Source organism: Pristis pectinata, chromosome 23 (genome assembly GCF_009764475.1).
Source record: "Pristis pectinata isolate sPriPec2 chromosome 23, sPriPec2.1.pri, whole genome shotgun sequence".
NCBI classification, from domain to species: domain Eukaryota; kingdom Metazoa; phylum Chordata; class Chondrichthyes; order Rhinopristiformes; family Pristidae; genus Pristis; species Pristis pectinata.
Genome location: NC_067427.1, coordinates 31653980 through 31798158, shown reverse-complemented (window position 1 = coordinate 31798158; position 144179 = coordinate 31653980). Strand labels below are relative to the sequence as shown.

General features: G+C 46.9%; 1 protein-coding gene and 1 non-coding gene across 3 annotated transcripts; one reads left to right on the top strand and one right to left on the bottom strand.

The window, feature by feature from the left end:
• The first annotated feature begins 31718 nt into the window (after positions 1 to 31718).
• On the top strand, positions 31719 to 120849 carry LOC127582080 (discoidin domain-containing receptor 2-like). Of its 2 annotated transcripts, none has more exons than XR_007958054.1 (17): positions 31719 to 31826; positions 61591 to 61724; positions 67402 to 67503; positions 82095 to 82323; positions 87531 to 87678; positions 90384 to 90489; positions 92248 to 92434; positions 95206 to 95461; positions 99460 to 99675; positions 99989 to 100146; positions 104761 to 104959; positions 108519 to 108763; positions 109357 to 109478; positions 109814 to 110011; positions 114200 to 114434; positions 116852 to 117197; positions 117899 to 118045. XR_007958054.1 is itself a non-coding variant. In XM_052037072.1 (17 exons), the coding sequence occupies exons 5-17, from the start codon at positions 87645 to 87647 to the stop codon at positions 118717 to 118719; spliced, it is 2247 nt and encodes a 748-aa protein (XP_051893032.1). In that variant the 5' UTR covers positions 31719 to 31826; positions 61591 to 61724; positions 67402 to 67503; positions 82095 to 82323; positions 87531 to 87644; the 3' UTR covers positions 118720 to 120849. The 2 variants fall into 2 exon arrangements, 1 of the variants encoding a protein (XP_051893032.1); XM_052037072.1 differs by lacking the exon at positions 116852 to 117197 and adding an exon at positions 118579 to 120849 and having other exon boundaries at positions 117899 to 118048.
• trnav-aac (transfer RNA valine (anticodon AAC)) lies at positions 85194 to 85266 on the bottom strand. The gene has a single exon. It is a non-coding gene; the product is annotated as a tRNA-Val (tRNA).
• Positions 120850 to 144179: the final 23330 nt, after the last annotated feature.

Genomic DNA, 144179 nt, shown 5'->3' with positions numbered 1-144179 from the left:
AGAGGGTGCCCAATCCATTTCTCGTAAAAGAAAATCCTAACAAAGTGGAAAACTTGGAGGCATTTAACCAAGATGGTGGGTCATCAGTTCATCAGCCAAAAAGCATGGATTCCTGAATCTTCGGCTTCATTACACATAGTGAGGGCCGGAAGTAGGGTGTTCACTCAGTTGTAAGAGAACATGTATCTTGGAAAGCTGTAAGTTACAAAAACTACTGGCAACATTGGAGAGTAAGTACATGATATAAGCACAGTAAAAATAATTACAATGGCTGTTTTTCCAGTATTAAAATAAAAGTGTTAGTTGTTCCCAGGAAGATTGTAATCTGGTTCTTGGTTATTTCTCTTCAATATGAGCAGGAAGTCTTCTGAGAACAGAGTTCCATGTGGCCAATGAAATGTAGCAATTGAAGGGTATTTTCTCAGTGGGAACAAATACCTGAAATGCCATCGTTGTGCTGCCCAAAGGCACTGATCCAGAAGCATTGAAGTCTGATGTCAGCAGTGGGGCAATGAACTCCCAGGTTAAGTCAACTGTCGTCTGTAGTTGGGAGGGGTTGGTCCAAATTTGCCACTGACAGAAGTTTTATTTTAATGATGTGGTTAATTTTAACTCTCTGTAATTTGGAAAGGTGACGAGCAGTGTGCTCACAGGTCTGTTATCTGGTGGGTTTCAAACCCCTGGTTCTCCTTGATCAGCTGTCTGCCCTTATTGGCCAAAACCAGCAGTCAGTCCACAGACAGGGGCAGATCCTTGAGGAAAGGGAGCCGACTGACACCTCGACATCAGGCAGCTACTTCGAGGTGGGGTGGTTGGGGGTGGTCTTGTGCCATGAACACGGTGGCGCAGCTGGTAGAGCTGCCGCCCCTCTGCTCCAGAGACCCGGGTTCAATCCTGACTTCGGGTGTTGTCTGTGTGGAGTTTGCACGTTCTCCCTGTAATCAATACAGATTTTCACCAGGTGTTCTGGTTTCCTCCCAGATCCCAAAGATGTGCAGGTTGGTAGTTTAATTGGCCACTGTAATTGCCCCTGGTGAGTAAGTGGGTGGTAATAATCTGGGGGTGTTGATGGGAATGTGGGAAGAATAAAACGGGATTAGTGTTTGGGAACTTGATGGCTGCAATAGCCTCATCGGATCAAAGAGTCTGCTTCTGTGCTGTATGGCTCTGTGATGAAATCAGAATATTGGTCTCTGTTTCAATCTCCTCATCATAATGTCTTAAAAATTGGCAAAAATGGATGAGCAAAACTGTTCTATTCAATCATTATGCTGGAGCCATACAGTTATTGTAATTAAATGGCTATAAAGAATAAACCTGAGGGCAAAAACCTTTCTTGGATTGCAATCTCTTTGCAGAAGCCAGCCAAAGCTTTTTTCAGTTCTTGTTTAAAGAGGCCACCAAACTAACGCTACAAATTCAAATGGGAAGTCAACCAAACTTTAGATATAGATGTGTGGAGAATGGGAAACCAGTTCTTGAGTAATTGTATATGTTTGTGTAGATCTCTTGAAATGGTGGTGGAGAGAGTCAGCAACTTTAAATACCTGGGCGTTAACATATCGGATGACCTGTCCTGGGCCCAGCACATAGATGCAATCATCAGGAAAGTGCGCCAGCATCTTTACTTTCTTAGGAGTTAAGGATGTTCAGCATTTCACCAAACAATCTAACAAGTTTCTACAAATGTACTGTTGAAAGTAACCTGACTAGGTGCATCATGGTCTGGTATGGCAATTCGAATGCACAGGAACGTAGGAAGCTGCAGAGAGTAGTGGACTCTGCCCAATACATCACGGACACGTCCCTCCCCGCCATCAGTAGTATTTACAGGAGGTGCTGCCTCAAGAAGGCAACATCCATCATCAAAGATCCCCACCATCCGGGCCATGCCATCTTCTCGCAGCTACCATCGGGCAGGAGGTACAGAAGCCTGAAGTCCCACACCACCAGGTTCAGGAACAGCTACTTCCCTTCAGCCATTCAGTTCTTGAACCAACCAGCACAACCCTAATCACTACAGTTTAGCAACACTATGACCACTTTGATCACTTTACACTAAAGTGGACTTCTTTTTGCTCTAATTGTGTTCTTTCTTGAAAAAATTGTCAATAATTTATGTTTAATTTGTGTTTTTCTTGTGAATGCTATTTATGTGAAGTTCTGTACCTGTGATGCTGCTGCAAGTAAGTTTTTCATTGCACCTGTGCACACATGGACTTGTGCATCTGACAATAAACTCGACTTTGATAATACACCTGGAAAATGTATCAAGTTGGAAATGTTTGTCTCATTGCAGGGATTAACTTTGTTTAGTTAATATTTATTATCACTGACTTATATAGAACCATAGAACCATAGAAAAATACAGCACAATACAGGCCCTTCAGCCCACCATGTTGTGCTGACCTTCAAACCACACCTATGACTATCTAACCCCTTCCTCCCACATATCCCTCTAACTTAAATTCCTCCATATTCTTATCTAACAATCTCTTGAACTTGACCAACGTATCAGCCTCCACCACCACCCCAGGCAGCGCATTCCATGCACCAACCACCCTCTGGGTGAAAAACCTCCCTCTGACATCACCCTTGAACTTCCCACCCAATACCTTAAAGCCATGTCCTCTTGGTTTGAGCATTGGTGCCCTGGGAAAGAGGTGCTGTCTGTCCACTCTATCTATTCCTCTTAATATTTTGTTTACCTCTATCATGTCTCCCCTCATCCTCCTTCTCTCCAATGAGTAAAGCCCTAGCTCCTTTAGCCTCTCCTCATAATCCATACTCTCCAATCCAGGCAGCATCCTGGTAAATCTCCTCTGCACCCTTTCCAACGTCTCCACATCCTTCCTATAATGAGGCGACCAGAACTGAACACAGTACTCCAAGTGTGGCCTAACCAGAGTTTTGTAAAGCTGCATCATTGCCCCTCGGCTCTTAAACTCGATCCCCCGACTTATGAAAGCTAACATCCCATAAGCTTTCTTAACTACCCTATCCACCTGTGAGGCAACTTTCAGTGATCTGTGGATATGAACCCCCAGATCCCTCTGCTCCTCCACACTGTCCAGAATCCTGCCATTTACCTTGTATTCCCCCTTGGAGTTTGTCCTTCCAAAGTGTACCACCTCACACTTCTCCGGATTGAACTCCATCTGCCACTTGTCAGCCCAGCTCTGCATCCTATCAATATCCTTCTATAAGCTTCGACAGCCCTCCACCCTATCCACAACACCACCAACCTTTGTGTCATCTGCAAACTTGCTAACCCACCCTTCCACCCCCTCATCTAAGTCATTAATAAATATCACAAAAAGTAGAGGTCCTAGAATCGATCCCTGCGGGACACCACTAGTCACAGCCCTCCAATCTGAATGCACTCCCTCCACCACAACCCTCTGCTTTCTACAGGCAAGCCAATTCTGAATCCACACGGCCAAGCTTCCCTGGATCCCTTGGCCTCTGACCTTCTGAAGAAGCCTACCATGAGGAACCTTATCAAACGCCTTACTAAAATCCATGTAAACCACATCCACCGCACTACCCTCATCAATCTTCCTCGTCACCTCCTCAAAGAACTCTATCAGGCTTGTGAGGCAAGATCTTCCCTTCACAAAGCCATGCTGGCTGTCCCTAATCAGTCCATGTTTCTCCAAGTGCTTATAGATCATATCTCTTAGAATTCTTTCCAACAGCTTACCCACCACAGACGTAAGACTCACCGGTCTGTAATTCCCTGGACTATCCCTACTACCTTTTTTGAATAAGGGGACAGCATTCACCACCCTCCAATCCTCCGGTACCATCCCCATTGACAACGAGGACTCAAAGATCCTAACCAACAGTTCAGCAATCTCCTCCCTCGCCTCTCGAAGCAGCCTGGGGAATATTCCGTTAGGCCCCGGGGACTTATCTGTCCTAATATTTTCTAACAACTCCAACACATCCTCTCTCTTGATATATACATACTCTAGAACATTACCCTCACCTACACTGTTCTCATCATCATCAAGACTCCCCTCCTTGGTGAATACTGAAGAGAAGTATTCATTGAGAACCTCACCCACTTCCACAGCTTCCAGGCACATCTTCCCACCTTTGTCTTTAATCGGACCTACCTTTACTCTAGCCATCCTTCTGCTCTTTACATACGAGAAAAAAGCCTTGGGATTCTCCTTAACCCTACTCGCCAAAGCCTTTTCATGTCCCCTTCTCGTTCTCCTCAGCCTTTTCTTAAGCTCCTTCCTTGCTACTCTATCTTCCTCATGAGCCCTGTCTGATCCTTGCTGCTTACACCTTATGTATGCTGCCTTCTTCTTCCTAACTAGTTGTTCCACCTCTCTTGTCACCCACGGTTCCTTCACCCTGCCATTCCTTCCCTGCCTCACCGGGACAAATTTATCCCTAACATCCTGCAAAAGATCCCTGAACTTCGACCACATCTCCATAGTACATTTCCCTTCAAAAATGTCATCCCAATTTACGCTCCCAAGTTCTCACCTTATAGCCTCATAATTCACCTTCTTCCAATTAAATATCTTCCTGTCCTCTTTGCTCCTATCCCTGTCCATGACAATTCTAAAGGTTATGAAGCAATGGTCACTGTCCCCTAAATGCTCACCCACCAAGAGATCTGTCACCTGTCCCGGTTCATTACCTAAAACTAGATCTAACATGGCATTCCTTCTGGTCAGCCTGTCAACATACTGCGTCAGGAATCCATCCTGGACACACTTAACAAACTGCGCCACGTCTAAACCCTTGGCACTAAGTATGTGCCAATCAATATTTGGAAAGTTGAAGTCTTCCATTATAATAACCCTGTTATTTTCTCATCTCTCCAAAAACTGCCTCCCAATCTGCTCCTCAGTATCCCTACTGCTACCGGGGGGCCTATAGAATACTCCCAGAAGGGTAACTGCTCCTTTCTTATTCCTAACTTCCACCCATATTGACTCTGGAGAGGATCCTTCTACATTATCTACCCTTTCTGCAGCTGTAACTGTGTCCCAGACCAGTATCGCCACCCTTCCTCTTCTTCTCCCCCCCCCCTCCCTATCCCTTTTAAAACACTGAAAACCAGGAATATTCGATATCCATTACTGCCCCGACGTCAGCCGTGTCTCTGTGATAGCCACAATATCGTAATCCCATGTACTTATCCAAGTTCTCAGTTCATCTCCCTTATTCCTGACGCTTCTCACATGTAAGTAAATGCATTTTAGCCCATCCACCTTTTATAGCCTGTACTCTGCCTCTCCATCCTCAAAGCCTCTCTACCTGTCAGATCTGACTTTTCCCCATCCCCTTCTTCCTCTGACCTCTGAAATTTGTTATTTTGCAGCAACAGTACAGTGCAACAAATTTCAGTTCATGTAAGTCTGTGATAATAAAGCTGATTCTGATGATATGGTGTTCTGTATTACATAAAGGCATCTACCTAGGGTGCAGCACCATCTGCAGGGGCATTTCGCAATATCAACTGAATGTATTTGTTGTGGTAAAATGGGAAAGTACTTCTCTTTATGTGAAGAGGAATCCTAGACCATTAGAAAATGTTTATCTCAGTGTAAGAATTAACTCTGTTCAGTTAACAACCGTTATGGCATAAACTATTCGAAGTTGTCCAAAGGCATTTAACAAGTGTGTTGCCATACCTGCAAAGCTCATTTGCATTATATATATAATTTTGCTCAACTAAATATATTTGTTGTACAACAGATTGTAAGCTTCTCCTCCATACATGAAAAGAAATTATAGAGTATTTAGAAGTGTTTTGATCATTGTAAGACTTAGTTGTTTTGGTAATACCCTTTGTAATACAAAGCATTCTATGTCATCCAAAGGCAGCTAACATTGCAAAAAGTCAAAAAGTTGAGTTTATTGTCAGATGCACAAGTCCATGTGTGCACAGATGCAATGAAAAACTTACTTGCAGCAGCATCACAGGCACATAGCATCAGAGACATAGCATTCACAAGACAAACATAAATTAACAACATAAATTATACAAAATTATATAAGAACACAATTAGAACAAAAAAAACAAAGTACATTGTAGTGCAAAATGGTCAAAGCGATTATACTGTTGCTGTATTGAGGCAGTGATTAGCGTTGTGCAGATTGGTTCAAGAACTGAATGGTTGAAGGGAGGTGGCTGTTCTTGAACCTGGTGGTGTGGGACTTCAGGCTTCTGTACCTCCTGCCCGATGGTAGCTGTGAGAAGATGGCATGGCCCGGATGGTGGGGATCTTTGATGATGGATGTTGCCTTTTTCAGGCAGCGCCTCCTGCAGATGCTTTTGACGGTGGGGAGGCATGTGCCCATGATGTGTTGGGCAGAGTCCACTACTCTCTGTAGCTTCTTACATTCCTGCGCATTCGAATTACCATACCAGACTGTGATGCAACCATTCAGGACAGTTTCAACAGCACATCTGTAGAAGTTCGTTAGAGTGTTCGGTGACAAGCTGAACTTCCTTAACCATCTAAGGAAGTGAAGATGCTGGCACACCTTAAATGTGATTGCATCTCTGTGCTGGGCCCAGGACAGGCCATCTGATATGTTAACGCCCAGGAATTTAAAGCTGCTGGCTCTCTCCACTGCCGATCCACAAACAAATGTTCACCCTCCTTCCCCTTCCTGAACTCAACAATCAGTTCTTTAGTTTTACTGACGTTGAGCGAGAGGTTGTTGTTGTGACACCACTCAACCCTATCCCACTCCTGTACGTTGACTCATCACCACCAGTGATTCGTCCAACAACAGTGGTGTCGTCAGCGAATTTGTATATGGCTTTGGAGCTGTGCTCAGACACACAACCATGTGTGTATAGAGAGTAGAGCAGGGGGCTAAGCAGGCAGCCTCGAGGTGCACCTGTATTGATGGTCAGCGAGGAGGAGGTGTTGTTACCAATCCTCACTGACTGAGGTCTGCTGATGAGGAAGTCGAGGATCCAGTTGCAGAGGGAGGAACAGAGGCCCGGGTCTTGAAGCTTGATGATGAGTTTGGATGGATGATTGTGTTGAACGTTGAGCTGTAGTCAATGAACAGCAGCCTGATGTACAAGTTTCTGTTGTCCAGATGGTCCAGAGCAGAGTGAAGAGCCAGATAAATCGCATCTGCTGTTGTAGCAGTAGGCAAATTGCTCAGATCCAGGTCATCTCTGAGGCAGGGGTTGATTCACGTTGTTACCAACCTCTTGAAGCACTTCATTACTGTTGATGTAAGTTCCAGCAGATGGTAGTCATTGTGGCAGGTCACAACACTCTTCTTAGGCTCAAGTACGATAGAAGCCTCTTTGAAGCAGATGGGAACTTCAGACCGCAGAGGCAAGAAGTTGAATATGTCTGTCAATAATCTGGCCAGTTGGTCCACACAAATCCTTAGAACACTGTCCGGACAGACACCTTTCGTTATGCTTTCTGATCTCACCTTGCAGGAAGTAATATTGTGCAAGCCCTGCCACAGCTGTCGAGCGCCATCTGTGATTCCATTTTTGTCCAAAATTTTCTTTTTGAACCCGCAATGGCCTTCCAGAGGTTGTACCTGGACTTCTTGTAGAACTCTGGGTCGCCAGCCCGAAATGTTACAGATCTACCCCTCAGCAGGTTACGAATCTCCTGGTTCATCCAGGGCTTCTGGTTGGGGAAGACACAAAATGTTTTTATGGGTACACACTCGTCCACACATGTCCTTATGGAGTCGGTGATGACCATGGCTTATTCATTTAGGTCCGCTGATGATTCTCAAACATGGTCCAATCCACCGACTCGAAGTAATCCTGAATTCGCTCCTCCGCCTCTCCCGTCTAGCTCTTCATTGTCCTCTTCACCGATGCAATGCTCTTCAGTCTCTGTCTGTACGCAGGAAGAAGAAGCACAACCAGGTGGTCCGATTTACCAAAGTGCAGGCGAGGGATGTGATGGAGCAGTCGGCGTTCTTGATGGTGGTGTAGCAGCGGTCGAGTGTGTTGGGTCCTCTCGTGTTGCAGGTGATGTGTCGATAAGTAGTTAGGCAGAGACTTCTTCAAGCTAGCCTAATTAAAGTCTCCCACCACGATGTGACGGGCGTTGGGTAACACTGCTTCGTTCTTGCTGTTCATGGCACTTAGTTCAAGTGCCATGATATTCAGCTTGATGTCTGCCTGAGGTGAGGTGTAGACTGTAGTCAGGATGACAGCAGTGAACTCTCTTGGTATGTGAAGTGACTGCATGCGGCACTATCCATAAAATTAACTCACAATGTATAAATCAACTAACATGAACTGTTTTGTGTGACAGATTGTAAAGTATTTCAGCTTATGTGAAGAGCTTTTCTGGAGTACTTGGAACTGTCTATCCCATTGTAATACATAGTGTTAATTGATAGCCTTTGCATTTTAAAATACTACACATTATCTAAAGGCATCTAACTATTGTGTTGTGAAACATATTGCAAACCACTTCTCTTTATGTGAGGTAAGATTCCCGAGTATTTGGAATTGTTCATCTCATTGTCAAGACTTAACTCTGTTTAGTTAATAGCCCTTGTATTATAAACTATTCCATATTTTCCAACAGCATCTAGCAATATGTTCTTAATATTTCTAAAATAAACTTCATTCATAATTATTTATTATATATATAAGTAAATAAGAAAAACAGTGCAAAACTATTTACATTGTTAGTGTCAGTTGGTCAATACATTCAGCAGTGTTAACACTTTTTTTAAACCACAGCACCATTGACACTCATGTGGCCCCCCGGGGTGATACACCTTTTCAATATCTGAGGGGCTTCCTCAATCACTCCGCCCCTCCATATCCGGCAGCAGAAGGAACCTAGACTGTGGACCTTCCCCACAGAGTCTGTACGTTGGCTGCACCAAGTTTCAGTGTGTCCCTCAGCACGGACTCCTGCAGCCTGGACTGTGCCAGTCAGCAGCATTCCCTTACAAACATATCGCTATGCTGAGAGACCAACAAGTTTCGGGCAGACCAAAGGGCATCCTTCACCGAGTTGATCACCTTCCAGCAGCACTTGATGTCTGTCTGGGAACAGCCTGCAGATTAGAGAATCCTCTGTCACGCAGCTGCTGGGGATGAACCAGGACAAGATCCTTCTCCACACTCTCTTAGCAAATCCACAGTCTGCAAAGAGGTGGGTGACCATCTCCTCCTCACCGCAGCCGTCCCAAGGGCAGTGTGCATTTGGGGTGATATGTCGTCTGCACAGGAAGGATCCAACTGTGAGGGCCCCTCTCACTACCAGCCAAGCGAGGCCTTGGTGCTGTTTGGTGAGTTCTGGTGATGAGGCCTTCTTGCAGATGATTTGTACAGTTTGCTTAAGGAACAACCCACAGTATCCAGAGTCCTGTCCCACAGTGTCTGCAGGACGTTCCGTGCCGACCACTGCCTCATGGACTTGTGGTCAAAGGTGTTTGCTTGGAATAACTTTTCCACAAAGGACAGGTAGTGCGGTAACATCCAGCTGACTGGGACATTGCACGGCAACAGGACCAGACCCATCCTCCGCAACACCAGGGGCAGGTAGAACCTCAGCACACAGTGACACTTGGTGCCCACGTACATGTGTGGAATCATCTGAAAAGTTTGTTTGAAATGTATGAATAAACTCACATCAACTGGTGTATGACAAATTGTAAACCAGCTCTCTTTAGGTGAAGGGTAATTCTGGAGTACTTGGAAATGTTTGCCTACTTTAATATGTGACTCTGTTTAGTTAATAGCCTTTGTGGTAGAAAGTACTCTATGTCATGCAAAGGCATCTGACTTTGTGTGCAGCACCATCTGCAAAACTCATTCACAATGTATCAATAAATATCCATCAACCAAATCTATTTGTTGTATGACAGGTTGTAAACGACTTCTCTTTATGTGAGGAGCAGTTCCAGAGTACTTAGATATGTTTACCTCATTGTATACCTGAACTGTTTTGCTTATAGCCTTTGTACTATAAAGTATTCTATATAATCTAGAAGTATCGAACATATATATAGTATCATCTGCAAAGTATATTCACTATGTAAGAATTAACTTCCATCAATTGTTGCATGACAGATTGTAAACTACTTCTCTTTACGTGAAGAGCAGTTTTAGAGTACTTGGAAATGTTCATCTCATGGTTAAACTCAGCTCTGTTTAGTTAATAGCCTTGGTAGTATGAACCACTCTGTATTGTCGAAAGGCTTCGAACAGTGTCTGCAGCACAAGCTGCAAAGCTCATTTGCAATGCGTCAGCCGAACCTGCGTGTTGCATGACATATTATAAATTACTCCTCTCTATGCAGAGTTATACTGGAGTAGTTCTGATGAAATGTCACGAACCTGAAACGTCAACTGTTTTCTTTCCACAGATGCTGCCTGGACCTTCTTTGTTTTTCCAGCATGTTATGTTTTTGTTTCAGATTTCCAGCACCTGCAGCATTCTTGATGTTCAAGTACTGTTGGATTCACTGCCACTTCTCTTCCAGGAATGCCAACACTGAGGAAGTTCTCCTCTGCTCTCTGGTGGGGTTCCTGCCTGCCCCTTTCACCTTGTTCACCCTCAGTGGCTTCTCTTTCCCTTCTAGTCTTCGATAAGGTATTGATCAAAACTTGCTTCCACAGCCACACCTCCTTCCTTAGCAAATGTCTCCGACCTTAACTCATCCCATTGGATTTCCACTCAAATTCCACCCTTCCCAATTCGGATCTACCCAGGATCACAGGTATTTTCAAACTATCCAGTGTTTCTTGGGGCAGTGTTCTCATCACATCCTGAGGTCCATGCTAAATGCCATGCATCGGTAAATGCACGTTCTTGACCTCTCTCTGCAACACCAACCCACTCCATCTCAAAGATGTCATGGTCTTCAATTCCACTTCATTCTCTGCCACATTCAGTGCTGCAAAAGACAACTTTTTTTTCCTTCCTTTCTAATGTCAAAGATTGCAAATTTCAACGACTCTTGGGTTCCAATACCCCTCCTGCCCCTTTCTCTAACCCCACCTCTCCCCCCAGCTCCACCTGTGCCATATATTCACCATCCCTACTTACCCCCCCCCCCCGATCCCAAACAGAAAGACAGTTCTGACAAAGGGTCACAAACCTGTCACAAACTGCAGACTGTTTCTCTTTCCACAGATGCTGTCTGACCTGCTGAGTTTTTCCAGTACTTTTTCTTTTTGTTGGTGGAGTTCTAATGGTTTATCTCATTGTAAGACTTCAGTCTGTTTCACTAATAGCCATGAAAGCATGAAGTACTCTATGTTATTCAAGGGTAGTTGTCTTTGCACTCTCTTTTCTCCAGGGTTGTGGAATCAAGGACTGGAGGGCACAGGTCTAAGATGAGAGGGAAGAGATTTAATAAGATAAGATATCTTTATTAGTCACATATACATCGAAACACACAGTGAAATGCATCTTTTGCGTAGAGTGTTCTGGGGGCAGCCCGCAAGTGTCGCCACGCTTCTGGCGCCAACATAGCACGCCCACAACTTCCTAACCCATACGCTTTTGGAATGTGGGAGGAAACCGGAGCACCTGGAGGAAACCCACGCAGACACGGGGAGAACGTACAAACTCCTCACAGGCAACGGCTGGAATTGAACCCGGGTCGCTGGCGCTGTAATAGCATTATGCCAACCGCTACACTACCAGTAATAGGAACCTGAGGGGCAATTTTTTCACACAGAGGGCCGTCCATATATGGAACAAGCTGCCAGAGGAAGTGGTTGAGGCGAGTACAATTACAACATTTAAAAGACTTTAGGACAGGTACATAGATAGGAAAGGTTTAGAGGGATATGGGTCAAACACAAGCAAATGAGACAAGCTTAGATGGGTATCCTGGTCATGGATGTGATGGGCCAAAGGGCCTTTTTCCATGCTGTATTACTCTGTGATTCAGTGACTCTATGATTCTAACTAACTGTGACAGCACAAACTCATTTGCAATATATGAAATTACTTCCTTCTACTGATTCGATTGTTAACTACTCATCTTCATGGGAAGATCATTGCCAGAGCAGTCAGAAACATTGACCTTCTTGCCATAATCAGCTCTGGTGCATCACTGCAGCCTGGAGTACACTACCTTATTGGAAGTAATCTAATGGATAGAGTGGCAAAGATCAGTGCCAAAGCATGAAGTAACTTCCATCAATTGCATCTAGTAGTTGTAAAACTAGTTGTAAACTACCTCTCTTTATCAGAAGACAATAGGAGAGTTGTTTTAATGGTGGAAGACTCAACCTTGCTCGGTGAATAAACATTGGAGTGTGAAGTACCCTAACTGATTCAAAGGTAACTAACAAAGTCTGAGGTACCCTCTGCAAAGCTCATTCACAATGCATAAATTAACTTCAAGCAACAGGTTCTATTTGTTTTATGACAGACTGTAAGTATGTGAAGAGCAATGCCAGTGTAATTGGAAATGTCTGTCTCTTTGTCATACTGAACTCTGTTTACTAAATAGCCAATGGATTATGTTCTCTGTTATTGAAAGGAATCTATAGCAATCTATATCACCAACTGTAGAAGCTCATTCACAATGTACAGTGTAACTTTGATCAACTGAATCTATTTGCTGTACAACAGATTGTAAACCACTTCTCTTACTGTGAGGAATAATACTGGAGCAATTCTGATGGTTTTTATAACATATCTTTATTAGTCACATGTACATCGAAACACACAGTGAAATGCATCTTTTGCGTAGAGTGTTCTGGGGGCAGCCCGCAAGTGTCGCCACACTTCCGGCGCCAACATGCCCACAACTTCCTAACCCGTACATCTTTGGAATGTGGGAGGAAACTGGAGCACCCGGAGGAAACCCACGCAGACACGGGGAGGACATACAAACTCCTTACAGACAGTGGCCGGAATTGAACCCGGAATTGAATGGTTAGTGTAGCGCTGTAATAGTGTAACGCTAACCGCTACACTAACTGCTCCTTGTAAGCAACCTTTTTTGTTAATATTCATGGGAATATGAAGTTCTCTATGTTCTTCGAAAGCAACTAACGGAGGGTGTAGAACCATCTCCAAAGTGAAGGATCTATTGGTGGGTGAGCATCTGGGGGACAGTGACCATTGCTCCATAACCTTTAAAATTGTCATGGACAGGGACAGGTGCAGAGAGGACAAGAAGTTTTTCAATTGGGGAAGGGCGAACTATAAGGCTATAAGGAGAGAACTTGGGAGTGTAAATTGGTATGTCCTTTTTGAAGGGAAATGTACTATGGAGATGTGGTCGATGTTCAGGGATCTTATGCAGGATGTTAGGGATAAATATGTCCCGGTGAGGCAGAGAAGGAATGGCAGGGTGAAGGAACCATGGGTGACGAGAGAGGTGGAACGACTAGTTAGGGAGAAGAAGGTAGCATACATAAGGTATAAGCAGCAAGGTTCAGACAGGGCCTGTGAGGAATATAGAGTAACGAGGAAGGAACTTAAGAAAGGGCTGAGGAGAGCTAGAAGGGGACATGAAAAGGCGTTGGCTAGTAGGGTTAAGGAAAATCCCAAGGCCTTTTTCTCGTACGTGAAGGGTAGAAGGATGGCTAGGGTAAAGGTAGGTCCGATTAAAGACAAAGGTGGGAGAATGGAGGCGGCAGAAGTGGGAGAAGTTCTCAATGAATACTTCTCTTCGGTATTCACCAAGGAGAGAGGTCTTGATGACGCGGAAGGGAGTGCTGGTAAGGGTAATGTTCTCGAGGTTGTAGATACCAAGAGAAAGGATGTGTTGAAGTTGTTAAATAATATCAAGACGGATAAATCTCTGGGGCCTGATGGGATTTTCCCCAGGCTGCTTCGAGAGGCGAGGGAGGAGTTTGTTGAACCGCTGGTAAGGATCTTTGAGTTCTCGTTGTCCACGGGGATGGTTCCGGAGGAATGGAGGGTGGTGAATGTTGTCCCCTTGTTCAAAAAAGGTAATAGGGATAGTCCAGGGAATTACAGACCGGTGAGCCTTACGTCTGTGGTGGGTAAGCTGTTAGAAAGGATTCTAAGGGATAGGATCTATGAACATCTGGAGAATCATGGACTGATTAGGGACAGCCAGCATGGCTTTGTGAAGGGAAGATCTTGCCTCACAAGCCTGATAGAGTTCTTTGAGGAGGTGACAAGGAAGATTGATGAGGGTAGTGCAGTGGATGTGGTCTATATGGATTTTAGTAAGGCGTTTGATAAGGTTCCTCATGGTAGGCTTCTTCAGAAGGTCAGAGGCCAAGGGATCCAAGGAAGCTTGGCTGTGTGGATTAGGAATTGGCTTGCCTGTAGAAAGCAGAGGGTTGTAGTGGAGGGAGTGCCCTCGGATTGGAGGGCAGTGACTAGTGGTGTCCCGCAGGGATCAGTTCTGGGACCTCTACTTTTTGTGATATTTATAGATGACTTAGATGAGGGGGTGGAAGGCTGGGTTAGTAAGTTTGTGGACGACACTAAGATCGGTGGTGTTGTGGATAGGGTGGAGGGCTGTTGGAACTTACAGAGGGATATTGATAGGATGCAGAGCTGGGCTGACAAGTGGCAGATGGAGTTCAATCCGGAGAAGTGTGAGGTGGTACACTTTGGAAGGACAAACTCCAGGGCAGAGTACTGGGTAAATGGCAAGGTACTTGGCAGTGTGGAGGAGCAGAGGGATCTGGGGGTTCATATTCACAGTTCATTGAAAGTTGCCTCACAGGTGGATAGAGCAGTTAAGAAGGCCTATGGGATGTTAGCTTTCATAAGTCTTGGGATTGAGTTTAAGAGCTGCAAAGTGATGATGCAGCTTTACAAAACTCTAGTTAGACCACACTTAGAGTACTGTGTTCAGTTTTGGTCGCCGCATTATAGGAAGGATGTGGAGGCGTTGGAGAGGGTGCAGAGGAGATTTACCAGGATGCTGCCTGGATTACAGCGTATGGAATATGAGGAGAGGCTTAAGGTGCTAGGGCTTTATTCACTGGAAAGGAGGAGGATGAGAGGAGACATGATAGAGGTATATAAAATATTGAGAGGAATAGATAGAGTAGACAGCCAGCGCCTCCTTCCCAGGGCACCAATGCTCAAGACGAGGGGGCATGGCTTTAAGGTTATGGGTGGGAGATTCAAGGGAGATGTCAGGGGGAGGTTTTTCACCCAGAGAGTGGTTGGTGCATGGAATGCACTGCCTGGGGTGGTGGTGGAGGCAGATACATTGGACAGGTTCGAGAGTTTGTTGGATAGGCACATGGAGGAATGTGAGATAGAGGGATATGCGGGAGGAAAGGGTTAGATAGTGTGAGGGTGGTTTGATGGACGGCACAACATGGTGGGCCGAAGGGCCTGTTTTGTGCTATATGGTTCTATGGTTCTATGGTTCTACGGTTCTATGGTCATTTGCAATATATGCAGGAGCTTCCATCAACCGAATCAATTTGTTGTACAACATATTGGAAACAACTAGTTTTTATGTGCTAAGTAATATTGGAGTAGATGGAATGGTGTGTCTTCTTACAAGAATCAAGACTTTTAAAAGCCATTGTCAAAATGGCACGGTAGCGTAGCGGTTAGCGCGATGCTATTACAGTGCCAGCCGTCGGGGATCGATTCCCGTTGCTGTCTGTAAGGAGTTTGTACGTTCTCCTGCGTCTGCGTGGGTTTCCTCTGGGTTGTCTGGTTTCCTCCCATATTCCAAAGACGTATGGGTAGGTTAATTTGGGTTTAAAATGGGTGGCGCGGACTCGTTGGGCCGGAAGGGCCTGTTACCACGCTGTAGATAAAATTTTAAAAAATTAAATTAAAAGTACTCTGTAGACTCATAGAGTCATACAGCATGGAAACAGGCACCTTCGGCCCACCTTGTCCATGCCGACCAAGATGCTAGTTCTACTTGCCTGTGTTTGAATCATAACTTTACAAACCTTTTCTATCCATATCTAAATGTCTTTTAAACACTGTGATTGCACCCATCTCTTACACTTCCTCTGGCAGCTTGTTCCATATACCCATCGACCTCTGTGTGAAAAACTTGCCCCTCGCCTTAGAATCTTTCCCATCTCACCAATCTGATTCAATAACATCTAGTGGAGAGTGCACACCAGCAGCAAAACTCATTCACAACATATGAAGTAACTTCTATCTACTGAATCTATTTACTGTATGTCAGAGTGTCAATGAGTTCTCTGAATGTAAAGAGCAACACAGGAGTAGTTAGAAATCTCTATCCTCTCATCAAACTCAGTTTAATTAATAACCATGGAAGCACTGAAAGAAATCTAATGGAGAATACGGCATCATCTGCAAAGCTCAATCGCAATGATGTAACTCCCATCAACTGAATATATTTGTTGTATAACAGATTGTCGACTACTTTTTCTATGATGAGCTATACTGGAAGAGTTGTCTTGGCTTATCCCTTTGTAAGATGTAATTCTATTCAGTTCAGAGCCATTGTGGCGTTAAATTCGCTACCTTATTCAAAGGCATCTAACTGAGATTGCAGCACCACCTGCACTGCTCACTTGTAACGTTTGGAGCAACTCCTATGATCTATTTAGTCATAAGGTCATACAGAACAGAAATGGACCCTTTGGCCCAACTGGTCCATGCCGACCAAGATTTCCATTTAACCCAGGTTTGGCCCACATCCCTCTAAATCTTTCCTATCCATGTACCTTCTAAGTGTTGTTAATGTACCTGCCTAACCACTTCCTCTGGCAGCTCGTTCCATATACTGACCACCCTCTGGGTGAAAAGGTTGCAGCTCAGGTTCCTATTAAATTTCTCCCCTCTGACGTTAAACCTATGCCATCTAGTTCTTGATTCCCCAACCCTGGGAAAAGACTATGCGCATTCACCACATCTATGCCCCTCATGATTTTATACACCTCTATAAGATCAGCCCTCATTCTCCTACACTCCAATGAATGAAGTCCCAACCTGCTCAACCTCCCTCCATAACTCAGTCCCTAAGTCCTGGCAACATCTTGTTACATGACAGTTTGTAAACTATTTCCCTTTGTGTGAAGAGCATTTCCAGAGTACTTGGAAATGTTTATCTCATTGTAAGATTTAACTCTCTTTAGTTAATAGCCTTTGGGTATGGAGTACTCTGGCTTATCCAAGGGCATCTAACTGAGGATAGAGTACCATGTCAAACCTTCACATGCAAGGCATGGAGTAACTTCCATCACTGGAATCTGTTTGCTGCATGACAGATTTGTATGCCACTTCTCTTTCTGTGGAGAACAACATTCGAGTAAGTCTAGTGGTTTCTTTCATTGTACGACTTCACTCAGTTTTGATAATAGCCAATGAAGCATGAAGTACTCTGTGCTATTCAACTAACTGAGAGTATACCACCAACTGCAAAGTTCCTTCACAATATATGATGGTTCCTCAATCAAATTATTCTACTTGTTGTATGACAGATTGTAAACTGGGAAGAGCTTGTTCACTCGTGTACACAATTCTAAATGAGACAGTGTATAATTTCACTTACCTGACCACCCCAATTTTAGCTCTTGGCAACTCTCTGAACCCTCCAGTTTTAAAATCCTCATCTTCATGTTCAAATCTGCCATGGATGTGCCCCCCCCATCCCTTCCTCCTCCTGCAATCTGTACCACTCCTCTCCAAGGGTCCATTCCTCCCTACCATCACCTTACCTTATACATATAATGACACAGAAAAAGGCCATTTGTCACTTTGGATCCCTGCCAGCTCACAAGAACAATCCCATTAGTCTCGTTTTCCCCCTTTCCTTGTTTAGCCTGCAGTATGTCCTCTCTCACACATGCCCAACAACTCCTCTTTAATTCTTTTGCTGTTAACCTACTCGGGCCAACTTAAAGCTCTACAAGATGTTGCCAGGATTTAGGGACTGGGTTATGGAGAGAGGTTGAGCAGGTTGGGACTTCATTCATTGGAGTGTAGGAGAATGAGGGCTGATCTTATAGAGGTGTATAAAATCATGAGGGGCATACATAGGAAAACAGAGCACTCGGAGAAAACCCACAAGGTCACAGGGAGAACATGCAGACTCCACATAAACAAAACCTGAGGTCAGGACGGAACCTGGAAATACAAGGCAGCAGCACCACCAACCATTGTGTCCTGGGTGGGGTGCCTCGATTCCCCTGGGTAACAAAGACCTTGGCTCACGTGCCTCTTTCCTGCTGTCCCTGTGCTGCATTAGTCAGTGTGCACACCATGTCCCAGTGTGTTCCTTATTGTTCTTCCACTTAAAACCCCTCCAACTGGAAAACAGACCCCAGCCCTCCACCGCAAAATAACAAACTGCTGGAAGAAATCCATGGGTCAGGCAGCATCTGTGGAGGCAGAGCAAGGGTCGATGTTCTGGGTCAAGACCCAGCATCAGGATTAGGGGTTTGAAGAGGAAAGATAGCCGGTAGGTAGAAGTGTGGGGGGAGGGTTGAGACAAGAGCTGGTAGGTGATAGGTGGAACCAGATTGGGGAGGGGAGGTGGGGGGAATTGATGGACAGGTGGAAACAGGTGGGGGAGGGGGAGAGACATGTCTTTTCTTACACTCCCCCCCCCCACACTCCCCCCACCCCTTGGTCCTCACCTTTCACCCCACCGGCCTCCACATCCAATACATCATCCTTTGCCAATTCCCTCAGGTCCAACAGGATCTCACCAATCACATCTTCCCCTTTCCCCCTCTTTCTGCTTTCCACGGGGACCCCTCTCTCCGTGACTCCCTGCTTCCGACTCACCCCTTCCCATCCCATAGCACTTTCCCCTCCAACCACAGGAGGTGCAACACTTGTCCTTGCACTTCCTCCCTCTCCACCATCCAGCCCTTCCAGATGAGGCAGAAAATCACCTGAAACTCTCCCAACCCTGGCCTACTGCATTCGATGCTCATCATGTGGCCTTCTCTATACTGGCAAGACCAAGCTTGACTAGGCGACCATTTTGCAGACCACCTGAGGTCTCCACAATGGCCATCTTGGCTTCCAGTTGCATATCACTTCAACTCCACCTCCCATTGCCGCACCGACCTGTCTGCGCTGAGCCTCCTCCACTGCTATGGTGAGGCCAAACACAATCTGGAGGAACAACGCCTCATATTCCACCTGGGTGGTCTATGACCCAATGGTATGAACATTGAACTTTCCAAGTTCAGGTAACCCACTCCCCATGTGTTCCTTTCCCACTCTCACCAGCCCACCCACGTTCACCTCACCCCCTCCCCACCTGGCTCCATCTGCCCATCATTCCCCCCCCCCCCTTCATCTGGTTCCACCTATCACCAACCAGCTCCTGTCCCACCGCTGCCCCAGCACTTCCATATACTGGCCACCTTTCTTCTTCACCCCTCAGTCCTGATGCAGGGTCTTGACCCGACACATCAACCATCCCTCTGCCTCCACAGATGCTGCCTGACCCGTTGCATTCCTCCAGCTGCTTGTTTTTTGCTCCAGGTTTCAGCATCTGCAGTCTCTTGTGTCTCCAGCTTTTCGCATGTCTTATGAGGATAGGTTGAGCGAAATAGGGCTTTTCTCTTTGAAGAGAAGGAGAATGAGAGGTGACTTGACAGAGGTGGACAAGATGATAAGAGGCGTAGATCAAGTGGACAGTCAGAGACTTTTTCCCAGAGTGAAAATGGCTAACACGAGGGGGCATAATTTTAAGGTGATTGTAGGTATAAGGGGGGATGTCAGAGGCAAGTTTTTTTACACAGAGAGTGGTGGGTGTGTGGAACGCACTGCCGGCAGAGGTTGTGGGGGCAGATACATTAGGGACATTTAAGAGAGTCTTAGATAGACACATGAATGATAGAGAAATGGAGGGCTATGTGGGGGGAAAGGTTAGATAGATCTTAGAGCAGGATAAAATGTCGGCACAACATCGTGGGCTGAAGGGCCTGTACTGTGCTGTAATGTTCTATGTTCTATGTATTGTTGGCAACCATCCTCACTATCTTAATGTCTTCAGCAAACTTACTTATCAGACCACAGACATTCTCATCCAAGTCATTTATGTATATGATACACAACAAAGGTCCCAGTAGCGATCAGTGCAGTACACCACTGGTTACAGACTTCTAGTCAGAAAAACAACCCTCCACCACTACCCTCTGCCTCCTACAACAAGCCCATTTTGGATCCAGTTTGCAAAACACCTTCAACCCCATGTGCCCTAACTTTCTGGACCAGTCTACTGTGTGGGGCCTTGTCCAAAGCCTTGCTAAAGTCCATCGATATCAGTTCTACCACCCCGCCTTCATCAATTTTCCTCATAACCTCCTCAGAAAACTAAGCAGATTTGTGAGGCAGGATTCCCTATGCACAAAATGCTGACTCCCCCTAATCAGTCCAGGCCTTTAAAAGTGATCATAAATCCTATTCCTAAGATTTTTTTCCAGTAGTTTGCCTGCTACTAATGTAGGGCTCACCAACCTGTAATTTTCTGGCTTATCCCCACTACCTTTCTTGAATATGGGAACAACATAAACTACCCCCCAGCCTTCCAGTTCCTTACCCATGGCTAAAGATGATGCAAAAATCTCCATCAGAACCCCAGCAATCTCCTCTTTTGCTTCCTATAATACCTTGGGGTAAATTTCACCAGGCCCTGGGGATTTGTCTACATTAATGTGCATCAATATCTCTAACACTTCCTCTTTCCTGACACACACACGCTCCGGACCATCAGTATGCACCTCCCCTAACTCTCTATCCTCCCCATCCTTCTCCCTGTTGAATACTGACGTGAAGTATTCATTCAGGACACCGCACATAATCCCTTGGATCTACACAAAGTCTTCACTTTTGGTCCCTGAGAGGACTTACCTCTATCTTCAGCTACCCTCTTTCTTCTAATATAAGATTTTGGAATTCTCTTTAATTCTGTTGGTCAGGGCCCTTTTTGCCCTTAGAGACCAAGCAGAGCCAAGAACACAGCTGCACAAGAAGGGAGGAGAAAGACTCCAAGGATAGCATTGTTAGGAGACTGATAGAGAACAGACAGGTACTTCTGTGGCTGCAGACATGAATCCAGGATGATGTGTTACCCCCCTGGTGCCATGGTCAAGGATGTCACAGAGCAGTTGCAGGGCATTCTAAAGGGGGAGGGTAAACAGCCAGAGGTTGTGGTTCACATTAGAACTAACACAAACAAATAAGATGCCACGGCCAAGAAAGCTCACCAGCGCCTCTACTTCCTCAGGAGGCTAAAGAAATTTGGCACGTCCCCTTCGACACTCACCAACTTTTATCGATGCACCATAGAAAGCATCCTATCTGGATGCATCATGGCTTGGTATGGCAACTGCTCTGCCCGGGACCGCAAGAAACTGCAGAGAGTTGTGGACACAGCCCAGCACATCACGGAAACCAGCCTTCCCTCCATGGACTCTGTCTGTACCTCTCACTGCCTTGGTGAAGCAGCCAGCATAATCAAAGATCCCACCCAGTTGGGTGATTCTCTCTTCTCCCCTCTCCCATCAGGCAGAAGATACAGGAGCCTGAGGGCACGTACCACCAGGCTCAAGGACAGCTCCTATCCCACTGTGATAAGACTATTGAACAATTCCCTTATACGATGAGATGGACTCTTGACCGCAATCTACCTTGTTATGACCTTGCACCTTATTGTCTACCTGCACTGAACTTCCCTGTAGCTGTGACACTTTACTCTGTATTTTGTGATTGTTTTTACCCTGTACGACCTCAATGCACTGTGTAATGAATTGACCTGTACGATCGGTATGCAAGACAAGTTTTTCACTGTCCCTCAGTACAAGTGACAATAATAAACAAAAACCAATACCAAAAATAAGGAGGGAAAAGGTTCTGCGACATGCATTGAGGGGGCTGTGCAGTGGATTAAAGAGCAGAACCTCTGAAGCTGTAATCTCAGGATTACTTCCAGTTCCGTGTTCAAGTGAGTATTGGAATAGCGGGTGAGGTCAGATGAATGTGTGGTTAAAGGGAGGGTGCAGGAGGGAAGGCTTCAGATACAAGGATCACTGGAACCATTTCTGGGGAAGGAAGACATATGAACTGGAAGGGGTTGCATATGAATTGAAATGGATCCAACATCCATTTGGAGAGGTTTGCTCATTCTGTTAAAAAGGATTTAAACTAATTTGGCAGGGGACTGGGACACAGAGTAAGATGTACAGTTACTGGGGAGAGGCTCAGTCAAATATAGAAGGAAAAGTAAATCAAGTAGGTAGAACAGATAGATATGAGCATGATGGGAGGAACCGACAGCTCAGTTGCATCTATTTTAATGCAAGGAGTCTGACTGGTGAAGCAGATGAACTTGGAGCACTGATCAGCACATGGGAACATGATATTATTGCAATCACTGAGACATGGTTGGAAGAAGGGCAGGACCAGCAAACTCAACATGTCACAGCATGACAGAGGAGGATGGAAAAGAGGAAGAGGCATCGCGGAATTGATTAAGAACTCCATTACAGCAGTAATGAGGGAGGACAGCCTGGAAGGCTCCTCAGATGAGGCTATACCGGCAGAACTTAAGAACAAAAGGGGGCAACTACTTTCTTGGGACACAAGAATCGGTGGAGTCGTTGATGGAAGGATCGTCTGAGGACTTGGGATGATATTGGAACGATATTGGGATGATATTACCATCTTAGCTGGTAATATGGGCAGAGTAACAGCAGATGGAATTTAATCCGGATAAGTGCAAGATGATTCACTTTGGGAAGACTAAAAATGGTAGGCCATACAGAGTGAATGGGAGAACTGATGGACCTTGGTTGCCATGCCTAGGGATCCCTGAAGGTGGCAGCACAGATAGATAAACTGGTGAAATCATCTGCCTTATTCGCCAGGACATCGTATGTAAGAGCAGGGAGGCTGTGGTACAACGATATAAAACATTGTCTAGGCCAAAGCTAGGGTACTGTGTATGATTCTAGTTGGCAAATAGTAGGAAGTATGTGACTGCTCTGAAGAGGGTGCAGAGGAGGTTCACCAGGGTGCTGCCTGGGATGGAGCATTTCATTTCTGAGTGACTGAATTGGTTTATTTCCATTGGAGTGGAGAACGCTGAGGGGGGATCCGATAGAGATACACAAAACTTTTCACATAATGGAGATGTTTAAAGCAGAGTGCATGGTATTAAGGTGAGGAGTGAGAGGGTTAGAGGGGATCTGAGGAATTTTTTTTCACCCAGAGAATGACTGCAATCTGGAACACTCTGCTGTAGGGGATATTGGAGTTAGCTCCTCTCACAACATACAGAAAGTACCTGGGTGAGCATTTAAAATGCCAAAACAGAGAAGGCTACAGACCAGGGCCTAGCAGAAGTGATCAGTATATACAGACGGATGGTCATTGTGGGCCGAATGGCCTGTTTCTATACTCAGATTGGGATAAATTTCTACTCAGTGTTATAAAATAACAGCCGAGTGTAGTGTGTTGGATACCGCTGGGGGATACCCTCAGGTGATAATGACAGCAGCAGCCAGATCAGTGGCACCACGACTGGCTCTGTCATACAGCAGGTAGGCGAGTGGTAGTGATAGGGGACTCTTTAGGCAGGGGCGCAGACGGGCATTTCTGTGGCCACGAGTGGGACTCCAGGATGCTGTGTAGTCTCCCTGGTGCCAGGGTCAAGGAGGTCTCTGAGCAGGCACAGGGCATTCTGAGGGGGGAGGGTGTACAGCCAGAGGTCATGGTCCCTACTAGTACTGACAACATTGGCGGGAAGAGAAATGAGGTCCTGCAAAGGGAATTTAGGTGGAAAGTTAAAAAGCAGGACCTCTAGGGCTGTAATCTTAGGATTTCACCCTGTGCCACGTGCTAGAGAGGCAAGAAAATACGAAGGTAGTGCAGTTGGAATTGAATTGGAATTGGTTTATTATTGTCACCTGGACCGAGGTACAGTGAAAAACTTGTCTTGCATACTGTTTGTACAGTTCAATTCATTACATAGTGCACTGAGGTAGTACAGGGTAAAACAATAGAGAATGCAGAGTAAAGTGTCACAGCTGCAGAGAAAGTGCAGTGCAGGTAGACAATAAGGTGCAAGGTCATAACGAGGTAGATTGTGAGGTCAAGAGTCCATTTTATCTTACCAGGGAACTGTGCAATAGTCTTATAACAGGAGAATAGAAGCTGTCCTTCAGCCTGGTGGTACGTGCTTTCAGGCTTTTATATCTTCTGCCCAATGGGAGAGGGGAGAAGAGAGAATGTCCGGGGTGGGAGGGGTCTTTGATTATGCTGGCTGCTTTACCTAGGCAGCGAGAAGTGTAGGCAGAATGCATGAGGGGAGGCTTGTTTCCATGGTGTGTGGGCTGTGTCCACAACTGTCTGCAATTTCTTGCAGTCCTGGGCAGAGCAGTTGCCATACCAAGCCATGATGCATCCAGATAGGATGCTTTCTATGGTGCATCGATAAAAATTGGTGAGGGTCAATGGGGATGTGCCAAATTTCTTTAGCCTCCTGAAGAAGTTGGGACGCTGGTGAGCTTTCTTGGCCGTGGTGTCTACGTGGTTGGACCAGGACATGCTATTTGTGATGTTCACTCCTAGGAACTTGAAGCTCTCAACCCTCTCGACCTCAGTACCATTGATGTAGATAGGAGCATGTACACCCGGCCCCCCTTTCTGAAGTCAATGAGCTCTTTTGTTTTGCTGACATTGAGGGAAAGGTTGTTGTCATGACACCATGTCACTAAGCTATCTCCTTTCTGTACTTGGACTCATTGTTATTTGAGATCTGGCCCACCAAGGTGGTATCATCTGCAAACTTGTAGATGGAGTTAGAGCAGAATCTGGCCATACAGTCATGAGTGTATAGGGAGTAAAGTAGGGCTGAGAACGCAGCCTTGTGTGGCACCGGTGTTGAGAACGAAGGAGCTGGTGCAGGGGGGAGGGCATCAGGTACAGGGATCATTGGGCTCTCTTCCAGGGCAGGAGGGACATGTACAAGAAGGACAGGTTGCGCCTAAACTGGAGGAACAATATCCTTGTGGGGACGTTTGTGAGTGCTACTCGGGGGGGGGGGGGGGGGGGGGGCTTAAACTAGCAAGGCAGGGGGATGGGAACCAGAGTGGTAGGTCAGCAGATGGAGGGATTGAGGGAAAGATGGAAGTTAGACCCTGATAGGAAAGACAGGCAGGGCCAGGTTAATGAACATGATGGGATTGATGGGCTGAAGTGTGTTTATTTCAATGCAAGTATTCTCAGTAAGGCAGATGAACTCAGAGCCTGGATCAGTGCATGGAATTACTGATGCAGGGTTTCGACCAAAGATGTTGACAGTTTCTTTCCTCCCACAGATGCTGCTTGACTCACTGAGCTCTTCCAGAAGATGGTCTGTTGCATGGGACTATGACATTGTGGCCATGACAGAGACTGGTTTGAAAGAGGGAGAGGACTGGCAGCTCAGCGTCCTAGAGTTTCAATGTTTCAGACATGATAGAGAGGGATGTAATAGGGGTGGAGTTGCATAATTAATCAGAGAGAATCTCACAGCTGCACTCAGAGAGGACGTACTGGAGGGCTCATCACTGAAGCAATGTGGGGAGAGCTCAAAAATAAGAAAGGTGCAATATCCCTGATGGGGTTATACAATAGGCATCCCACTAGCCACTGGGAGATGGAGGAACAGATATGCAGATAGATTATGAAAAGATGTAAAAGCAACAGGGTTGTTATAGTGGGCAACTTTAACTTCCCCAATATTGACTGGGAATTCCTTACTGCAAGAAGCTTAGACGTGGCAGAATTTGTGTGGTGCATCCAAGAGGGTTTCTTAAAACAGTATGTAGACAGTCCAGCTGAAGGAGAGCACGTAGTGGACTTTGTATTTGGAAGCGAGCCTGGTGCTTGAAGTTTCAGCGGGAGAGCATTTTGGGAATAGTGATCATGACTCCATAAGTTTTAAGATGGTTATGAATAAGGATGAGTCGAGACCTTGTCGGAAAGTGCTAAATTGGGGGAAGGCAGATTACGACATTATTAGGGAGGAGCTAGGGAGAGTAGATTGGGAGCAGCTGTTATTGGGCAAGTTCACATCTGGCATGTGGGAGTAATTTAAAGTCCAGCTATTCAGAGCTCAGGGCCGACAATGTTCCAGTAAGAGGGAAGGACAAGGATGGCAAGGTTCGGGAACATTGGATGATGAGAGATGTTGCAAGTTTAGCCATAAAAGAAAAGGAAACATAGGAAGCTTACAAAGTTCTAGAGTTCAAGAAGTTTACGAAGGTGAAATCAGACTGGGCCCTGAAGGAATATATAGAAAGCAGGAAAGAACTCAAGCAGAGAATTAGTAGGGTCTAAAGGGCCATGAAATGTCCTTAGTATGTGCGATTAAGGATAATCCAAAGCATTTTCTACATACATTAAAACAAGAAGGTAGCTAGGGAAAGAAGGACCACTCAAGGATAACGGAGGGAATTTGTGCCTGGAGCCCAAGGATGTGGGCGAGGTATTAAATGAGTCCTTTGCATCAGTGTTCACCAAGGAGAAGGACATGGACGATAGGTAAGTGTGGGGGTATGGTAATAATCTAGGACACGTTGAGATCAAAAAGGCAGTGGTGTTTGGGTCCTTTGGAGGGCATTAAAGTGGAAAAGTTCCCAGGGCCTGATGGGATCTATCCCAGGTTATCAAGAGAGGTAAAAGAGGAGATTGTTGGGCACATCCAAAGATCTTTGGATCCTTCCTAGCCACAGGTGAGGTTCCAGAGGACTGGAGAGTCGCCAATGTTGTTCCTTCGTTAAAGAAGGGAAACAGGGATAATCCAGGAAATTATAGGTCATTGAGCTTCACATCAGAGGTAGGGAATCTATTGGAGAGAATACTTAGGGATAGGAGTTACTCAGATTTGGAAAAGCGGGGGCTTATTAGGGACAGTCAGCATGGTTTCGTGCAGGGCAGGTCATGTCTTACAAACTTGAATATTTGAGGAGATGATGAAGATGATTGATGAAGGAAGGACAGTGGATGTTGTCTACGTGGACATTAGTAAAGTATTTGACAAGGTCCCTTGTGGTAGTCTGATCCAGGAGATTAAGATGCATAGGATCCTTAGTGACTTGATAGTTTGGATTCAAACTTGGCCTGCCCATAGGATACAGAAGGTAGATGTGAAGAGGTGTTATTCTAACTGGAGGTCTTTAATCAGCGGTGTTCTTCAGGGATCAGTGCAGGGACTCCTGTTGTTTGTGATATACAGTATATAAATGACTTGGATGAAAATGTAGATGGGCTGATTAGTAAGTCTGCAGATAGTGAAGAAGCTTGTCAAAGGATACAGCAAGACATAGATCAGTTGTAGATATGGGCAGAGTTTAATCCAGGCAAGTGTGCGGTGTTGCACTTTAGGAGGTCAAATGTAAGGGGAACATATATAGTAGATAGCAAGATTCTTCAAAGCATTAATGTACAGAGGGATCTTAGGGTCCAAGTCCATAGCTCCCTGAAAGTGGCAACACAAGTAGATAGTGTGGTAAAGAAGGCTCACGGCATGCCTGCCTTCATCGGTCAGGACATTGAGTATAAGACTCTGAAAGTCACTTTGCAGCTGTATAATACTTTGATTAGACCACATTTGAAGTATTATGTGCAGTTCTGGTCACCCCATCACAGGAAGGATGTGGGGGCTTTGGAGAGGGTGCGAAAGCAATTCACCAGGATGCTGCCTGGATTAACTATAGCTATAAAGAGAACATTAGAACATTAGCTATGAAGAGAAGTTGGACAAACTTGGGCTGTTTTCTCTGAAGCATCAAAGGCTGAGGGGAGACCTGATAGAAGTTTATAAAATTATGAGTGGCATAGAAAGTGTAGACAGTCTTTTTCCCAGGGTAGAAATGCCAAGGGCATAGAATCAGAATCAGGTTTATTATCACCGACTTACATGTCGTGACATTTGTTGTTTTGCAGCAGTAGTACAGTGCAAAGACATAAAATTACTATAACTCACAATTATAAATTACAAACTAAATAAATAGTGCAAAGAAAAAGCAATAACGAGGTAATGTTGATGGGTTGAGAAATCTGATGGCGGAAGAGAAGAAGCTGTTCCTAAATCATTGAGTGTGGGTCTTCAGGCTCCGGTACCTCCTCCCTGATGGTAGTAATGAAAGCATATCCCGGATGTTGAGGGTCCTTAATGAAGAATGCCACCTCTTGAAGCACTGCCTTTTGAAGGTGTCCTCGATGGTGGGGAGGGTTGTGCCCGTGATGGAGCTGGCTAAGTCTACAACCCTCTGCAGCCACTTGTGATCCTGTGCATTGAAGCCTCCATACCAGACGGTGATGCAACCAGTCAGAATGCTCTCCACCGTACATCTATAGAAATTTGCAAGAGGCTTTGGTGACATACCAAATCTCCTCGAACTCCTAATGAGGTATAGCCGCTGGCGTGCTTTCTTAATGATTGCATTCATGTGTTGGGCCCAGCACAGATCCTCCAAGATGTTGATGCCCAGGAAGTTGAAGCTGCTCACCCATTCCATTGCTGACCCCTCAATAAGCACTGGTGTGTGTTCTCCCGACTTCCCCTTCCTGAAGTTCACAATCAATTCCTTGGTCTTGTTGACACTGAGTGCGAGGCTGGTTGACACCACTTGACCAGCCGATCTATCTCACTCCTGTACAATTCCTCGTCGCCATCTGAGATTCCGCCAACAACAGTGATGTCATCGGCGAATTTATAGATGGCATTTGAGCTGTGCTTGGCCACACAGTCATGAGTGTAAGTTCAAGGTGCTTAAAGGAGATGTGCAGGAAAAGTTTCTTTTACACAGAGAGTGGTGGGTGCCTGGAACATGCTGCCAGGAGTGGTGGTGGAAGGAGACACAGAAGTAACTATTGAGCAGTACTTAGACAGGCACATGAACATGCAGGGAATTGAGGGATATGGACCATTGCAGGGTGATAGGTTTGCTTAATTTGGCATCATGGTTGGTACAAATTTCATGGACTGAAGAGCCTGTCCTGACTGTACTGTTCTATGTTCTAAGCACTGAACATCAGCCACTGATCATCTAGAGATGAGGGGTGGGGGGGGGGGGGGGCAGGAAGGAGGAGAGAGAAGGGAAAGAGAACAAGGCAGAGAGGGAAAATGGGAGGCAAGGGGGAAGAGGGAGAGAGGATGGAGAGAGGGGAAGATGAGAGGAGAAGATGACGGGGAAAGAGGAGAAAGAAGGGGGGGAAGAGGGTGAGCGGTAGGTGGCAAAGAGTGGATGGGAAAGAGGGGAGAGGGTGAGAGGAGAGGGGAAGTTGGGAGAGGGGTGAGAGGGAAGGGGATGGGGAGGGGGACGGGGTAAGGCAAAAAGCGAAATGCATTGAGCGACAGGAGTTGAGAGCAAGTGGGGTGAGGTGAGGGGCTAGAGGGACTGGAGATCAAGATGGTGGAGGGGAAAGGGATGTGGGGATGAGGGAGGGTGTTTGGTTTGGAGAGGTGGGGGAGGGAAATGTGTGTGGGGGATGGCCATATAAGGGAAAAGAGGGGAAAGGGGAAGGCAGGGGCAGTTTGAGTGGGGGTAGAGGGAGAGGGGATGTGGAAAGAGAAGGGGTCTGGAGGAGAACTGGCGAATGGGGGAATTGGTTGGATGGAGGGGAGAGGGAGACGAGAGAGATGGAAGAGGAGGGAGAGTGTACGTCAGTGGGGAGGGTCAGGGGATAGGCAGGAGAGGTTGGGGTGGAGTTTAAGTGGAAGGCACGTAGGAAGTGGTAAAGGGGAGAGGGGAATGGGGAACAGGGAGAGGGAGAGTGGGCAGGAGTGAATGGGGGAGGAAGGGAGGGATCAGGTGGAAGGGTGGAGGGGAGAGGAGTTGGAGGGGCAGTGTGGCTGGTTGGATAGGCGAAGGGAAGTTGGGGATGGAGGGGAACTGGAGAGTGGGAGTTGAGGAGGAGAGGGTTTTTGTAGAGAAGGACAGTGGAATGTGGAGGGGGCGAGGGAGTGAGCCGGGGAAGAGGGCGAGCCAGGAGGACGGGGGAGAGGAGGCTGGGGAGGCCATTGCGGGAGGAGGGGGTGACCAGAAGGCTAGGACGGGGAGGAGTGGACAGTGAGGGGTGAGACGTGGACAGTGAGGGGTGGGGTGAGGGAGAGTGAAGGGGAGAGGAGGCATGAAGGAAAGGGGGTGAGGAGTTGGGAAGAGGGGTGGGAGTGAGGAGGAGAGAGAATGTTTGGTGGATGGTGATGGGGGATGATAAGGGGGTTTGTGGTGGGCTGAGGGAAGGGAGGCAGGGTGGTGGGAGGAGTTAAAGGGTAGAGCAAAGAGAGGGAGTAAGGGTAGGGTGAGGGAGCTGGGGAGGAGGAAGGCAGGATGAGGAGGAAGGTGATGAAGAGGGGGTATGAGGAGGGGCAACGAGGAGAGGCGGATGAGGAGAGGCGGATGGGGAGGCGGAGGAGGGGGGGTGGGGCTGAGTGGGACAGGTTGACAGGGATGGGGGGTGAGGTGAGTAGGGTCAAGTGAGTGGGGTAAGAGGGGTGGGGTGAAGAGGGAGATGAGGGGGTGAGGGGTGGGGTGAAGAGGGAGATGAGGGGGTGAGGGGGTCGGGGTGAGAGAGATGGGGTGACAGGGATGAGGGGGTGAAGGGGATGAGGGGGTGAAGGGGATGAGTGGTCATAGGGGTGAGGTGAAGGATGGTGAGGTGAGGGGAATGAAGGATGAAGAGTGAGGAGGACGTGGGGTGAGCAGGATGGGGGATGAGGGTATGGGGTGGGGTGGTATGGGGAGGGGATGAGAGGAGGGGAGAGGAACGGTGAGGGAGTGAAAGGGAAGGGGAGGGTTGAGGTGGATAAGGGTTAGTGATAGTGAGGGGAGAGGAGATGGGGTGGGTAGGGAGAGGGAGGGGGAGGGAGAGGGAGGGAGAGGGAGAGGGAGGGGGAGAGGGAGGGGGAGGGAGGGGGAGGGAGGGGGAGGGAGGGGGAGGGAGGGGGAGGGAGGGGGAGAGGGAGGGGGAGGGAGGGGGAGAGGGAGGGGGAGGGAGGGGGAGAGGGAGGGGGAGGGAGGGGGAGAGGGAGGGAGAGGGAGGGGGAGGGAGGGGGAGGGAGAGGGAGGGGGAGGGGGAGGGAGGGGGAGGGGGAGGGAGGGGGAGAGGGAGGGGGAGGGAGGGGGAGAGGGAGGGGGAGGGAGAAAGGGAGAGGGAGGGGGAGGGAGGGGGAGGGAGGGGGAGAGGGAGGGGGAGGGAGGGGGAGAGGGAGGGGGAGGGAGGGGGAGCGGGAGGGGGAGGGAGGGGGAGAGGGAGGGGGAGGGAGGGGGAGAGGGAGGGAGGGGGAGAGGGAGGGAGGGGGAGAGGGAGGGAGGGGGAGAGGGAGGGGGAGGGAGGGAGAGGGAGGGGGAGGGAGGGAGAGGGAGGGGGAGGGAGGGAGAGGGGGGAGGGAGGGGGAGGGGGGAGGGGAGGGGGAGGGGGAGGGGGAGGGGGAGGGGGGAGGGGGAGGGGGAGGGGGAGGGGGGGAGGGGGAGGGGGAGGGGAGGGGGGAGGGGGAGGGGGAGGGGGGGAGGGAGGGGGAGGGGGGAGAGAGGGAGGGAGGGAGGGAGGGAGGAGGGGGGGAGGGGGTTGAGGGAGGGAGGGAGGGAGGGAGGAGGGGGGGAGGGGGTTGAGGGAGGAGGGGGTGGGTGAGGGAGGGGTGAGGGGAGGGTAGGTGATTGCCAGGGTAGAGGAGGGGTTGAGGGGGTAGAGGAGGGGTTGAGGGGGAGGAGGAGGGAGAGAGGGGGAGGAGGGAGGAGGGAGAGAGGGGGAGGAGGAGGGAGAGAGGGGGAGGAGGAGGGAGAGAAGGGGAGGAGAGGGAGTGAGGGGGAGGCCGGCCTGGAGCTGGGCCCAGGGGGTGGGTCCAGGCGCTGGACCGCCGCCCGCCCGCAGGGGAGGCAGAGCTGCGGCTCGGAGCGGGAGAGGAGAGCGGCGGATCAGGTACAGCGGCCTGGGCGCTGGGGATCGGGCCGGGCAGCGGCGGCTCTCGGGGATCCGGCCTCGGGCCGCGCCACCACTCAGTGCCCGGGCCGGGGGGAGGGGGGTCTCGGCCGGCCGGCTGGGCGCGGGATCGAGCGCCGGAGCAGCGGCCTTGCGCCGGGCCTGCAGCCGGCCGCGGGGCTCGGTGCTGCCGGCTGAGCTCGGCGCCTTTCCCGGGGGGCAGGGGGGGAGGGAAGGGGCAGGGGGAAGGGGCCCGGCGCTGGGAGCCGTGTGAAGGATGTGACAACGCTGAGGGGGCTGTGGGACTGAGCCCAGGCACCGGGGATCCACGAACGGAAAGCCGGGTTTGACTGATCCCTGAGGATGTGACTGGTGGGATGGACATGGGCGACCTGTGGTGTATGGGCATGTTTTGGAAGTTGTCCATGAAGGTCCCACACAGGAGCTTGGTTCATGAGGTTGGAGCGCACAAAACTGGGGTTGGTAGGGTCAGAGAAACGGTCCCTTCAGCCCACCACGTCCATGCCAACCCTTATTTTGCTCATCTACTCATCCTATTTCCCCTCATTGGAAGGGTCTCAACCCGAAATGTCGACTGTCCGCTTCCCGACCTGCTGAGTTCCTCCAGCGTTTTGTGTGTTGCTCCAGATTCCAGCATCTGCAGCCTCTTGTGTCTCCTCCAACATCTCGCTTGTTGCTCCAGGTTTCAGCATCTGCAGTCTCTTGTGTCTCCTTCTATGCCTTGCTTATTTGTGTCTTTCTAAATCCTTCTTAAACATAGTGGCTGTATCTGACTCCACCACCTCCTCTGGTAGTGAGTTCCAGACATATAGCACTCACTGTGTAAAAAAAACTTACTCCTCAGATTTGCTTTAAAACTCCTTCTTCTCACCTTAAATCTATGCCCTCTTGTTTTTGATACTGAAGTCGACTGAGAATCGGATATCAGACAGAAAGCGAAGTGTGGGAATAAATCTCAGGTTGGCAGGCTGTGAGTCATGGGGGGACTGTGCTCAGACCAACCTTTTCACAATCCCTACCAACAGCTGGCTGAGGGGACCAAATGTCATATTTGCTGATGATACAAAACTAGGTAGGATTGTAAGGAGGGGGGAAGATGTGATGAGGCATCAAGGGAATACAGAGACACTGAGAAAGTGGGCAAGGGCACAGTCGATGCACTATAATGTAGAAAAATGTTGAGGTGTCCAATTTGGTGCACAAAACGGAAAGCAGAGTGTTTCTTAAATGGTGAGAAATCAGGTAGTGTTGATGTTGAAAGGGACCTGGGTGTCCTTGTTCACAAGTCACTGATTGGCAAGATACAGGTGCAGTAAACAATTAGAAAGGCAAATGGTATGTTAGCCTTTATTACCAGAAGATTTGAGTACAGGAGTAAAGCTGCCTTATCACACCTGGAGTATTTCTTTATGTGTTAAAAATTGAACATGTTAGCCTTTAAGGGAGTTATCTTTTTCATTCATTCAAGGGATGTGGGCTCCACAGGCTGAGCCAGTATTTAGTTGCCCATCCCTAGTTGCCCTTGAGAAGGTGGTGATGAGCTGCCTTTTTGAACTGCTGCAGTCCTTGAGGTGTGGGTATGCCCATAGTGCTGTTAGGGAGAGAGTTCCAGGATTTTGACTCGGCAAAGGTGAAGAAACAGCGATATATTTCCAAGGCAGGATGGTGCATGGCTTGGAGGGCAACTTCTCGGTGGTGGAATTCCCCTGCTTTTGCCACCCTTGTCCTTCTAGTTGGTAGAGTTATGCGTTTCGAAAGTGCTGTGTAAGGGATCTTGATGAGTTGCCACAGTGCATCCTATAAATGGTACAAACTGCTGCTACTGTGCGTCAGTGGTGCAGTGAGTGAATGGTTGTGGATGGGGTGCCTATCAAGTGGGTTGCAATGTCTTGTATGGTGTCAAGCTTCTTGCGTATTGTTGAAACTGTACTCATCCAAGCAAGTGGAGAGTGTTCCTGACTTGAGCCTCATTGGGGAGTTCGGAGGTGAGTTACGCACCACGGGATTCCCAGCCTCTGACATGCTCTTGTAGCTACACTGTGTATATGGCTACTCCAGTTCAGTTTCTAGTCAATGGTAACCCCCTTGATATGGATGATGGGGGATTCAGTGATAGTAATGCCATGGAATGTGAGGGGGTGATAGCTGGGTTTTCTCTTGTTGGATATCGTCATTGCCCGACACTTGTTTGGCGTGAATGTTACTTGCCACCTATCAGCCCAGGCCCGGATATTGTCCAGCTCTTGCTGCATTTGGATGTGGTTTGCTTCATTATCTGAGGAGTTGCAAATGGTGAACATTGTGCAATCATCTGCAATTATCTCTACAATTGAAGGAAGGTCATTGGTGAAGCAGCTGAAGAGGGATAGGCATAGGATATTACCCCGAGGACCTCCTTCAGAGATGTCCTGTAACTGCAATGATTGACTTCCAGCCACCACAACCATCTTCCTTTGTGCCAGGTATAATTCCAACAGTGCAGCAAACATTCACTACACTGGTTCCAGGGATGTTGGAGAGTTTGCCTCAGGAGAGATTGAGTTGACTGAGCCTGTAGAAGAATGAGATGAACTTACAACATCCTTGCAAAGCTTGATAGGCCGGATGTAAGGAGAATATTTCCCGGGCTGAGGAATCCGGCAGTAGCGGTCACAGTTTCAGAATATGGGGAGGCCATTGAGGATTGAGGTGAGGAGAAATTTCTTCACTCAGAGGCTGATAGATCTTTGAAATTCTCTCCCCTGGGGGACTGTGGAGTGCTATTGTTGAGTTCATTCATTTCATTGTTCAATAGATTTCTGGATTTTAAGGGAGCCAAGGGATATAGAAGCATAAAATCTTAGTTACACACAGTAGGTCATTTGTCCGATTGTGTCTACACCTGCTCTCTGTCAGGGCAACCCACTAGTTCCAGCCCATGGCTCTTTCTCCTTAGTATTGCAAACTTTTCTCCACCGTATATTTTATCCACTTTCCTCTTGACAACCACAATGGAACCTGCTTCCACATGCTACATGAAAATGTGTTTCCTAGTGTCACGCTTAATTCTTTTCCCCTTTATTTTATATCTGGGACCCCCGATCCTCAATCCCTCCACCCAAGAGAATAGCCCCCCACTATCCACTCTGTCCAGAATTATTTTCATTTTACCTGCTTCTATCAAATCTCCCCTCAACAGTCTGTTCAAAAAAACAGTCTCAGCCTCTCTAACCATCCTTGTAGTTCCTCCTCTCAGGAGCCATTTTTGTAAATCTCTGCACCCTCTCATGCTTTCAGCTCCTTCCTATAATATGACAACCAAACTTGAACATAGTGCTCTCTTTGAGACCAGACCAGTTCACTGTCACTTCCTGGCTTTTGTACTCCATGTCTCTATTAATAAAACCCCACAATTGAGTATGCCTTCTTAACTGTCTTCTCAGCCTATGGGATGGTGCAGGAAAATGGCACCAAGGTGTAGGTCAGCCACGATATTGATGAATATCAATATCAGAGGAGGTTTGAGCAGCCAAATATGTTTTTACTTCTTAAAAGTATTCAGAACAGAGATAGAGGTGTACAAAATGATAAGAGGCATAAATCAAGTGGACAGTCAGAGACTTTTTCCCAAGGCAACAATGGCTAACACGAGGGGACATAATTTTAAAGTGATTGGAGAAAGATATAAGGGGGATGTCAGGGGTAAGTTTTTTACACAAAGAGTGGTGGGTGCATGGAACGCACTGCCAGCAGAGGTTGTGGGGGCAGATACATTAGGGACATTTAAGAGACTCTTAGATAGACACATGAATGATAGAGAAATGGAGGGCTATGTGAGAGAGAAGGGTTGGATAGATCTTCGAGCAGGATAACATGTCGGCACAACATCGTGGGCCGAAGGGCCTGTACTGTGCTGTAATGTTCTATGTTGTAGAACTGACTCCAGCAGCATCTGTGGAGGGAAAAACTTGAGTTAATGTTTCAGATCAATAACCTTCAGAGATGAAAAGTTGGAGACAAGTTTCAAGCGAGGAGGGTAAGGATGAATAAAAGGGAAAGTCTGTAATATGATGGAAGGCAGGAAACTTTAAGCAATAGCGGGGATGTTGGTGGAAGGCAAAAAAACCACTAATACAACAAGGAAGAGGTGTCCATGTGACATTGTTCAACTCTGGAGTTCAGAAGCCTACAATGTACCCAGAAGACAGATCAGATGCTGTACCTCAGGCTACTGAACTTCAGTGGAACTGTTAGGAAGCTGTGAACAGAGTGGTCATAGTAGGAATGCGATGGAGAATTAAAGTGACAAGCTCCCAGACCTCAGGATCGTCTTTGCATACTTAATGGAGGAATTCATAGAGCTTCCTCTTTGTAAAGGAGGCCAAACTGTGAAGATTGAATAAAATATACCAAATTAAGAGAAATACAATGAAATCGCTGTTTTATATGCCTATAGGGTTTGGGGCCCTTGTTGACTGAAAGAGGAGGTAAAAGGGAAGATGTTACACTGATAAGTGGTGCAGAGTTCCGTTGGAATAATGAAAGGAGTTCTAAGATGGAGGTGATGGAGAGTGGGGGAAGAACATATCTGTGGTTGGAAGAGACAGTCAGTTGAAGAAAAACCCTAACGAGAAGCACTGATAGGAAGTGTGGCACTCTAAGAGTGTAACTAGATGCAGAAGCTGGCAAAACAGCACCTCAAGCTTGTTCTGCAATTTAATCAGATTTTGGATCCGCCGGTACTTTGGATACTTGACTACTCTGTCACCAAATCTGCTATTTGTAACTGTAGTCCCAGGAACTGTTCTCACAAACCTTTGCTGGACCCTCTCCAATGCCTTCACTTTGTTAGGAGATGTGGTGACCGGAATTGAACACAATGTTTCAGTTGAGGTCAGACCTGTATATTTAAAGGTTCAACAACACTTCCCTGCTTTTGTACTCTGTGCCTTTGTTGATTGTGCCTAGAATTCTATATGCCTTATAAACTATTTTCTCAACCTGCCCTTCAACCTACCTCTTGAGCCTGATCCACCACTTAATAAGATCATAACATATCTGATTGCAACCGCAACTGTACGTTCCCATCTTCTCGTGAGAACTTTTCACCTCTTTGCTTATCAAGTATCTGTCTACCTCTGCCATAGAAATGTTCAAAGACTCTTCTTCACCACCCTTTGGGGAAGAGACTTCCAAAGCCCTCTGAGAAAAAAAATTCTGTCTTGAACTGGTGACCATTTATTTTTAAATAGTGACCCTTAGTTCTAGATTCTCCCACCAGAGAAACATCTTCCCCATCAAGACATTATAGAATTCAATAAAGTGGAGAGTTTTCCATCACACTGCTGACTTATGTCTTGTCAATGGTGGAAATGCTTTGGAATGTCAGGAGGTAATTGAAGGATACCCCACTTCTGATGTGTTATTTATAAACCGGGTCTACTGAAGGTTATAGTCAGCAGTGACCCCCAGATTGTTGATGGTGGGAAACTTGACAATGGTGATGCAATTACTTTGCAAGGGTAATGATTAGATTCTCTCTTGTTGAATAAGGTCATTGCGTGGTACTTTTGTGCTGCAAATGTTACTTCCCACTTATCTGCCCATTGTTGAATGTTGTCTAGGTCTTGCTGCATACAGTTTCATTTCTTGAGGAGGAAGATTGTGCAAACAACAGTGATTATCCCTGCTTCTGGCCTATGATGGAAGGAAGATCTTGGGGAGGCACTATTACTAATTAACCCATTCCCATTACAGAAAACCCATGTTTTTTTTGGTTATTGAAATTGGTTTTGTGATGGTTGAACCAAGGAGACTGCCCTTCTGCAGTGATCTCCTGGGTCTGGAATGAATGCCGTCCAGTGTGAGGTATGACTCCAGTCATGGGAATGTTCTCTCTGTGACACCATTGACTTCAGTTTTACCAGTGCTGCTTGAGGCTACACTCAGCCAAATGCTGCCTTGATATCAAGGACTGTCACTCTTGCCTCACCTCTAGAATTCAGTTGTTTGGACGAAAGCCAGGATGACTTCTCATGCCAAGTGGTCCTGGAGAATCTCAAACCAGACATTGATGAGCAGATTATTAGAGAGTAAATTGTGGCATGCAGCACTGTTGACCTCGCTCTGCCAATGATTGAAGTAGACTGATTGGGCAATAATTAGCCAGACTGGATCTGTCCTACTTTTTATGGACAGAACATACCTGGGCAATCTTCCACATTGTTGGGTGTATGCCAGTGTTATAAATATACTGGAACAGCTTGGCCAGGGGGGTGAGTATTTCTGGAGTGCAGATCTTCAGAACGAGAGCTAGGGTGTCACCACTACTCTTAGCCATCTCTCAATATCTCCTGAAGTGAATCCAGTGGTGGTGGGGATCTCAGGACGAAGCGGGGATGGGTCATCCACTCGGAACTACTGGCTGAACGTAGTTGTGATGCTTCAACTTTGTCTGGGCCCTGCCATCGTTGAAGCTGAGCCCTCTCATCCAATAAGCTAGCCACCACCACTCATGACTAGAATGGCTTTGGATTTGATCTGTTGGTTGTGGAATGGCTGAGCCTCATCTATTGCTTGCTGTTTTTGCTATTGAGCATGCATTTGTTGCACCATTTAAAATAGACTATTCCTTACTTGATTCTATAATTTATTCTTCCGGATGCCAAATTCACCAAACTTGCCCTCCAAACTACTTTTGTCGATTTGATTTGCTGGGTGGTGGTGGAGGAGGGGCTTTACCAAGTGGGATGTTAATGCAAAGCACTGGAAACATTGTGACGTGTAGAAAATGCCAAGGAGGTGGAAGCCTCTCATGCCCTTGGCACACTGCAGCAATGTACCTGGTACAATAATGGGGTTATGGGACTGGCATTTGGGCCCAGTTCATAGTGCAGTGATGGGATTGTGTGTTCCAGTGTTTACTTTGGTAACAGGCTAGGGACGCTGGACATAATGTGAAAGGCAAATCATGTTTGATAAATTAGCTCGAATTCTTTGAGGGTGTGACAGGGAGAGTTAGTGGAGGGGAACCTCTGAAAGTAATGTATTTAGATTTCCAAAAGACATTTGACAAGGCACCACATAAAAGGCTGATGCATAAATTAAGAACCCAAGGCTTTGGAGGAAGTGCGGCAAAATGGATTGAAAACTGACTGTCACACAGAAAACAGAGAGTTGGAATAAATGGGTCCTTTTCAGGCTGGAGGGATGTGGGATATGAGTGAAATGTGCAGGGACTAGATCTTGGCCCTTGATTGTTTACCATTTACATTAATGACCTGGTTAAGGGATCAAAATATAAGGTTTCCAATTTTGCCAGTGATAGAAAAATAGGAGGAAGGGCATGTTGTGATGAGGACGTTGTGATTCCGCAACAGGATGTAGATAGATTGAGGGATTGGGTGAAAATGGAGTTTAAAGTGGGGAAATGTGCACTGTAGTAAGGGGAAGCAAAAGGCAGATAGTTATCTCGATGGAGAGAGATATTCAGAGGGTGTTCTAGTGCATGAATCACAAAAAGTTAACAGGCAGGTCCAATAATTAATTAAGAAGGGAAACGGCAAATAGGGACACTTTGTTATAGTTGTACAAAGTGTTGGGGAGGCCAGACGTGGAATACTGTGCACAGTCTTTATAGCCTTACCTAAGAACAGATACAGTAGCATTGGAGGCATTCCAAAAGTGATTCACCAGGCTAATTCCTGGGATGAAGGGGTTTGGGTCTGTATTCCTTGGAGTCTAGAAGAATGAGTTGACCTTATTCAAACATATAAGATCCTATAAGGGGGCTTGACAGGGTACATCTTGAGATGTTTTCACTAGTGAGAAAGTCACAAACAAGGGGACATAACTGCAAAATAATGGGCCGGTCATTTAAAACTGAGGTGCTTTGAAATTTCTTCTCTCAGCAGGTGGTGAATGTCTGGAATTCTCTGACCCTGAGGATCGTGGAGGGCAGATCATTAGATATACTTACGATACAATAACTGGAACAGACGAGGAGTTGAGGCCAGCGTAGGTCAGCTCTGGTGTATGAGGGGAGGAGTTGGGGAAGTGTGTGTGATCAGAGGAACTGTGGGGAGAGTGTGAGGAGAGGTTGGGGTGAGGGCAAAGGGGTTGGGTGGGCATGTGTCAATGATGAAGGAGGTGAATTGAGAGTGGGTGTGAGGCAGGTGAGTGAGGTTTGGGAGGATGGAGATAAGGGCTATTTGACTTTTCAGGGTGGGTTGCTACTGACGTGTGGCTGGTGGAGATAGAGGGAGTGAATGAGAACGACTAAGTCTGACCCCACAACACATTCTCAGCCCTTTAGGAAAACATAATGAAAATATTCACGGTTTCTATTTGGTGTTACACTGCTTCAGTTCTAAATAGGTTTCAAGGTGAACAAAGTTGATATTCCATTTGCACATGGGAGAGGACTGACCACTGCTGGGAATCTGTCCAGTGTGTAGAAGCACCACTGACCACTGTTAGCAAACTGTCTAGAGTCTGGAAGTAGCAATTGATAATTGGTTTATTATTATCATTTGTACCGAGATACAGTGAAAAGCTTTTGTTTGCGTGCCATCCATACAGACCATTCCATACATAAGTACGTCGAGGTGGTACAAAAAAAAAGCACGGTAGTGTAGCGGTTAGCGCAATGCTATTACAGCGCCAGCGATCGGGGTTCGATTCCCGTCGCTGTCTGTAAGGAGGTTGTACGTTCTCCCGTGTCTGCGTGGGTTTCCTCCAGGTGCTCCGGTTTCCTCCCACATTGCAAAGACGTACGGGTAGGTTAATTTGGGTTTAAAATGGGTAGTGCGGACTCATTGGGCCGGAAGGGCCTGTTACCACGCTGTAAATAAAATCTAAAAATCTAAAAAAAATCTAAAATCTAAATTACAGAGAAGGTGCAGTGCAAATAGACAAACTTACAACTGTGGGTAAATAATCCCAAGTATGGTGTTTATGGAATGCACATTGACCACTGTGGGTTAAATGTCCAGAATCCAGAGTCAGCACCGACCACTGCTGGGAATGAATCCAGTGTGGAAAGAGCACTAATCACTGTGGGCAAACTGTTGAGATTGTGGAATCAGCACTGAGCAATGGGGGTGAACTGTCCAACATCCACAGTCAGCATTGAGCATAGAACCGTAGAACAATACAGCACAATACAAGCCCTTCGGGCCACCATGTTGTGCCGACCTTCAAACTGCTCCTAAGACTATCTAACTCCTTCCTCCCACATATCCCTCTATTTTAAATTCCTCCATATGCTTATCTAACAATCTCTTGAACTTGACCAATGTATCAGCCTCCACCACCACCCCAGGCAGCGCATTCCATGCACCAACCACTCTCTGGGTGAAAAACCTCCTTCTGGCGTCTCCCTTGAACTTCCCACCCATTACCTTAAAGCCATGCCCTCTTATATTGAGCATTGGTGGCCTGGGAAGAGGCGCTGGCTGTCCACTCTATCTATTCCTCTTAATATTTTATATACCTCTATCATGTCTCCCCTCATCCTCCTTCTCTCTAATGAGTAAAGCCCTAGCTCCTTTAGCCTCTCCTCATAATCCATATTCTCTAATCCAGGCAGCATCCTGGTAAATCTCCTCTGCACCATCTCCAACACCTCCACATCCTTCCTATAATGAGGCGACCAGAACTGGACATGGTACTCTCAGTGTGGTCTAACCAGAATTTTGTAAAGCTGCATCATTACTTCGTGGCTCTTAAACTTGATCCCATGATTTATGAAAGCTAACATCCCATAAGCTTTCTTAACTACCCTATCCACCTGTGTGGCAACTTTCAGTGATCTGTGGATATGAACCCCCAGATCCCCCTGATCCTCTACAGTGCCCAGAATCCTGCCATTTACCTTGTATTCCGCCTTGGAGTTTGTCCTTCCAAAGTGTACCACTTCACACTTATTCGGATTGAACTCCATCTGCCACTTGTCAGCCCAGCTCTGCATCCTATCAATATCCTTCTGTAAGCTTCGACGGCCCTCCACCCTATCCACAACACCACCAACCTTTGTGTCACCTGCAAACTTGCTAGCCCACCCTTCCACCCCCTCATCTAAGTCATTAATAAATATCACAAAAAGAGGTCCCAGAACCGATCCTTGTGGGACACCACTAGTCACAGACCTCCAATCCGAATGCACTCCCTCCACCACAACCCTCTGCTTTCTACAGGCAAGCCAATTCTGAATCCACACGGCCAAGCCTCCCTGGATCCCTTAGCCTCTGACCTTCTGAAGAAGCCTACAATGCGGAACCTTGTCGTAGAAGCCGTATGGCCCCTTAATGGCATACAAGGCATACAAAGAATCATTCAATGTTTTATTTTTTTTTTAAATTACAATTGCTTTTGAAAAAAATCACAATATTTCAGGCCAAAAGATAAAAATTTCACAACTTCATAAAAACTTCCAACTTACGTAGTTACATCACACACTGAGTAGTTTACTGCAAACTGTTTATGCTAGTAAAGGTGAACAAGTGAGATATAAATTGTAATACTTAACATTATAGCAAACATGTTTTATATACTTTTAAGGAAACAGATACTGCAGGTAATCTGTCCAGAGTCCAAATTCAGCACTGTCCACAGTGGGCAGTCTGTCCAGAGTCAAGATTCAGCACTACCTGTTGCAGATGAACTGTCCAGAGCCTTGAGTTAGCACTGACCACTGCAGGTGAGTTCAAATTCTCCACTGACCATTGCTCATGAACTGTCCAGAGGGTGGAATCAGCACTAACCACTACAGGCAAAATGTCTGAATGTAGTGAAGCAGTAATTGTCTTGCACTTCTTACAACCTAGTGTACTGCACTCAGTGTTCACAATGTGGTCTCCTTGATGTTGGAGAAACCAAATGGAAGATCATTTTGCACAGGAGTGAGCCTGAGCTACCAGTTGCCTGTCACCTTAATACCCATCCCACTCCCACTCTGACCTGTCTGTGGCCTCCAGCACTGTTTAAATAAGGCCCAATGCAAGGTTGGGGAACACTTCATCTTCTGCCTGAGCACGTTATAGCCTGTCAGAATCAATATTGGATCCTCTAACTTGGAATTGGAATTGGTTTATTATTTCACATGTACCGAGATACAGTGGAAAAACTTGTATACTGTTCATACAGATCAATTCATTACACAGTACATTGAGATAGTACAAGGTAAAACAATAACGATGTAGAATAAAGTGTCACAGCTGCAGAGAAAGTGCAGTGCAGGTAGACAATAAGGTGCAAGGTCATAACAAGGTAGATTGTGAGGTCAAGAGTCCATCTTATCATACTAAGGAACCATTCAATAGTCTTATAACAGCGGGATAGAAGCTGTCTTGAGCCTGGTGGTACATGCTTTCAGGCTTTTGTATCTTCTGCCTGATGGGAGAGGGGAGAAGAGAGAAGGTCCAGGGTGGGTGGGGGCTTTGATTATCCTGGCTGCTTTACCGAGGCAGAGAGAAGTGTAGACAGAGTCCATGGATGGGAGGCTGTTTTCCATGATGTACTGGGCTGTGTCCACAACTCTGCGGTTTCTTGCAGTCACGGGCAGAGCAGTTGCCACATCAAGCCATGATGCATCCAGATAGGATGCTTTCTGTGGTGCTTTGATAAAAATTGGTAAGGGTTGACAGAGACATGCCAAATTTCTTCAGCCTCCTGAGAAAGTAGAGGTGCTGGTGAGCTTTCTTGGCCATGGCGTCTATGTGGTTAGACCAGGACAGGCTATTGGTGATGTTCACTCCCAGGAACTTGAAGCTCTCAACCCTCTTGACCTCAGAACCATTGATGTAAACAGGAGAATATGCACCACCCCCTTTCCTGACGTCAATGACCAGCTCTTTTGTTTTGCTGACATTGAGTGAAATGTTATTGTCATGATACCATGTCACTAAGCTCTCTATCTCCTTCCTGTACTCCGACTCATTATTATTTGACATACAGCCCACTATGGTGGTATCATCTGCAAACTTGTAGATGGAGTTAGAGCAGGATCTGGCCATGCAGTCGTGCGTGTATAGGGAGTAGAGTAGAGGGCTGAGGACACAGCCTTGTGGGGGGCATCAGTATTGAGAATAATCGTGGCGGAGGTGTTGCCGCCTATCCTCATTGATTGCCATCTGTTGGTCAGGAAGTCAAGGATCCAGTTGCAAAGGGAGATGTTGTGTCCCAGGTCTCGGAGTTTGGTGATGAGTTTGCTTGGAATTATAGTATTGAAGGCAGAGCTGTAGTTAATAAACAACAGTCTAACATAGGTGTCTTTACTGTCCAGATGCTCCAGAGATGAGTGTAGGGCCAGGGAGATGGCGTCCGCCACGGACCTGTTTCGGCGGTGGGCGAATTGCAGTTAACTTCAGAAAGCTTGCTCTCTCTTTCTGTTTGTATCAGAATTGGCCATTTTTGCCTTCCATCTCTTTTTGCCTTTTTCTTTCATTTGTACATTTATGTGTATTTGCATGTCCCAGTAGGCTAGACTGTACACTGTTACACAGACTACAACGTTAGCAATACATTACACAAGCAAAGCAGCTTAACTGCCCCTTAACTGCATTAGTTCATCCTATCACCACATTTGTTCCACTATCCCCTTCTTTGCTACTTAGACTAATATTTCCCTCCTCGGTTCAGACCTGAAACGTCGTTTCTCTTTCCACAGATGCTGCCTGAGTTTTACCAGCATTTTCTATTTTTATTTAAGATAAAGAATGTGTTTAATTTCTCTGCCAGCTCCTTATTCTCCCTCATTAATTTTTCCTTTTTACATATCTATGGAAGCCCTCGCAGTCTCTTTGTTTCTCACCTGACCACCTTCCCATTTCATTGCCATGGTCCTTCCTCATGAACTTTGAATTTTCCCTGGTCCTCCAGTTCACTGATATTTTTTGGCAACATTATTTCAGCTAAAACCATCTCTAGTTTCTCTCGATAACCCCACATCTGGACTGCATTACCTGTTGTTGGTGTTTTGTTGTAAAGAGGTACATAAAATTAGTACTGACCTTCAAGGAAGGAGCAAGCTTCCATTGGACTTGTATAAAATGCTAAGTAGTTCAGTAGCTAGGAAGTGTGAGATGGTCTACATCACTACTCACTCTGGTGCCTGGTGGTGGAAAGCAATCTTGCAAGGTTGGGGGAGTTGTTGACATGAGTGCTGAGATAATGCAGAAAACAATGAATAAGCTGAAAAGTGAGGAATGGATTTGGACGTCTAGACTTCTGAAAGAGCTGACCGGTAAATCTCCATGGCTTTATCCACCACACTGAAGATCAAGGTTTGCTGTTAGCTGATAGAGTGACTTTGAGGCTTTGGGAAAGGGAATGTTTCAGCGGGTGGAATCATTGAAGATCTCCATCCAAGTCTGAAGTGACAATTCTAAGGCTAATTGGACTGGGGCTCTTCCCTCTCAAAGAGAAGGCTAAGTGGTGATGCAATAGAGATCCTTGAGATTATGAAGGGCCTTAACTGAGTTGATGTAGAGAAGGTATTTCCACTTGCAAGTGAACATAAGGAGCAGGAGTAGGACTCTTGGCCCCTGGAGCCTGCTTCATCATAAATCAAGTTCCTGGCTTCTCCAGCCTTGGCCTCCACACCACATCCCTGCTCTCTCCCGGTACCCTCGACCTATGTAGTTTAAAAATCTACCAGTTCAATGATTCTACTTCCACAGCTCTCTGAGCTAGAGAAAGTAATCTTCCTCCTCTCCACTTGAAATGGGCAGCCCCTTATCCTAGGCTGTCAAAAAAAAAGGGAGGAGATTGCAGTTGCTCTGGCCGGCATTTGTCAGTCCTCCCTGGCTACGGGAGTGGTATCTGAGGATTAGGACCTGCTAACGTTGTATGATTGTTTAAAAGGGGAGAAAGGGATAAGCTAAGTAATTATAGGCCAGTTAGTCAGTGGTGGGCAAATTATTAGAATCCATACCAAGAGCCAGTATGAACCTTAATTTGAAAAGGCACAGTTTAATCCAAGACAGCATAGATTTGTGAAGGGAAGATCATGTCTAACAATTGAATATCTGGAGGAAGTAACTAGCAGGGTTGATGAGGGTAATGCATTTGATATACATGGATTTTAGATATACATAGACATTTGACAAAGTCCCACATGGCAGATTGGTCAAAATAGTAAAAGGCAGAGTGGCAAATTGGATCCATAATTAACTCAGTGGTAGAAAGCAAAGGATAATGCTTGACAGAACAGAAACAGGCCCTGAGGCCAACCATGTTCATGCCAACAATCATGCCCATCTCTACTCATCCCATTTTCCAGCACTTGGCTTGTAGCCTTGTATGTCTCGCAATTCAAGTGCTTGCCTACATACTTGTTGAACGTTGTGAGAGTACCTGCCTCCACCACCTCTCAGACCACGCGTTCCAGATTCCAGCCACCCTCTGCCTCAAAAATCTTCCTCAGACTCCCTCTAAACCTCCTAACCCTTAAACTCTAAACCTATTCCCCCTGGTTTTAAACGCCTCTACTCTGGGGAAAAGTTTCTTACTACCTACCATACATATGCCTGTCATAGTTTTGTGCGTGGAGGTTTGCGCAGAACTCAGTCCCCTGCTTTTTGTAACATATTTAGAACTAAGCTAGGCAGGTTAGGACTTTACTCCTTGGAATGGTAGTGCAGTGGTTAGCGTAACACTATTACAGCGCCAGCGACCCTGGTTCAATTCTGGCCGCTGTCTGTAAGGAGTTTGTACGTTCTCCCCGTGTCTGCGTGGGTTTCCTCCCACGTTCTAAAGACGTACAGGTTAGGAGCTTTGGGCATGCTATGTTGGCGCCGGAAGTGTGGTGACACTTGCGGGCTGCCCCCAGCACATTCTCAGTAATGCAAAAAGATGCATCTCACTGTGTGTTTTGATGTACATGTGACTAATAAATAACAATCTCATCTATCTTATGAGGAGACTGAGAGATGAACTTACAGAGGTGTATAATATCATGAGGGGCATAGATAGGGTGAACATACACCATCCTTTTCCCGGGAAAGGGAATCAAAGACTGCAGGGCATAGGTTTGGGGTGAGAGGGGAAAGATTTGAGGGGGTCCAAGGGACAACTTCTTCACACAGAGGGTGGAGGGTATATGGAACGAGCTGCCAGAGAAAATGGTTGTGGCAGGTATAATTATAACATTTAAGAGACATTTGGACAGGTACATGGATAGGAAAGGTTTAGAGGGATGTGGGCCAAACGCGGGCAGATGGGACTAGCTCAGGTATGCACCTTGGTCAGCGTGAACAAGTTGGGCCGAAGGGCCTGTTTCCGTGCTGTATTACTCTCTGACTACTCTGTGACTAAATGTAGGGAGCATGATTGTGAAGTTTGCAGATGATACAAAATTTGTCAGTGTGGTTCACCTTGATGGAAGCTTTATACTGCAGGAAACTACTATTGCTCTATTGGGCAGAAAAGTGTCAAATGGAATTCAATCCAGAGCAATGTGAGGTAATGCAATTGTGGAGGTACAAACAGGGCAAGGGAATATATAAAATAAATGTAAAGATACTGAGTGGTGTAGATTAATGGAGGTACCTTAGTGAATATATCCACAGATGCTTTAAGGTAGCAGGACTGGTCAATGAGGTATTTAAAAATGCACGTGGGAAGTGCTTTTCTTTATTAATTGAGGCATGGAAAATAAGAGCAGGGAGGTTATACTGGAACCGTGCACCACTAGCTTGAGTACTGTGTTACTGTCAACCTATTACAAGAAAAATGATTACATTGGACAGAGATTATGCAGGTAATGCTGCAGATGCCGGGAATACTCAGCGGATCAGACAGCATCTTTAAGGAGAGAAACAGAATTATATTTCCAGTTGATGACCTTCCATCAGATAGTTAGGGTTAGGGTTGCGGTGGAGGGGGGGGGGGGGTGTGGGTGGGTTGTTTCTTCGAAACAGAGGACGTGGGGGAACAAAAGCTGAAAACACAGCAAGTAAGACAGCGTCTGTGGAGAGAGAAACAAAGTTAACGTTTCAGTCAACAGTCCTTCATTGGACTTGGGGAGACTTAAACAAGGAGTATAAAATTATATGGAGCTTAGATAAGACTAATTTCCCTCAGCAGAGTGATTGCAGCCAGGGGAAGAGACTTAAAGAAGGATTAGCAGGGAAATTAGGAAATACTTTCTCACCCAGAGGGTGGGTGAATCTGGAGTTCTCTGCCTGCAAGGATTGTAGAGACAGGACCGCCATCATATTTTCAAAGTACTAGACTGTGTACTTGAAGAGCGGTGACCTGCAGGGTTACAGGGCCATGGGTGGAATGTGAGATTCGGTTGGGGTCATCTTCAGCTGGCACTGATGGGGCCTCCTTCTGCATCGCAAATGTTCTGTGATTGGAGAAATTACAAAAGTGTTTGAAACTTTTTAACATTGTTTGATCATTTCTAATCTTGTGGCTCTTGTTGAGAACAGTATTTGCCCTTCTGTCGCCGTGATCCATCATTGTTCAGCAAGGAGTGGGATTGGTGGCCAAGGCCAAACAAACTGTACCAGAGGCCTAATATTGAGTTATCTGCAATTTCAGCAGAATTGCAGCTTAGGTAGGGCCTTTCCCGCAGCTCTGATGTGTTGAACGCTTCATCATAAACCGTCCATAGCCTGAGAGGAGCAAATGAACTGGTAGCATCACAGGTATGTTGAAGGTGACCAGGTATGGGAGTTTTAACGTATGGGATTTGTGAATGTTGTTGGTGCTGAGGGCATCCAGCACTGTGAGCTCCATTCTGCTTCATATTCTGAGGGGACAATTATCTGGCACAGGTAAATAACACCATTGGTTACCTGTGATAGTAATGTGCGGTTGCTGTTTCAAAGGTATCATAGGATGGAAAGCGGGGGGGGGGGGGGAAGGAAAGGATAATGATGCTCTGTAAAGGAGCAAAGCCTTGAAGAGAATCATCATCAAATGTTGGCTGGGCCATTCAAGGACAGAATCAGCCAACACTTTTTCAGAAAGGGAAGTGGAAATCTGGATATAGCTGCTGCAAAAGAATGGATGGTGGGGGTCTGTGATATCTTATATGACTAAAATCTTTGTGGTGTTTCGGATTTGCAACAAAAGTGAGTAAATAGTGTTGAGATGCAGATCTGTCCTGGTCAAGTAAATACAGGAGCAGCCCCGATGGGTTGAATGTCCTCCTCCTGCTTGTAGGGTTCATTCAGTCAAGGAATGGCTGGGGGCTGTCTTCAGCTTGGCATGGCGCCAGAAGCTTCTCCCACCTCTTTTCTGCAGCATTATGTGCTCGTTCTGCCTGTTTCCCCGTTGGCAAAATTGTGCAGATGCTGCAGGGATTTGAGAGGTGGGGGATGGGCAAGAGGCTGACAATACAATTTGCGATGAGCTTGGAGCAGAGAGAACCAATTCCATGACCCTAAACCATCTGTTCTGCCTTCTCAAGCTATATTTTTTGTCTTCTCTGAGTGAATCGTGTCTGAACTCCAGCCAGACTGTGTTCAGGGTTTCAGCTGCAGTCAATTAGTCCACATCTATCCTCCCCCACCCACTGCCTGCAAACACAACCATTAACACTTTGATGCCTGAACAACTTCCAGCTGGTTTGTTGCAACAGCCACGTTGGACACCTTCCAAATGGGACCAAGGATGAAGGATTACAGTTACATGGAGAAGCTGGGCTTGTTCTTGAAGTAAAAGTGATTTAGCAGTTATTTCCTACAGATACAAAGGCATGGATGGTTTTAATAGAGAAAATGAGGAAAAACCTGTTGGAATGGTTGGTAGCCAGAGAATTTTAAATTTATTACAATCAACATAAGAACCAAAGAGACAAAGCTGTTACGATCTGCATTGCATTACCTGAAAGGATGGTGGCAATGGACTCGGGATTAACTCTCCAAAGGAAAGCGATAAATGGTTAAACAGTGAAAAAAGATTATCAGCACAGGCGTAAATGGCAAAGCCTCCTATTTACACCTCTGTTCAGAGACAACCTTCCGTTGACACTGAAATACAGAGCTGAGTGTCTCATCGGATCGTCCGGCAGGATCTCGTCAGGCCCTGTTGGGTTTTGTCACTCATCAGTCCAAGATTGCTTCAGGGTGCAGTTATATGTTATGGTCTGGACATTACAGGTAATTAGTGCAGCGCTCAGACCCCTGTTTCCAACACAGTGGCAGGGTAGTCACAGAGTCATGCAGTATGGAAACAGGTCAGTTGCTCCACTGTGTCTGCACTGAGAAGTGGGACCAATCTGTATTCATCCCATCCTCCAGCATTTGACCCATAGCATTCTACAGCTAGTTAACTCAACTGCAGATCTGGACAATTAAGTGCTGTCGGTGACTCTGTTTCCATCAAAGTCAAAGTTGAGTTTATGCGCAAGTACATGTATACACAGATGCAGTGAAAAACTTACTTGCAGCAGCATCACAGGCACATAGCATCAGATACGCAGCATTCACAAGAAAATCATAAATTATACACAATTTTTACAAGAAAAAACACATTTAGAACAAAAAAAGCATTTGTTTTTAGAGCAAAGTGGTCATGGTGTTGCTGAACTGTAGTGATTAGGGTTGAAGGGAAGTAGTTGTTCTTGAACCTGGTAGTGTGGGACTTCAGGCTTCTGTATCTCCTGCCCGATGGTAGCTGCGTCACCCTCTCAGGCAGTGTATGACAGGTACTCACCACCCTGGGTGAAAACTGTCCCTCTCACATCTCCTCTAAATCTTACACTAAATCTGTGTCCTCTAATTTTTGTCTCCCCCTGATATGAGGAAAAGTTCGCTGCAGTCTACCCTATCTATACCACTTATAATTTTATTTATGTCAGTCATGTCCCTTCTTAACCTCCTGTGCTCCAGGGAAAACAGAACTAGCCTCTCCATTCTCTCCTCATAATGTTAACACTCCATCCCAGAAAACATCCTGGTGAATCTCCTTTACACCCTCTCCAGCGCCTATAGTGCGGTGACCAGAACTGCACACAGGACTCCAGCTTGAGGTCTGACCGATTTTGATGCATAATCTCTCTCATGTATTCCAGCTGTGAAGGCCGGTATCCCATATGCCTTCATAACCACGTTATCGACCTGTGCTGCCACCTCCAAGGAAAGGGAGCTATAAGAGGAATAGGGTTACAGCAGCTGGATAGGCAAGGTTTAAAGGGATATGGGTCGAACACTGGTAAATGGGAATAGCTTAGATGGGAATCTTGGCTGGCATGAACCAGTTGGGCCGAATGGCCTCTTTCTGTGCTGTATGACTATGAGCAGGGGATTTCAATTACCCCAATATTAATTGGGATCATCTTACTGTGAAAGAATTAGGATGGGTGGAATTTATAAAGTACATTTAGGAGAGCTTTTAGTGCCCATTTGTGTAGACAGTCTGACTTGGGATAGAGCAGGAAGTGGACCCAGGAAAGTGGATGAAGTGTCAGTGGTGGGGCACTCTGGGGGATAGTGACCATGGAGACTGACAGAGTTATGGTCACTATCCTCCAGAGTGCCCCACCACTGACAAGTAGGTTATTGGAAAGGGATAAGGATGGTCCGGAAATTAAGTGTCTGGATTAGGGGAAGATGAATTTCAGCACCATTACATGGGACCTCACAAGCATAGACTGGGAGCTGCTACTTGCAGGTAAATCTGCACTTGAGAAGTGGACTCTCTTAAAAATGAAATGGTGAGAGTTCAGGGCCAGCATGTTCCAGTAAGAGTGAAAGGTAAGGCCGGCAAGTCCAGGGAACCCTGAAGGTCAAGGGATATCGAGGGTTTGGTAAAGAAAAGAAAGAAGCATATGGTAGATATAAAGCACTGAAAATGGGGTGACCTCGGGTGTTATCTGTGTGGAGTTTGCGCATTCTCCCTGTGATTGCATGGACTTCCTCCGGGTGCTCCAGTTTCCCCTCATATCCCAAAGGTGTCCTGGTTGGTAGGTTAATTGGCCACTGTTAACTGTCCCGAGTGTGTAAGTGAGGGGTAGAATCTGGGGCGAGTTGATGGGAATGTGGGGAGAATAAAATGGGACTAGTGTAACGAGTGCTTGGTGGTCCGGGCAAACTCAGTGGGCTGTTTCTGTGCTGCACGACGCTGTGATTCTGTGATCATGACACAGGATAAGTCAGGTGAAGGCTTGGCAGAAGATATGGTATAGGAGGAGGGGGCTTCAGGTTTCTGAATCACTGGGACCATTGTTGGGAAAGGTGGGAGCTGTGCAAGCTGGATTGGTCGCATCTGAACTAGAATAGATCCCATGTCCTTGTGGGGAGGGGGTTAAGGCTGTTGGGGAGGGTTTAAACAAAAGAGGCGCGGAGTACAATAGGATCTGTGGAACAGCCAGTTATAAAAAGAAGAGTAAGTCAGTCTTCTTAAGTACAGGAGGAATGCAAGGCTGGTCAGTATCTCTTATAAAGCAAGGACTCTGACTGGTAATGAGTGTTCTTTGGCACGTAGGAATATGATATTGAAAATCAAAAAACTGCAGGTGCTGAAAATCTGAAATAAAGTGTTAGACATTTGTAGGGGATCTAAGGAAGAATGTTTGCACCCAGAGAGTTGGAAACAGGGTCAGCTTCCATCACTATGCATTGGTAACAGCAGCACAGCAGATCCCCAATGCTGTCTGTGTGGAATTTGCATGTTCTCCCTGTGACTATACGAGTTTTCCCCCAGGTGGTCCAGTTTCCTCTCACATCCCAACGACGTGCAGGTTGGTAGGGTAATTGCTAGCTATAAATTGCCCCTGGTGTGTCGGTGAGTGGTAGAATCTGGGGGGAGTTGATAGAATGTGAGGAGAATAACATAGGATCAGTGCAGAATTAGTGGTCAGTATAGACTCAGTGGGCTGAAGGGCCTGTTTCCCTGCTGTATGACTCTTCAAGTGTTTGAAATCTGGAAAGCACTGCCTGAGACAGTGGTGAAGACAGACATTCTCACTGCATTTAAAGAAGTATTTAGATGAGCACTTGAACCACCAAAGCATAGAAGGCTAGGGGCAGATTGTGGAAAATGCGATTAGAATGGAAGGTACTATGGCCAGCATTGGCACAGTGAGCTGAGGGCCATTTTCCATTCTCCATGCATTTCCAGCAGCTTGCTTTTTGCTGTAGATTCCAGCATCTGCAGTCTCTTGTGTGGCCATTTTCCATGCTGTGTATAACTTTATGACTCTATGTAAAGCGGAAGATAAGTAGCGGCAGGCACTAAAGCTGATATTTCATAATTCTCAACAAAGATAAATTCCATTCGGGAATAAAGGCTCTGCAAGAAGGGAGCCGTCTGTGGTTAACTGAGGAAGTTGAGGCTGGTTTCAAAATAGAGGCATACATTGACGGGAAGACTAGTGGTGGGCAAGAGGATTGGGAAATGTTTAGAAACCAACAAAGGATGATTAAAATAAAGAAAAAATGGATTATCAGAGGAAGCTAGCAAGAAACCAGGTACCTTTATCCAATAAGGGCAGCAGGGATAAGCCAGGTCAGTGAGTCTAATATCAGGTAGGGAAGTTATTAGAACAAAATTCTGAGGAATAGGGTTAATCCACACTAGGAAAGGCAGGGGTTGATCAGGGATAGTGGCAAGGCTTTAGTGAGAGATCCTGTCTGACTAATGTGATGGAGTTTTTTGAAGAAGTAACAATATTTAGTGATGATGGTAGTGCAGTTGATGTTGTCTAAGTAAGGCCTCTAAGATGGACTAAGGCAGGCCTCTGACAAGGTCCCACATGGAAGCTGGTTAAAAAGATCAGAGCCCACGGAATTTGAGGCAAGTTGGCAAATTGGATCAAATGTTGGCTTGATAATATGAGGCGGAGGGTGATGCTGGAGGGTTGTTATTGTGATTGGAAGCCTATGACCAGTGGTGTGTCACAGGGATCAGTGCTGGGACCCTTAGAAAGTCATACAGCACAAAAACAGGCCCTTCGGCCCACCATGTCCATGCTGACCATCAAGCACCTATCTACACCAATCCCATTTTGCAGCACTTGCTCTGTAGCTCTCTATTTTAGATAACACCAGGGAACTGGGCACAGTTCTAGCCTAAATATTGCAAGCAGGATACCAAAGCATTGAAGTACATGGAAAAAAAAGATTTACATGATATGAGAACTGAGAGCTTATTATAGTTATGAAAGACTAGACACTCTGGGAAACACTCTAGAAGGGGAGAGACCAAATGGATAACATTAAAATTATGGAAGAGTTTGATGGGGCAGCTTTGATTTTGATATGAATGTAGGAGGTATGTAGCAGATGACATGAAACTTGGTGGTGGTGTTGGTAGTGAGCAGCTGACTGATTGAGAATGATATTGATTAGCTGGTAAATTGGGCAGAGCAATGACAGGTGGAAATTAATCCTGACAAGTCCAAGGTGGTACATTTTGGAAGGCCTAATAAGGGTAGGACATACACAATGAATGGTAAGGACCTAGGGAGTTTTGAGGAACAGAGAGACCTTGTGCACAAGTTCATAGATCGCTAAAGGTGGCAGCACAGATAGACGTGGTAAAGAAGGTGCACGGGATGCTTGTCTTCATTAGCTGGGGCCTAGAATCTAAGAGCATAGAGATCATGGTACAACATTGGTTAGGCCACAGCTGAAATATTGTGCTCAGTTCCAGTCACTGTACTATAGAAAGGTCATGATTGCACTGGAGGGAGTGCAGAGGAGATTCACCAGGATCTTGCCTGGATTGAACTGTTTCAGTTATAAGAAGAGACTGGATAGGCTGGGTTTGTTTTCCTTGGAGCAGGGGAGTCTGAGGGAGGGGGTGCTGAGAACGGTATGTAAAGTTATCAGGGGCATGGATAGGGTAGGTAGTAAGAAACTTTCCCCAGTTACATAGATGTCTGCAATGAGAGGGCATGGGTTTCAGTTTAGGTCTAAGAGGGTTAGAGGCAGTTTGAGGAAGAATTTTTTCACCCAGTCTAGGACACACTGCCTGAGAAAGTGATGGAGACCAGTACTCTCATAACATTTATAAAAATATGTGGACAAGCACTTGAATCACCAAGGCATAGAGAGCTGCCAGGTGCTGGTAAATCAGATTGTTGTTGTGAAACAGATTCGGGGTCTCAGAGGCAAGGACCCTGAACACAGTCTTAGAGATAAATGATTTATTTACAAAAGACAAACGAGGGAAAAGGGTAATGGGAACAACACACACACACGCGCACTGTTTATAGCAAGCATGGGAAAATCGCAACGGGGTAGAATACACACACACACACACACACACACACACACACACCGAACTAGGTACAGACAATCAAGGAAAAACAATATGATACCCGCCACCCCTTGAGTCAGTGCAGGCACAGCTCTATGCTACTAGGGACACTAACTAGAACGCTCCCAACCCTTTTAACAGTGCACACCTTACCAACAATTTCTACAGCACCGATCCACAGCCTGGAATGAAGCAGGGTGAATCCCTCAGAGAAGTCAAAAGAGGCCAAGCCAAGCATATGTGGCACTCTTTATAGTGCTGGAGTCCAGCCCAGGTGATTTACAAAGGCCCAAGGCCAAGTACAGAGGTGCTTAAAGGGACCAATGGTCAGGTATGTGCTGATGGGTGGGGTGGAGCCAAACCTTGATTGGCAGTGGTGCGTCATTTGACCTGGTAATGGGCAGTGCTGTCACGTGACAGCCACGACCCTCCACAATACAATTGTGTATACAAGTACTTGATGGTTGGCAGGGACATGGGATGAAGGGCCTGTTTCTGTGCTGTGTGGCTCAATGACTCTAAACATATAAACGACAGTGAGAACTTCTAAAACTTAAAAAGGGAAGCACTAAGGTATATTGCTGGTCCCTTGGAGGATGAGACTGGGAATCAATAATGGGAACTAAGGAAACGGCAGAGGCATTGAATAAATGTTTAACGTCAGGTTATAAAAAAACATTAAAAGCATTGCAATAATAGTAGAAAGTCAAGGGGCAAAAGTCAGGGAGAATTTAAAATGTCCACTATTACAAGGGAAAAGTATGAAGCAAAATTATGGGCTAAAGGCCAACAAATTCCCCAAAAAAGTCAGAATAAATGGATCATATTAAAGACTTAGTTGAAGGGACCGACTATATTACAGCCAGATTTGCTGATGACATTTCTGTGGGAATTTCTGAGGATTTCGCAAGAATCTGCAAAGTGATAGAGGTAGATTAAATCGACTGGCAACAGTTTGATAGATGGAGTATAATTTGGGAAAGTGTGAAGATAACCACTTTGGCAGAAACAACAGAACGTGAAAATATTGTTAAATGGGGAGAGGCAACAGTACGCTGCAGTCCAGAGGGATCAGGGAGACCTAGTCCATGAAACACAGAAACTTAGCATGCATATACATTGGTTAGGCCACAGCTGTAATATTGTGTGCAGTTCTGGTCACCACACTATAGGAAGGTCGTGGCTGCACTGGAGAGGGTGCAGAGGAGATTCACCAGGATGTTGCCCGAATTGAACCTGGAAAGGCAAATGGAACGTTGGCTTTTTTGTGGCATAGGGGATGGAGTTCCAAAATAAGGAAATGTTGCTACAACTGTCCAAGTTAGATTACTGCAAATAGTTTGATTTTTTTTTAAGTTGGAATATACCTGTATTGGATCAGGTGCAAAGGAGGTTCACTGGGTTATTGAAAATCAAAACAAAAATACCTGCTGATGCTGGAAATCTGAAATAAAAACAGAAGATAATGGCAAAACTCAGCAGATCAGAGAGCAGTGGTGGAAAGCAAAACAGTTAATGTCTCAGGTCTGGGTTAGGGTGTCAGTTTGTGGGCAGCGGGGCGATTGTCTGTTCTCATCACCTGAGACCATTAGTCTCATTGCTGACTGCCACTTTGTCCAGCTCACATTTTCATTCCCTTTGTCCAATTCCACGTGCCTTTAGGCACCCATACTGGGGTTATACTGGAGATTTCAGGAGAAATATCAGTTTGTTTAAACTGAGAAAGAGAGAAACAAGCAGTCGAGGGAGCAGTGAAAGTGGGGCAGGGCAATGGGGGGAGCAAAGGTCATGTCTGTAATAAGGTGAAATAATGGAGCTGTTAAAGGGCAGTTAAGATTCTTTGTCTGTGGAATGTGTTGCTAATGTTGAATATTCTGGGTAATGCTATAGAGTCTGGTTTATTGCAAGCAATAAGCAAGCTGCTGGAAGAACTCAGCAGGTTGAGCAGCATCTATGGGGGGAAAGGAATTGTTGATGTTTTGTGTCACCTCAGGCTCCTGTTTCACCACTCCCCCCTCCTCTTATACTGGCTATCTCCCCTCTTCACCCTGTCTGCAGTCTCTTGTGTCTCCTGGCCCATTGGACATGTCCAGCAGGTCAGACTCTACAAATGAGAGACGAAGGTAAACGTGATGGCAGGGGAGCTGTAGCCAGTTCTGAAACAAACAGAAAGAAAGAGCGAGTTTAAAGTTAGAAAATTTCAATATTGAGCCCTGCAGGCTTCAACGTGCCCAGACGGAAGATGAGGTTTCTTCCTCAAGCTTGCATAGGGCCTCATTGTAACAGTGCAGGAGACCACAAACAGAGAGATCAGAGTGGGAGTGGATTGGGGAATTAAGTAGCGGGCAACTGTAAACTCAGGGTCACCCCGACAGGCTGAATACTGGTGCTCTGCAAACAATCACCCAATCTGAGTTTGGTTTGTTCAGTGTAGAGGAGGCCAGATTGTTTCAGTCCCTGGGCAGTGGGAAGTGAAGAGATGAAAGGATAGGTGTTGTACCTCCCTATGCCTTATGATGGGGAGTAATTGGTGGGTGGTGGAGTGGAAAAGCAGACCAGGCAGGCATCAAGAGAATGATCGCTGAAATGCTGAAAGGGGAGAGGGGTGTGTGTCCGGTGGCGGGATCTTGTCGGACCTGGCGGAAATTGCAAAGGAAGGTCCATTGAATGCAGAGGCTGGTGGGGTGGAAGGTGAGGGAGCTCTGTTCTTGCTCTGGTCGGGAGGAGAAGGGGTGAGAACAGAGGTGCGGGAACTAGATGAGATGCAGTCAAGGGCTCCGAGTACCTCAGGGGGATAGCTACAATCAAGGAAGAAGTAAGACGCTTCAGAGCCATCTGTGAGGAATGTCTCATCAGAGCAAATGTGATGGATGAACCAGCAGAATGGAATGGAGTCCTTACAGGAGGCAGGGTGGGAGGAAGTATAATCAAGGTCGCGGTGGAAGTCTGTGGGCTTGTAATAGATGTTGCTGGCTATCCTGTCCCCGAGACGGAGGAGGAGAGATCCAGAAAGGGAAGAGAAGAGTCAGAGATGGGCTAAGTGAAGGTGAGAGCAGAGTGCAAACTGGCTGCGGAAGTGATGAAATCTTCGAGCAACAAACAAGCTGTTGGAGGAACTCAGCAGGTCAGGCAGCAGCTGAGGGGGGAAAGGAATTGTCGACGTTTCAGGTCGAAACCCTGCATCAGGACTTGATGAAATCTTCAAGTTCTGCATGCATGCAGGAAGCAACACCAATGCAGTCGTCATTGTACCAGAAAAAGATTTGGGGGGAGTGGGCCCCAGGTAGGACTGAAACAAAGACTTCCATAGATCCCATGAAAAGACGGGCATAATTTGGGCCCATGTGAGTGCCCATAGGTGCACCTTTGACCTAGAGAAAGTGGAGTTGAAGGAAAAGTAGTTTTATATAAAGACAATTTCCACCAGGCAAATGAGTGTGTTGGTGAGGGGAGGAGGTTGGGGAAGAAGTGGAGGGCCCTCAGATCCTACTGATGTGGGATGGAGGTGTAGAGGAATTGTACGTCATGGTGACCAGGGAATTGGAAACTGTCAAAGTGACGGAGGTGTCTGAAGTGTCGTCGATGTAAGTGAGAAGGGTCTGGACCAGGGATGAAAGAATGAAGGCAAGGTAGAAAGAAATAAGTTTAGTGGGGCAGGAGCAGGCTGACCCAATGGGTCTGTGCTCGGACAGTCCTGCTTGTGGACCTTGGGCAGAAGGTAGAAGCAGTCTGTGCATGGCTGGGACACTCCAATGTTGGAAGCTGTGGAGGGAAGAATTCCTGAGCAAATGAGATCCTCGACTGTGTCAGAGACAATGCTGGGGTCGTGGTCCAGAGGGAGATAGGAGGTGACATTTGGCCTCTGTGAGGTAGCAGTCGGTTTGCCAGACTACAACAGCACACCCTTGTCGGCAGGTTTGATAATAATGTCAGGGTTGGTTCTCAGAGAGCGGAATGCTGCAAGCTCAGAGGGGAGTGCAAACATTAAGGTGATCAATGTCCTGTCAGCAGTTAGCAATGGATAGATTGAGAAAGTATGAGACCAGAGGGAAGGGGTCAATGGACTGGAAACTCTGGAGGTGGAAAGAATGGTCCACAAACTGGGGTGAGGACTCCTGGCCAAAGGAATAGGCACGGAGGCAGCGGAAGAAGAGTTCAATGTCATGTCAGGCTCGAATTCACTAAGGTGGAGTTGTTGGGGAACGAAGCTGAGGCCTCTTTTGAGGACGGATCATTTGCGATCAGAAGAGGGAAGGTCAGAAGGATGGTGAAAACACAGCAGGGGGTTGAATGGAGCAAGGTGGGTTAGAAGAAAGGGCAGGGGGAGAAAGGTCAGGAGGCATTTGGAATTCAAGAGCTGTTGAAGTTTGCAATCTTTGATATCTGAAAGAAAAGAAAAAAACTTCTTTGCAGCCCCGAATGCGATGGAGTTGCAAAGACAGGTCTAGAACACACATTCACCAATGCATGGCATTAAGCATGGACCTCAGGATGCGATGAGAGCACTGCCTCAAGAAATACCAGATAGTTTAAACATACCTGTGATCCTGGGCGGATCCAAATTGGGAAGGGTGAAATTTGAGTGGAAATCCAATGGGATGAGTTAAAGTCGGAGACATTCGCTAAGGAAGGAGATGTGGCTGTGGAAGCAAGTTTTGATCAATGCCTTATCGAAGACTAGAAGGGAAAGGGAAACCACTGAGGATGAACAAGGCAAAAGGGACAGGCGGGAACCCCACCGGAGAGCAGAGGAGAACCTCCTCAGTGTTGGCATTCCTGGAAGAGAAGTGGCAGTGAATCCAACAGTACTTGAACATCAAGAATGCTGCAGGTGCTGGAAATCCGACATAACAAAAAAATGGTGGAGACAGTAGGTTGGGGAGTACATGTGGAAAGAGATATGGTTAACGTTTTGGGCCTGGGACACTTCATCAGAACTAAGAAAGGAAACAAGTTAGTCGAGGTAGCAGAGAAGGTGGGAGAGGGCAATGGGTGGAACAAAGGGAATCTCTCTGAAAGGATGAAATAATGTGGCAGTCAAAGGGCAGTTAAAATCAGATTAAGCACAACAGGCTGTTCCCGTGATGAAGGGTTGTCTTATGAATAAAAGGTGAGGCATATGGCATTGGAGTTCAGAAAATGAAGTGATCTCAATGAAATCCTGAAGGGGCTGGGCAGGATGGACACTGAGAGGAAGTTTCCCCTCGTGGGAACTGGGGGAGGTCATAGTTTCAGAATAAGGGGTCACCCATTTAAGACACACGTGAGGAGGGATTGTTTCTGCGGACATGAATCTTTGGAACTTTTCTACCCCAATGAAATGTGGATGGTGAATCATTGAATCTATTAAGGCCAAAAGGAACAGACATTTTGGTCTACACAGAGTCCAAGGTTGTGGGGAACAGGCAGGGAGAGCAACTGAGGCCACAATCAGGTCAGCAGATGTTACTAAGTGGCTGAACAGGCACGATGGGCCGTATAGCTTACTGCTTCTCCTATTCCTTCTGTTCTTGTGTTCATTTGGCATGCATTGTTGGTGTCTTCCACACAATCCTGCACCAAATGACTGTTTACGACCATTAATGCAGAATACTGCTACATAACTGTCAAGAGTGGTGAAGACTGTTGAAGTGCAATGAAGTGGATGGCAGACTTCGTTAAACTTGTGCATTGTGTTTACGTTGCATTAAATCTGAGACGGTCTAATTGTCTCGTGACTTTGTGACTCAGCAGCTGAAATGCCCAAAGCAGTCTGTGCATTTATGTTGAAGGAGACATTGGGGTTAACAGAGAGATTATTTATTTGCAAACTGGCCTAAAGTATTGCCTGCTGACTTCATCCCAATGTGTAAGCCAAGGTCTAGTCACTCTCCTCATACTTGTTCAGGATTCATTGTGTCAAGCACGATTTAGCCCAGTTTTTCTGTTATGATTTCTGGGGTTCAGCGAAGCTAGGATGAGTAACATTTTCTTATGTGAGCTGACCAATACCACCAAATTGGTCACGACCTTTTAGTTTGCGAGTTTCTTGGCTGAGTGAGAATGTGAAAGGGATCTTGTGGAGGAATTTGCAGAGTGCTGCCAAGTCCATGCATGCACACTATTGACCAGAGCTATTATATCCATCAGTGAGTCAGGGGAGACTCGGGGCCTGGGCAACACAAACATCAACAGGATGAAAACAGAGCTTGTTATTGTACAGCTCCCTGGGTGCAGACTCAGAGGCACCCTCTGGCTTCTTGCTCTCTGGTTGATTTTCCTGGCAATTATTCCTGTTATTCCTTGCTATTTTATCCTATCTGTTCCCTGTCTGACACTTCATCAGATTATTCTCTCGTTTCTGTTACTGGAAGTTTTTCTTTCTATTTTCGCACTGGTGCCCTCAGTCAAAATCCTATTTCTTTCTTTCTGGTGTTCCTGGTGGGGTTCCCTAGTTTATGATTAATCTCTGCAATCTGTTCCTGTTGATTAGTCCATTGTTCACGTGCCCAGTGATTATTTTACGGCTTATGTTGTCAGTGATTCCTATGTTCATTTTCTTTTTCAGAGATGTAAACCTCCTTTGTAAAAACCTCCTTTGCTGCGAAACCAACTCTCCGAGCAGTGCCTTCTAACCATAATGCTTGGTGCTTCCTACTGATACTCATTATCTTGGGAATTCCAAAGCTCAAGTCAATCCTGGTAAGAAATTCTGGGAATGTCCGATGTTGGGTCAGTAATTTTGTTCAGATGATTTGAGGATTATTGCTTAAGAGGGTGTCTTGAAGTCCTGCTCTTCTGCTGGTAACCTAGCGAGTGACTTAGCTGGGCAGAAAGGGAAGGTCCTGTCCCTAGTCAGTGCATGGTCTCAGCTGGGTGGTACAGGTCCTAAAGTGAAGCTTGATCCATTCCCAAGCTGACCCAGTGACTCGTCTGTAAACATTGTAAAGGTTGGATAAGACTCTGTTGGGATTCTTCCTCCTGTTATATTTCCTTCTGTCAATTGCTGTCTTTGGTCACGTAGGTAGAATGATCTATGACCAAGGATTTGGATAAGCCAAACCGGGACTTCAAAGCATAGAGCAGCAGAGAAGGGAGAGGACCGAGCTGCAGGACTCTTGGAAAGAAGAAGCGATTGCAGCTTTTTAAAATTAAGTTTGGGAATGCGGGCACTGCCGACAAGGCTGACATTTATTAGTCAGCTCTGGAAGCGCGGAGAAAAGTGGTTGGTGAGCTACTTGAACCGCAAACAGTTGAAGCAATTGAGAGAATTGCTGGGCAGTATCAGTGAGCAGTCAACAGGTCTCTAAAGGACTGCAACCACACATAGAATCAAAGACATTTAACAGCTTGGGAGAGGGCCATTTGGCCCATGCCAGCTCAGGAAACTATTTTGGCAAATCTAATTTCCCTGCTTTCGTAGGTTATGGAACTTCATGTGTTCATCAAGGTGCTTTTTAATTGTAATGTGGGTTTCTGCTACACTATTCAGGCAGTGAATTCCAAACCTCCACTACTGTTGAGTGAAAAGATTCTTCCTCGACTCCACTGTAATCCTTCTACCAATTACCCTGAATCCTTGTTAACCCAGAAGCCAAACTGGTCAGGAAGGGGGGCTCTTTCCCTGAGGAACGTTAATGAACCCGTCGGGCATTTTTCCAACAATCTTGCTAAGTTCTGGGTAGATTTTTCAGGGTAGTTTGCCTGAAATTGCCCAAGGTTTGAGAAAGTTACATCAGCACATATTGAGTTCATGTCATCTTTTGCATTAATTTTAAAATGGCAGGAGGGCCAGCTCTCAAACAGGGCACAGCCTAGATCGATTAATCACCATGACAAGTGTTCACTAATTGAGGCCCTTTGAGGAAACTCTTGGTGTATAGTTATTGTACAAATATATTTTCAAACATACTTTAAAAAAATAACACTTGAAGCCACATCGAGCCCAGACTGAGGAGGAATGCCAGCATTCCTTCTCTGTAATGGATGTTTACAAGAACCCTGTGGCTTCATGGTCATTGTCATTAATGCTGATTGATGTAATTAATGTATTCTGCAGTTGCTGTGGTGAGATTTGAAGCCATGTCTCCAGATCATTTGTCCAGGCCTCTGAATTATTTGTCCTGTAACTGAACAATTATGCTACAGCATCCTTAGGAATTAAAACTGGGTTACACAAAGTTAATGGACCATGCAGTTGCATTAAAAAATATTTGCATTTTGCAATAAAACAGATTTTCAGCTTTATTAGTAAACTGCGCTAGATTGCTTCCCCGAAATATATTGATGCAATTTATGTGTGAATTGGTGATAGCACCCAATGCTAAAATTAACATATTATTTCACAGTCTACCAGAGAAAGAAGGATGATTAGTCTCCCACATTTGTTCTGCTGTTCAAATATGTTTGTGGCTGATCAATGAACTAACCTACATATCTTCTCCATGTTTCAAATCACTTTATAAGATTTAAGAATAACAATGAACCCCAACAAAAATTTCCAGTTATGGCAGAACCCAAATTGACTTACTAAGCAGGTTATAGGTAGGTGTGTGCCACTAGGTAGAACTGCTGTGAATATTCACTTGTTTTGTAATAATTTGATGGAGTGGTAATTGGCCAGATTGGTTTTGTCCAGATTTCCATGAACTAGATGCATCCGAGCTGTTTTCCACATTGCCGGCTAATTGCCAGTGATGTAACTCCGCTGGAAGTGCTAAGATACTCACCAGCTGGTTCCAGAGCATAACTTTCAGCACTGCAGCGAATGTCTTGAATATATCCAGTGTTCTCAGCCACAACATGTCACTTGGAATAACTCAAATTGGTTGCAGATTGACTTCTGCAAGAATGACCTCAGGAGAGTGCTGATTTCATCCACACAGCGCTTCTCAATGGACACAGTTGCACATATTTTGGCCTCGTCTTTTATACTTCGATGTACAACTTTACCACAATTGAGGCTGGAATGTTCATCAAGTCCCTGCCTGTTAGATGTTCAATTGTCCAGAGCTATGGATATAGCAGAACTGAGTTTTGATTGGATCTGTTGGTTGTGGAATTGCTTAACTTTGTCGATTAATGCTGCTTTCTCTGTTCAAACATGCACGTTGTCCTCTGTTCCAGCTTCAAGAGTTGGCACCTCATTTTCATATACACCTAATGCTACTCCCCAATGTGTTCTTCAGGCACCTCCAAGCTGTGCTTGGTGATGGGCTTTTAGATACTTGCCCCACCCCTGTGCCCTTACTACTTTTACACAAGTATAAGCATGTATGAACTAAGAACTGAAGTAGACTGCTCCGCCATTCAATAAGATCTGATTGCAATCTCAGCTCTGTATCACTGTGTACCTTCAGTAACCTATCACCTCCCCCCACACCCCACCTGCTAATCAGATATCTATCCACCTCTGCCTTAAGAGTGTTCAAATATTCAAATTCACTGCTTCCACCAGTTTTTGAGGACAAGCATTCCAAAGACTCACAACTCGCTGAAAGAAAACATTTGCTTCATCTTTGCCTTGTTTCTGAAAGTGACCCTGGCTTCAAGAAGAAACATCTTCCCTGTACCCCACCCTGTCAAGACCTTTTTAAATCCCATCTCACTCCTCCAATTTCCAGCAGCCTATATAGCTGGCAGCATAACTTCCTACTTTTGTTTTCAGTTACCCTTGCAGTAAATATAGGTTTTCCTAATTACTAGCTGTACCTGTGTACTAGCATTTGCAAATCATGCACTAGGACACCCAGATCCCTCTACATCTTGGAGCTCTGCACTCTCTCACCATTGAGATAAGATACTTCTTTATATTTCTCCTGCCAATATGTACAATTTCACATTTTCCCACGTTGTGCTCCATTTGCAGGTGCTTTGTCCACTCACTTAACTTATCTTTATTCCTTTGTAGTCTCCTTATGTCCTCATCACAACAAACTTCCCCCATTTGTCTACGCATTTCAGCATATTTAGCAACCATATCTTCATTGCCTTCATCCAAGTTATTTACATAAAATTGTAAGGAGTTGAGGCCCAAGCACTGATCCCTGTGGCACACCACCTATTACATCTAACTAACTTGAAAAGCCCATTCATGGTCTGCTGTCTATTAACCAGCCAATTTTTTGTAGACAATAATATGTTCTCTTACACCATGAGCTTTTATTTTGCACAGTAACCTTTGATATAGACCTTACCAAGTGCCTCTGGAAAACTAAGTATAATACACCAACCAATGCTGCCTTCCTGAGACAGGGGAGAGCTGTACCCATGGTGGAACTGGCTGAGTCTACCACACTCTGGAGCCTTTTATGCATTGGAGCTTCCATACCAGGCTGTGGTCACAAAATCCTGTTGACTTTATGTGATTACCTTATTCTTTTCTAACTGCCCTGCTATCATGGCCCTTAATCACAGATTTTAACATTTTTCCTTTATAGGTGTTAAGCTAACGGACAATAATTTCTTGCATTCTGTCTCGCTCCTTTTTGGATAAAGGATTTACATTTGCTATTTTCCAATCTAATGGAACATTCACCGAAACTAAGGAATTTTAAAAGAATTAAAGTCAGAGCATCAACTATCCCACTTCTAAGACCCAAGGACGAAGTCCATCAGGACCCAGAGACCTTAGTGCTTCTTCCAAGTCCTGTTCAACACGGAGGAGCTCTGATTCATCAGCTAAGAACGACTAGTGATAAACTGGAGAAGGTTCCCTTACCCATGTTTGACCTGACACCATGAGACTTCATGGAATCCAAAATCACTGTTACCCCTGATGGGTCAAGGTGTATGCCTGGCTGACAAGGTCAGAATTTATTACCCATTGTTAGAGTGTCTTGCCATGTCATTCCAGAGGGACTTAAGACCAGATTGCTTGAGGTCTGACGTTGCAATTATGTCACAACAGTTAAAGGTGGCAGAGTTCCTACACAAAGGAAACATTACTTTTTTATTCAAGATATCTTTAAACATAACCCAATATTTTCAGCGACGGTAGGAATTCACTGCACGCTCTTCCACTTACAACTCTTCAATCAATGAAGCAATTTGTGCTAGCACCACTTCAGGGTGTAGCCAGCCTCCGTGCATGGGACCAGTAAGTGGTAAGGAATATTTGTGCTGCACAGGTCTCAGACGATGGCCATCCTCAACCAGGCTGAGTCTTTCTCCCCATGATGTTGCCATCAGCAGCCCAGGGATCACATTGGACAAGAAACATCTCTGGACACCCCCCTCCCCCCCTCCCCCCGCCAAACCAGTAGGTGAAAGGCTGGGTGTTGTCCAGACAAAGTAGCCCACTTGATCAGCACCCCATCCATCACTGGAAACATTGGCTACCTCCATGGTGGCTGTGGTCTAAACCAGGTCCACCAAATGCTGCAGCAACCCATCAAGACTTCTTCAACAGCACCTTCTGAATCCATGCCCTTTCCCACCAGGATCACCATAGGGAGGGGACATTGCCTCTTCCCTTCTGGGAATTGACCTGGAATCACTGGTAAGTTTTTAAAAAAAGTTACCAGGGCTCCAGAGGTAAGCCCTACTGTCAACCACCCCCACCTGCACTATCATACTTCCACCCACCATTATGCTATCATCAAACACCTATCACTATCAACCACTATCAACACATGTCAGGCATGTCCATCTGATCCCAATGCGTTTTGGCTACAAATTCCAGTTGATATGTTTACCTGACATGAAGGTGCTGATTGGAGTGTAAGTTCCAAAGGTCTGGAGGTCTGGAAAAGGTTCCGAGGGATTCAGGTGCCCCTCCTATCTTGACGTGGAAATTTTTTACTGTTCCTTCACTGCCTTGTCAGAAGCATGTTACCCGACAACTCTGTGAAAATAGCTTCATCCTTAGGCTGCAGCTGTCAAGCAGGAGACTTGCCAACTTACCTCCTTGGAGGTAATTAAGGCTGGATGTTAAATGCTGGCTTTGTCATTGACATCCACTCAAGTAATGAAAAAAGGTATAGTCTCATGTAATTTCCTGACAACAGATGTGTGGCTGACTGGTTCTCTCTCCTATCCTTATCAAGGAACTCAGGATTACTGCTCAAATAGGATAACCGTGGCACAGGAGAATGGTTGAAACTATTGAAATGATACAGATTGCACTGCCTAAGATGGTCCAGTTGGATGGTTCTTCCAAGGAATCAGTATAGCCCAGATGTTGCAAGTGATCACCTGCCGTGCTCTAAGATTCAATGATTCTATAAATAGCCCCAGTCTTGTCACCTTGGAATAAATAGCACATTGTGCACATTTGATTCATTGGGATTTATTGTGTGGAGTTTGAAGTGAAATTTTGTAGTTCTCCAGTTGCTGGTTTATCTGTTACTTAGGTGTACTTTATTCCTCTAACCTACAGGCCTGTGCCGCTATGCATTGGGAATGCAGGATGGCACGATCCCAGATGAAGACATCACCGCCTCCAATGAATTGTACAGACAACTGCGGCCCAATTTGGCAGGTACGGTTCCGCAGCTGGTTACCCAGTGGTTGTCCTGGTTTGCATGCAAATTGTGTCAGTCTTTCCCTCACCTCACCTACTCCATGGTCCAATCCCACACCAACCATCGCTTTCACAAGGAATGTCTTTTGGCTGTAATCATTCCAGCTGTGGGATCTAATCTAGCCAAACATTCCTCACCGCAACAATTAAGGTGCCATTTAACTATACTAATATTCATTGTATGTCCAGCCACAGCTGTGGGTTCCTGCTTCAGAATCACTGTCAGGGACATCCAGACAGACAAATCAGGAGTAGTCCGGTCGGCCCCTTGAGCCTGCTCCTCCATTCCATCAAGTCGTGACTGGTCTGATTGTTATCTCAGCTCTGCGCTTGTGCGCAGTCGTGGCAACTGTTCACTGTTGCTTATCACAAATCTATCTACCTCTGCCATTATCCTCAAGGGGTGGAGTTCCAGATACCCACAGCCCTCTTTGAGGAAAAAACTTGCCAACACTCTGCCTTTGACTTCTACGAAGGACAGAAGGGAAGGAAAAGTGATAGGGTAGCACTGTTAACAAGAGAAGAAAGATGTACAATTGAGAGAGATGATGTAGGGCTAGAGATGTTGAACCATAGAACCATACAGCACAAAACAGGACCTTCGGCCCACCATGTTGTGCTGTCCATCAAACCACCCTCACACCATCCAGCCCTTTCCTCCTGCATATCCCTCTATCTCACATTCCTCCATATGCCTATCCAACAAACTCTTGAACCTGTCCAATGTATCTGCCTCCACCACCACCCTAGGCAGTGCATTCCATGCACCAACCACTCTCTGGGTGAAAAACCTCCCCCTGACATCTCCCCTGAACCTCCCACCCATAACCTTAAAGCCATGCCCTCTTGTCTTGATTGGTGCCCTGGGAAGGAGGTGCTGACTGTCTACTCTATCTATTCCTCTCAATATTTTATATACCTCTATCATGTCTCCTCTCATCCTCCTCCTTTCCAGTGAATAAAGCCCTAGCACCTTAAGCCTCTCCTCATATTCCATATGCCGTAATCCAGGCAGCATCCTGGTAAATCTCCTCTGCACCCTCTCCAACGCCTCCACATCCTTCCTATAATGTGGCGACCAGAACTGAACACAGTACTCTAAGTGTGGCCTAACTAGAGTTTTGTAAAGCTGCATCATCACTTTGCAGCTCTTAAACTCAATCCCACGACTTATGAAAGCTAACATCCATAGGCCTTCTTAACTGCTCTATCCACCTGTGAGGCAACTTTCAGTGAACTGTGAATATGAACCCCCAGATCCCTCCACTCCTCTACACTGCCAAGTACCTTGCCATTTACCTTGTCTCTGCCCTGGAGTTTGTCCTTCCAAAGTGTACCACCTTACACTTCTCCGGATTGAACTCCATCTGCCACTTGTCAGCCCAGCTCTGCAACCTATCAATATCCCTCTGTAAGCTCCGACAGCCCTTCACACTATCCACAACACTGCCAATCTTAGTGTCATCCACAAACTTACTAACCCAGCCTTCCACCCTCTCATCTAAGTCATCTATAAATATCACAAAAAGTAGAGGTCCCAGAACCTGATCCCTGTGGGACACCACTAGTCACTGCCTCCAATCCGAGGGCACTCCCTCCACCACAACCCTCTGCTTTCTACATGCAAGCCAATTCCTAATCCACACAGCCAAGCTTCCCTGGATCCCTTGGCCTCTGACCTTCTGAAGAAGCCTACCATGAGGAACCTTATCAAACGCCTTACTAAAATCTATATAGACCACATCCACCGCACTACCCTCATCAATCTTCCCGTCACCTCCTCAAAGAACTCTATCAGGCTTGTGAGGCAAGATCTTCCCTTCACAAAGCCATGCTGGCTGTCCGCTAATCAGTCCGTGATTCTCTAGGTGTTCATAGATCCTATCCTTTAGAATCCTTTCTAACAGCTTACCCACCACAGACGTGAGACTCACGGTCTGTAATTCCCTGGACTATCCCTACTACCCTTTTTTGAACAAAGGGACAACATTCACCACCCTCCATTCCTCCGGCACCATCCCCGTGGACAACGAGGACTCAAAGATCCTTACCAGCGGTTCAACAATCTCCTCCCTTGCCTCTCGAAGCAGCCTGGGGAATATCCCGTCAGGCCCAGAGATTTATCTGTCTTGATATTATTTAACAACTTCAACACATCCTCTCTCTTGATATCTACAAACCTCGAGAACATTACCCTTACCAGCACTCCCTTCCGCGTCATCAAGACCCCTCTCCTTGGTGAATACCGAAGAGAAGTATTCATTGAGAACTTCTCCCACTTCCGCCTGCCTCCAGGCACATTCTCCCACCTTTGTCCTTAATCGGACCTACCTTTACCCTAGCCATCCTCCTACCCTCCACGTAGGTGAAAAAGGCCTTGGGATTCTCCTTAACCCTACTAGCCAACGCCTTTTCATGTCCCCTTCTAGCTCTCCTCAGCCCTTTCTTAAGTTCCTTCCTCACTACTCTGTATTCCTCACGGGCCCTGTCTGAACCTTGCTGCTTATACCTTATGTACTGCTGCCTTCTTCTCCCTAACTAGACGTTCCACCTCTCTCGTCACCACGGTTCCTTCACCCTGCCATCCTTCTCTGCCTCACCGGGACATATTTATCCCTAACATCCTGCATAAGATTCCCTGAACATCGACCACATCTCCATAGTACATTTCCCTTCAAAAAGGACATCCCAATTTACACTCCCAAGTTCTCTCCTTATAGCCTCATAGTTCGCCTTCCCCCAATTAAATATCTTCTTGTCCTCTTGCACCTGTCCCTGTCCATGACAATTTTAAGGTTATGGAGCAATTGATCACTGTCCCCAAATGCTCCACCCACCTATCCTGCACCTGTCCCAGTTCATTTCCTAAAACTAGATCTAGCATGGCATTCCTCTAGTCGGCCCTGTCGACATACTGCGTCAGGAATCCCTCCTGGACACACTTAACAAATTCCATCCCAATCTAAACCTTTGGCACTAAGCAGGTTCCAGTCTATATTTGGGAAGTTGAAGTCTCCCATTATAACAACCCTGTTATTTTTGCTTCTCTCCAAACACTGCCTGCCAAACTGCTCCTCTATATCTCTACTGCTACCGGGGGGGCCTATAGATACTCCTAGTAGAGTAACTGCTCCTTTCTTGTTCCTTAACTCCACCCATTCGGACTCTAGAGATGATCCTTCTACAATATCCATCCTTTCCGCAGGCCGTAACAGTGTCCCTGACCAGTATCGCCACCCCTCCTCCTCTTCTCCCCCCTTCCCTATCCTCTTCAAACACCGAAAACCAGGAATATTCAATATCCACTCCTGCCCTGACGTCAGCCACGTCTCAGTAATAGCCACAATATCATAGTCCCCCATACTTATCCAAGCCCTCAGATTCATCTCCCTTATTCCTGACGCTTCTTGCATTTAAGTAAACACACTTCAGTCCATCTATCCTTACTACTTTTATAGCTGTATTCTGCTTCTCCTTCCCCAAAGCCTCTCTACCTGTTTCATCTAACTATTCCCATCCCCTTCTTCCTCTTACATACTCCACCGGTTCCCTTCCCCTCACAAACTAGTTTGAACCCTCCTGAACCACCCTAGCAAACCTAGCCGCAAGGATATTGGCCCCCTTCTGGTTCTGGGTGTAACCCGTTCCTCTCTGTACAGGTCCACCTTCCCAAGAAGAGATCCCAATGATCCAGAAATCTAAAACCCTCCCTCCTGCACCAACTTCTCAGCCACGCATTTATCTGCCACCTCCTCCTGTTCCTGCCTTCACTATCGCGTGGCACGGGCAGCAATCCCAAGATTGCTACCCTTGAGGTCCTGTTCCTCAGTCTTCTGCCTAGCTCTCTGAACTCGCTCTTCAGGACCCTCATCCCCCTTCCTACCTATGTCGTTGGTGCCAACATGGACCACAACTCCTGGCTGCTCTCCCTCCCGCTCAAGAATCCTGTGGACCCGATCAGTGACATCCCAGATCCTGGCACCTGCCACAGAACCTCCTATCTGTTTCCCTGTCGAGTCCCCTATCACTACCACATGTCTCTTTCCCACCCTTCCCTTCTGAGCAGCAGTACCAGTCCCAGTGCCAGAGACCTGGTTACTGCAGCTAGGCCCCTGCAAGTCATCCCCCTCAACAGCCTCCAAGGCAGAAAACCTGTTACTGAGGGGAACAGCCTCCGGGGTTCCCGGCTCTGTCTGCCTGCCTGACTTCTTCTTCCTCTTCCCTCCCCTGACAGTCACCATTCTATCTGCATCCTGAACCTCAGATGTACCCGCTGTAAAGGGGGGTGACTGCCTCCTGATGGACCGTGTCTACATAACTCTCTCCCTCCCTTATGCTGCGCAGTGTTTGTAGCTGCAACTCTAGCTCATCAACTCTGAGCCGAAGTTCCTCCAGTCTCAAGCACTTACTGCAGATGTGGCCATCTTGGACCGCAGCATGGTCCACGAGTTCCCACATCAAACAGCTACAGCATATGACCATGTCCTCCATCTGACTACCTTTTCTTTCCCCCTAGTTAATCCCACCTACAAATCTATAATAGACAACAAGTAAACCTTACCTTTACCTACTTACCAGCTACCAACCCTCCTTGCCCCTTCACACTGAAGCCCCTTGAGCCAAAGCCCGACCACTCTGCTGCCTCTCACTCCGCTGCCTGCTCCGACGCTGCCCGCGCCGTGCCTGCGCAGTCCAGCCCCCACTCGACCAGTTAGAAAAAAACTTCTAAAACACTTACAAAAGTTATAAAAATCTAACCCTTACACTTAAAGCCCTAATAAAGTGATAAAAGAAAAAACTTAGCTGCTCCGAAGCGAAGCCCTTGAGTCCTCCGGAGAGAGGAGTAAAAGTAGTAAGGGAAAAAAGACACTGTTAAGAATAACATAGACCCCCAAACAGTGGCCACACAGTAGGAAAGAGAATAAATTAATAAATATTGGTTGGGGGGGGTGGCAGGGGAACGATGCAATAACAATGGTTGGCTTTAACCTTCATGTAGATTGGGTTAATTAAGTTGAAAAGGATAGTTACAAAAACAAATTTATGGAGACCATTTGGGATAGTTTCCTAGAGCAATAGGTTATGGAGCCAATGAGGGGAAAGCTGTCTTGGAAATGGTAACTAGTAATGAGGCAGGTTTAATAAATGACCTCAGAGTAAAAGGCTTCACCCCCCCCCAGGAAGTAGTGACCATAGCATGAAAGAATTTTTTATTCTGTTAGAGAGAAACTTAGGTCAGGAGCATTTCAGAGAGAAACTTAGGTCAGGAGCATTTCAGAGAGAAACTTAGGTCAGGAGCATTTGGGTTTAACGTAACGAACGGGAATGAGGACAGCATTGGCTAAAGTGGACGAGGCGGTACATGAGCAGGAAGGACCACAGGCCAGCTGCGGCAGACGTTGGAGGCAGTAGTTCATGACACTCAGTAAAAATGTGTGGCAATACAGTAGAAAGATTTTCAGGGAAGGGTGAACCAGCGATGGCTAACCGAGGAAGGTAAAGAGGGCGTTTAAATTGAAACTAGCGAGGAATATAAACAAAAGACGATGAGCATATAGAAAGGAAGAGGTCCAAGTGACCACAAGGTGCAAGGGAAAGAGACTGGGAGAGCAGTTACGGAGAACAAGGAAACAGCAGGGGAGCCAGACAAATACTTTCACAAGATCACAAGACAAGGGAGCAGAAGCAGGCCATTCGGCCCATCGAGTCTGCTCCAAGGAAAGGGAAATAGAAATGAGAAATGGGGAATGGGGGAAGAAGAAGAAAAAAAAACTATTCTAATCCCAATTACCGGCCTTATCCCCATATCCCTTGATATCCTGACTATTTTGATATCTATCATCTCCTCCTTGAACGCCCCCACTGATCTGGCCTCCACTGCTGTACATGGCAAGGAGTTCCACAAATTCACCACCCCTCTGGCTAAAGAAATTTTTCCTCATCTGTTTTGAAACTGTACCCTCTAATTCTAGATTGTGCCCTCCTGGTCCTGGACTCACCCACCAAGGGAAACAGCCTAGCCACATTTACTCTGTCCTTTCCTATCAATATTTTAAGTGTCGCTATGAGGTCCCTCTCATTTCTTCTGTACTCCAGCGAGAGTAACAGTCCAAGAGCCAACAAACGCTCCTCATACTTAAGCCCTTTCATTCCTGGAATCATCCTCGTAAATCTCCTCTGAACCCTCTCCAACGTCAACACATCCTTCCTAAGATGTGGGGCCCAAAACGGCGCACAATATTCCAAATGAGGCCTCACTAGTGCCCCGTAGAGCCTCATTAACACTTCCTTACTTTTATACACTATACCTCTAAAAATGAGTGCCAACATAGCATTCGCTTTCTTTACCACCGATCTGACCTGGTGGTTAACCTTTAAGGTATCCTGCACGAGTACCCCCCAAGTCCCTTTGTACTTGCGTGCTTTGGATTTTCTCTCCTCCTAGATAATAATCTGCCCGCTATTTCTGCTTCCAAGTGTACAACTGCACATTTCCCTACATTGAATCTCATCTGCCATTTCCTTGCCCATTCTCCTAAACTGTCTAGGTCCCTCTGCAACCTTCCTATCTCTTCAATACTCCCTACTCCTCCCCCTATCTTGGTGTCATCCGCAAACTTAGCCACAAAACCATTTATTCCATCATCCAAATCGTTAATGTACAAGGTAAAAAGGAGCAGTCCCAACACCGACCCCTGCGGCACACCACTAGTAACCAGTAACGAACCAGAACGAGATCCTTTTATTTCCACTCTTTGCTTCCTGTCAACCAGCCAATGCTCCACCCATTCTGTTATCCTACCCGTAATTCCATGACCTCTCATCTTATTAATCAGTCTCTTGTGAGGCACCTTATCAAAGGCCTTTTGAAAGTCTAAATACACAACATCTACCGCCTCTCCCTTATCCACCTTGCCTGTGATTTCTTCAAAAAACTCCAATAGGTTGGTTAGGCAGGATCTTCCCTTCACAAAACCATGTTGGCTAGGACCTATCCTGCCCTGCACCTCTAGGTATTCCGTAACCCCGTCTTTGAGGATAGATTCCAATAACTTTCCCACCACTGATGTCAGACTAATAGGTCTGTAATTTCCTTTATGCTGCCTCCCTCCTTTCTTATACATCAGTGCTTATGGTACAGTGATCATACCATTAATACTGACTCATGCCAGGGAGGAATTAAATACCACCAACATCACCCGTGAAATAGTATTAGACAAACTAGTGGGGCTAAAGGCAGATAGGTCCCCCAGCCTGAGAGACCTGTATCCTAGGGACCTAAAAGAAGTGGCTACCAAAATAGTGGACGCATTAATTGTAATCTTCTGAAAATCCTTCGATTCTGGAGACAAAGCAGAGAAATGGAACACGTCCCACTTCAGAAAGGTAGGGAGGTAACTAAAGACTAATTAGCCTAACATCTTTAGATGGAAAAATGTGAGAGTCAATTATTAAGAAAGTAATAGCAGCACATTTGGAAAATGATCATCTAATGAAGCAGGGTCAGCATGGCTTCTGAAGAGAGATCCGCGTATGGCAATTTTATTGGAGTAGTTTTGAGGAAGTAATGGCCAGAGTGGATCGAAGTAGTTTTGGACTTCCAGAGGGTATCCAACAAGATGTTCACAAAAGGTCAAGTCACAACATAAGAGCTCATAATTTTGGAGGGAACATATTGTAGTTGAAAGAAGATTAGCTAACATGCAGGAAGCAGTGAGTAGGGATAAGGAGGTCATTATCAGGTTGGTAACCTGTAACCAGTGGGGTACAAGAGGGATCAGTGCTGGGAAACAACTGTGTACTATATATATCAGAGACTTGGTGGGGGTGGGGGGGGGGGTGGAGGAGGGAAGAAAATGTACAGTAGCCAGATTTGCAGACAGCATAAAAACAGGTGGGAAGGCAAGTTGCAAGGAGGATACAAACAGCTTACAGGGAGATACTGAGTGGACAAAATGTTGGCAAATGGAGTATAATATGGAAAATGTGAAGTTGTTCATTCTGAAAGGAAGGAAGCAGTATTATTTAAAAGGTTTATTTAAATATTTTTGATTTTTAAATGATTTTTTAAAAGAAAAACAATTAAATATTTAAATTTTAAAAAAGTATTATTTAAATGGAGAAAAATTACAGCAAGCTGCAGCACAAAGAGATTTGGGGGTCCTTGTGCATAAAACACAGAAACACAAGTGTAGCAGGTAACAGGGAACATTTGTGGAATATTGGCCCTTATTTCAAGAGGGTTGGAATAGGGAAGTCTTACTGTAACTGTGCAAGGATTAGTGAGACCATATCTAGAGTACTGTGGACTGTTTCTTCCCCCTCTTGAAGGAAAAATAATATTTCATTGCAGGCAGTTCAGAGAAGGTTCATGAGGATGATTCTGGGTACGGAGGGATTGTCCTGTGAGGGAAGGTTAGACTCTCCTCATTGGAGTTGTGATCTTATTAAACATATAAGATGGAGATATAGAATACAGAAAACACCGTATCTACTCCCTCACAAGGGGCATTGTATTGACTCCCTTCTAAGAGGCCGGATGGCACTGTATTATCCCTCCAGTCAGAGGGATGTTTCTACGCTGCCATTCTGCTTCCTGTTTGTTACTTCACTGCTCTTATTCCTCCTACTGGAAGGCTTATACATCACCGCCTTCCTGCCCCCTGATAGAGGGTTAACTCTGCACCTTCCTGCCTCCTGTTGGAGTCATAGGGTCAGACAGCACAGACACAGGCCCTTCGGCCCACCATGACTATGCCAATCATCACATACCTATCTATACTAATCCCATTTACCAGCATTTGGTCTATAACTTACTATGTCTCAGTGATTCAAGTGCTCGTCCAGATGCTGCTTAAATGTTATAAAAGTACCTCCCTCCACCACATTCTGAGGCAGCGCTTCCAGATTCCAACCAGCCTCAGGGTGAAAAAATTCTTCCTCAGTCCCCTCTAAACCTCTTACTCCTCACCTTAAAACAATGCCCTCTGGTCTTAGACATCTCTGCCATGGGGAAAAATTTCCTACTATCTTTTCTATCTATGCCTCTGATTATTTGACATGCCACTTATCAGGTCCCCCCTCAGCCAACTCTGCTCCAAGAAAAAACAAACCAAGCCTGAGCAGTCTCTCCTCAGAAATGAGACATGTCCACCCGGCCAACACTCTGGTGAATCTTCTCTGCATCTTTTCCAGTGCAATCTCGTCCTTCCTATAGTCTGCCAACTAGAACTGCACACAATATTCCAGCTGTGACCAAACCAATGTTGCACGAAGACTTCCCTGCCCTTATATTCTATGGCCCAGCTTATGAAGGCAAGCATACCTTATACCTTCTTCACCACCCTATGTGTGCTGACATCTTCAGGAATTCTTGCACTAGTACATCAAGATCCCTTTGTTCCTCGGTACTACCTAGGACCCTACCGTTCATGGTATATGTCCTAGCTTTATGAAACCCCCAAAATGCATCACCTCACATTTATCAAATTAAGTTCCATCTGCCATTTCTCTGCCCAACTTGTCAGCTGATCAATATCATTCTGTAACCTAAGACTACCCTCCTTGCTATCAACAACACCACCAATTTTCATGTCATCTGCAAACTTACTTATCATGCCTGCTACATTCAAATCTACATTATTAATGTATATAACAAACAGCAAGGGTCCCAGCACCGATCCTGTGCCTTCCTGCCCATACTTGATGATAGTCCACAGCCTTGGTGTCCTCTGCCTTTCTGCTTCTTGCTGGAAGGTTAATACAGCGCTTTCCTGCCTCACTTGGTAGGAGATATTCCATTCTAATGGTATGGGGTTAATAGAGTGATTTCCTGCCTCCACCTGGGGGATTAATACAGTGAATTTCTGCCCCCTAATACTGTCCATTGCCTGTAGTATAATAAAGTACCTTCTGGACCCATGTTAAAGATTCATTTTCTGCCCCCTTGCTCTAGATAATGCACTGCTTTCTTGTGTCCTGCTGGAGAGTTTATATGTATGGTTCTGTCACCTGTTTCCTTTCTACCTACAAGAGGGTTATGTTTACCTTCCTGCCCCCTGCTAGGGGTTAATAAGGCACTTTCCTGCCTCCTGTTAGAGGGTTATTACAGTGCCTTCCTGCATTGATCTGAAGGATTAATACAGTTCCCTCCAGCCCCTATGAGAGGGGGAACACACTTCCTTCCTGCTCTTTAGTGGAGAGTTAAGACACTGTCTTCCTCACTCAGTTAGAGGGTTAATGCAGAGACTTTCCTGCCTCTAGAAGGGTAATACACCACCTTTCTGCATCCTGCTAGAGGGTTAATACATTGCCTTACTGCCTGCTGGTAAGTGTTGATACAGAGCTTTCTTTCCCTTACTCTCCATCTTTTCGTAAATGGTGGGGTCACATCCACTACCCTCCAGCCCACAGGAACAATTCCAGAATCCAGACAATCTGGGAAGGTGATAACCAGGGTATCCACTATCTCCAAAGCCAATCTCTTTCAGAACTCTGGGACGTAAATTCATCAGGTCCTTCGGGATTTATCAGCTTTCAAGCTCACCAATTTCTGTAGACTATATTTTGAGTAATACTTAGTTCCTTCAGTTCCTCATTCTTTCTGGACCCTTCATTCAGCAGGTTTTGTGTTGCTTCTTCTGTGAAAACAAAGTAATTGTTTAATTCCTAGATAGGCAAGTGCACTCCTGTCCCCTGCTGGAGGGTAAATTCACTACCATCCTGCCTCCTGCTTATAATACACCGCCATCCTGTCTCCTGCTAAAGGTTTAACACAATGTTGTCCAGCTCCCATTTGTGGGTTAACATAATGCATAACTGTCCCCTTCTAGCAGTTAATATAGTGCATTCCTACCTCCTAGCAGTTAATACAGTGCATTCCTATCCCTTGGAAGGTTAATACAGTACATTCCACACCCCTAGAATGTTAATACAATGCATTCCTATACCCACGAGAGTTAATACTGTTCCTTCTTGCCCTCTGCCAGATGTAGCACAGAGCCACCCTGCGCCCTGCTTGTGGGTTAATACTTTGCCTTTCTGCCTCTTTCACAAAATTTAAGATACTGTTGCCCTCATCCCTGCTAAAGTGTTAATGTATGCCTTTCCCTGCCCCCTGCCAGTAGTGTAATTGTTGTGTGAAATCGTTCTTTTAACTATCTTAAGGATCAAGGACTCTGGACTCGAGCTTTGTAGACCAAAACTAGTTTAATCACAAAGGCAAACACGGGACAGAATGGATGAGAACAGACAGACGCTCACTCACACACAGGATACCACGAACACGAGAGGGGATCGCAGCTGGGGTAAAATACACTCACACACACACTAAAACACACAAGCACACAGTAACAGTGTACAACTTCAGGATATAACGCTTCAATGCCCATCCCACACTAGCATTGGCCGTTAACGCTCCCTGAGCATGTGGTGATGCACTCTTACCAATGATCTCTGCAGCATTGTCTCACTACTCCTGGGGTTGTCAAAAGAGGCAGGGGTAGGGGAGGCAGCCCTTTTTATGGTGCTAGGAGGCTGGGTGGAGCCTCACTGTTGTGGTTTGAACGAGCCAATGGTGTGGAAGTCAAAGACAAAGGTTCCTGCCACAGCCAATGGTCAGGCAGGTTCAGAGACAAAGGATACTCTCACACCTGAGGGATGGGTGGGTGGTGATTGACAGTAGTATCACTTCTGATCAGAGGAGCAATGCTGTCCTCTGGTCAGCGGGGGTCACTGTCGTTACTGTCACGTGACAGTCATGTGGATTTCTCACAACATTAATACAGTGCCTTCCTGTCTCATGTTTAAGGGATAATAATCTGCCTTCTTGTCCCCTTCTTAAAGTTTCATACAGTGCCATCATAGCCCCTGTTTAAGGTTAATGCTTCACTCTCCTGCCCCTGAGAATATTTTAACGCATTGTCCTTTTGTCCTTCTGCTAAAAGGCTGGTGTAGCTTCTTCCTGCCTCCACCTTGAGGGTTAACACAGTGCCTTCCTGCTCACTACTGCTAGGGTTAACACAGTGCATTGCTCACCCTTGCTGGAGAGTTAACACAGTGCCTTCCTGCCTTCACTTGGATTAATATGGTGCCTTCCTGCACCTTTCCTAAGGGTTGATGTGCTCACTGCCACCTATGGAGTTAATTTTGTGACTTTTCCCCTGCTGATGGGTGAATGCATCACCTTCCTGCCTCCTGCTCGGAGATTCATACAGTCCTCTCCTTTCTCCACCTAGGAGGTTGATACAGTTAATTCCTGCCTCCTTTTGCTGGGTTTTGCAATTCATTCCTGCGCCATTAGAGAGTTAATGCAGTGCCATCCTGCCCACTTCTGGAGAGTTAACACATTGCAGTGCTTCCCCTGTTAGAGGCTGAGTGTGTTACCCTTGTCTATTATCAGGGGGACAAAACATCGTATGTCAGAGACTACAGAAACAGGCCCTTTGGCCAGTACTGTTATTGTTTTTACCTGTACTACGTCAATGCACTCTGTACTAACTCAATGTAACTGCACTGTGTAATGAATTGACCTGTATGATCAGTTTGTAAGACAAGTTTTTCACTGTACCTCGGTACAAGTGACAATAATAAACCAATACCAATACCAAGCATCTGGTCCATACCTGCTAATTCTTGGCAATGTGGGTGCTGGTCCAGATACTTCTTAAATGCTGTGAGAGTACCTGCCCCCTCCACACCCTCAGGTATTGCATTCCAGACTCCATCATCTGAGTGGAAAAAGCCCTCAATTCCCTCTGCATCTCATACCCCTTACCCTAAACCTCTGCCACCTAATTTTAGGCATGCTCTGGGCATGATGGTATCCAACTATCTTCTGGATCTAAGCCCCTCATAATTTTATACAACTATCAGGATTCCCTAGGCCTCCTTCACTCAAAGCAAAACACACCCAGCCTATCTCTCCAAATAACTGAAGTGGTCTATCACAGGCAACACCCTTAGTGTGGTGACCAGAACTATCCTCATCACTGTTAACAACACCACCAATTTTCAGGTCACCTGCAGACTTACTAATCATACCTCCTACATCCACATCCAGATTTGTCAGTGTATATAATACACAGTAAGGGTCCCAGCACTAATCTCTGTTGTACACCAGTGGTCATAACATAAAATCACAAAAACAACCCTTCATTGTCACCCTCTGTCTGCTATTATCTCCAGTTTTGTATCCAATTTGTCAACTTGCTTGGCATCCTATGGGCTCTAACCTTTTGGACCAGTTTCCCACATGGGACCTTGTCAAAGACTGTACCAAGGTCCATGTAGAATACATCAGTATCCCTGCCCTTATAAATATATTTTCTGTCTCTGAAAAATTCGATCAGATTGGTCAGACAGGAGCTCCCCCAGCAAAGCCATGCTGATTACCTTTGATGAATCCCTGCCTTTCTAGGATTAATCCTGTCCCTCAGAATTTTTTCCAGTAATTTCCCAACCACATCCATTAGACTCACTGGCCTGTAAATACTTGGCTTATCCCTGCCAACCTTCTTGAATAAAGGTGCCACATTTTCTCCAGTCATCTGGCACCTCACCTGTAGCCAGTGATGATTTGGGGCCTAGTAGAGACCACAGTGAGAGTACTGTGCACAGTTTCAGTCTCCTTACCTTAAACAAAGGCTGCACATGCTATAGAGGGAATGCTGCAAAAATGTACTGGACTAGTTTTATAGCTGGCAGATTTGCTGCATGAGGAGGATTGAGTAGCTGACGATGCATTCTTTAAAGTGCTGAAGAATGAGAGGAATTCTCACTGAAGTTACAAACTTCTCATGTGTTTGATGGGCTGGAGGAGTCACGGTTTCAGAATGTGGGTTGACCATCCAGGACTAAGGTGAAGAGACATTTCTTCACTCAGGGTGATAAATGTCTGGAGTTCTCTGTCTCAGAAGGCAGTGAAGGTTCAGTCATTGAGTTCATTCAGGACGTGATTGATATCTTAAGGGAATCAAGGGATATGGGGGCAGTGCTGGAAAATGGCACCGAGGTTAAAAAACTGGCCATGGTCTTGACGAATGATGAAGCAGGTTTGAAGGGCCAAATGCCCTGACCTGCTCCTATTTCTTTTCTTCCCATGAGATGCCTTGTTGCTGACTGCAGGTGGATTCAGGCGGAGCCTTGCTTTCTGTTGCAGTTTGGTTAACGCGGTACTTTGCCACCTCTTGCATGTGGGTTATTGCAGAGCCCTCCTCACTGCCTGGTTGTTTCACTGTGGGTGGCTTTATGCAGAGCCATGCTGCCTGCTCGAGAGTGGTGGTGGCATTGCACGTTCCTGGGAGATGGGGAGATGTCGCCTTGCTTCCTCCTTAAGGCAATGCCTCGCCACCTCCTGCAGGCGAGTTACACTGGTGCCTGGCTGGCACCCGATGGGTTAATGCAGCATCTTGCTCCGTCCTGCGATGGGTTAATTGCTTCCTGCTGGGTTCATGCTGAGCCTTGCTGCCTCCTGTGTGGAGCTAATACAGCCTCCTCCAGCAGATGGCTTGTGTACACCATTGACAAGAGTTCCTTTTATTGGTTTTCAGACTGGAAAAGGATGAAGGGGATGGAGCCTGGTGTCCAGTTGACCTCCTGTACCCCGACAGTACCGAGTATCTGCAGATTGACCTCCACGCCCTCACCTTCATCACGCTGCTCGGCACACAGGGCCGGCACGCCTTCGGCAGTGGGAACGAATTTGCTCGTGCTTACAAACTGGATTACAGCCGGGAAGGAAGACGCTGGATATCCTGGAAGGATCGGTGGGGTCAGCAGGTGAGGAGCCTGCTTCCTGTGGTCCAGTAACCTGCTTTCTTAGTGTATTTTATTTCTGTGGAGATGCCAGTAAGGCAATGAAGTACTTTTGAAATGCAGTCACTGATACCGAAGGTGCCTAGGTAATTTCTTGCAGTAATGCTAAATTTTAATAGTGTGCTTCTTTCTTTTTCAATCTTTTTATTGAATTTCAAATTAATTTCAAATTAATATACATAACATTAGTGATTATACACATGGTGCGAATGGATTGGGATAACAATAATAACAGTTAATACATACCCTCCCAGGGAGTAAAATATATAATCTGGACCTCCCAATCTCTTACTAAGTGAACGTGATAGGAAAAAAAAATTTGAAAAGAAATTTAATTATCTGAAAAGAGAACCCCCAAATCAAAAAAAAATAAGCAAAAGCAAACCAAAAACTTCAAAAAAAAACTGGACTGATATTTCTTCAGTTAAAGAAAACATTATTATGTCATTAGCTCCGCTCCTCTGTATTCAAGGGTTATTGAAAGGGATTCGAGAAAGGTCTGCTTATATCATATGGAAATACTGAATAAATGGACTCCAAACTTCCTCAAATTTAAGCGAAGGATCAACAGTACCACTCCTAATTTTTTCTAAGTTTAAACATGTTATAGTTTGAGAAAACCATTGAAATGTAGTAGGAGGTATAGGGTCCTTCCATTTAAATTGAATGGCTCTCTTGGCCATTAATGTGACAAAAGCAATCATACGACAAGCAGAAGTGGATAAGTGGCCAGAATCCATCATTGGTAACCCAAAAAATTGCAGTAATAGGATGGGGTTGTAAATCAATATTCAAGACAGTTGAAATAATATTAAAAGTGTCTTTCCAATATTTTTCCAACAGAGGGCAGGACCAAAACATATGTGTCAAGGAGGCCACCTCCGAATTACATCTGTCACATTTGGGATTTATATGGTGATAAAAACGGGCTAACTTGTCCTTGGACATATGGGTCCTGTGGACCACCTTAAACTGTATCAAAGAGTGTCTGGCACACATTGAAGATGTATTAACTAATTGGAGAATTTTCTTCCATGTCTCTGTGGGTAACAGTATCTGCAGTTCTGTTTCCCATTCATTCTTAATTTTATCAAGTTCCTCTGGATATATTTTCATAATCAGATCATAAATTATTGCTATCAGACCCTTCTGATAAGGATTAAAACCTAAAGTTTTTTCCGTAATTTCAATTTTATATGGTATTGGAAAAGTAGGTAAAATAACTTGTAAAAAATTTCTAATCTGTAAATATCAAAAAAATGTGATCTAGGCAAATTGTATTTATTAGACAGCTGTTCAAAAGACAAAAAATGAATAAATCATAAAAGCGTGTTATTCCCTTCATTTTCCATAAAGAAAAAGCTAAATCAATTCTGGATGGTTGAAAGAAAAACTTGGATTGGATAGGACTTGATAAAATGAATTTATTCAATCCAAAAAATTTATGAAATTGAAACCATATTCGTATTGTATGTTTAACTATTAAGTTAATCATTTGTTTACTCAATTTAGTAAGTGCAAAAGGGAGTGAGGCTCCTAAAATAGAAGCTAATGAAAATCCTTGCACGGACTCAATAGTGTGCTTCTAAGGACTTATTGAAGTTGTCCTCTTATCCTCCTTATAAACCTGCCCACTTCTTCCCTTTCAAACAGTTACTCTGTTTCCCTCACTCATTATTTTTGGATGTGCTCTCAGACAATGCACACCAGATTACCACTTGCTCATTGAAGCCGGAGAAACAAAAAGGAAGCATATAATTGAAGTGGTGAGAGATCACAGAACAGAACATAGGAGCAGGAGTAGGTTATTTTTTTTAAATTTTATTTACAGCATGGTAACAGGCCCTTCTGGCCCAACGAGTCCGCACCGCCCATTTTAAACCCAAATTAACCTACCCGTACATCTTTTAGAATGTGGGAGGAAACTGGAGCACCTGGAGGAAACCCACACAGACACGGGAGAACGTACAAACTCCTTACAGACAGTGACGGGAATCGAACCCCAATCGCTGGCGCTGTAATAGCGTCGTGCTATCCGTTACGCTACCGTGTTATCTGGCCATTTGAACCTGCTCTGTCATTCCTCAAGGTCACCACTGACCTTCTTACCTCAGCACCATTGTCCTTCACACCTTGATTCCCTTAATCTATCGATCCATGTGTTGAATGAACTCGGTGCCTCTACAGCCCTGCGAGGCAGAGAATTCACTACCCTCTGAGTGAAGAAATTTCTCCTCACCTCAGTCCTTAAGGGGCTTCCCCTTATTTTGAGATTGTGATCGCTGGTCCTAAGACCCCTCAGCCAGGAAAACATCCTCCCCTCAACCAGACAATAAGAATGTTATGAGTTTTAAATGAGATCTCCTCTCATTCTTCTAAAGTGCCGAGAATGCAGAGCTCTGCGGTGCAGAGGGATCTCGGTGTCCTCGTGCATGACTTTCAAAAGGCTAGTGTGCAGGTATGGCAAGTCATTAGAAATGCTGACAACATTATTCCTTACTGCCATGGGAATTAAAGGTGGAGGTAGATAAGATAAGATAAGATTTCTTTATTAGCCACATGTACATTGAAACCCACAGCAAAATGCATCTTTTGCGTAGAGTTTCCTGGGGGCAGTCCGCAAGTGTCACCACGCTTCCGGCGCCAACATAGCACGTCCACAACTTCCTAACCCGTACATCTTTGGAATGTGGGAGGAAGCCGAAGCACCCGGAGGAAACCCGTACAGACACGGGGAGAACGTACAAACTCCTTACAGACAGTGTCCGGAATTGAACCGGGGTCGCTGGTGCTGTAAAGCACGCTAACCGCTACTCTACCATGCCTGCCCAGAATGTTTCTGCCTGGTTTCGAACCAGGGAACTTTCGCGTGTTAGGCGAACGTGATAACCACTACACTACAGAAACGCTGGAGGTTGTACTTCAGTTGTATGGGGTATAGATGAGAACTTATGTGGATACAGTATTGGCCTCCTTATTGAAGGAAAAATATAAATGTATTAGAACCAAGTTTACTCGACAAATAAGTAGAATGGGCAGATTGCCTTAGGAACAATGGTTGTATAGGCTAGGCTTGTATCTGCTGGAGTTTACAAGAGTGAAAGGAGACTTGATTGAAGCATAAGATCCTGATGGGTCTAGATAGGGTGGATGTGGAGAGGATGTTTCCACGTGGGAGAATCTAGAGCAAGGTATCACAGTTTAGAAACAAGATGCTGCCTGTTTAAGGTAGAGTAGTAGAGTCATAGAGCATAGAAAGAGGCCCTTCAGCCCACCACATGCATGCTGACCATGAAGCACACATCTGTAATATTACCATTTACCAGCATTTGGTCTGAAGCCTATGCCTTGGCGACTCACATTAGAAAGTGTGTTCCAGATTTTCACCACCCACTGGGTGAAAAAGTTCTTCCTCAGATCCCCTCTAAATCCCATGACCTTTATCCTAAGCCCATGTCCTCTAGTTTTAGACATCTCTGCTATGGAGAAAAATGTCCACCCTGTCTGTGCCTCACATAATTTGTAGCCCTCCATCAGGCCCTGACTCAGCCTCCTCTGCTCCAAAAACATCAATCCCAGCCTATCCAGTCTTTCCTCATAACTGAAATGCTCCATCCCAGACAACGTCCTGGTAAATCCCCTCTGCACCCTCTCCAGTGCAATCACATCCTTCCTGTAATGTGTTGACTAGAACTGCATGCAACATTCCAGCTGTGGCCTAACCAATGTTTTGTAAAGCTACACCATAACCTCCCTGCTCTTGCATTCTATTAATAAATGCAAGTATTCCGTATGCCTTCTTCACCAACTTATCTACCTGCACTGCCAATATTAGGGGTCCTTGGACATACAGCAATGTCCCCTGTTCCTCAATACTCCACAGAGCCCTACCGTTCACTGTATGTGTCCTACCCAGACGAGTACTCCCAAAGCGCATCACCTCACACTCACCAGAATTAAATTCCATCTTCTATTGAAGCAAATATTCTCTTTCCTCTGAGATTTGTAAGTCTTTGGAACTCTCTTCCTCAAAAAGAGTTTGAATATTTTTAAGACGGAGGTAGAGAGATTGTAGATAAACAAGGGGGGGTGAAAGGTTACTGTGAATGGATAGGAATGCTGAGTCGAATTCATGATCAGCCATGACCTTACCAAATGACAAGGCAGACTTCAGAGGTACTCATCCTCCAAATTTGTAAACTGTAAATTGCAACAATGCCAAAAAAAAAGGATTACACGGCTTCTGGTTCTCTTGTCATTTTTTTTCAATCTGTGGCTCTGTTGATTGTTTTCGTTATCGGTGGAAACAATGTCTCCATAACCCTTCATGCCTCGTTTGATCACCTCAGTTTGCTCTGCCCCAAACCAAATGCCCTCCAAAGAACTCTATTGCCCTGCAACTCCCTCACTCATTAGACGTGGCACTCCGTCTGTGCTAGTTGCAGTGGCCATGGTTACACCTTTGAGGGGATTTCATTGTTGCCATGCTACTTTGTCCCTGACTTCAATGTGTTCTGCACCCACCCACTGGTGCCTCTGCACCCTCCCCTGCCCCTACAAAGCAATCAAAGCGAACCATCACTGATTGTTCGGTGGACAGATGAAACAGTGTCCTCTCAGGGTTATTGGAATTGGTTTATTATTGTCACTTGTACCGAGGTACAGTGAAAAACTTGTCTTGCGTACCGTTCGTACAGATCAATTCATTACACAGTGCATTGAGGTAGTACAGTTAAAACAATAACAGAATGCAGAGTAAAGTGTCACAGCTACAGGGAAGTGCATTGCAGGTAGACAATAAGGTGCAAGGTCATAACAAGGTAGATTGTGAGGTCAAGAGACCATCTCTTCGTATAAGGGAACCGTTCAATAGTCTTATCACAGTGGGATAGAAGCTGCCTGGTGGTACGTGCCCTCGGGCTCCTGTATCTTCTGCCTGATGGGAGAGGAGAGAAGAGAGAATGACCCGGGTGGGTGGGGTCTTTGATTATGCTGGCTGCTTTGCCAAGGGAGCAAGAGGTATAGACAGAGTCCATGGAGGGGAGGCTGATTTCCGTGATGTGCGAGAGACTCAAACAGATGGGCTCATGTTTGCCTCTTTGCAGTGCGGACACCAACCTTGTCCTTGATTGATTGTCACCATGATCTCTGGAAGTTCTTTCCACCTGCAGGTCATCTCAGGAAATGTCAATACTTATGACATCGTTCTCAAGGATCTGCGGCCTCCTATCATTGCTCGCTTTGTGCGAGTGATCCCAGTGACTGAGCAGCCTGCCAGCGTGTGTATGAGGGTCGAGCTCTACGGCTGTGCCTGGACTGGTAAGTCCCAAGTGTTCCCCAATATCCCCATGAGCTGCTTTGCATTGTGAAGATTAGGGAGTGGGTGGGGGCTTTTTACCAGCATCAGTTGTGGGCCAGTTACCAGGGCTGTGAGATTCCTACGCGGGCTCCACCTGTTCACAGCTATTTATTTTATATTGAATTCACAGGTCTCCGTATTTCACACAATCCCCTTTTCCTGGTTCCCTGCTCTCCCTTTTCTCCTGTCACATCCCCAAGAACACTGGCTGGATTCACGATCGAGCTCAGTTATATTCCCCGTCCTTTTGAAGGTAATTGTGACAAGACTGTTTGACCATGGAGGCCGTCACAACAGCACCAGCTGCCTTACCCAGCATGTGACAGTCTCACTGTAGCCCTGAGCAAGATCAAGTGCAAATCTGTTTATTCTCTGTGCTGTCTCTCATGCTCCACTGTGAACCTTCCAGTCAAGTCAGTAGGGGGTGTGATCTGTTAGAGATTTCACGTTCTGCTCTGTAAGGAAAGCATTGCCAGTCACAGTGTTGTGACCTACTGCCACACATGACTGGTAACTGTGGTTGTCAGGGAGTGTTGTTATGTCTGTGAATGAGGGGTTGGGAGTGGAGTGATTGTATAGAGAATCATACAGCACAGAACCAGGCCCTTCAGCCCACCATGTCTATTCTGACCATCAAGTACCCGTGTATACTCATCCCATTTGGTAGCACATGGTTTGTAGCCTGCTATGCTTTGGCGATTCAGGTGCTCATCCAGATACTTGCTAAATGTTGTGAGAGTCTCTACCTTCACCTCCCCCTCAGACAGAGCGTTCCAGACTTCCTCAGATCCCCTCTAACCCTCTTACTCCACTCCTCAAACAGATCTTAGACAGCCCTGTCATAGGACAAAGTCTCTCCTATTTATGCCCCTCATAATTGTGTACACCTCTATCAGGTTCCCCCTCAGCCTTCTCTACTCCAAGGAAAACAAGTCCCGCCTAACCATTCACTCCTCAAAACCGCAAGGGTCTCAACGCCGATCCCCTGTGGTACATCCCTAGTCACAGGTTTCCAATCACAAAACAACCCTCCCCCATCATCCTCTGTGTCCTATCACCATGCCAGTTTTGGATCAATTTGCCTGTGCTGCTGAGTGGTTCCAGTATTTTCTGCTCTTATTTCACATTTCCAGCATCTACAATTCTTTTTGATTTTCATGTTTGCTGATAATCACACCATAGTCAATTGCACTTGTAACTGAAACAGCCCATCCCTGCATGTAGCAAGACCTAGACAACATTCAGGAATGAACTGATAAGTGGCAAGTAACATTGTGCCACCAAAATGCCAGGCAGTGACCACTTCCAACAAGAGAGTGTCTCATCACCTATCCTTGACTTTCAATGGTATTAGTATTTCTGAGATCCCCAACATCAATCAGGGGGGACACCATTGACCAGAAACTCAATTGGAAGAGCTATCATTTCCAGTGGAACATACACAGAACAGTACAGCACAGGCACCCTTTGGCCCACAGTGTCTGCGCCAAACACGATGTTGCAAATTTCCACTGGCTTGGAAAAGTCCAATACCAACTACTCTCAAGAGGTTCAGTGTCATCCAGGACAAAGCAGCTGCTTGACTGGCACCCAGTCAACCACTCTAAATATTCATTCCCTTCTCCACAGGTTCACAGTGTCTGCAGTGTGTAGCATTTACAACATGCACTGTAGTTACCTACCCAGGCTCTCTGACAGCACCTCCCAAACCTGCACCTCTACCACCAGGAGGGACAAGGCAACTGGTAGATGGAACACTACCACCTGCAGGCTCCCCTCAAAGTTACTCACCATCCTCACTTTGAAATATGTCGCTGGTCTTTCATCAACACTGGAAATCCTGGAACTGCCTCCCCAGTAGCACTGTCGGAGCACCTTCGTTAGAAGGACTGCAGCAGTTCAAGAAAATTGCTCAGCACCACCTTCTCGAGGAAGGGCGATAAGTGCTGGCATTGGCCACAACAGGTGAATGAATGAAAAACGTGGCTGGACAGCAAGCAGTCTTTGACCCTGCAGCTGTGCTCTGGGCAGACCAGTAAAGGTTTTCCATCAGTGTATCCTAAAGGAGCAGTAGAGTTTATTCATAGAATTATACAGCACAGAAACAGGCCCAGCTCATCCATGCTGACCAAGATGCCTATCTATCTACACTAATCCCATTTGCCTGTGTTAGGCCCATTTCCTATCCGTGTACCTGTCCAAGTGTCTTTTAAATGTTGTAATTGTACCCGCCTCTACCACTTCCATTGGCAGCTCATTTCATATTCCCTCTGTGTGGAAAAACTTGCTCCTCAGATCCCCTTTGACTCTTTCCCCTCTCACCTTAAACCTATGCTGCTTAGATTTAGAATCCCTTACCCTGGGAAAAAGACCATGACCATCCACCTCATCCATGCCCCTCATGAGTTTATAAACCTCTGTAAGGTCACCCCTCAGCCTCCTTCACTCCAGGGAAACCAGTCCCAGTCCATCCTATCGCTCATTGCAACTCCATTCCAGGCAATGTTCCTGTGAATCCCCTCTGCACCCCCTCTAGCCCAATCACATCCCTCCTACAGACCAGAACTGCACACAGGACTCCAAGTGCTAGAGATATGGTAGCACAGGCCCAAGATTGATGCAAGATGTTTCTATGGACCTAATGATCATTGATACCTGTGCCTAGATGGTCTCTACTCGTATCGTGGGCCTGTGGGACAAACCATTGGAAAACCAGGGTCAGCCATCATCTATCTCAATGACTCTACATATGATGGTTTCCAGGACTCCAGGTAAGCTCGAGTTTCAATGTTACGACACCTGTTAGTTCTTGCTGACTTTTCACAGGCAGGATTAGCGTTATTGCTGGTCCTTCTGCACACTGCAGGGATTATGAAAGGGCCGCTGTGCCCTGGGTCATTCCTGGTCGTTATCCTCGATGAACACCAGAGTATGGCCCTGCCCATGTTCACTCCCAGCAGAGTGATCATCGCCTCTCTAACACAGCAGTTCTTGGCTGAACAGGGTGTCCATTTCTGCACACATGACAGATGCAGACAGATGTTTGTTTAATTTGCTTCTTCCGTCAGGAATAAGGTATCGATGAGCATTCATCAAGTGTGGTGGATGGGGACATAGAGCAGGTGTGGCCCAGGGTGAGCTGGCGGGTACCCCCTCTCTCAGGCTGAGGTGGGGGTGGTGGGAGTGGTGGGGGAATTCCCAGTGGCAAAGTAACTGCAGGTTGATTGACAAAGGGTTTAGAATGAACTGAAACTTAATGGGTTCCCTCAGTCTCCCTGCTGCTGAATCATGTGGCCCTAAACCCTCTGGTTGGAAAGCAGGTGAGATTCTGTCCTGACTTTCGGCGTATCTATCCTTTGGTCTGGAAGATGTGTTGTGAGGGAAAAGAGAAACATGGTGCAGATCGTTAGGGGTGGAGGGAGGGACGTGGGTACAGGCAGGTGTCGAAGACGTTAGTGACGTTGTCATACTGAGATATCTCTCCCTACAGCAGAGCTGTCTTCCCTGTAGCAGAGACGTCTGAAACCAGAGGGCATAGGTTTAAGGTAAGGGGTAAGAGGTTTAGAGGGGATCTGAGGAAGAATTTTTATCACCCAAAGGGTGTCGTCGGACTATGGAACACCCTGCCTGACTTGGTGGTGGAGGCAGGTGCTCTCACAACGTTTACAAAGTATGAAGATAAGTACTTGAATCAACAAGGTAAAAAAGCAGTGGACCAAGTGCTGGTAAATGGGATTAATATAGATGGGTACTTAGTAGTCAACATGGACAGAATGGGCCGAAGGGCCTGTTTCTGCATTGTATGGCTGTGTGAGGAAGCTATGGATGGAGGAAGGTGGGATTAAGGTGGTGGTATGAATCACAGGAGGATGATTAAGACAAGAGTGTGGGAGATGGGGTAGAGGTGGGTTTGTAGAGTGAAGGGGATAGTGGGGAGCAGAATGTAGACAACAGGAGAAGCAGGGGGTGGAGTGGGGGAGATGAGGAGGAGGGGTCAGCAGGGGAGAATGATTGGGTTGTGGTAGGTTCAGTTAAGCCAGTGTTGTTACCATTTGGTTCTGGGCTGTACATGGAGGTAGGGCTGGGAAGGGGTCTATTTCATTTCAACTCCATCAATGACCTCTCCATGCAGAATTGGCAGTTGACCACATTGGTTTTAGTGGATGTTCCCCACCTGTGTCCTGGCTCAATGCATTGATGGCCATCGTCATTGGCCGTAATCCCTCTTTGGCCAGTTATCCCCCCCCCCCCCCGCCCCCCCATCCCATAACTCCACCTTCCAATGATGGAGCAATGATCTGTAGGTGGGTGAGAGGTGTCTGAGTGCCTCCCTGGTACCCAGGCCATGGGCTGCCTTGGACCTGTCCCATTGTGGGTGCTGATGTTGAAGGAACTGAGGCAAAAAGTCAGAGACCAGCTTCTCCTGTGATGTGCCCATGATGCCTGTCTCAGTCCTGGGTGGCTGGGGAGGTGGTTTGCTTTCAGCTGGGGTTGGCTGATGGAGAGGCCTTACTGAGTCTTTTGCTTAGGCATAGCCACGGCGGCCTGGGTCAACTGACGGACGGGGTGCTGGGACTGGACGACTTCACTCAGAGCCACGAGTACCGAGTGTGGCCAGGCTATGACTACGTGGGCTGGAGCAAGGACAACTTCCACAGCCAGTATGTGGAGCTAGAGTTTGAGTTTGACCAGCGAAGGAACTTCTCAGCCATGAAGGTCAGCTAACAAAGAGTTCCCAGCATGGAGTATGTTCAAACAATTGTTTGTTCTTCCCTTCCAGACCTGTCACCCATTCCTCTCAGAGCATGTCCTCCATCCGAATCCTTGGCTTCCACACAACATGACCACCATTTGTAGGCCAAGCATTGGTAGCCATGGATCCTTCTTTCCCTTCGATTGTGTTGTCTCTTCCTCGGAACCACTGCTTAGACCAATTATCTCCATCGGCTTGTCACTTAGGACTACTGTTTTCTCAAAGATACTCCATATTCAATCACCACAACAACTCCAAGCATTATATCCCGTCCGCTGGTTATCAACTGTGGCCTATTTTGAGGGTGATCCAACAGTTTGATTAAGGTGTTTGATTTAAACTTTATTAATTCTTTATTATTAAGAACTAACAACTATCCTGTAAGGTGTAGTCTAGCTACAGCAAGACCAACAATGGATAAATTTTGCAGACATAGCAGCCTGTGCAATGAGTGTTAGCAGTACACATATTCAAGTCTCCTTGTGATCTGAAGCTGCAGTTATAGAAATTGAGAAGCAAATAGCCTTCAGTCTCGCAGGTAACTGGGTAACCACAAGAGCTTGGTTCATTAAAGTCAGATGTCTCAGGTCATCAGAACCTCAATACCTGGGAATGTACATCTGTGGTCCCAGCTCAAAGTACAGAGTGAGCTTAGCACCGTGTCCTGACTGCGACATCCACAGCGTGCAGATTTTGGTGAGTAAGTGAGTTCATTGGGCAACGGTGACAGAATTAAATAAAGTGATTAAATTAAATACATGTTAAAGAAAGGCTTGGCCTGGCCAATGATGAATTCAGCTGTGTGTGAGGGCACGGAGATCCATGGTGACTACACCTGCAGGGAGTATCTTCAGCCCACAGAGCTTTAGCTCAGAGTTGATGAGCTGGAGCTGGAGAATCAGAGATTGCAGTATGTCAGGGAAGGGGAGCATTACCTGGATACTTCATCCCAGGAGAAAATAAGACAAAATGGAATGGATATAACATTCTTAACGAGTCTAAATCTGCTTTCCTGTGGATCAGGTGGCAACTCTGGTTCAGTGACATCACTGTCACCTGAGCACCAACAGGGCACCTGAATTAATGGTGCACATAAATTAAATGGGTTCCATTTGAACCAATGCAGACATAGTTATAAAGTGACCAAGGCTGGGAAATAAATATTCTAGGATACTTAACTTCTAGAAGACATCAGCAATATAGAAAACTAAAGAATAAAGGCAGTGGAGATAAGGATCTTACCTCAGAAAATCAAGAAATAAAATTAATTTGGGTGGAGTTAAGAAACAGCAAGAGGCACAAAACATTAGGGAGAGTTGTGCAGAGGGCCAAAAGGCAGATTTGAATAGGAACAAGAGTAGGCCACCTGGCCCTTCGAATCTGCTGTCCCCTTCATCAAGGTCATGATTTTCTACTTCAGCGCCATTTTCCCTGACCTATCCCATATCCATTGATTCCCTTAATATCCAGAAACCTATCGATCTCAGCTTTGAATGAACATAACAATGAGCGTCCACATCCCTCTGGGAGAGAGCATTCCAAAGATTCACCATGGACTGAGTGGAAAAATTTCTCCTCATCTCAGTCCCAATCAGCTGACCCCTGATTCTGAGACTGTGCCCGTGGTCCGAGCCTCTTCACCGTGGGAAGCATCCTCTCTGCATCCAGTCTGTCAGGCCTAAAAGAATGTGTAAACGCCACCGATGAATGTGCTATATAAATGCAAGTCTTTTTGCACTCGTGTTGACCCAGCTTAGGGAATGGTCCCATGAAATGAGGCTGACAGGCACCTAGGTAGCACCAGGGCCAAGGGACATGCTGATACCACCTCTCTCCACACCAGTGCCACAGCCTTCACCTCCCCTCACACCCCTTCCCTCCCCTCTTGCCTCTCCCCTCTTGTGCTTTACCTCTCCTCCCAACCCTTCTGCCCCTCACACACCTTCCCCTCCCTTGTGACCCCTCCTGCCCCTCCACTTCTGCTTCTAGTGTCCCCACACCCTGCTTCTCGTGACCCTCCCTTCCCCCCTCCCTCCACCCCAGCCCTCCTGCCACTTACTCTCTCACCCCACTGCCCCTCACACCTCATTCCCCTCCTCCACCCTCACACCCTCCCCTCCCTTGCACCCCCACTGCCCCTCGTATCTCTTCCAGCCCCCTGCGGTTGCTCCGACCTCTCATGCCCTTTCCCTCCTCCCCCACCTCTGATGTCCCTTGCATCCCTCCACCCCCCCCCCCCCCCGACTCTGGTGTTCCTCCCTTCCCACCAGCCCTCTCACCTGCCATGTACCCCCCTCATACTCCTCCCCTGCCCTTGTACCCCTCCCCTCCTCTCCCACCCCTTGCACCCTTCCTATCCCCTCTCTTACCCCTTGTGCCCTTCCCCCTCCTCCTGTCCCTCCCCTCCTATTTACCCCTTCCTTCTTTAGCTCCTCTCCATTCCCCACCCTCCAATTCCCGTTCCCGTTTCCCTCTCTTCCACCACATCTCACAGCCTGCCTCAGGCCCTCTCCCCCTCTCTCTCTTCTCTCTTCCCATCCGCCCTTCCCAACTCTCACCTCCTCTCCCTGACACCTCCCTCCCTCTCCCTCCCCCACTCACCCCATGCCCTCCCTGCATCGCTCCTCCCCATTCCTGCCCTCCGCTGCCCCCCTCATCCACTCATGTTCTCCCCCACCTACCCTCCCCTTCTTGCCCCTTCTCTCCCTCTCACGAGCTCGCTCCTCTTCTCCAGGTGCACTGCAACAACCTGTACACCAAGTCGGTGAAGATTTTCCACCGGGTTGAGTGTTCCTTCAAGCAGCAGTTGGTGGCGAACTGGGAGCATGACTCTGTGGGCGTCACCACGGTGATGGACGACAAGAACCCGAGCGCCCGGTTTGTCATCGTGCCCCTGAGGCAGCGCCTGGCCAAGGCAATCCGTTGCCGTTTCCACTTCGCCGACCGTTGGATGTTGTTCAGTGAGGTTTCCTTCCAATCGTCGATTGCAGGTAGGAATGTCCCAGCACCCACTCAGAGGAGACGCAAGGGTGGGACTAGGGATGCTGCTGATGTTAGTCTTGCATTTCTCCCTTCTCACCGTGGCTGGGGGAAGATGTCCAGCCTGACGACATTGGCTGCCTTATAGAGGTTTACAGAATTTTGAGGGGCATAGGTAAGAGTCTAGAACTAGAGGGCACAGGTTTAATGTGAGAGGGGAGAAATTTAAAGGAGATTTGAGGGGTAGGTCTTTCACACAAGAGGGTGTTGGAATTGGTTTATTATTGTCACTTGTACCGAGGTACAGTGAAGAACTTGTCTTGCTTATTGTTTGTACAGATCAATTCATTACATAGTGCAGATACATTGAGTTGGTGCACAGTGCATTGAGGTAGTACAGGTTAAAAAAACAATAACAGAGTGCAGAGTAAAGTGTCACAGCTACAGGGAAGAACATTGCAGGTAGACGATAAGGTGCAAGGTCACAACAAAGTAGATTGTGAGGTCAAGAGTCCATCTCAACGTATAAGGGAACTGTTCAATAGTCTTATCCCTGTGGAGTAGAAGCTGTCCTTGAGCCTGCTGGTATGTGCCCTCAGGCTCCTGTATCTTCCGCCTGATGGGAGAGGAGAGAAGAGAGAATGACCCGGGTGGGTGGGGTCTTTGATTATGCTGGCGGTAGCTGTGTGGAACGAGCTGCCAGAGGTGGTGGTAGAGCCGGATACAATTACAATGTTTAAAAGGCATTTGGACAGGTACATGGATAGGAAGGATCAGAAGGCAAAGTGTAGACAGGCATCGTAGTCGGCTTGGACGAGTTAGGCTGCAATGTACAACTCGGTGCCTCAGAGTGTGCAGTGTAAATTCACCAGATTTGCAGAGAAGCGAAGGACCGCGGATGCCGGAATCTAGATGAAAAATACGATGCTGGAGGAACTCAGCAGGCCAGGCAGCATCCGTGGAGAAAAGCAGGCGGTCGACGTTTCGGGTCAGGACCCTTCTTCAGGACTGAAGATAGGGAAAGGGGAAGCCCAATATATAGGAGGGAAAAGCAGAGCAGTGATAGGTGGACAGGAGAGGGGAGGCGGGGTGGGCACAAGGTGGTGATAGGTAGATGCAGGTAAGAGATAGTGATGGGCAGCTGCGGGGGAGGAGGGGAGAGCAGATCCACTGGGGGATGGGTCAAAGGTAAGGGAAAAAAAAGGGGGGGTAGAAAAAGAGAGAGGCTAGGAAAGGGAAGAAAAGAAGAGGCACAGTTGGTGGGGGGAGAGTGTGGGGGAGGGGTGCTTTGTGGGAATTACTTAAAGTGGGAGAATTCAATGTTCATGCCGTGAGGCTGCAAGGTTCCAAGACGGAAAATGAGGAGCTGTTCCTCCAGTTTGCGCTTGGAATTCTGGCAGTGGAGGAGGCCGAGGACTGACATATCAGTGATGGAGTGGGAGGGGGTGTTGAAGTGACTGGCAACGGGGAGATGCAGATCGCCGTTACGGACAGAGCGCAGGTGTTCTGTGAAGTGGTCACCTGGTCTGTGTTTGGTCTCACCAATGTAGAGGAGGCCACACTTGGAGCACCGAATGCAGTAGATGATATTAAGGGAGGTGCAGGTGAATCGCTGACTCACCTGAAAAGACTGTTGGGGTCCTTGGATGGAGCTGATAGAGGCAGTGTAGGGGCAGGTGTCGCACCTATGGTGGGGGCAGTGAAAAGTTCCCCGGGTGGGAGCGGGATGGGTTTGGGGGGAGGAGTGAACTAGGGATTTGCGGTGAGAGCAGTCCTTGCGAAAGGCAGAAAGGAGTGGGGATGGGAAGATATGTTTGGTGGTGGGGTCCCGTTGGATTTGGCGGAAGTGTCAGAGAATGATGTGTTGGACACGTAGGCTGGTGGGATGAAATGTGAGGACAAGGGGGACCCTATCACTGTTGGGTCTGGAAGGTGGGTGTGACAGCAGAGGTGTGGGAAATGGCAGAGATACAGGTGCGAGCTCTCGACCACAGTAGGGGGGGATGCCACGTTTAGTAAACAAGTTGGACATCTCGGATGTCCTGGAGTGGAAAGCCTCATCATGGGAGCAGATGCGGCGGAGGCGGAGAAATTGAGAAAAAGGGATCGTGTCCTTGCAAGAGACAGGGTGGGAGGAGCTGTAATCGAGGTAGCTGTGGGCGTCAGTGGGTTTGTAGAAGATGTCAGTGGATAAGGAATCTCCTGAGATGGAGATGGAGAGAGGAAGAGAGAGGTGTCAGAGATAGTCCAAGTGAATTGGAGAGCAAGGTGAAAATTTGTGGTGAAATTTATGAAACTGTTGAGTTCCACACGGGTACAAGAAGTGGCACCAATGCAGCCGTCGATATAGCGGAGAAAGAGTTGAGGAATGGGGCTGGTTGGAACAGAGACTGTTCAACGTAGCCAATGAAGAGGCAGGCGTAGCTGGGGCCCATGGCTACGCCCTTGGTCTGTAGAAAGTGAGAGGAATCGAAAGTGAAGTTGTTCAGCGTGTGGACAAGTTCAGCCCGGCGGAGGAGAGTGTTAGTGGAAGGGGACTGGCTCTGTCTCCGGTCAAGAAAGAAACAGAGGGCAGTGAGGCCATCATGATGGGGAATGGAGGTATATAGGGACTAGACGTCTATGGTGAAGGTGAGGTTGTGAGTGCCGGAGAACTTAAAGCTATGGAAGAGTTGGAGAGCGGTACTGACCTCATCACCTCAGGAGATCTCCCCCCCACAGCTACCAACATGATAGTCCCGTAACCTAGGACTGCCCGCTTCTATCTCATCCCTAAAATCCACAAGATGGACTGTCCCGGCAGACCTATTGTCTCCACGTGCTCTTGCCCCAAGGAGCTCGAAGCCTCGTACCTGGACACTATCCTGACCTCCCGGTGCAATCCCTTCCCACCAATGTCCGTGACATATCACACGCTCTCCCTAATTCACTCCTCCCCACCCGTCCCGATCCCACCCCAGGAACTTTCCACTGCCCCCGCCATAGGTGCAACACTTGCCCCCACACTGCCTCCATCACCTCCATCCAGGGACCACAACAGTCCTTTCAGGTGAGTCAGCGATTCACCTGCACCTCCCTTAATATCGTTTACTGCATTCGGTGCTCCAAGTGTGGCCTCCTCTACATTGGTGAGACCAAACTCAGGCTAGGTGACCATTTCGCAGAACACCTGCGCTCTGTCTGTAACTGCAGTCTGCATCTCCCCGTTGCCAGTCACTTCAACTCCCCCTCCCACCCCATCACTGATATGTCAGTCCTCGGCCTCCTCCACTGCTGGGAGAATTTCAAGCGCAAACTGGAGGAACAGCTCCTCATTTTCTGTCCTGGAACCTTGCAGCCTAACGGCATGAACATTGAATTCTCCCACTTTAAGTAATCCCCCCAACCCCACCCTCACCCCCAACCGGGCCTCTTCTTTTCTTCCCTTTCCTAGCCTCTCTCTCTTTTCTCTCTCCCTCCTTTTTTCCTCCTTACCTTTGCCCCATCCCCCGGTGGCTCTGCTCTCCCCCGCACCTGCCGATCACTATCTCTTACCTGCATCCACCTATCACCACCTTGAGCCCACCCTGCCTCCCCTCTTTCATCCACCTATCACTCTTCTGCTTTTCCCTCCTATACATTGGGCTTCCCCTTTTCCTATCTTCAGTCCTGAAGAAGGGTCCTGACCCGAAACGTCGACCGCCTGCTTTTCTCCACGGATGCTGCCTGGCCTGCTGAGTTCCTCCCGTATCATCGTATTTTTCATCCAGATTTGTTACTGGAATGAGAGGTAACTGTGTAGGAGAGAATGAAGAAGATACTCAGATAGAACCGATCACATTGAGACATAAAGGACGGTGTATCTCAGCATGACCCTCCCCTGTTTGTTACTCTCCTGGCCCCTCACTGCGTTCCTGTGGGCGCTGACCCGTGGCCCATGAGAGTTTCCATCCCCCTCTGTCCTTGCCTCATATTTATTTTATTGGAAACTGTTGACGGAGTTTTAATTTTTTTTTCCCATCTCTGACAGACGTTGGAGATACAAATCCTCTGGTGGAATACTCTCAGCCTCCCTGGAGGGAAGACTGTTCCCAAGTTCCAGCAGGTTCCAGTACTCCCAAGCTGGATGTAGGCCAAGGCCTGGGGATAGAGCTGAGAGCCAGCTCCCTCCCAACACAGACTGTGAAAGGATCTCTGAGTCCTGCTCTGACAAGCACTCCCAGTGGGCTGATCACTCTGAATCTAGGTAAAGACCCTTCGATGTCTGCAACACGCCTTCACTTGAGCCTGCCTCTCCACTGTCTCCACTCGCCTCGCTGACAGATTCCCGCACACCCTGGCTCACTTCTCACTCTCCCGGTATTCTCTCTGCTCTTTCCCCACTTTCTCCTTTAGTTACAATCCACGGTCTCCCCTGCTTGCTGTCCTTCCTACCTCTCCTGTGTACTGTCTGTAGTTACGTTTGTGTGTGTTTATGTGGTGGGGATGACCTGCATTTGTAGAGGGCGTGTGGTGCTGTGCCCTGCACTGTTCACTGAGCTGTTTCTTTCCCTCTGCAGACAGTTCGCCTTCTCCCGCTGTCATCAGACCAATAAACAATGTTGAGGACAGCAAGACCTCCATTTTGATTGGCTGTCTGGTGACCATCATTCTCCTCCTCCTCATCATCATCATTATCATCCTGTGGAGACAACACTGGAAGAGGATCCTGGAGAAAGTGTGTTCCTCCCCTTCTCCCACTGCATCCCTGCTGGCCCTCCCTTCCTCTGCCTGCCCACTCCCTTCCCCTCCTCCCACTGGCGCTCATCCCCCCCCCCCCTTCCTGCCACCCTGCACCCCCTCCGACTGCCACCCCCTCTGCTTTACGCTCTCTCATTTTTGCTTCCCTGCCTCTTCACTTCATTTCCTCTTCCACTCGGCCTCCTGGTCTTCCCCCCACCCTTCACCTTCCCGCCCTTCTCTCCCTTTGGTCTCTACGTTTTAGTCACCTCATGTACTTACCCTCTCCCGTTGCCATCTCTCTGCGTGCTATTGCAGTCCCATTGTCCAGTGGCCATGGAGGGTACATTTCAGCTCTGTGCCCTTGAACCGTTCAGGGTCTTCTGATGCCATGTGCAATGTAATCGTGGCATTAGTACCGTCTGTACTTCATAATCAGTTGAAGGTGTCTCTTTATACTCTATACTCCGTTGAGGCAGCACTCTGTCACCTCAGGGTGGGTTATAATGCTTTGTGCTTTGCAGATAGATGGTTACATCACCGTAGGATACAGTTCGGCCTACGAGTCCTACTGGCTCAAGGTGTGAACAATCTAGCTCCCTTTCAAACACTCCGATTGAATCTGCCTCCACTACTCCCTAGGCTTGACCGCTTGAGTGACCTTGACCACTCACAGCATTATCTTGTTGGTTTGTTTGCCAGTCACCTTCATTCCGTGTCCCCCTGTTCTTGATCCATCTGCCAATGGGAACAGGTTCTCTCTTTACACTCCATGATTTTAAATAGTTCCACTAGATCTCCTCGCAACCTCCTCTGCTCCATGGAGAACAACCTCAGAAGCACTAGTCTGTCCATGTAACTAAAGCCCCTCGTCACTGGAACCAATGGGGGAATCTCTTCAGCACCCCCTCCAAAGCCTTTGCATCTTTCCCAAAGTGTAGTGCTCAGAACTGGATTCAACACTCCAGTTGCGGCTGAACCAGCAATGTTTAAAGGCTCATTATGACTTTGTTTCTCTATGGTTCTATTTATTAAGCTAAGGATGCAGTATGCTTTTGTTAACCACTTTCTCAACCTGCCCTGCTGCTTTCAAAGAACTATCAGCATATACCCCCAGATCTCCTTGCACACATTTTAGAATTGAACCCTCTTTTTTTTACCTGTCCTACTTCTTGCCAATGCAATGCAATATTTCACACCTCTCAGCCAGAGATTTCAGTGGGCACCTCTCCACCCATTACACCGGCCTGGTGTATCGTCTTCATACACTTCACAGTTCACAGCGCCTCCAAGGTCACAGGGTATAGCAGCACAGAAACAGGCCCTTCAGCCCACCCCATCCATGCCGTCCATCAAACACCCACTTACACTGATCTCATTTTATTCTCAGTTCTACACTGGACTTTGTGCAATGAAAAAGGAGTAATCAACAATCTTGCTGTACAGGGTCACTGAGGAAGAGTAACCATTACGTGATAGGGTCCTGAATCAGAACAAAGGAAACCGCAGAGGTGAAATGGGTCTGATGGATTGGGGAACTTCACTCGCTGGGTTGTTGGTGGAGAGACAACGGATAATATTTAAAGAATATATGCATTATTCCTCAACTGGCACAAAAATAAGTTGGGAAAGAGGGCTTAACTGGAGCTTACAAAGGAAATTAGGGGTGGTACTGGATCCAAGAAGGAGGCAGATAAAATTGCCAGATGCAGCAGCAGGTCTGAGGGTTGGGAGCAGTTTAGAATTCAACAAAGGAGGACCAGGACCAAAAGTGGAGCAAGGTAGAGTCTGAAAGTGAACTTATGGGAACATAACAACTGACTGTAAGAGCTGCTGTAAATACGCAAGAGGAAAAAGGTTAATGAAGGAAAATGTAGGTCCCCTACAATCAGAAATTATAATTGGGAACAAAGAAAGGGCAGACCATTTAAATGGATAATCTGGTTCTGGCTTCACAAAGGAAGACACAAATAACCTCCCAGGTATGTTGGGGAGCAATCGGTCTCGTGAGAGAGGAAGGAATTGAAGGAAATCAGTATTAGCAAGGAATTAGGGAAATTAATGAGGCTAAAGGCTGACAAATCCCCAAGGCCTAATAACGACAGCCCAGGTACTAAAGGGTCGTCTGCTTTCAACTCTGGGACTTTCCCTGCGTTGGTATTGGTATTGGTTTATTCTTGTCACTTGTACCGACGTACAGTGAAAAACTTGTCTTGCATACCAATCATACAGGTCAATTCATTACACAGTGCAGTTACATTGGGTGAGTACAGAGTGCATTGATGTGGTACAGGTAAAAACAATAACAGTACAGAGTAAAGTGTCAGAGCTACAGAGAAAGTGCAGTGCAATAAGGTGCAAGGTCACAACAAGGTAGATAGTGAGGTCATAGTCCATCTCATCATATAAGGGAACCGTTCAATAGTCTTATCACAGTGGGGTAGAAGCTGTCCTTAAGTCTGGTGGCACGTGCCCTCAGGATCCTGTATCTTCTACCGGATGGAAGAGGAGAGAAGAGAGAATGACCCGGGTGGGTGGGGTCTTTGATTATGCTGGCTGCTTCACCAAGGCAGCGAGAGGTAAAGGGGTAGAGTCCAAGGAGAGGAGGCTGGTGTCTGTGATGCGCTGGGCTGTGTCCACAACTCTCTGCAGTTTCTTGCGATCCTGGGCAGAGCAGGATCCTTGCCATACCAAGCCATGATGCATCCAGGTAGGATGCTTTCTATGGTGCATCGATAAAAGTTGGTGAGTGTCAAAGGGGACAAATCAAATTTCTTTAGCCTCCTGAGGAAGTAGAGGCGCTGGTGAGCTTGGAAGGTAGTAAATGTAACCCCACTGTGTGTACTGCAGTACCCCAGTTTAGTGTACTGCATTCATTGTTCACAGTATGATCTCCTCTTCACTGGCGAAACCAAATGCAGCTTGAGTGATCACTTTGCAGAAGACCTACGCTAAGTCTGCAACTTCTGGTTGCCTGCCACTGCTGCTCTGACCTTTCTGTATGTGTCCTCCTGCACTGCTAAAACGAGGTCCAGTGCAAGCTTGAGGAACAAAACCTCATCTTCCATGGTGCGTCCTTCCGGACTCAATATCGAATTCTGCAACTTTAGGTAACCCACTCTGTCCTTCTGTCTGTACCAGAACTGGTCGTTCCTGCCTGTCATCAGTTGGCTCACTTTTTCTGCTATTACTGTGGTCTGGCCTGCTGTGCTTGTTCCACAGCCTTGCTATTAACAACACATTACACAGACAAAGAAGCTTAATCTGCTTCCAGCTGCTACCCAAGTGACTACAATATCGCATTTGGTCTCACCCTATCAGAGATATTCCCTTTCTTAAAGTCCTACAACATGGAAGCAGCAGTTTCAGCCCAATCTCTCACCATTTTGCATGCTTTCTATTTTGAGTACCAAAGTGTAACTGCACATTTCTCTGCACCACATGTCGTCAGCCATGTTCTCACTTAACTTCTCTAGATCCCCTTGAAGCCTCATTACGTCCTCCTTCCCACTCACAACCCCACCTAGTTTTGGTTTCATTGGAAAATTTGGGGGAAACATTTGGTCCCATCGTCCAGAATCACTGGGGCTCAATTACCGATCCCTGCCGTACCCCTGCCGATCTGAGAAAGATCCGTTTATTTTCATTGTTTGCTTTCTGGCCAATAAACAGTGTGGGTTCTTGTGGTCCATGCTCCATGTTGAGGTCCATGCTGTAACCTTGTTGACCAGCCTCCTGTGTGGAACATTATTGAAAACCTTCAAAAAATCCAAATATATCATATCCACTGATTCCCCTTATCTATTCTACTAGTCACATCCTCGAGAAAACTCCAGCAGGTAAGTCCAACAAGATTTTCCTTTCATGAATCCGTGCGGATTCTGCCCAATCCTGTCATTCTTTTCAAGGTATTTTCTTCATTGTAGATTGCAACATTTTCCCAGACTCTGGTGTTCAGCTAATAGATCTGAGAGATTTTCTCTCCCTCCTCTCCTATTGGTATTGATAATCGGTTTATTATTGTCACACGTACCAAGATACTGTTTTTGCTTTTCCCTTGTACTACCTCAAAGTACTTATGTTTTGAAATGATCTGTATGGATGGCTTACAAAACTAACTTTTCCCACTGTATCTCAGTACATGTGACAATAATAAACCAATACAGTGAAAAGCTTTTGTTTGCTTGCCATCCAGACAGATCATGCCATATATGATTACATCGAGGTAGTAGAAAGAAAAACAGATTGCAGAATATAGTGTTGCGGTTACAGAGAAAGTGCAGTGCGGATAGACAAATAGGCTGTATTCTATTTTCTACCCTTCAATCTTCAACAACACTTCTAGTACCTAGGGAATTTTAGAAGTTGATAAGCAGATTCTCACAATCTCTACAGCCATCTCTTACAAAGCTTTAATAATCATCAGGTCCTTGGGATTTATCAGCCTTTAATTTCATCAGTTTCTCACACTATTTTTCATGATCCATGCCCTGTACTCTGGGTGGGTTGTCATGGTCCTTGTTGTGCTGTCTGTTGAGGGTGCAGTTGTTGTGGGCTGTGCTCTGTTCTTTGCTGTGGAGAATTATTCTTGAAACTCTGTTCGTTTGTCAAGGCTCCACGGAAGATCCTGGAGGAGGATGTCACTGTGCGCCTGTCCCAGTGTGATGATGCCATTGTCATTAACAACCAGAATCAGATATTCCAGACCAATCCCACGTACGAGCGTGTTTTTCCATTAGATTTGGAGTACCAGGAACCTGCCAAGCTGCTGCACAAGCTTCCAGAACTTCCTCAGAGTGCTGAGGACTCGGGTTAGTACCACGTTCTGAAACCCCACTCACACTTGCCTCACTCCTGGCCCCCGTTCCCCTCCCCAACTCCGCCTGCACATCTGGCCCCCGTTCCTGACCCACCCGCACCAGCGGGACACCTGATTTCCCCCTCCCTCCCCTACATTAGCTGCACACCTGGCCCGTCATTGTTCCAGGTTCCGGCTGCACATCTGGTCCATGTTCCCAAACCTGCCTCAGCCCCACCACCACCAGCAGCACACTGCCCACAAGGTGGGAACCAACCCTCTGGCAGCAAAGAATCAGCAAGGAAGAAGACTACCTGCAGTGGGGTCTGTCTGTTGACAAAATGTATGGAGCATGATGGTAGCCCTGTTCTGTCAAAGAGACAAACACAAGACATTAGGGCATTCCTCCCAACTCTGTTAGATTATATCATCATCCGACTACAAACATGTTCATATGGCCCGGGCCATGACAGGTGTTGGACTGACCACCGTCCAGTCTGCACACTTACCTCCAGCACTCTTGCCCAAAGCCCCGTCTCACCACGGGCCAGCTTTGCTGCCACTTCTGGCCAACAAGAAGTTCAGCACACCGTAACTCAAAAATAACAAGGCCACGGGAGCAGATGGTTTCCCCGCCGAAATCCTAAAACTCGGTGGTGAAAAGCGTCAGCCACAGATCCACAATTTCATGGTCCGCATCAGGGAAGATAAGGAAATACCGAGGAACTCGGAGGTGCCGTATTCATGACCATCATCAAGAATGGGGAGAGGTCCAACTGCATAAGAGGGCTCTCCCAGATGTCTACCACAAGGAAAATCATCACTGGGGCCCTCTGCATCTGCTTTCTCCCAGTAGTTGAAGAACTGCTTCCTGAAGGTCAGCATGGAATCTGTCCATCCGGATGTACAGTGGATATGACAATTACCTTGCAGCAAGTCCAAGAAAAATGCAGAGAGCAGCAACAGCCACTGGACATGGCCTTCTTCAATTTCCCTAAAGCCTTTGACTCCGTCAATCGCAGGACAGAAATTCTGCCCTTCGACTGCCCACAGAAAGTGATCTCAATTTCACGTTTGCAAAACGTAACCGTAATTCCAACCAGTGGATCTACCAAAGAGCCAAGTCTCAGTGACGACCAATGTCAAACAAGGCTGTGTCATTGCCTCGACACTTTCCAACCTTTCTCGATGCAATGTTGCATATCAGCTCCAACAAATTTCTTGCAGGAGTGGAGCTAATCTTCAGATCTACAGCACTTTGGCAAGGTCACCCCTTCCTCAGTAGTGAGGTTGCAGAGTGGAGATGACCCTTGTGTTTACACTCAGAGGCCGAGCTCCAAGACATTGTCAACTCATTCACCGAAGCACGCGAGGGGTGAGCCTTGCCCTCGGTATCAGCAAGACCAAGGTCCTCCAACAACCTGCCTCGTTGTACAACACCGTCCTTCAAAGATAAAGGTTCACGGCGAGACTCTGGAAACGTGGACCCCCTCCCATATCTGAGGAGCCACCTCTCCACCAAAGCAGACATCCGTGATGAAATTCACCCTCGCCTTCGATGTGCCAGCACGGCCTTTAGTTGACTGAGGAAAAAGGTGCTTGAAAATCGAGACCTCAGATCTGGTACAAAACACATGGTGTATCGGGTAGCAGTGTTGCTGCCCTTTACAGCAGGCACCTCAATGCACTGGAAAAATGCCACCAATGCTGTCACTGCAAAATCCTTTGTTCACTTATCCTTCCAGTGAATTTATTGTCAGTGTCCTCTCCCAGGCCACTAACCCCAGCACTGACGACCAAGTTACTCTCAGTCCACTACATTGGTCAGGATACGTTGCTCGTGTGCCCGAACCAGGCTCCTGAAACAGACGCTCTATTCCGAGCTCTGCCATAGAAAGAAGTTACCGGGCAGACAGAGGAAAACGTGCAAGGATATGTTCAAAGCTTCCCCAATGACATCAGGGAACCTCTGGCCCACGTCTGCTCAAAGTGGCTGGTGCTGAGAACCTTGAGGCCATGCACCAGGGGCTTGCAGGTGCCCTGCAAGTGCAACAGAAGTGCACTCACCCTCCCACCCCTTCAGCCATCTCCTGCCATATCTGTGGAAGTCGGTGGCTCAAATGGAAGCCTCATCAGTCACCGCAGAACCCACCAAAGCCCGGAGTAGAAATCAAGTCATCCCTGATCCAAGAAACTGCCAAAGAAGGAGAAGGAGATTGTTAGAATTCAAGAGAGAAGAGTTGTTCTGAGGAGACACAGGAGATGGCAGATGCCAGAATCTGGAGCAACAAACAGTCTGCTGGAGGAATTCAGCGGGTCGAGCAGCATCTGGAAGGAAAGGAATTGTTATTCCGGACCATCGTTCCTCCAGCAGATTGAGTTGTTCTGAGAGTTTGAAGTCCTGAGAAAGATGATGTTACAGTAGGTGACTTGTGAGCATTGGTTTCAATACTGTGAGCCGTCAGGGAGAATTTGTTGTGCTTGGACTTTATGAGAAACAACTCAAGTACAGACACCTCTACAGCAGAACAAGGGCTGAGGCTTGGCGGAGGTCCCATGTCCAAAGTGGGAGAAGATGCGAAAGGTTTTAAGACCTGGTGTCATTCAGTTGGGAATACTACATGTGTAGTCCTTTGTACTGGTTGTGGGGCTCTCTCATCAAGATGGAACTTGGTGAGGGGTGGGTGGATCTCCTGACCTCAGCTACATGTTACACAGCACCTTGGGGCGTAGCTCAGGATGAGAATGGGGCTTGAGATGCACAAAGGGACTTCCTTAACATCAACCAGATATCAGTGCAAGGGGAAACAGTCTTGTGCTACGATTACCTTAACATTTTCTTAACAGACACTAGATCCAAAAACCAAAGTTTTCTGCAATAAAAATATAATATTGTCAAAGGAGAAGGTGGTGGTTTTGAGTGAATCCCTGACTTTTGTATAAAGTAATGTAGAATTAGTTATCACTTCCTTGGATTACTGGTGTAGTCTTCTGTGGGTGGCTTGTTACAGTGTCTTCGACATCATAAATAAGTAATGGCGATGACCACAGAGTCCTGCCCTATCACTGGCTATTGCTCTTGTCCTCTGACCTGCCACCATAACCCACACCCACACGGACTATAATAGAACAGTACAGTGCAGGAACAGGCCCTTTGGCCCACAATGTTCTGCTGACCTAATTAAGCTAGTAATTAAAAGCCTACAAAACGAATCCCTTCTGCCTACACAATGCCCATATCCCTCCATTCTCTGCAATCCATGTGCCTACTTAAGAGCATCTTAAACTCCTCTATCATATTTGCCTCCACCACCCCCACCGCAGCAGCCCGAACTGCCCCGCACATCTCCTTTGAACGTTCCCCCATCACCCTAAATGCGTGCCCTATAGTATTAGGCATTTCGACCCTGGGAAAAAGATACTGGCTGTCTACTCAACTTTCACATTGAGAACAGAGGTGGGGAGAACTGGCTGTGGTTAACTGGAGGGGGGAAGGGTGAGTGAGCAAGGAAGATGTTCCGTCAGATCTCATCTCAATGACAGCCCAACTCTTCCTTCTGCTCTTCGTTCAGTCTGCAGTGGGGACTACGCAGAACCGGATCTGACAAAGGCTGCTCGACACCAGGGTTTCCAGAGCATGGTTTCTCACTATGCAGAGGCTGATATCGTCAGCCTGCAGGGCATGACGGGCAACAACACGTACGCAGTCCCTGCACTCGCCATGGACTCTCTCCTCAAGAAGGAGCTCAGTGTGGGGGAGATTTCTCGACATCAGCTGCACTTCAGAGAGAAGCTGGGCGAGGGGCAGTTTGGTGAGGTGAGTGTCTTCACCCCCTCAGGGTGACGTGGGTGGTGCTTGTACAGAGCTCCTGCTCCTGACACAGTCAGTGTCCACCTCCTCTCCGGGGGAGGGAGGGTGAGTGCATGAGTGGGGGAGCAGGAGGTGGGAGGTAAGGAGTTAGTGTGAGTGAGTTTGGGCTAAGTCAGGGCATGAGGGATTGGTGGGAGTGGTTCACAGGAGAAATGTGGAGATGGGAGTTAGTGGGTGAGGTGGTTACTGAGTGAGATGAGAGTGTCTGCAGACAGGAGCAGAGCAAGGGTCAGTGGTGTGGGCAGTCGGTGGGAGGGTGCGGGCAGTCGGTGGGAGTGAGGGTGTGGGTTATCAGTGGGAGTGCGGGTGCGGGCGGTTGGTGGGGGTGGGGGTGCGGGTGCGGGCGGTCGGTGGGGGTGCGGGTGCGGGCAGTCGGTGGGAGTGAGGGTGTGGGTTATCAGTGGGAGTGAGGGTGTGGGATATCAGTGGGAGTGAGGGTGTGGGATGTCAGTGAGGAGTGAGGGGAGGGTGGGGTATTTATCTCTGACATTGACGGTTGACATTGCTGGGAGTGACACTGCCTGGGGTTTTCTCTCCAGGTCCACTTGTGTGAAGCTGTGAGTGTGCATGAATTCCTGCAGCCTGATTTCTTCAACACTGGACACAGTTCAATCCTGGTAGCTGTGAAGATGCTGAGATCAGATGCCACGATCCATGCCAGGTACCAGGGTCCAGCCTGCAGTGTTGGGGTGTGAGACATGGTAACTGGGCAGCCAGGCTATCCCTGACAGGTGAGCAGTCTAGGCCTGAGGTACCAATGGCCAGCTGGGAGCCCCCAGATTGGGCCCAGGCGGAGGCTGTGTGAATTTCCTGAGCCTCTAGGATCATTCCTGTCATCTGCCAACCAGCACTGCGGGTAACGAGGCAAAGGTCATGTGGTCAATAGTTGCAGTATCTGTGCAGGGGTGGTCAGGAGAAGCAGGGTGGGGTGGAGGGTGCTGCCAGTGGGCAGAACTGGCAGCATTTAACATTTAACACACTCTGCATCCCTTCCAGGAATAACTTCCTCAAAGAGGTGAAGATCATGTCACGGCTGAAGGACCCAAACATTATCCGGCTTCTTGGAATCTGTATCCGTGACGACCCTCTCTGCATGGTCACTGAGTACATGGAGAATGGGGACCTCAACCAGTTCCTGTCCCAACGGGTGCTGGAGAACCACTTCACCTTGGCAAATAATCTCCCCAGTGTAAGGTAGGACTCACCAACTGCGGGGAGCAAAAGGTAACAGAGATGGGAGTGGAATAGCTCCCAGAGAGATGCAGAGGATCTTTCTAATCCTTGGAATACCTCAAAGTGCCTTTCAGACAACGAAGTACTTCTGAATGTCACCGTAGGTTGAGAGTTCAATATTGGCCAAGACTCAGTTATCTTCTTTGAAATGGGGGTGCGATCTTTGGGGGTTTCTGAGGGGCTAGACAGGACCTCATCGGAACATCTCTGCAAAGCAACGAGGTGCAGTGGTTCCTTGGGGCGACATTAGAGATTTATGCTCAGAGGTCCAGGGAGGTACTTGAACCCCACAGCCTTGTGAGGCAAGTGTGTTCCCCACTTGTTGATGAGGCACATCCTGATATCCTGACCTTATTACAGAGCATTGATGTTGGAAGGAGTGAAGGAAAGGAACGTGTACGTCATTAAACAGAAGACACAGGTTGGTTCCAGTGTTAAGACTGGAGCAGACTGCAGAGCTTCGATCTGATTGGCTGACTGTGGGGTCGCACAGCTCTGTCCATTGCCTGTTGATTTGCTGCTTACAAGCTTGGCAGCTCCATTCTTGGTACTTCTGGTGCTGCCCTTGTGCATTCCCCAATGATCCAGGGTTGAGCCCCTGACTGGATAAAGGTAGAGTGAGCGATTTGCTGGGCCATGAGGTTGCAGATAGCGGCGGTGTGAATTTCTGCTGCTGTGGAGGTAAACAGAGTAACTGGACACCTTCACAGGAAGGTTTATAGCTGCGGAGCAGTTCACGTCTGCTGAACCTTGTTGAAGAGGTGAGTGTCTCTGGATGCTCTTTATATGAAATCTCAGAGGCATTTCATAAATTGCCTAATAGAGACTGTTAACCCAAAGCTTCTGGAACTATTAACCTGGTTAGGAGATTAGCTAAGAGCCAGAGGCCAGAGTTTAAGAGTAATAAGCAAGCTAGCTATAACCAAGTAGGCACAGGAGTAGGCCAACCCCCCAACCCCTCTGCCATTCAAAAGGGCCATGGCTGATCCAACATTCCTTGTCCATTTTCCTGCCCTTTCCCCATAACTCTTGATTTCCTTACTGATGAAAAACCTATCTCAGCCTTACGATACACAAGGTCTCTACCCACACTGATCTCGGTGGGAAGGCATTCCAAAGACTCGCAGCCCTCTTTCCCACCTCGATCTTATTTGGGCACACCCCTTATTCTGAGACTATCACCTCTAGTTCTGGGACTGTCTATGAGAGGAAGCATTAACCCTGTCCAAAGCAAAAAAGTGAGCTGCAAGAGGAACTCAGCAGGTCAGGCAGCGTCTGTGGAGGGAAATGGACTGTCGACGTTTCAGGTCGAGACCCTTCATCTGGACTGAGTACTCTGAACTCTAGATGGTGAGAAAGTCAGTTACATTTTCATATCTGCTGATGACACAATGAATTGGTGAAAGAGCAAAGGAAAAAAGTTGCAAAGGAATGGTTACAGATTAAGTAAATGAGCAAAACTGTGGCAAATGGAGTCTAATTTGATCTGGTGTGTTAAGGACAGAACAAACTATAATGGCTATGACGTCAGCTCTGGATACCAGACCTTAAGGATTACACTGATCAGAGTGGATCATAGATTTTTGAATGCTAACTGTGCTTGATTAATGTATAGAGGGTTATATTGTCAGCACAGCAGAGGCTTGAGATGGGGTGATTGTGGTATGAAGACATTAAAGAGAGCTGAGGATCAATAGAGAGAAACTATTTCTGCTGGATGGGAGTTTGTCTAGGGGACACAGCCCACAGATTTGTGAAGGTCGACCCACGCTCTAATAAATCAGACAACAGCAGAACCAAGGAGCGTACAAAAAGTTCTTCATTGTTTTACGCTAGCGGGAGTAGGGGTACACAGAGGAGCAAACAGTCAGTGCTACTCTTCCCCGCACGTGGCCCAACACAAGGAATACAGGATGCTAACAAACTTAAATACATTGTTCTCCGCTGGGTGTGCTTGACCAGCTCACGCTACCATTGGTGAAGCCGAGACTGCTGTGTGCAGCCAAACAGGTTAACACATCTTTCTCAGTTAGTCTGAAACAACCTGTTCTTGTGGCCTCGAAACTCCTTACCAGCTCTCAGCAACTCCTTATCACACCAAGCATAGACTATACATGCGGGTGGCTCAAGCTGTTTACCAGGAGTGGGGAGTGGGAGGGGGGAGAGAGAGAGAGAGAGAGTAACCCTTTGTTCACCGGAGCTCCCTTCCCATTGTCCTCTGCAGATTCAAACCAGGGCTTTGAGGAGTGACTCCTGGTAACACAAGGTGCTGGAAGTTTGGAAATCTCTCTCAAATGGCAGTTGGTGCTGCATCAATTGTTATTTTTTAGTCTGAGATCGACTGATGTTGGGCAAAGGTGGGCACATGGAGTTAGGTTACAGATCTGGTGTGATGTTGTTGAACGGTGGAACAGGCCCGAGAAGCTAAATGGACTCTTCCTGTGCTCCTAAGGCATCAAAATCATGAACAATAAATGATATAGCAAATAGTAGTTGTATCATCGAACAGAACAGGGATGTAACAATACATTTAAAGATTTGTTTATTAGTCACATGTACATCGAAACACACAGTGAAATGCATCTTTGAGTAGAGTGTTCTAGGGGGTAGCCCGCAAGTGTTGTCACGCTTCTGGCGCCAACATAGCATGCTCACAACTTCCTAACCTGCACTCCTTTGGAATGTGGGAGGAAACCGGAGCACTCGGAGGAAACCCATGCAGTCATGGGGAGAACGTACAAACTCCTTACAGACAGCGGCCAGAATTGAACCGGGTCGCTGGCGCTGTAATAGCGTTACGCTAACCGCTACACTGCAGTGCCTGCCCGTACTCACATTGGAACCAGGTCATTAAATCTTTAAAAATGCAGCATCCTGGAACTGCTGGAAACTTCACCTTTCTGAGGTGACTACAGCAGACAAGGGTGACACAGTGGTTGGCACCGCTGCCTCACAGCTCCAGAAGCCCAGATTCAATCCTGACCTCCGAAGCTGTCTGTGTGGAGTTTGTTCGTTCTCCCTGTAACTGTGTGGCTTCCTCTCATATTCCAAAGTCATGTGCATTGTTAGGTTAGTAGCTCACTGTAAATTGCCTCCCGTGTAGGTGAGTGGGAGCTGATGGGCATGTGAGGGAGAAGAGGTTACAGGGAAATAAGCAGAGGAATGGGATTGCTCTGAGAACCAGGATAGACTTGATGAGCTGGATGGCAGCCTCCTGTATCATAAGGAGAAATAATCGCGCTACCATCTTTGCACCATCACTGTACTTAGTGTTGTATTTATCATTTACTGTGTACCCTGTGAGCTTCACGCACTCTTGTGTATAAACTAATCCAAATCTGAACTGTACCTCGACAGTGTTGTAATGAATGGTATCAAAAAAAACATAAGACTGATAAGAAGTTACTGAAAGTGGAGAGAGAGAGGGAACTAGTTCTGATATTCGTAGGAACTAACATATGTACATATGTCAGACTATTGAATTTAATAATATTATGGGAGATTGCTCAAATGTACAGGTGTCATAAGTTAGGTGTTTGGAACCTGGGGACAGCTTGTGTAGGAAAAATTATCAACAGGATGTTTGATGATTAATAGTTTTCAAACTAGTATAAAATCCTAGATAGGGTGAATGCGCACAGTCTTTTCCCCAGGGTTGGGGAATCAAGAGCTAGAGGGCATAGGTTTAAGGTGAGAGAGAAGAGATTTAATAGGATCCTGAGGGGCAACTTTTTCACCCGGGATGAGCTGCCAGAGGAGGTGGTTGAGGCAGGTACATTAACATTCCAAAGATACTTGGACGGGTACATGGATAGAAAAGGTTTAGAGGGATATTGGCCAAACGCGGGCAAGTGGGACTAACTTAGATGGGAATCTTGGTCGGCATGGGCCAGTTGGGCTGAAGGGCCTGTTTCCATGCTGTGTGACTCTATGACTATGACTCTAATACAGGAGGCAATGGTGTCAATGCTATAAAACATCATGTAAGGAAAAGAGATATGTGACAATATCTCATAATATACCAGCTAAGATTTAAATGAATATGTGTTAATATTCTACATAAAGGTGACAGTTCAGTGATGTGGCTGTGGACTGGCTCAATGCTTGTTGCTGGCTCAGTCACTCACCGTTTACTCCTGTGTCCCTCAGTTACCGGTGCCTCCTGCACATGATGACACAGGTTGCCTCAGGCATGAAGTACCTCTCCTCGCTTAACTTTGTGCACCGGGATTTGGCCACACGCAACTGCCTGGTGGGGAACCACTACACTATCAAGATCGCCGACTTTGGCATGAGCCGCAACCTGTACAGCGGTGACTATTACCGCATCCAGGGCCGTGCCGTGCTGCCTATCCGGTGGATGGCGTGGGAGAGCATTCTGCTGGTGAGTTCTGGCTGTGATTTGCTGCCCCCTGTGTTTTTATCCCAAATATACATTAAATTTGTTTGGAGCCCCAACCTGTACCACTGGGGTGAACATTCTGCTTTGGATGTTGCTGGGAGGCAGGTGGTTTTTTTAGGGCAATGGCTCAAGGGCCAATTCATGACACCCCAGTGGTTCTGCTGCTCAGGGGAAGGTTAAAGAATGGTAGGAGGATGGACAGATGTTTCTGCAGCAACATATGTGACTCTAGGCTGGTATGTTGCCTCTCTGGTGTTAGGGTTAAGGATATCACAGAGTAGTTACAGAGCTCCCTGTAGGGTGAGTCAGAAAGCCAGTGGCCATTGGTTCAGTACAAACAATATAGGAAGGGAAAAGGGTAGATACTGCAAGGTAAATTGAAGGAGTTAGGAGATGAGCAGGACCTCAAAGGTAGTAATCTCAGGATTACTTCCAGTGCCACGTGCTGGTGAGATTAGGAATAGACTGGATGAATGCGAGGTTGGAGAGATGGAGCATGAGGAAAGGAATTAAATTCCTGGGATGTTGGAACCAGGTTTGAGGAAGATAGGACCAGTACAAGTGGGATTGTTTACATCCAGGCAGGACTGGGACCGATGTCCTGGAAGGAGTGTTTGATAGTGCTGTTGGGGAGCGTTTAGACTAAGATCATAGACGGCAGGGAACCGATGTAGGGAGACAGAGGAAGGGGAAACTGGGATAGAAGCAAAGGGCAGGAAGGGGAAAAGCAAAGGTGGGGGTCAGAGAACTCAAAGGCAGAAAACAAAGAGGGCCACAGTGTAAAGTAGCACTGAGGGAGGAAGGATGGGAACTCAACATCCAGGGACGTCCGATATTTAGGAAGGACAGGAAAAAAGGGAAAGGAGGTGGGGTAGCATTGCTGGTTAAAAGGAGATTAAAGCAGTAGTGAAGAAGGATATGACCTCAGCGATGTGGATTCTCTATGGGTAGAACTAAGAAATATCAAGGGGCAGAAAACATCGGTGGAGCTGTATACAACCACCAAATAGTAGTGGGAATTTTGTTATGTTAGGCAAACAAAGGATCATCGACCTGAAATGTTAACCCTGTTTCTCTGTACACAGATGCTGCCTGACCTGCTGAGTGTTTTCAACATTTTCCATTTTTATTTCAGAGCATCAGCAGTTTTTTGATATTAATGTTTGATTTTCATTTGATTTGGGGGTTGGCATTAAACAGGAAATTGAGGACACATGTATTAAGGACTCGAATACAATCATAGATGACTTTAATCTTCACATAGATTGGACCAGCAAATGTGTAACAATACTGTGGATGAGGAATTACCAGAATGAATATGGGATTGTTCGTGGGACCAATATAGTGAGGAACCAGCTGGAGAGCAGGTCATTGTAGGGAGTGTGTGGGAAGACGCCAGAGACAATTACCAAAGATGTAATAGCAGAACATTTGGGGAACAGTGACAGCATCCGTCAAAGTCAGCATGGATTTACAAAAGGGAGATGATGTTTGAAAAATCGACTGGAATTTTTTGAGAATGTAACTAGTCTCGTGGATGGGGGAGAACCAGTGGGTGTGGTGTATTTGGATTTTCAGAAAGCTTTCAATAAGGTCCCAAATAATGGATTATTGTGCAAAGTTAAAGTACCTGGGATTAGACGTAAGGTGCTGATATGAAGAGAAAACTGGCTGGCTGGCAGGAAACAGAGCAGGAATGAAGTAGGAATTGGATAAAACATTGGCTTGGTCATAGAGGACAGAGGGTAGTGGTGGAGGGGTGTTTCTCTGACTGGAGGTCTGTGCCCAGTGTTTTGTGCAAAGATCTGTGCTGGTGCCTCTGTTGTTTATGAGATATACAAGTGATCTGGATGAAAATGTAGGTGGTCTGATTAGTAAATTTGCTGATGACACAAAACATGGAACTGTGGATAACGAGGAAGGTTGTCAAAGGATACGGCAGGATACAGATCAGTTGTAAATTTGGGCGGAGAAATGGCAGATGGAGTTTAATCTGGACATGTGAGGTGATGTACTTTGGGAGGTCAAATGCAAGATGAAAGTATACAGTAAGTGGCAGGACCCTTTTAGAAGCAGGTCCAGAGGGATCTTGGGGTGCAAGTCCGTAGCTCCCTGAAAGTGGCAACATGTAGATAGAGTTGTAAAGAAGGTGTACGGCACGCTTGCCTTCATCCGTCGGGGTGTTGAGTATCAAAGTTGGCAACTCATTTTGCAATTGTTATAAAACTTTGGTTAGGCCACATTTGGAGTGTTGTGTGCAGTTCTGGTCGCCTTGTTACAGGAAGGATGTGGAGGCTTTGGAGAGGGTACAGAAAAGGTTATAAGATATAAAATATATAAGATTTCTTTATTAGTCACATGTACATCGAAACAAACAGTGAAATGCATCTTTTGCGTAGAGTGTTCTGGGGGCAGCCCGCAAGTGTCACCACGCTTCCGGTGCCAACATAGCATGCCCACAACTTCCTAACCTGTACATCTTTGGAATGTGGGAGGAAACCGGAGCACCCAGAGGAAACCCACGCAGACACGGGGAGAACGTACAAACTCCTTACAGACAGCAGCGGGAATTGAACCCAGGTCGCTGATGCTGTGATAGCGTTACGCTAACCACTACACTATCGTGTCCTGCTCCACACCACCGTGTCCTGCTTGCCTGGATTCGAGAGTTAGACATAAGAAGAGGTTGGACAACTTGGGTTGTTTTCTCTGGAGCGTCGGAGACTGAGGGGAGACCTGATAGAAGTATGTAAAGTTATAAGGGGCATAGATAGGGTAGATAGTCGGAGTATTTTTCCCAGGGTAGAGATATCAGACACTAGAGATTATAGATTTAAGCTGAGAGGGGAAAAGTTTAAAGGAGATTTACGTGGCAAGTTTTTTACACAGAGAGTGGTGGGTGCCTGGAACGTGTTGCCAGGGAGGTGGTGAAAGCAGATACAATAGCAACATTTAAGAGGCACTTAGACAAACACGTGAACAGGCAGCGAATGGACGAGTACAGGCCACGTACAGACAGTTGAGATTAGTTTAGATTGGCATCATGGTCAGCACAGACATCGTGGGCCGAAGGGTCTGTTTGTGTGCTATAAATTGTCAATGTAGTGAGGGAACTGGGGAAGAATGCAGACCTGGAGGGCTGATGAGACCTTGTAGGGCTGACGAAGGAGATCAGAGAAATAGAAAGGGGAGATGTCTGAGGTATTGCTGGTCTGGGAGCCAAGGTTGATGAACAAGTACCTGACATTGGGTGAACTTACCTTGGTGCAAGTCAGGAGATGGGAATCAGCGTGTAGGATGAGCTGGGTTTTGTGGAGACTGGAATGACAGGAGGTTGTCCAGGTTGTAATAAAAACATGGATGAGGGTGGAGAGGGGTTGTGTGGAACGGTACAGGACCTTACACACCGCCAGGACTGTTGCTGAACCCAACACATGTCGTTGCAGGGAAAGTTCACCACAGCCAGTGACGTGTGGGCCTTTGGAGTAACTCTGTGGGAGATGTTCACCTTCTGCAGGGAGCAGCCGTACTCTCAGCACTCCGATGAGCAAGTCATCGTGAATACGGGAGAATTCTTCCGGAATCAAGGCCGACAGGTAAAATGGAACATGGTCTCTGGCACAGGCCGTGTCGTGCTTATCTGTATCTGAAATAAGAGCAAACTGGTGCTTTAGCACCTTACACAGAAATTCCAACAAGTTTTACTGCCAGTGAAGGAATGTTTTGAACCACGATCCATTTAGTAATGTAAAGAAAGATGCTGTCCAATATATGCACAGCGAGAACCTACACGCTGTTTTGATGAAGGGCAGATAATCTGTCTTAAGGGTGTTTGGTTAAGGAAAGCCTTTGGCTTAGAGTAACCAGAAAACCCCCATGTTTCTCTTTAGGTGGTGCCGTTGTGTCTTTTCCACTACCTGAGAGAGCAGCTGGACCAGGTGTTAATGTTATTCCTCCAACAGCACGGCAGTGCTGTGCCAGAACCCCAAGGTGCACCACCCACCCTCCTCACCAGGGCTGATTGTGGATCAGGACAGAAGCTCACGCTCAAGTTCGTGAACAGAGGCAGGTGGGATCTAGCTGACCATGTACCTCTGACCATTGTGTGCTCTTCCTCTCCATACAGATCTACCTGCCTCAGCCAGTTGACTGTCCCAAGCAGATGTTTGATCTAATGATCAGCTGCTGGAGCAGAGACATCAAGGACCGGCCAAGCTTTGAGCAGATCCACCACTTCCTCCAGCAGCAGTTGGTCAATGGAACCTAGTTGTTGCGTATCGCCCATTGCTCCTGTACACCAATGGACAACTCAGCTTCTTCGTCGCTGCCATCTCTGGTGCAGGAATTGACCAGTGGTGCCTGCTTGTGATGAGCTCCTTATTTTGTGCACTTCCTGCTCGTGCCTCTCTAACAACGCAACTTCCTGTCTGCTGACATCACGTACTGACAACATGGTTACCAACTGGCTCAAGATGGCTCCTCACTACGGGAACACTCAAGGGACAAAGCATTGGGAATGTGTCGATGTTGGGAGTTATTTGGCCAAGTGTCAGTACGTTGAGGAAGCTGAAATGTTTTGAGATGCAGGCTGAAAGAGCCTGAAGTTGGCCAAGAGACACGGCCAAAGCTTGATCACACAAGACTACTTTCCTCTGTCATTCCCTGTGGCAACGACAAACACTGGTTTCCTTCTTATGGCGTGGTTTCCTCACACTGGAAGCTGAAAGCTGTAGATGGACAGAGAAGCCTGTGGAAACTGGTGATGGATGTGTCCAGTGCCCTAGACCTAAGAATGTAGACACAATCCCCAGTAACTTTTGAGGAGATGTCCATCAGCCTAAAGGAGATTATAGTTGTGCTGGTGGTCACTGTTTTAGGACAGATTGTACTTTAAGTGCGGTGGACTGCTGTGCGATGAGAGGCGGGCAGTGAGGTGCCAGCAGCTGAACGTGTTGCTGTACATGGGCTGCTTTCACAAGTGACTGACCGGCTGATACTTTGGCGAAACAATTGATGCATATTGCATCTGCACTGACGTTGCATTCTTTCAGCACTGGTGGCTTTAATGTGAGAGCTGTTCACAGACCGTGGCCTCCTGCCGTGGAAGTTTGAGAGGAGGGTTCAGCAGACTTGACGAGGGGCAGGGGAGGTGGGTTAGACAGCTTCCACTTCACTGAGCCGCCTTCCCCACTGAACACCCAAGACCCTCGAAGGTGGGTGAAGACGTACACTTCCAGCTTGAGCACAGGCTGGGGTCTAAGTGAGTTGCCGGGGGGCAGGTACGAGTGGGCTTCGGGAAAATTGGTGCGGGGCTCAGGCAGTGTTGGTGCAGTGTGATGTTACATCTGGACAGAGTGTCTAAGGCCACGGGCCACACCCTAGAATAAAAGGTCGGCTATTCACGGTGGGCACCGGCCACAGGGGTGTTGGACAACACGGGGGAAAGGGGCCCCATGAGTTTGGGAAAGGAGGGAGACAGCCATGTGGGGAAGGGTAAGACCCTTTAGTTTAGAGGCAGCCTGTGTGACGGGAGCTCCGGAGGCTCGGGGATGGCTCGGGCGGATTTCTGGATGTTGAGGGAATGAAAGTCCATGCTGGAAAGTGGCACTGAGGTAAAAGGTCAACAGTGATATTGAATGGTATAGCAGGCACAATGGGCTGAATGTCCTCCAGCTGCTTCTATTTATATTCTTAGAGTGGGGCAGGTTATACCTGTTATACCTGGCTGTTATTACCAGATCTTGGCTGGTGATGGTAGACATGAGGAGTGGGAGTGCACTGGATGGGGAGGGGGTACATGTGGGAGGGGTGGGGAGTGAGAAATAGGAGGATAGGCGGGTCACTCAGTCCCCGCTGTCTGCCCTGCCATTCAGTAAAACCATTTACCTCACCGCCACTTCTGTGCATTAACCATTGATTCCCCGAATATCCAAAAGGCCATTGACAGCTGTTTGGAGTATACTTGGTAACTCAACATCCATACTCCCAGGCAGAGAATTCCAAGGATTTACTACCCTTTGGGTGCAAAGAAAATTCCTCTCATCGTAGTCCTGCATGGCCAGTCACTGGTGTTGACACCCCATCCCCTGGTCCTGGACAGCCCAGCCTGGGAAACCTCATCCTTGCATCAAACCATGTAGGAATTTTGTATGTTTCAATGAAATCGTCCTTTCAACCTCTGGACAATATGGACCCTGTCACCTTAACCTCTCCTCAAAGGACAATTGTCCCCATCCCAGGAATCACTCTGGTGAACTTCCATTGCAAGTAGGTGGGGAGACCTGACCTGTCCACAGTTACTCACGGTGCAGTTTCACCAGGGCCCCATATCATTTCAGTGAGATATCTTTACTCTTGTACTCAAATCCTTTTGAAATAAAGACTGACATATAGTTTGCCTCTCTGGTTGTGTGCTATACCTGCATGTTAACGTTCAGTGACCCACGTTGTAGGCAGTACCTCTTGCACCTGTCCTGAAGGGTCTGTTCCTGTGCTGTTCTGTTCTAGGTTCGTCTGGGTGTGACCTAAACCTTTTCGGGAGGCAAGGCTGAGGTGGAGACTGGTCAAAACTGGCAGGGCAGCTCAACACAGAACTCTTATAAAACATTCATTAATACCACCAATAAACACCAATAAAGAAATATAAACAGATACCACAAATATAACTTGATGTTATGTGAAATTACCAAAAATATAATGTAAAAAAACACACACTTTTCTTCTGTATCTACACAATCTTGACCCTTAACTGAAATTCTGGTGTATACATTCACTTACACCTCTCTCTCCCCCTCAGCTGTCAGCCCTGTTTGCAGTTCCCTTGCAAGTTATTTTTTAACTTTAAATACCAATAACTCCAGATGACTTTAGACAGACCTCACCCTGGTGATCACTCAAAATATGCATCAGTTCTGCTTCCAGCTCCTTGCAAATTAATAAAACCTTCTCTGAGCCCTTCTCACTTTATGATCCAAAATTCACACCCGTGACCATTTGGAGATACAAGAGACTGCAGGTACTGGAATCTGGAGCAACAAACAATCAGTCCACCAGTCACCTGCTGGCTCCTGTCTCACCACCCCCCCTCTCCTCTTTATAATGGCTGTCTACCCTCTTCACCCTGAGTCCTGATGCAGACTTTCGACCCAAAATGCTGACAATTCCTCTCCCCCCACTGATGCTGCTCACCCCACTGAGTTCCTCCAGCAGACTGTTGCCCTGTGACCATTTGATTGACACAACCTTCCCATGTGATTGCACCATCTTCGTCCTGTTTGCCTGCTACAAGACCATGAAGTGATCATGAAAGGAATGCTTGAAGTTCAGCCATTGGCACGTCAAAAATGTTTTGATGGGGGGAAAGTTTGACTTTATCAGCAGTCTAAAAGTTACTAACGAGTTTTCCCCTTGTCTATACTCTTGCAAATGTCTGTTGTGGACAGACCCAGCCACACCACAGACATCCTGTTCTTTGTCATGACTTTTATATAAAGTTTCCTGAGGACAGAGGAAGGAGATTTGTCCTCAGAGCAACCTCATCAATCTCATCCCCACTTATTTCCCTGTAGCCTATTCTGTCCCACATGCCCATTAACGCCCTCTGATTCTCCCACCAGCCAACTACGCGAGGGTTAATTTACAGTGGCCAACCCGCATGTCTTTTGGATGTGAGAGAAAACCGGAGCACCCAGGAGAAGCCCACGTGATCTGAGAGAATATGCAAACTCCACACAGAAAGCACTGGAGGTCAGGACTGAACCCAGGTCTCTAGTTCTGTGAGGCAGCTTGCTCCACCTCCTTCAAACTCTTGGGATGCAGGTCATCAGCTCTTGGAAATTCATTGGCTTTCAATCCCACTAATTTCTCTGATACCTAGTTATTTTACAGTTGCTAATTTCCTGCGGCCTTTCATTCACTCTCAATCTGTTGTTCTCCACGATTTCAGGGAGTTTTCCTCTGTTGTCTTCTCAGAAGACATACAAAATACTTGTTCAACATCTGTGCAGTTTCTTTATTAATTAACATAATCTCTCTGCCTGTAGGCGACCCAATTTGCTGATCTTACATTTTTACACATTTATCGAAACTTTTACAGCCCATTTTTGTGTTTCCCACTAGACTTCTTCTGTATTCTACTTTCTCTTATCGCTGCCTTGTTGCCTCCTTTGCTCGTTTCTGTAACTTTCCCAGTCCTCAGGCTGACCACTTTGTTCTGGTAACGTTAGAAGCCTTTTCCTTTATAAGATGAGATATCTTTATTGGTCACGTGTACATTGAAACACACAGTGAAATGCATCTTTTGCGTAGTGTTCTGGGGGCAGCCTGCAAGTGACGCCACTCTTCCGGCGCCAACATAGCACGGCCACAACTTCCTAACCTGTACGTCTTTGGACAATATCTAATACTATTTTCATCTTGTTAACCACAATCAGATCACTATTCCACACAACAAATGTACGAGACTTGGGTTGTCTCTGGTAGATTGGGAAAGTACTTTAAAAGCTGTAGCAGTGACTAGCAATTAAAGAGTTAATACTTAGTTTACCAATCATATACAGTATATCTTTTTTTGGCCATAAATCAACAAGAACTTGTGTATGCCCGTGTGTTCCTATTTGGGTTTTTATGATTTTTGAACCAAATATGAACACTTTAAATGCTAGCCAATGCTTTTAATGTAATTTCCCAATCCACCATAGCCAACTCATGCCTCATGTTTTGCTATGTTTAGATTTAAAACATTGGTTTTAGATCATCACATAAATTTCGATCACGTTATGATCAATTTCCGTAAAGGATCAAACTCTCAATTAATCCTAATATCCTGCAGATGGTAGAAATCTGAAATAAAAACAGAAAATACTGGAAGCCCTCAGTAAGTAAGGCAGCACCTGTGGAGAGAGAAATTGAGCTAAGGTTTCAGGTGGATAATCTATCATTAGAACAGATATTACCCCGGAGTATTTGATTTCCAATCATGGCCACTTCGCAACCACCTCTCTACAATGGTTAGTTGATCATACGCACTTATTTCTGTTTGTATCGTTAATTCACCTGCCTCGTTACAAATGTTAATGCATCCAGAGCTTTCAGTTCTATTTTTGTACCGGGTTACTCTCCTCTGCCTCTAATTGGAAGCAGAATGTTTATTTATTTCAGGTCATTGTCCTGAAACACTAACTCTGTTTCTCTCTTCATAGTTGCTGTACAACTTGTAGTGTGTTTTCAACATTTTCTGTTTTTTACATCAATTAATCCCTAAATTGTTGTAAAATACTAGATCTAAAATAGCCACATTCGTTCCTCAACATATTGATCTGGAAAACCATTTTGTATAAACTTCACGAATTCATTTACCACACAGTTACTGTTGATTTGATTTGTCCTGTCTATTTGTGGATTAAAGTCCCCTGTGATTATTGTATAACTTTGTAACCTGCGCCTCTGATTTCCCGATTGAAAATGTGCCCAACTGTTGGGTGCCTGTGTATGACTTCCATCAGTGTTTTCTACCCCTTACTGTTTCCTAGCTAAACCTAAACTGATTTTCCAAACTAAGATCCTTCTTCTCAATGGCTTTTATCCCATCCTGTACCATTAGAGTTTCCCCTCCTTGTTGTCTACCTCTTCTAAAGGTATCTTGGAATATTTAATTCCCACTTAATTTGGTCACTTTGCAACCACATCTCAGTCAAGGCTCAACACACAAAGGGTCAGGCAGCATCTACGGAGGAAAATGGACAGTCGACGTCTCGGGTCGAGTCCCTTCATCTGGTAGTCTTCCACCGACTGATATACCCCAGCTCCACACACATACCGCACTCCCACACATCGCTCCCACTCACATACACACCTACCTCACCCCTAATACAACTACTTCAAACACTGCACCCATCACACCGAGGTACTCTCCCACCAATCTCTGTCCTGTCCTATTACATCGATAACCCCATCTATCCAAAACACTGTCAAATTCTACAGACAAACTTACCCCTTCACCACCACCCGTCTCCAGGCACCCACAGACCTCAGTGCTTCCTCCACTGCTGTCTACCCTACAGTCTCACCTCGCTCACTCCTCGATCACCTCAATCGTGTCCTACACACTCCTATCTCGCTCACCCCTATCCTACCATTACTCACCATCTCCTCCCCTGTCCTCCTCTTCACCCCCTTTCACTCATTCTACCTCAGATACCCTGACCCCTACTCATTTCTTCCCTCTTACCCCCAATCCTGCAACCTCTACTACCTACTTTCCCTAAGAGATGCTTGTACCAAGCTACCTCACATCCCTACACAGTCCCTCCGACCCTCACAGAGTCCGAGCAGGTAAGCCAGGCCTGTTTATCAGTTGTCTTCTCTAACTTATTCATGGCCTGATGAATTTGAAATCTTAACATTACTTTTCAGGTTAACTGATGAGAGTTTTTCAGCTTTGTAGTATTTTACCTTGTGTTGAACTACTCCAAGAGATTTAAAAGTTCAGGTCGGATGGAATGTTTGGATAGTTTCCCGGAGCCAGTTTGAATTTCAAGTCATTGTGGTTCTGATCAGAATTCCACCCCCTCTATTGTTCTCACGGAAGTGACTGTTTTACCTCGGAGTCAGTGAATGGCCTCAGAGTGCGCATGGTTAGTCCTGGGGGAACTGGGTGCAACTTTCTTCAAAGCAGGGGTAAGGTTGTTAACAATAATGTTACATGTGAAAGGCAGTTTGTATCTCCTCTGAAACACACCACAGAAATCAGATCAGGAGACCCTTGCAGGTGTAAAATGCCTTTTACACCTGAAGCATTTTCCGCCAGTGAAGAACTTCTGCTGTGTAGCAAACAATCTGCTAGAGGAACTCAGCGGGTCGAGCAGCATCAATAGGACTTGATGCAGGGCTTCAATCCAAAATTTCAACAACTCCTTTCCTCCCACAGATGCTGCTCGACCTGCTGAGTTCCTCCAGCAGATTGTTTGCTGCTCCAGATTCCAGTGACTGTACTCTCTTTGTGTCTCAACTTATGAAGTGTGATCTCCTGTTATGCACAAAAAGTAGTCTGTGTGCAGTTGTCGTGGAGTGCAGCGGTCTCAGAGAGTAGTGGTCCTCGGAATCCAGACCTGGGTAAATAATGGGGAAGAATCTCAACATTAGCTTTGGATTCAACAGTGTAACAACAGTCCAAGTCCAAGGGTGAATGGTGAGTCTTTTCACACACTATACCTTACGGATTATTAGTGAGGGTGAGGCATGGCAGGGGAGCTGAGCTGAGCGGAGTGTACCTCCTGCACTATTAGCCTCATTGCTGGTTTGATATATTAATGACATAGGTGGCAGGAGAAGCTGCAATTTCTGAGTTTGCAAATGGCACAAGACTAGCTGTAATAACAAACTGTGAACAGTGATAAACTGCAACCGATGTAAGCAGGTTGGTAGAGTGGGTAAGTAGCAGATGAAGTTTAATGCAGTGAAATGTGAGGTGATGTATTTCAGTAGGAAGATTGAAGGGAGGTCATGTGGGACAGGTAATACTGTTCTAAAAGGGGTGCAGGAGCTTGAGGATGTCACTGAAAGTGGCAAGGCAGCTTGAGTAAGCAGGGCATGCACAAACCTGGGCTTTATCAATAGAGGCACGGGATATAAAAGCAGGGAAGCCATGCCGAGCCTTTGTAAAACACTTGTCTGGCCTCAGCTGGAGCGCTGCGTTCGATTCCAGTCGCCTCGTTATAAGAATGATGTGGAGATATTGGAGAGGGTCCAGAGGAGGTTTACGCAAATGTTTCCTGGGAGAGAGGTTGAAGGACTGCAGATTACAGAGGGTGGATGTGTTTTTCTGGAGGGAAGTATACAAGATGATGGATGTCACAGTGGCATAGCCAGTAGACAGAAACCCGGGTTCGACCCTGACCTCGGGAGCTGCCTGTGCGGAGTTTCCACATTCTCCCTGTGACCGTGCGGGTTTCCTCCCACACCCCAAAGACGAGCGGATTGGTGGGTTAGTCAGCCACTGTAAATCGCTGTAGAAAAATGTCTGTGGTGTGCAGTAGAATATGAGGGTTTTTGTTGGGAATGTTTTGGGAAAATAGGAGGTGTAGGATTAGTGTAAAGTGGGTGCCGGATGGTCCTGTTTCCGTGCTGTATGACTGTATGACAAGGGGTCTGGACAGACTGAACAGAGGCTGCCCCTGTGGGTGGGGGGAAGGGTCAAGGACCAGAGGCCAAGATATCAGTCAAAGGGGAGAAGAATTAAGGGTGATCTGAAGAAACATTATTTTGCACGGTGCTTGGAATCTGGAGCACACCACCTGCAGATGTGAGGGACACAGGTTCCACTGTGGCCTTCAGGAGGGAATTGGTTGAGGAAAAATTTGCAAGGCTACGGAGAAAGAGCCAGTGGGTGAAACTAGAGAGTTTCCCCAGTGGAGAGTCACTCCACCCCTCCACCATTCGTTCTTCAGGTCCCAGACTTTCTACTAAACATCCAACTTCAGATACCTATGGGGAACTTGAGGCTTCAACGTCAATCTTGTGGCAATACTCCTGTGGCACTGAGGCCGTCTTTTGATAAAACATCAGATAGAAGGATTTACTCCGTGCCCCAGGACACTCAAGCTAACAGTGTCATACAAAATGCAAACTGCTGGAGGAAATCAGCAGCTCAGGCAGCTTCTGCAGAGGGAAATGGACAGTCGATATTTTGGGTGGAGACCCTCCATCTGGACAAAGGGTAAAGGGGAGAGAGCCAGTAAAAGAAGGGAGGAGGAGGGCTGGCAAGCGATAGGTGGGTCCAGGTGAGGAGGGGTGGCAGGCAGATGGGGGAGGGAGGGGCGGAGATAGCGACAGAGGCTGGGACGTGACAGGTGGAGGCAACAGAGGGCTGCAGCTGGTGGGATCTGATAGGACAGGAAGGTGGAGCCTGAAACCAAATGAGGGAGGTGGGGAGGGGCAGATGGGAGCAGTTGGGGGGGGGAGCCCACTGGGAAGGGTGTGTGGGTGATGGGCAGATGGAGGGGGAGGGGAAAGAAACAGGGGGTGGTTGGGTGGGGGAGAAGGGTGTGCGTGAGAGGGTCTGGGTGGATCGGGAGAGAGGAAGGGACGGGAGGGGAGCAGGTTACCTGAAATTGGTGTATTCAATGTTCACGCTGTTGGGTTGCAGACTGTCCAGTCTCACTGAGGACTGGGGTAACGGCGTCACACCGCAGACCGGGGTAACGGTGTCACACTCCAGACCGGGGTAACGGCGTCACACCGCAGACCGGGGTAACGGCGTCACACCCCAGACCGGGGTAACGGCGTCACACCCCAGACCGGGGTAACGGTGTCTCACTGAAGACCGGGGTAACAGAGTCACACCCCAGTCCGGGGTAACAGTGTCTCACTGCAGACCGGGGTAACAGAGTCACACCCCAGTCCGGGGTAACAGAGTCACACCCCAGTCCGGGGTAACAGTGTCTCACTGCAGACCGGGGTAACAGAGTCACACCCCAGTCCGGGGTAACGGTGTCTCACTGCAGACCGGGGTAACAGTGTCTCACTGCAGTCCGGGGTAACAGTGTCTCACTGCAGACCGGGGTAACAGTGTCTCACTGCAGACCGGGGTAACAGAGTCACACCCCAGTCCGGGGTAACAGAGTCTCACTGCAGACCGGGGTAACAGAGTCACACCGCAGACCGGGGTAACAGTGTGGCAGGGTGTGGGGACTAACCCCACTAACCGCTGGGTGAACCCGGTGTACCGTCCCGAGCCAGGGCTGAGCCCGGCCCCGGTCCCAAGAGGCAGGTGCGGCGTGTGCGAGCTGAGCTGCTCCGGGCTGCGGTCACATTGAGGAGACCCGCTGATCCGGCCCATAGTGACGAAGACGGCAGCGATAGTGACGGCGGCTGACCCGGGCTTCAGGAGGTGGCTGATAATTAGGCAGCAGAGCCCTGGACGACCGGCGCACAGGCATCCCGTGGTAAGAGAAATCCCGCACAGGCCGAGCACTTAGGGGTCCCACCGTGGGATAGAAACACCCCAAACTAAAGGGGACAAATCACCCCGACAGACAGCCGGGGCTGTGCACCGGGATTAGTTACAAATCTTATATGTCCTTGAAACAGTCTCCGAGTGGAATACTGACCCTAACTCAGCCGAGAGTGGTGTGGGAGGTGGGTGGTTACTGAGGAATGCAGTGAGAGGGTTGGACAGAGAGCTGAACCTCCGACAGATCCCTGGAGAGAAACTGGCGCATGATCAAAAGGTAGCAAGTAATCAGAGGACACAATAATTGCAGCTCACCATTGAAAAACTGCGTTAAATCTCAACTGAATTGTGAAAGGATTCACTAAAGCCCGTAAACTCCCTGACAGGACAAGAGTGGGAATCTTGCTAAAAGAAAAATCAGTGAGCAGGTTACAGATGAAGACGTACTGTTGGGGTTGTAAAATGGTATAAATAAAGACACCAGTAAAAGGTAATGAAGAGCGCCCATCGAAGGGAGATTAGATGGGGTTAGACAGCAGGTTAAATGCAGGGAGTTAACATTATCATACATCTCGCACTGAGGAAGGGAAATACAACACTGGCTTTTGTTGCATAGTGTTGGAGGATAAGATAAGACATCTTTATTAGTCACATGTACATCGAAACACACAGTGAAATGCATCTTTTGTGTAGAGTGTTCTGGGGGCAGCCCACAAGTGTCGCCATGCTTCCGGCGCCAACATAGCACGCCCACAACTTCCTAACCCATACGTCTTTGGAATGTGGGAGGAAACCGGAGCACCCGGAGGAAACCCACGCAGACACGGGGAGAACGTACAAACTCCTGACAGACAGCGGCTGGAATTTAACCCGGGTCACTGGCGCTGTAATAGTGTTCCACTAACTGCTACACCATCGTGCCTGCCAGCTTTGGTTCAAATGTACACATGAGCTGCCTTACTACAGTGAAGTGAGAGTGACTGCCTGTGTTATGAAGGCAGCATTAGATCGACTGTGGCATCAGGGTGCCCTGGAGATCTCAGCAAAATTCCCCACTGGCTTCAAGGCTGTGCCTGCATTAGAGAAACAATCGTAGCCCCATGCCAATGTGCAGGCAGGGTCCTAGACTGCTTTAGTAATGAACTTTCCTCCATTTATGGTGGGCTGCCGCTTGTGCGATGATCAGCTTTGTACGCAATACTTTGGACAATGAAGTTCATTGTGGTGTGCTGCAGGGTCTGAGCTATAGTACGGTAACAGACTCTGCAGCCTCCAACGCCCCCTCTCCCTACCATCCCCCCCCCCAAGTCCACACCAACCATCAACCACACATTCACACTAATCCCATTTTATTCTCCCCATATTCCCATCAACTCCCCCCAGATTCTACCCCTCCCTACACGCTGGGGTCAAATTACAGCAGCCGATTAATCCACAAACCCGCACGTCTTCGGGAAACTGGAGCACCTGAAGGAAACCCACACGGTCACAGGGAGAACGTGCAAACTCCGCACAGCTGGCACCTGAGGTCAGGATTGAACCTGGGTCTCTGGCGCTGTTTGGCAGTGGCTCTATTAGTTGCTCCACCATGCCATCCCTTAAAATTAATGTAATAATATGTTCTTACTATGCATTCAATCACTAAACCCACACTCTGAGACTACTGCACTCTGAGAAACACGGTGAAAAACCTAGACAACATCCAGAGTTTGCAGATCAGTGGCGAGGAACATTCTCACTGCTCAAGTGCCAGGCAATTACCATTTCCAACAAGAGTGAGTCTGAGCCTCTACCCTTGATATTTACTTCCGCTACTGTTGTCCAATCCCTCACTCTCAACATCTTAGGGTTAATATTATCCAGAAATTGAACTGGACCTGACATCTAAGTACCATGGCTAGTGGAAGTTAGAGATTCCTACCATCAGGTCGCTCCAAGCTGATGTAAGTCAGGAGTGGGATGGATTATCCAACACCTTCCTGAATGAACGCAGTGCCATCAATTCTCAAAGGGTCAATATTATCCCCATCGAAGCAGTCTGTTTGATTGGTATCTGTCCACCAGTGTAAACATTCCCTCGGTTTCACTGGGCTTGTTGCATCTACACAATGCACTGCCATTTCTTGCCAAGAAGTTCCCAAACTTTTGCAGTCCTAAAATGACAAGGGAAGCCGATGCATATGATGGAGTATCTCAGTGTCAGACACCTCACCTGGATCGACACCACCTTTTCTGGGTCAATTCATCATCAATACTGGGTCAAAATCCTTAACTCCCTCATCAAGACCACTCTACCACATGGACTACACGGAGAATGTACCACACCATCTCAAGTCCCCCTAGGAATGGGCAATGCATATTTCCGAAGAATAAATTATTCCCTCACTGAGGTGCCAAATGACTGGAAAGCAGCTAGTGTGTTACCTTTATTCAAAAAGGGCTGCAGGGATAAACCTGGTAATTACCAGCCAATTAGTCCAATGTCAGTAGTAGGGAAATTATTAGAAAAAAATCTGAGAGGCAGGATTAATCCACACTTGGAGAGTCAGGGATTGATTAGTGTTAGTCAGCATGGATTTGTTGGTGGGAGGGCATATTGGCTGTCTGAGCATATTGAAAAGGTAACTAAATATATTGATGAGGACAGTGCGGTCAATGTGGTTTACATGGAGTTCAGTAAGGCCTTCAACAAGGTCCAAAAGGTTGGAGCATGGATCCAAAATTGGCATGGTAATAGGAGACAGGGGTGGGTTCCTTTTGTGATTGGAAACCTGTGTTTCACGGTGCATCACAAGGTTGGTGCTGGGACGCTTATTGCTTGTTAGGGTAAGGGTTAATGACTCATGTAAATCTAGGAGGTATTGGTATTGGTTTATTATCGTCACTTATACCAAGGTACAGTGAAAAAGTTGTCTTGCATACCATTCATACAGGTCAATCCATTACACAGTGCATTGAGGAAGTACAGGGTAAAAACAATAACAGAGTACAGATAAAGTGTCACAGCTACAGGGAAGTGCATTGCAGGTAGACAATAAGGTGCAAGGTCACAACAAGGTAGATTGTGAGGTCAAGAGTCCATCTCATTGTATAAGGGAACCGTTCAATAGTGGGATAGAAGCTGTCCTTGAGCCTGGTGCCCTCAGGCTCCTGTATCTTTCTGCCTGAAGGGAGAGGGGAGAAGAGAGAATGTCCCGGGTGGGTGAGGTCTTTGATTATGCTGGCTGTTCACCAAGGCAGCGAGGGGTATAGACAGAGTCCATGGAGGGGAGGCTGGTTTCTGTGATGTGCTGAGCTGTGTCCACAACTATCTGCAGTTTCTTGTGGTCGCGGGCAGAGCAGTTGCCATACCAAGCCGAGAAAGCATCCTATCTGGATGCATCACAGCTTGGTATGGCATTAGTAGGTTTGCAGATGACAGAAAATTGGCAGTGCTGTTGGTAGCAAGGAAGGTAGTCAGAGGCTACAAAATGGTACTGATCAGCCGGTACACTGGGCAGGGCATTTGCATTTGGAATTTTATTTGATAAATGTGAGGTGATGCAATTTGAGGGATAAGATAGATACCATGAATGGTGGGGCCCAACAAAGTACTGAGGAACAAAGGACCCTGGTGTACAAAGTGCAAGGATCCCTGAAGGTGGCAACACAGGGAAATAGGGTGGTGAGGAAGGCATACAGAATGCATGCTTTCGTTAACTGGGGCAGTGACTATAAGAACAGCATGCTTATGGTACAACTTTATAAAACGTTGGTTAGGCCACAGCTGGAGTACTGAGTCTATCTCTGGTCTCCACGCTATAGGAAGGATAGGATTGCGCTGGAGAGGGTGCAGAGGAGGTTCACCAGGATATTGGCTGGGAAGGAGTGTTTCAGTTACGAGGAAAGACTGGAGAGAGTGGCATTGTTTTCCAAAGGAGGCTGAGGGGGTCCTGATAGAGGTGAACAAAATTAGACAGGGTAGATCAGTGTCTTAGACCAGATGGCATAAACTTAAAGTGAGGAATAAGAAGTTCAGAGGGGATCTGAGGAAGGATTTTTTCACCCAGAGAGCTGTTACAATCTGGAACGCACTGACCGAGGGGGCAGTGGAGGCAAGTACTCTCACAACATTTAAAAAGCATCTGGATGAGCACTTGAACGACCAAGGCGTGGTAGGCTACAGACCAAGTGTTGGTAAACGGGATGAGTATAGATGGGTATTTGATGGCTGCCACTGACAGTGTGGGCAAAGGGCCTGTTTCTGTGCTGTATGGATCTATAACTTGCAGCGCAGTTTTCTCAGATCTGTCTGAACCATTGTCTGTCAAGGTTGGCATTATTGCCCAGAGATCCAGCCTCTGCCTTGCAAAGGACTAAGTGCCAACTTTTCCACACTTCCTCGTATCTTCTCTTTGATTATGACCCCACCAGCAAATGTCAAGCCACCCAGTCCTAGGCTCTCACTCACTTGGTCTCAGGAGACCTTTCTTCTGTGGTCTCCATAGACCTCAATCCCACACATCCCCTTCCTCCCCAAAATCCACAATCAGGTCTGCCCTGGAAGCTCCATCATTTCAACCTGTTTATGCTCTTTTGAATTTACTTCCACTTCTCTTGATTCTACTTTTCCTCCCTGTGTCCTGCTCAACCCACCCACATCCATGACTCTGCCAAAGTCTCCTGCCGCTCTAACAGTTTCCAGTTGCATGGCGCTCACCATTTTCCCTCGCGGATGTCCAGTCTCCCTACATCTCCCCCAGTGCAGGGCAGTCTGCAATCCGTTCTCCGATTCCTCCAACCTGTCCCCATCCGTCACCACCACAGTAAGTTGTTCTCAGTTTGTGCACCTTTTCAGTTGACTCTATTCTCTTCCTTGTTCGATCCCTGTGATTCCCAGCTCTGTTACATTTTTGTCGGATGTGCCAACTGTTCTTTGTTCTAATCTCACTCACGTTCCCTACATCACTTCTTTTTCTGATATACCACCTACTAAACTGATGCCATTCCAGCCCTTGGGTCTAACGGGAAATCTTCATCAACATTGCTTCCAATTCCCACCCTTTTCCCACCACTTAAAATTCTGACCCTTCCCTTTCTTGACCCTCTAACTCCACCTCTGGGCGAGCCGTCTACCAGTCTTAGCGCACTGACTTCCACACTTACCTTGACCATACATCCCAACATCCAACCTCCTGTTCCACATTCACACCAGAGCTTTCTCTTCAAATGATTTTTTAATTTATTTTAATTAATTTAAACTTAATGAGTTTAAATTCAAATTGCTTTCTTCACAACGTCAGCACTCTGTGCCTACCACAATTCCAATTTCCTTCCTTTCCCTTCCCTCCCAGAAACACGACAGAGCTCCCGTTGTCTGCCCTCACCACCTTCACATTGGACAGATCACCAGCCATCGTTTCCAACACAATGGCACACGTCTTTCCCTCTCCTTACCCTTCATCCTCCAGATAGGCCTGTCCCAGTGACACCATGGAGTCGGGCCATCCTGTTGCTTGAGTACAGGAGTTGGGACGTCGTATCGCAACTGTACAAGTCATTGGTGAGATCACACTTGGAATGTTGTGTGCAGTTCTGGTCACCCAGCTATAGGAAGGAGTCACTAAGCTAGAAAGAGTGCAGGAAGGATTCACATGGATGTTACAGGGACTGGAGGGCTTGAGTTATAAGGAGAGTCTGGACAGGCTGGGACTGTTTCCCTGGAGTGAAGGAGGCTGAGGGCTGACGGGCATAGGTAAGGCAGATAATAACAGTCTTTTCCCCATGGTCAGGGAGTCTGAAACAAGAGGGCATAGGTTTATGGTAGGGGGAAAAGAGGGTACCTGAGGGGCAGGTTTTACACAGAGGGTGGTGGGTGTATGGAACGAACTGCCAGAGGAGGTGGCAGAGGTGGGTACAATTACAACGTTTAAAAGGCATTTAGACAGGTTAATGGATAGGAAGGGTTGGGAGGGAAACACACCAAATGCAGGCAAATGGGACAGACATCTTGGTTGGTATGGGTGAGTTGGGCCGAAGGGCCTGTTTATGACTCTATGGCTCATCACTGCTGCCCTACTTGCTTAAAACCACCTACGATCTTAATCTCAGCAAGTTTCCCATTGTTACCATTCATTAGATTAAGGAGTTTCTTCGGCACATTGTTCTGTATACATGAGGGACTGCTGTGTTCACTTAGCGGTTTGTACTGAGTGCCCTCAGATAGCTGCCTTTCCCAGTGATTCCATTTCTGTCTTACAGGAGGACAGCTTCTGAGACTCAGTGTTGAATCAGCAGAACACTGACCAGGAGACATGGCTGAGGATGCAGGTGGGTGTGAATCTGCCCAGCCACTGGGTCAGCGAGCGAGGAACCCCAGCCGGTAACATGTCTGCAGCAGGTGCTTTCGGATCGGGCTCCCCTGTTCTCTTCTGCACTGCTGTGTGACTGAGTGTCACAGTGAAGGAGAGTGTGCTGATTACCCCTGAGGGCAGAGTTGTCCAGGTCAACCTGACTGGTTCGGACAGAGCTGAATCTGGGCCCTGCTGGGGTAAACGTGCTCAGAACGTCCCGCAGTCTGGGCAGGGCAGAGACTTCCGTAAAACACTGATAATCCAGCACCTCGGGGCTTTGGAGGTGTTGGACCAGCAGATATTTCCAGACTATTGAATGCTATTCCCATTAATATCCAAACCTGTTTTTATTTCCCCTTCTACACGCAACACTGTAGTGTGACACACTTTCCAGTGGACCCAGTGAGAACAGAGGGAGTGAGGAATGTACAAGCACCCTGGACCCTGACTCACCCAAACCCACCCATGTTCTGGGCCCCCACCCCGGCCCCAGCCCCGGCCCCACACCCAGTCCACAGTCCAAGCCCCTGCACGTACTCCAGGGTAATGAGTGAGCCAGATGTCGAACCATCAGGGTGTCCGAAGGGTCAGATGCCGGATTATTGGAGTTTTACGGTGCACACCTCAGGAGCTGTGCAGTATTCCCTGTTGTAAACTGGTAGAGATCAGGAAAAATGGGATGGTGGGAGGGAGTGAGGAGGAGTGAAAAGAAATAAATGAGGGTGGGGTGAAGTGATTTGCAAATCCTTTGCACCTTCCACACCTCAGGCCTGCCGAAAGGACTTAAACTGGCAACGTCGGAAGTGTAGGGATTGTGCGCGGTCTTGCAGTGACCGGATAAGTAATGACCTGGACACGAGGAAGAACTGAGTCCTCTTCTTCCAAACAGCACTGCTGGATTTATTGGATTCAGCAGAGGGGGACAAGGCTTTGTTTAAATGTCTCTCCCAAGCACCCGTCACCTGTAACGGTGCCGTACTCTGCCAGGACTGCACCCTTGTTTTTTTATCTCTCTCCTCCCGATCTACCCAGTTCTTCTTGTACCCACCCCACCTGCCCATCACCCACACACCCCTCCCACTGAGCCCCCTCCCACTGTTCCCATCTACCCCTCCCCACCTCCCTTATTTGGTTCCAGGCTCCATCTTCCTCTCCCATCAGATCCCACCATCTGTAGCCCTCTGTTACCTCCACCTGTCACTATCTCCACCCCTCCCTCCTCCATCTGCGTGTCACCCCTCCTCACCTGGACCCACCAATCACTTGCCAGCTCTTGCCTCCCACCATCTCTTTCTACCATCTCCCCTCCATCTCTCAGTCCAGACGAAGGGCCTCGACCTGAAATGTCGGCTGTCGATCTCCCTCCACAGATGCTGCCTGACCCGCTGAGTTCCTCCAACGGTCTATGTTTTGCTCCAGACTCCAGCATCTGTTGCCTCCTGTGTCTCCAATTTGGTTTATGTGTCAGGTTTTTAGCGCAGGGTTTAATCCTCCCAAACTTCTGCCTCAGGAATGAGGGCCCTACCGTTGGTTGGCAGGGCTGGCAGAGAGTATTGTCCACAGGGGGGTGTTCAGGAGCAGGAGTAACATTGAGACAAGAGGGATGAAGTGAAGGTGACATACATTTCAGTCCAGTCCATCGAGTTTTCATCTATCACTTGGGTTCTTCGTGCCAAGCTGTGCCCACGGCTGGCCAGGTTGGCAGCAGGAACTGGTTGGCAGGCAATGGGTGGGTGAGGGAGTGGTGCGCTGATGCAGCCAGGTCCCAATTAACATCGAGGTTGAATGCATCCATTTTCAGAACTTTCAACATTTGAGCAGGAGGCATTGGATGCTCACAACGAGTACAGAAGACTCCACGCAACTCCCCCTCTGACCTACAACAAGGAGATGGTCAGTGAGTGCCAAGCATGGGCTGACAACCTGGCTCCCAGAGGTGAAATGGAGCACAGTGACACAAAGAACGGGGAAAACATCTGGTACAAGTGGAGCTCTGGAGCGATGGAGTTTACAGGTTGGTGTGTTGCCATGGTGGAGCAGCTAGTAGATCTGGTGTCATTAATTTTGTACAGCATGCAGGAATCAACAACCAAATGACACATCTGATACACAGGGAGGCTTGTCACTGCCACCGTACACTCTGTGCACGAGCTGTCACTCAATGCATGTGAAGTCACAGGGTCATACAGCACATAAATCCCCAGGCCTGATGCGTCTGAAATCTCCGTCCTAGGCTGCTCGAGGAGACAAGGAAGGAGATTGCTGGGGCCCTGGCAGAGATATTTAAATCATCGCTGGTCACAGGTAAGGTGCCAGATGATTGAAGGACAGCAAATGTGGTATCTTTATTCCAGAGAGGCAGCAGGGATAGGACAGGCCTGTCAGTCTAACATCAGTGGTAGGAAAGTTATTGGAAAAAAATCCAAAGGACGGGATTAATCAACACTTGGAAAGGTTCAGTGGAAGGGCTTCAGTAAGGTCTCACATGTGTCCAAAAGGTTCGAGCTCTTTGGATCCAGAGTAAGTGGCAAATTGGATTAATAATTGGCTTGGGGTCAGGAGGCAGAGGGTGAAGGTGGAGGGCTGTTTTTGTAATTGGAAGCCTGTGACCAGTGGTGTATCACAGGGATCGGCGCCGGGACCCTTGCTGTTTGTTATGTACATTAAAAATTTGGATAAGAATGTAGGGGATGTTTTCAGGTGACACGAAGATTGGTGGTCTTGTTGACGGTGGCAAGGATGGTCCTTGGCTATAGAATGATATTTATGAGTTGGTAAGTGAGCAGAGCAAAGGCAGATGCAGTTTGTGAGGTCTTACATTTTGGGAGGTTGGGGTAAATCGACTAAGACGAAGGGACCTCAGTGTGCATGTTCAAGAATCCCTGGAGTTGGCAGCACAGGTAGATGAAGTGGTGAAGAAGGCGTACGGGACGCTTGCCTTCAGAATCAGGTTCATTATCACTGACATATGACATGAAATGTGTTGTTTTGCAGCAGCTGTACAGTGCAAGACATCAAGTTACCATAAATTACAATACAAATAAATAGTACAAAATAAAAGGAATAACAAGGCAGTGTTCACGGGTTTGTGAACCGTTCAGAAATCTGATGGCGGAAGGGAAGAAGCTGTTCCTGAATCGTTGAGTGTGGGTCTTCAGGCTCCTGTACCTCCTCCCCAATGGTAGTAACGAGAAGAAGGCATGTCCCAAATGGTGAGGGTCCTTAGTGATGGATGGGTAGGAGGTCTTGGTATAACTTCATAGGCCGCAGCTGGAGAACTGTGAGTGGTTCTGATCACCACACTATAGGAAAGGTACGATTGTGCTGGAGAGAGTGCAGAGGAGGTTCACCTTGGTGTTGCCTGGATTAGACTGTTGCAGCTATAAAACTTTTTCCTCTAGCAGAGGTGTCTATCGCCAGAGGTATCTAGGTTACACATCAAGTGCCGTGACATTTAAAGGTTACAGGCAATAAACTGGAAAATGGGATTTGCATAGAGAGAAACTTGAAGGACAAGTTGGGCTGAAAAGCCTTCCCTGTGCTGTATGACACTATGATTATAAAGTGGACAAGATGCTGAACCAGCCACGACCTCATTGAATGGCAGGGTGTGGTCTGCTCCTGATGCTATTTCTTATGTTCTTAATTATCATTCTACGTGTGTAAAGTTTTATCTGTGGAGCATCACTTTGTGTGTGATATCAATTAATCTGTGTGAAGTTTAAGTTAATTCTAATTCTGTCCGCCACTGAGCTGAGACATTTTTGGTCAAGGTCAAGCAATGATTTTAATCAATGATCTTTGTCAACATGATTGAAAAGCCAAAAACAACAGATTTGAAATAGGAAATCCAAAAACAGAAACTGCCAGAAACAGGACGACGGAAAGAAAAACAGAGTTAATATTTCAAGATGGAAGATCTTCCAAACCATAATGTAACCACCGGCTGGAGAGAGTCCGCATGTCCCGTCCAGGTCTCCCCCATCCTCACGGTTTTCTCTTTTCTCCAGTTCTGACGAAGGGACATGAAACATTAACTGTTTCTCTCTCCACAGACGCTGCCTGACTTGCTGAGTGTTTCCAGCAATTTTCGCCTTTATTTCAATACGATTGATGCTGTCTTTTGGAGTTTATGGAGTTTTTATTTCATTATGGCATCTACGTTTGTTGATGGTGTTGAGATATTTCTTAAAAACTCACCATTATTTATTCTTTGTATCTAATTTTCCAATCTATCTTAATCATTGCGCCCGTCATATCCAAGTGTTTGACTTTAAGTTGAAGATTAGTCTCTAAGGGTGTGAAATATCCATCCATATCTGAGAATTATTGTTCCTCTCCTGTGATGATGGCACGATTCATCATTCTGTAGCCTAAAAATTCATCAGCCCCCACAGAAGGACATTAGTAGGTCGTTGTGCCTGTAAAGGTTCACGTCACGTGAGTGCTGCTTACAGATTCAACAGTGATACAAAGCATCAGATGTGAATCAACAGGCATTTCCTCTGTGTAGAGATGGTACAGAAGGAATACAAAGGAAAACATCTGGATCCAGTTCAGGGGGAGCTGGGAATGTGGGGAGGAGGTCACGGATTATGACTGAGGTCAGGGGCAAGGGCTGAATGCTGATAAGTGGTGAGTCAGGGGCTTGAGACCAACTGTCAGGGGGAGGGGTAAGTGAGTCGGGAACTCACCATCAGTGATCCAGAGAGGGGGTGTTGGATGTGCAATGTGTCGGAGGTGGTCAGAGCCTGGGGATGGTGTGACTGAGGGTCACATCGGATGATCGGTCAGTGGTGGGCTTGTGTGTGAGGTGGGTAAAGTGAGATAAGGCAAATGTTGTGATCTGAGGAGATGCATGGGGTCTGTACCATGTTGGGGTGTGAGACGGAGGGAAGCACAAAGAGCCAGTAGAAACTAGATTAATTACTGCCCAGTTAAATGTCTCCATGTTCAGATGCACCATCTGCCTTGATGTTAAGATGCCATTGCATGTTTCCGTACTCTAAAAGGATCATTCTGTTGCCCGGCACTGTTTAGAGAAAGTTTTGTCCAGTTTCCTTGTGTAATCCTGGGCCATTTCAGGAGAGGTCTCATTGAATTCCTCAGCATGTAGACACAGAGTGTACCTGTCAGGCACACCCACTGGGAACGCTCTACTTCCACATGGAAGAACCAGGGATTCCTGAGGTCAGGCATGAGCTCCAAGGTTTACTGAAGACACTTGGAGTGGCTGGTGGGTCACATCACCCACAGGAGGGATGTCCTCTGTCCAAGGGGGCTCGGAGACTCTCTGCAGGTGGTAGTGAGCTCCCCCCGGAACAACACTGCCCAGACTGGTGACCAGTGTCGAAAGATATATCATGACCCCATAGCAGTGCTCAGGGTGAGTCCTCGCAACTTACCAATCCTTCCCTGCAATCACTTCTGTTGCCTCCATCTCATTCACTGCTAACACCTTTCCTTGTAGCACACTGACTCCCAACCTCACACGTACCAGTGCTCCTGCCTCTTTGTCTACCTCCCTTTCCCTCTGCCTGTCTCCATTACCAGGCCCCTGCTGCTCTCCATATCACTTTCCTTCTTCCCTTACTGCTCTGCACCTCTCTCTCTGTCCCTGATTCTCTTTCCCTGTCTCATTCTCCTGTCCCCACCTCTTCCTCCTCCCTCTCTTTCTCTCTGCCTCTTCCCCTCTCCCCTGTCTCCCCCCCGTCCTCCTGATCTCCGCAGCTCCTGCCATCTCCATTGCTACTACCCTGCTTGTGTGAACACCTCCGACAATCACTAAGCTTGCTGGCGGTCAGATTTTGCCGAGCTCAGCAGATGGGAATAGGGAATGAAAGCTTGGCTGGGGTCTCTTGACTCTGTCAGACCGAGTACACCTTGAGAAGATGACCTACGAGGAATATTTGTGTGTTGGTGACAGGAACCGTGATCATTGTATGAGAAAGGCCCGACCTAAGTGGAGGTTGAACCAAAAACTGCAGCTGAGTTGCAGGCAAGACTGCTAATATTTTGGAAATAATTAATGGTGGTAGCTTGTGAGAGCCTGCTGCAGGAGCAGGTGGGTTTGGGTTCTGGGACTGGTTAGACAGACCTCAAACCCCGAGGATGCCGCAGGAACTCGGCAGGCCAGGCAGCATCCGTGGAGAAAAGCAGGTGGTCAACGTTTCAGGTCAGGACCCTTCTTCAGGACTTCATTCCAGCATCTGCAGTCCCTTGTTTCTCAAAGCCCGAGAGCTGCTGAGAGATATCTCATAAGTCCCAGGTCTCTGGCTTCTTCTCAGTCACTCTGAGGTTTAGAACAGCCGTGGACCAGGAGAAGCAATGTAACTAGTGGGGGGAATTCTCAAATGGGGGCTGCCCTGCAGATGGAGAAGAGCCATTTTCACAGCGAGGAGAACAAAGTGGAATCAAAGTTCGCAGGCAAAACTGTAACTGAACAACGAGCGGCCCACAAGCAAATGCTTCCTGTACAACCTCAGAACGTTCCTAGGAGGCAGAAGGGTTGGGCAATTGAGCCAAATGGCCAAAAAGAGAGAGTGAAATAGAGCAGGAAAAGAAAGTGGATGACAGATGTCAAGTTGATAACAGGAGAACTAAGCTGTTATAGGAAGTTGTGACAGGAAGTCAAAAGACTTACCTCAGAGAGGTAAAGGGGGAAAATGAGAAAAGACAAGCAGCAAACGTACAAAGGAATCCAAACATCTTGTTTACGCCTCTAAACCAGCAGTTAGAGAACTGACCCAAAGAAAGCCTAAAATCAGGGATGGAAGAAATGGCCAAGGTAGTAAGTGAATACCTTATATCAGAATTCACCAAGGAAGAAGATGTCATTGAGATGGTGCTTGGACTAAGTTGCTAACATGGAGACACCAGAAAGGACAACTGTACTTAAAGTGGATAAGTCACCTGGTTCAGATGGAATGCATCAGTGATTTCAGAGAGAAGGAAGGGAGGAAATTGCAGAGGCCCTGACCATAATCTCCCAGACACCACAGATTCAGATGTGTTCACACAGGGCTGAAGAGATAAACCCAACAACTATTGTCCAGTCACTTAACCTCGGTGTGGGGAAACTTTTAGCATATTCAGTGATTTAATTAGTAGTAATTTGGACAAGTGCAGATTATTTAAATCATGTCCATCCAACTTAATATATTTTTTGATGAGATAACAGAAGGTAGTGTGGTTCATGTGATACATATGGACTCTGAGTGTCCTGTTGTATGTCCTTAATGATGGATTCCAGCATTGGTGGGTGTTTACTGGTATAAGCCCGGAGCGCTGAAAAAGTCAGCGCTCCATTTTTGATTTTATTTGAAGTGAATGATGCCAGGGCTCATTTCTGGCTAACGTCACGCCATTTGCTGAATTGTAACAAGCACTTCCAGCCTGATTCATGTTTGCATAACTGATCTTCTGCCAGTGTCTGACCCATACCAAATAATGTGATAGTTTATGCAAGAAACATGGTGCTGAAGAAACTCAGCAGGTCAGGCTGAGACCAGATGAAGGGCCTCGATCCGAAACATCAACTGTCCATTTCCCTCCACAGTTGCTGCCCGACCCGCTGAGCTCCTCCAGCATCTTGCCTGTTGCTCCAGATTCCACTGTCTGAGTCTATTGTGTCACTATTTACGCAATGGTCATTTCTGCCATTCTTGATTAAAGCTCCAAACCAGGGTCTCAGTACAGCCAGGAGCACACTGTGCAAGTCTGTCATTTAAAGGGACTTTCTGCTGACTGGTTGGACAGCTTAAGAACTGGCTGTAGACTGCTCGGAGCCCCACTGTTCAGAGGGTATGTTAAAACTAACAGCTGGTGCATTAAGCTATGGGGATAATTATCCAATGGGTCCCTGGATCATTCAAAGGCAGCACTCGATTAATGGAGGTAACATTGGTTTGTGGACCTCCACCCAGAGATATCACATCCCACCCAGACCTCCCTGATGAATATTTTTAGGCTCAGAAGTTCCAGGACTGATACGTCTGATATTCTGCAGGAAGACTCTGACCATACTTTGTACTTACACTGCTTCCTGTGTGGACATCAGGGTCAGACCTCACCACAACATCGCTCCACGCGATTCTCAAATTCTCCAAGTAAATACCACAGCATTAATGGAGTCATTGGGGCACTGTTCTCACAGAAAAATGATTTCATCTCTTTTGATTTCCATGGGGAAAGATTGGCATTTTCCACCATTGCCATCTTCCCTTGAGTCAGCCCCTCATTGATAACACTCGTGCCTCTCAGGGTCTCCTTAGTGACTTAGATCTTTTCATGAACAGAAAGGATTTTGGACCCCTCCGTGTGCAGAATACCACATTTCCAGGAAGCCCGGCCCTTCACCCCAGGGAGACAGCTCTCTTGGCCATTTTTAGTAGATGCCCCTCCCCAGACTGATGGATCGGTGGCCATTTATATCGGTGCATTCTACTGCTACACCAGCTCCATTACACTGGGAGCCACCAAAGCTCCAAGACAGTAGTAGAAAATGCCACAGATGAGATTGTGTTGCCTGCATCAGTTCCCAAGTGGTAGAAGCAGAGTAGCTGTGCAGATTTGACCACTGGGTGTGTCTGGCTACATAACCAAAGACTGCAGCTGGTTTCAGACCAAGGAGACCCAGGGCTCTGAGCAGTGGGAGCAAGAGGGCACCCTGAAGGACATCCCTGCTCAGCACCCACAGCTGAGTGGCGGAGAGAGGTATTTTCTGCATGGAACGCTAGGGCCTCCATTGATGGAGAGAGGGTTCTCATAAAAAGCCAGCAAAATGATAGCCCCAAGTGCTAGCTAAACGATCGTGTCCACACGCCAATCATTACCACCAACGCAAATACCAATAATTGATGGGGAGCCGAGGAAACATTTAAACACCCACTGATTGTAACACATCAATGAGTGAATCTCCAATCCAATCACTAAAATGGCTCAGTAACCTCCAGTTCATTCTGACATCTCTTGTGAGGACAGGACATTTATTTCTGCATTGCACCAATGATTGGGGGTTCTCACACCTGGAAGAGCCAACACCTGTGTTCTCCTTGTGGTCTGACACATCTCCTGGTGCACAGAACCTCCACCTTGGCAGGCACCTCATTGACCAGGACTCCTCTGAGTGAATCTGCACACTCTCACCCGTCACTTCCCTCTCCTCCATAGCACTTTAAGAATATGTTACTGTCCTCTGGCTGCAGTGGGGATTGTGCGTTCCTGGGCCGATACTCTTCTCAGATTGTCAACGGCTTCACGCTGCTGAATGCGTGAGTGTGATCCCCTCGGGGAAACTGCTCAGGTCCTATTTCAGTTGATGTAAGACACCCCAGTGATATTTCATTCATCAGCTGTGACCTAACCAAAGTCACACCCTAACCTTCCTGCCCTTGTATTCTATTCTCCTGGCTAGTGAAGGCAAGAATCTCATATGCCTTCTTT

Bases quoted from the DNA above. Each gene is read 5' to 3' on its own strand.
- LOC127582080 (XM_052037072.1), top strand. From the start codon at position 87,645: ATGAGGGTCGAGCTCTACGGCTGTGCCTGGACTG. The intron at 95,462-99,459 runs GTAGGAATGTCC...CATCTCTGACAG, and splicing joins CTTCCAATCGTCGATTGCAG to ACGTTGGAGATACAAATCCT. The intron at 104,960-108,518 runs GTTAGTACCACG...CTCTTCGTTCAG, and splicing joins TCAGAGTGCTGAGGACTCGG to TCTGCAGTGGGGACTACGCA.